Below are 144,179 nucleotides of genomic sequence, written 5' to 3' on the forward strand. Positions count from 1 at the left end.
AACAACCTCTCCAGGTAGGTGTTATTATCCCCAGTTTACAGATATGGTAAGAGTAGGGGGTTGAACTGTAGCCTCCCAAAAGATATGCCCAACTCCTAACCTGCGAACGTGACCTCATTTGGAAAAAAAAATGCTTTGCAGATTAAGTATAATTAAGTGAAGAATCTCAAGATGAAATCATCCTGCATTAGAATGGGCCCTAAATCCAGGGTGATAAGTGTCTTCATAAGAGAAAAGAAGAAAAGGCCATGTGAAGACTGAGGCAGTGAGTATGCCGCCACAAGCCAAGCAACACTGGTAGCTACCCAAGAAGCTGTAAGAAGCAAGGACAGATTCGCCCCTAGAACCTCTGGAGAGAGCTTGGCCCTGTAGGCACCTCCATTTCAGGCTTCTGGCTTCTAGAACTGAGAGAATCAATTTGTGTTGTTTAAAATCACTAAGTTTGTGGTAATTTGTTATGGCATCCCTAGGAAACTAATGCAGTGAAGGGAGTTGTAAATGCAGGAAGGGAGGGAGGATCCTTCCTAGGTTTAAATGAAAGAGCCTTAAGGTGTGCAAGGAAAGGGGAGAGGTGAGGTGAGTGAAAGGGAGCATGGGGACCACCCACCATTACTTCTTCCCTCTCCCTCCCTCATCACTGCAAAGATGAACCTATCTTGGCTGTCCTGTGTTTTAGGTGAGATATAGATGGAGAGCTTGGGCTTCTCTGGTGGCACAGTGGTTGAGGGTCCGCCCGCCAATGCGGGGGACACGGGTTCAAGCCCTGGTCCAGGAAGATCCCACGTGCCAAGGAGCAACTAGGCCCGTGTGCCACAGCTGTTGAGCCTGTGCTCTAGAGTCTGAAAGCCGCAACTATTGAAGCCCACACGCTGCAACTACTGAGGCCCGAGTGGCTGGAGCCCGTGATCTGTGGTGGGGGAGGCCACCACAGTGAGAGGCCCGCACACGGCAATGAGGAGTGGCCCCTGCTCCCCGCAACTAGAGAAAGCCCATGTGCAACAACGAAGACTCAACGCAGCCAAAAAAAAAAAAGGTGGAGAGCTTTTACACTTGCACCAAGCTGCCTTCGATGTCTGCACAGAGCTTTGTCCTTAACAGAGCAATTTCAAGCTCATAATCACATTTGACCCTAAAAAGAATACATTTTACTGATGAGAAAGCTGAAGCACAGAAGACTAAATGAATTGTTCAAATTTACAAGTGTCCGTGTCAGTTTGGAGTCAGTCTAAGACTTCAGACTCCACATTATTACCATTCCACCATTCCGTTATGGGACAATAATTCTTTTCTTTTTAAAATTTTTATTCATTTATTTATTTTTTGGCTGCATTGGGTCTTCGTTGCTGGCGTGGCCTTCCTCTAGTTGCAGCGAGCAGGGGCTACTCTTCGTTGCGGTGCGTGGGCTTCTCATTGCAGTGGCTTCTCTTGTTGCGGAGCACGGGCTCTAGGCATGCGGGCTTCAGTAGTTGTGGCACATGGGCTCAGTAGCTGTGGCTCTCGGGCTCTAGAGCGCAGGCTGAGTAGTTGTGGCGCATGGGCTTAGTTGCTTCGCAGCATGTGGGATCTTCCCGGACCAGGGCTCGAACCCGTGTCCCCTGCATTGGCAGGCGGATTCTTAACCACTGTGCCACCAGGGAAGTCCCTTATGGGACAATAATTCTTACATAAAGAATAAACCAAAACCAAAACCAAAGAAGCAAACCTCGTTCATGAAATTTGGTTGTGAGCAACAAGAAATCATTGGAGATCGTGGGCACTCAGCTCCTCTGTCTGGATGGGCAGAAAAAGGCCATCCTTAAACGAAATTACCTGCACTTAGACTTGTTGGGTAAACTTTGGTACAATCATTCAGCATTCCTTAGTCATCTTTCTTTGAGGAAATAAAAGGAGGGTAAGAGCTTTACCTGAATGTATGGTGTTAAATGAGTCAATACTTTGAGGTTTTGTGCTAAATATGTGTTTGTTTCCAGCAAAGACTTTGGACGAATTTTGGCATGTGTGGTTTTTTGTTGTTGTTGTTTGTTTTCGTAAAATGGCAGACTATAAAGAGGTTTAATTTTGAGAAGCCAAGCGCCTGAAACTTCTTCATTCTCAGCTTTGGTTTTTAGGACCAAGTTACGGTTTTTTTCCCTTCCTAGTGGGGTAAGGAGTTGTGATACCTGCCCGGCAGGAGGTGCAGAAGCCAAACATTTACATTCTTTGCAGGGGGTTCTCCTCTCTTCCGCTCTCCATTTCCTCCACACCTTGGGCCGGGTCAGCCTCTCTCGCAGTATTTGTTGTCAACACTCTTTGAATTCAGTTTGCTTGCCGTCCCAGTTTTTCTAGCTTGAAATTACACCCGAAAGAGACCTGTACAAGATTTTGGTCCCATTCAGTGACGATCTGGAAACGCTGGGAGCCTGATTTTCTTATCTACTACAGTCTCAACAACCCTTCTTACGCTTACTCTTAAAAACAGATCAGGTTTCTAAGAGGCATGAACCGTAGTGAAGTAAATACCCGTACAAGCTTTTTGCCCTTTACTGTTCTAAGAAGGGCTAACGAGGCAGAGATGCGGGCCCTGAATTCCCTGGAAGCGCGCGTCAGCTGGATGAAGCTTTGCGGGGGCCTGGCGTTTTTCTGTGGCTTCTGTGAGAATAGTGTTGGGTGAAAGGTAAGGGAAGCTGTGGTTGGAATCTTGCCCCAGGAAGAGAGCGACCCTCGGCGGAAGGATTTCTGTGCCAAGAGAAACGGCGGATGAGCCGGTAAGGCGACTCGTGGAGAGAACTTTCCACTTTCAGGAAGAGCAAGATCTCGCCCGGCAGCTCCGTAGAGTAGGGAGGGGAAGGAGGAGGGAGAAGAGGGAGTGGGAGACCTGGAAGCGGAGGAAGCCGCAGCTCAACAGCGCCGCGGGCATTTCCCTCTCCTTGACAGCCCTGCCGAGAGGTCGTTTTATACACACACAAGCAGGACCTTCTCAAGCGTTCCGGACACGTCAGTAGTTCATTCTGGGGGTGAGAAAATGCTAACGTGTTGCAGATGAAAACTCTGTTCCCTAAAGGATCTCCGCTGGGAGTGCTGGCGAGGCGGGGCGCGGGGAAGACGAGGCCGCCCGGGAGGCTGCGGCGCTTTCCGTGCAGATCCCTACTAGAAGCTCCCCGTTGGGTGGCGGAGGAGGTGGGGCAAGGGCAGGGTACAGAAATTGGGCGCTGGGCGTCCGAGCCAGCCCACCAGCAGCTCAGTCCTGGACCAGGCGTCAGTTCCGCCAGCGGCTGGTGTGCGGTGGTGCACGGCGCCGCAGGGATCCTCGTTCCGTGAGGGCCTCCGTGAGTCAACGCTGAGTTGCCCCAATCACCACCCAACTGAAATCAGGCACAGGGTGGGACACGTTCCCCGCTGCGCTCGCGTGTCTCCACGCTCACCCCCAGCCCTGGTCGCCCGGCCGGCGCTACCAGGTCTGCGCAAGCGGCAGCAGGGGGCCTGGGCCTCCAACCGAGAAAGAGTCAGCCGGCCGCGGCGAGGTGGAGCCCGAAGAGGAGGGAAATTGCTGTCCTTCTGAAAGTTTTTCCCGTCCTCTCTTGTTTTCACTGCAGAGGTGAGTGCCAGGCGGCGGCGGCGCTGACTCCGGGGAGCCGGGCCCCGCACCTCTGCTCCCGGAGCTGCCAACCGACTAGCTGGGGACAGGGACAGCTGTCGTGCTCGGACCTCCTCCGTGGACCCCTTCTGGGTGCGCCGAGCCATGGATGGCGCGGATCTGGCCGGGAAGATCGTTTACACCTGGCTGACTCTGGTGCTCGGCTTCATACTCCTGCCTTCGGCCTTTGGGGTGTCTTTGGGCATCTCCGAGCTCTACATGAAGATCCTGGTGAAAACTTTAGAGGTGAGTGCATGGGGGCATGCCGCGGCCCCTCCTCCGAGGGCTTTAGGGAGATCCTGGGGCGATGCGAAACGAGGGTAGAGCTGAAAGCCGAGTAGACGCGAGGGGACCAGTGAGGAAAGTCAGTGGTCCGGAGGGGTGTGCGTTTTAGTTTATCCGCGGCTGCATCCCTCCTCTCCCGTAGAGCTGGAGGGATTCGGACTCAAACCACTGGACCACCCTGTTGTTGCTGTGGTTGAAGGCAGAACTACCTCCACCCCCTGCTGTTGTTATTATGGTTTTTACTGATTAGAATATCAATGCAACCGCCTTTCTATCACCGAATTTCTTTATATCCTTTCTGCGGGGCAGCTGTCACCTCAGTGTCCTTAGGTTTTACAGCCCCAGGTTGCAGAGGTCCTTTCGTGGACTAAGGCATCCTGTCCAGAAAGGCATCATGTTCTAGTGTATGCTCAATATAAGAAACCAATTGCTGGATGGTAGAAAGAAATCTGATTATATTTTAACAGAGTCATGGAAATTTAATCTAACCAGTGGCGCTGGAAATGTCATTGAAAATCTATATTCGTTGACCTCGACTCTAAGTGGGCCTGATGGGGAACAACTACAGCTTACCTTTAATACAGGGCTTTATTAAATCACAGATCCCTTGTTGATCCTCTCATCAGATGCTCCCCAAAGCCTTGGAAGGTAGGGAGAGCAAGTGTTATTCCCCCTTTTACAGGTGAGGAAACTGAGACTCTGAGAAGTTCAGTGGTTTGCTTGAATTAAGTGGTGGAGACAGGAGTCTTAATTGAGGAGAGGGCCTGCAGCTGTTGGTTAATAGTGTAGACTTCGGGTGCAGATTTGCTTTGATTTGGTACCAAAATCCCAGCTCTGCTTCTCAGTATATGACCATAGGGAAGTCACCTACTTCTTGTGCTTCATTTGCCTCATCTATAAAATAGGAGTAACAATAACAACTATTTCCATAGGGTTGTTTAAGTGAGTTAAAATATGTCAGGCATCCTAGAATGGTATCTGTATGTGTTTGCTGCTATTAAAAGAATAATATTATTCTTATTATTAAAGTAATAATTGGGCTTCCCTGGTGGCGCAGTGGTTGAGAGTCCTCCTGCCGATGCAAGGGACACGGGTTCGTGCCCTGGTCCGGGAAGATCCCACGTGCTGCAGAGCAGCTGGGTCCGTGAGCCGTGGCCGCTGAGCCTGCGCGTCCAGAGCCTGTGCTCCGCAGCGGGAGAGGCCACAACAGTGAGAGGCTTGCGTGCCGCAAAAAAAAAAAAAAAAGTAATAATAAAGTAATAATATTATTACTTAGATTCTAGCATCCTTGTTTCTGTAGCTACTAAAGTACCTTCTAATACTGGTTCGCATTTTTCTGCCCTTATTCTATGTCTGCCCCCAGGCGTGGCTTTATTTGCTCTTTTCCCTCAGGCAGGAGGGTGGCTCCCAGATGTACATCTCTAATCTTTTATCTTTTACCTGGAGATTACCAGCAGATCTCCCACCAGCTAATCTCCTGCAAATCTATTCTACCTGCTTATCTCCTGTTTTACCCCTCATTTTTGTTGTACTTCTCTTTGTGGCTATTTTTCTGTCTAGTCTTTGAAGTTGTATTTGATTCTTCATCCTCAGCCCTCATGTTTTAAAAGTTCTGTTGTTTCTACTTGGGAGACATTTCACAGTCTTGAACTTATCTTGTTGATGTCACACTCTGAACTTAGTCACACTCTACTGTGAACTTCTTAGCTGCCTCTTACTGTTAGATCTTCAGAATACTCTCCCCGTAGCAGCTGATCCTCTTCAGCTGGTGTTCACTCTTTCTCAGAACTGAAATGATTGAACTGTTCTCCCATGTAGCAATGTCTTTTGGAATTGATACCCCAAGTGAGGATGGAGTAAAGTAAGTTGCACACCCTGTCTTCCAGGTGCTGACTCCTATATGCTTGCTTGAGTAAGTCAGGATACAGCTAAAGAGATGTCAAGGAGAGAGGCCTGCTAGTTGCTGTTAGCCTGGCAAATAACTATTATACTTTGAAGGGATGTCTCCAGTCCAGGGTCTGGCTTCAGTGTGGCAGGGCCTCAAGTTTTAATTTTTGTCCATCTAGACTTGAAGAGACTTAGAGATGCACTCCTTGTTAATCTAACTCTCAAGAATGCTAGTTTTCTAATTATAGTGGGAGATACACCACCTAGCTTGGAAACCAGGTAGATGGCAGCATAAGGAACCATCCTCTTAGCTCAGACCAAACTTATTAGGTCAGAGAGATGCTTGGCATATATGCAATTTGAATGGGGATTCATTTTGTGAGCCAACTCTGACTTGGTGGCAGCTGCCTGGAGTGCCTGTGTTTGGAAGCAGCTGGGCCCCTCAGGAAAGAGCTATGATCCCATAGCGATATCTGCTTTAGGCCCAGGAGAGGGAGATGGCAACTCAGGGCTTTCCATCCTCTAACCAGAACAGCGTTAGACGTCTCAGAGACATTTCTGTTAGGCCGAGGTTGGTACAGTGGATTGCTTTTTTTTGCCAACTATGGGGATAATTCTCTTAAAAATTGTGCTGGTTGTTTAATATTAGAACATCTTTAGATCTGGAAACATACCCTGCCTTTTTGTAGAGTGCATTCAAGGCCCAGCCCTTCTGTTACTCATTATTCTTTAGCATGTTCTCAACTGATTTGCTTCTTTCTTTCTTTTGCATTCCAGTCCCAAGAATATTCTTTGGGCTCTTTGATTGGAATTAGCTATTTCACAGGTTTCCTTGGTTACAATTTATACACCATTTTAAAAGGTCATTTAGTTTGGTACATGATGTGTTTACTTTGATAAGTTTTCTTGACAATGGGTAGCTTTTTTGTGACCATAAACTCATTCTGGAAGTTGCAATGTGTGTGGGGTACCTTCAAAATAGCTGACTGCGGTAATTGCTAATTGTCAAGTAACTCAGCCAGCTATATGCTCTTCTTGGGCCCCTTCTTAGCTCATCAGTTCAGGTAATAATTATTTAGTGAGTACCTACTGAATGCTGCCTTCTGCATTGCTGAATATCTCTAGATGTGTTCATAAGTCCCTGATATGGCAAGCTGCTTGAGGGTAAGGCTTGAATTCTTAGCCTAGAGTAAGTGTAGTGATTCTCTAAACCAGTGATTTTCAAGGGGTATATAACAATTTCTTAGGAGTATATATGCCAATATGGTAGCAGTATATTGGGAAAAATTGTTTTAGGAATGCAAACCATGAAAAGTAAAACTTTTGGCTGAGAGGATTTGTAGAGGTAGTCCATCTGCATGGTGGGGTGTATATATCTGAATCTCTGGGATAGTGTGTGTGAATTTTTTATGTTTATCAAACAGGAGCATGGATTAAAGGTTGAAATATGCTGTTCTCAACCCTGCAAGGTTAATGATGCTTCCTATTCATTGACCTAAGGATTGCCATTCATTGGCCTAAGGTTCATGGTTAGAGGGAGATAAAGAATGGGAAGAGAATATAGGATTGATGGAGAAGAAGAAGGCAGGGGAATGATATGTAAATTATCTAATCTAACCAGATAATACAAACAGTAGACAGAGAAGATAAATGTTAATGGACTGCTTTTTCCCTCAACTTTTGAGGAATAAGTTGGATGCATGAACAACTTACTCCAAATTTCTGGCATTGTAACCTTGGGCAGATCACTCAACATCTCCACCTTAGTTTCTACATGTGTATACAGGAATACGCCTCACAGAGTTATTGTGCAGATTAAATGAAGAGAGGTGAATAAAAGCACTTGATACATAGTAGGTGCTCAAATCTTAGTGGAGTTTGAATTGGAACACTCTTTGGTTGTGTTTTTTTGGGGTTTTTTTGCTCCTGTGTAGCTAAGATTTAACCTACCTTCAGGTCTTTGATGGGTCAGCACACATACATACTCAGAACAACCTACTCCTGCCTTTTATTTTAGTTATTATCCTTTCCCTTACCATTTCCTCCATCCACCAGTTAGTTTTCCGTCATTTTAAAAAGGCAGGTCAATCCACCTAGAGGGGTGGGATAGGGAGGGTGGGAGGGAGGGAGACGCAAGAAGGAAGACATATGGGAACATATGTATATGTATAACTGATTCACTTTGTTATAAAGCAGAAACTAACACACCATTGTAAAGCAATTATACTCCAATAAAGATGTAAAAAATAAAATAAAATAAAAAGGCAGGTTAATAATTTTCAGATGATAAACACCTCTTATTATAACACTCAGGTATTATCCCTGGTGTTGGAAATATAATAAATCTGCTAGAAGGCCATGACTGTTTATGACAGAAAGTAATAATAAAGAAAAGCTACCAAAGCAATATGCTTTTCAGATAACAATTCTACAGCACCTCTCTGGGTTAGGGTCTGTTATTATTCCCATTGATAGACTGGAGAATGGAGGTTCAGAGAGGTGGTTTGTCTGGACAGTGGCATACAGCTGTCCGTGGTAGAATCAGGATTTTAATCTGAATCTAGAGCCTGAGTCCTACTCTGCTAAGATGACAGACTCTGCTGAGAGACTTTTATTTTGCTACAGATGATGGCCAGCTATTATTTGAGTAAGCCTAATATTTTGAATTTTTATATAATTTTATACATTTTTCCTTTTTTCTTTCCCTCTAGTTAGTCAATTCTTAAATGTCTTTTTAGTGTGAAAACTGAAAGTTGAATTGTCTAGGTGACAGTGTCTCGTTTTTGCAAGCTTTTGGCCTAAGCTTTAAAAGTTATACTTAACCCTTTATTTTGGTGAATTGTGGACAGCTACTTATTTTCTTCCAAGAGGATTTTGAAATTACGTGGGGGTGAAAACCTGATTGAAAGTTGTCACCTTTCTTGGTAGGGGTAGTGAGATGGGGAGTGATAGCCAGGATTGTTCGAAGCTGCTATCTTCAGGGCCCTTTGCAGACAGAGCTGCATCTTTCCTGGTGCCTTGAGGTAGATGTGTCCTGAGATACCTCAAGAGATTTAGAACCTCTAAAGAGATATTCTTCTTCTGTATTTGGGCTTACCTGATCAGCTAGAGAAGCTGGCGTGGTGAAAGAGAAATAGCTATTTATTGGGAGATGCCCCGATGGTCTGGAAAAAAAACTGATCATTTTGGCACCTATATAGATGTAGGGAGGGAGGAGAAAGCCAACGTTTTCCTACCTTGTGGCCGATTGTGTGATGGTCATTGGATAGATTATCTCCTTTAATCTTTACAGCAACCCTGGGTATTGTTCAGAGATGATGAAACTTAGACCCCAGGAGGTTAAAGTCTTGTCTGAGATGATTACAGCAAGGAAGTGGCAGAGCTGCAGTTCACGTGTACTTCTGTCTGTCCAGCTGCAGAGCATAGGCACTTGGTCATTTTCACTGGAGAGTTAGCCCAAAGAAGAAAACCGTTTTCCAGTACAAATTCCCTTTGGCATTAAGTGACTTCTCCTCCAACCTTAAAACTTGCTAATCTTGAACATTGTAGCTACATTTTGGAGGATAGACCTCAGAGTTAGCATTTCAGGAGAGGGTCTGTCTTCTGAAACTTCTGATGATGGCACAGGGAGCTCTTTGGAGCACATCGTGTTATTGGAGGAATGCCTCCATATTAGTTTGCTGCTATAACAAAGTCCCATAGACTGGGTGGCTTAAACCATGGAAATTTATTTTCTCACAGTGTTGGAGGATAGAAGTCCAAAATTAAGGTGTCAGCAGCTTTGGTTTCTTCTGAGGGCTCTCTCCTTAGCTTTAGATGGTACTGTCTTGCTGTGACCTCACATGGTCTGTCTTCTCTGTACATGCCCCTGGTTCTCTTCCTCTTGTTATAAGGACACCAGTCATACAGGATTAGGGCCTCACCCTAAGGGCCTCATTTTAACTTAGTCACCTCTTTAAAGGCCCAGTTTCCAAATATAGTCACATTTTGAGGCACTGGGCGTTAGGGCTTCAACACATGAATTTTGGGGGCACTTTGTGTGGGACACAATTCAGCCCATAATAGCCACAGAATACCAATGTTTTCCACCTTATAAGCACGGACTCATTGTTCTAGTCTAAGGTAATTACCATTTATATAAAATATAAAATCACATGCCCACAATGAAAAAAGTGAGCTCCAGGATAAGGATGATGGATTGTTGACAAAGTTTTATTTTAATCATGTCTTAGGTCTCCTTACAACTATAATAGGTAACAAGGCTTTAAAGTGAAAAACTGTGTAAATAAACCTTTACCTCTATTGAGAAGAGATGGGAGGTAAAGTCCGGAGTTTGCGAATTCCTGCCTAGATCAGCAAGGAAGAGAAAAGGACGCAACCAGATTAAGACTCTGAGCCTATTATCATTTGTCACTTGCCACTTGAAGCTGGGAAGATTAGGCCTCTATTCATAGGCTGTCTTCTAAGCACCCATGGCATGTTCCTACTTTGTTCTTTGGGATATTGTGCAGGGGTCCTGACGTAGTCAGATCATGCTTTGCTCCTTGACCTTCGTGTACATGTTTTAGGTTATTTATTCTCTACTACTTATTTTCTTACTTATTTGAGAAAAAATGTTTACCTCTTTACCCTTCAAGCCCAGCAACAACTGAGGTTTTTGCCTTGACATATTTAATAAATTCTGTCTTTTTGCCCCTTCAAGAGTGCCTAAGTCATAATTATAATTATTATAGTGCCTTTTACCTCTTGTTTTCCTCTTCTCCCACCTCCCCAAATCAAGTCAATTTAGACATTGTTAGCTTCTGGAATTGTAGTCATCTAGATAATATATATATTTTTTAAATTAGGTTATTTATTTATTTATTTTTGGCTGCGTTGGGTCTTCGTTTATGTGTGCGGGCTTTCTCTAGTTGAGGCGAGTGGGGGTTACCCTTCGTTGCGGTGTGCAGGCTTCTCATTGTGGTGGCTTCTTTTGTTGCGGAGTACAGGCTCTAGGCATGCGGGCTTCAGTAGTTGCAGCACGTGGGCTCAGTAGTTGTGGCCCCGGGGGCTCTAGAGCACAGGCTCAGTAGTTGTGGTGCTCGGGCTTAGTTGCTCCACGGCATGTGTGATCTTCCCGGACCAGGGCTCGAACCCGTGTCCCCTGCATTGTCAGGCGGATTCTCAACTGTGCCACCAGGGAAGCCCCCAGGTGTCTTTTTAACTTTTTGTTTGTTTGTTTTTAAAACTTTTATTGGAGTATGGTTGATTTACAATATTGTGTTACTTTCTGCTGTACAGCAAGGTGAATCAGTATATATATATATATATATATATATATATATATATATATATATATATCCACTCTTGTTTAGATTTTTTTCCCACATAGGCCATTACAGAGTGTTGAGTAGAGTTCCCTGTACTATACGTAGGTCCTTATTAGTTATCTATTTTATATATAGTAGTGTGTATATGTCAATCCCAATCTCCTGGCAGATGTCTTTTTAGTTAGTGGTTTCATGGATTCCTTTCCAGCTTTCCAAGTCTCATACTGCTCCTTTTGAAAGCTTTTGTCTGATACAGGCAATTAGGCATCTTTGAGTGTGTCTCATACTTGAATGCCTAATTTCTTATGAAAATAATATTCTTTGTGCCCTGTGTTTATGTCTTTACATGTGTTAATCTCATTTAATCTTCGTAGCAACCCTATGGAATAGGAACCCTATGGAATAGGAACTATTATCCTCATTTTACAGATGAGGAAACTGAGGCTGAGAGGGATTAAGTAATTTTAAACCCAGACAGACTTGATGCCATAGTCTGTGCTCCTGCCCTTCATGCTTTCTGACCTTTCCAAGGAGTAATTTATTGGGGTACCCGGTCTGTGTGAGGGTTTTTTAATAGGGTAAACATGATCTTTTCCTCCTTTTATTTGGGCATTACCAGTAACTAATATAAGAGTGTACCTGGGATTTGGAATACTATTATATCAGAGATTTAGTGGGGTATCTCTTCAATTCACATAGTACCAGGACTTAATGATTAATTTCATGTCTATATAAGCCTGGTTTAAATATCTTGCATTGTGTCTGTGACACGGTTTACATTAATACTTGTTGTTTTTTGAACAGTGGGCCACGTTACGAATTGAAAAAGGAGTCTCAAAGGAAACAGTTCTTAAAAACTCAGCTTCTGTTGGTAAGTCTTCCTTTTCATTTTAACGGTTAAAGTATCCAAATTGGGTAGATGTAATCTACCCAACTTGAACTTCAAATATGCATAGAGTAGTACATTTTATGGGCCTTGGATTGTTCATAATTCTGTCCTTTATGCAAAATAGCAGCCTGCTGAGTTTTGGATGAGTTTTTACTATAAAGATGTAATATGTGCTGGTTCATCTATGTGTTCTTATAGGGTATTTCGAAAGGTATGCATTTAAAGGTGGTTGCCCATGGTAGTTAATGGTCTTAAGAAAAAAAAGGCTAATCGGACTACCTGGGGTTAAGTTAGACCTATGTTTGAGGTTTCATTAGCACCTTATTCTAACTTGTGGTTCTCAAAGTATGTTCCTCAAAATATTCTTTCATGCTAAAAACTAATTAGTAATGCATGAAATAAAAAAATAACTACCGGGCTTCCCTGGTGGCGCAGTGGTTGGGAGTCTGCCTGCCGATGCAGGGGACACGGGTTCGTGCCCCGGTCCGGGAGGATCCCACATGCCGCGGAGCGGCTGGGTCCGTGAACCATGGTCGCTGAGCCTGCGCGTCCGGAGCCTGTGCTCGGCAACGGGAGAGGCCACAACAGTGAGAGGCCCGTGTACCGTGAAAAAAAGCAAAACAAAACACAACTCCCCTGTGAAATAAGCTTGGGAATCACCACATGCTACACATTCCTTTTGGAGACTAATAATGTATAGTAACAAAGGCTCAGAAAAGTCCTGTAGTAAAGAAACTCACTTAATTTTTGTTAGAAGTGAGTAACAAATCAACCGAGCTAAGCAGTCCCTGCTTCTATATGTGTGCTTTGCCTTTGTCCCAATAAACCCTTTCACTTGGGTTAAGAATTTTAAGAATTTTTAAGACACTGGGTTCAAAGGGGAGTAGAATTCTGTGGAAGTGATGGCTGTGAAATTAAGGAGAAATAAACCCTTGATTTAATTAAAAGATTAAGGCTTTATGTGTTTTTCAAAAATAATATAGAAACAATTTTGTGCCCATCTGATTTAGGGTTAAAGATGGTCAAAATGTCAAACACTTCACTAGAAGGAATTTATCTTCTGAAGGCTTGTCTAAGAGGAATTGTAGAAATTATATGCTATAGTGCATTTAGGAAGTAAAGAATCTGAGTGAAAACATCTGTGCATTTTTGTGTAATTAGATTGTTATGTTCAAATGATTAAAGCAACTAGTAGAGCTTCATGGTGTCCACTTAAACACCAAAGGGTTAGCACCAATAACATCTTAACCAAGATTGGATATTTCTGGCTCTACTTGGTCCTCTTCTTATTGACCTGAGAGGTACCTTCTCTCAGGTGTAGCAGATCTACTAAATTTTTTTCTGGGTTCTTTTTAAATGTGTGCCCTTGTGATTTAAGGAGAGAACAAACTTTATTGCTGATTTTTTGTTGTACATGGTGAGACTTTGGGCTGTCATTGTTCTTGGGTGAAATTCTATGGGACCCTACAGGTTGGGGTGGTGGTGGTGCATGTCTTGGGCCATGAATTTAAAAGGGCACAAAGTGTTTCAATTTGGTAGGTTAAGAGGATTAAAAAACCACTAGCTGAGGGTGTTCGTAGTGTTGTTTTAGGTTTTTCAGCCTAATGGGAGTGAATATTTCCACTTGTTGGATTTTTTTTTTTTTATCATGCATCTGTCTTTTCTATTTTTGGTCTTTGTCTTTTTCTTGGTACCTCCAGGAAAGAGTGGAAGTGAGTAGTAGAAGAAAATATATATAATAATGGTTTAGAGTGTGGCTAATGCCTACAGAATTTATCATATTTCATTCAGAGTGACTGCTCTCCCTTTTAGCCTGTGCAGTTGGGAATTGACTATTGCAGTTACTGAGCATTTGCTACCTGTGAGGTTGACAGGGGATCCCAAGATGATTAAGACATGGCTCCTGTGGGGAGACAGGCATCTGATAGGCCACTGTGATAAATGCTAAAATAGTGGCATAAGCAAAGGATGAGGTGAGATCTCATTTAGGCTCTGCTATGTGCTGCTTTCATCTGTATTAACACCTCAACAGTACTTGGTATGCACCTTTACTCCCATCCTGACTTACATCCTGCTTGAGTCGCCCTGTCGCAGGGTGTGTGCCCTGTTGAGAGTCAGTCTCAGCTGACTCTAAACACCTGTACATTCCGGTGTTTAGAGTCAGCCGAGAGGTAGTATCACAGTCCTAGACAGAGGCAGAGGGTGATGAAACACTGAGCACCTGTGTGCCTGGCTGGTGCAGTCGCCTACCCTCAGAGCATCGTGTCTCTCTACCGCAGCCAACCGAGCACAAGTCAGTGTTGAGCCGGCCAAAGTTTAGGCAAGGGTCACTGGCAGGCCACGGGTCCCAGGGGTGTGGGTGCAATTTTGAGATGTCTGAATGATACAGTGCTGATGATAGGTTTAGGCAATTGAGAGGGAGAGATGAGCTAAAGAGGGACAAGAGTTATGTTTATTTTCTGCACCAGAAAATTCCTTTTGCCGCTCTTTTACTTGGTGAAGCACATTTCTGGAAACAGTTTTCAAATCTCCCTCTCCAGTTAAACCCCTCTTGTGTTGTACTTCTTCTGTGCTTTTATTGAATAAGCCAACTGAAAGCTGAACCTCGGGAATTATTATCTTTGTGCTTAAATACTTCTTTGCTGTCCTTGGCTGTACTCTACCATGTCTTCTGTTAAAACACTGTCCAGCTCATTGAGCTTCAGATATGATCATGAATAAAAGCTCTTTAAGAAGCTCTATCATTATACCTTCCTCTTCTGGGTTTAAGGACTTTTCCTCATTGTTAATACAGTGGTGAATATAAATTTTCTCCTCCCTTCAAGTAACTGTGTTATAGGGAAGCATTCAACTTCAGTGGAGAATACAGAGTTACCCTCTACCCAAGTATTTGTTCCCTGAGAGCTGATGTGCTAGAAGGTAAAACAAGAAGAGAGAAGGGTATTGGGTCTTTTGCTTTGCATCAGCTGTACTTTTACCACTCTAGCCATAGAACAAATGCATCTTCTCAGGCCCTGGCTTGTGGTCTGATGGAGATTTTAGTAGCTTTCATTTTACTCTGCTGTAACTAGTGCAAGGGACTGTTTGACTCTAAGAAGCCACCAGTCTCGCTCTTTGGGTACCTGATTTCCAGAACTTGTGCTGTCAGACTTGAATGAGTCAGTAATTTTAATTGTGATTGAAATGAATGTAATTAATTATGTCATTTTCATGACTCAGGATTAATGCCACTGTCATTGCATTATGATGCTAGGACATCATAGTGACTAACGACTAAATGTCGACAGGCAGGAGTTAAGGCCTGCAGGTGCCCTTGCCTGGGGAGTGAGTCCTAAACAATACAGATAAGTAGAGGCCATGGCTCAGTCCTTCTGGTGTTTTTCCCTGGTGTGTGTTGCTGGCCTGACTCGGCATTGTTGGCAGTGGGAAATGCACTTGCTTCCTCAGGTCCTCCACGTTGCCCTGTCCCAGCAAGGATTTGGGGTCACCTGACCCACCGTTAATTAAGCCCCTGGGCTAAGTTTCTCTTCTGCCCAGTATCTCTTGCCCTCAGCCCCCTCCACCTCTTCCTCCCCTCAAACACACACAAAGGACAAAATGCTATGGTGAAGCCTTTGATGTTGTACCTGTCCAGAGCGAATTCAGGTTGCCTAATGTTTCCCTCTACTTTTACATTTGGGATTCTTTTGTGAGAATTGACTAACCGTGTTGATGCCAATACAATGTTGGTTACATCAACATTAAGCAGCTCTCTGAACTTCACAGAAAATGTGGGATAATACGTTGTAACAGAAATTTGAGGAGTATCATGTTCTATACTCATTTTGTCTTGGGCGGGCCATTTTTGAATAGTCTGTTTAAATCAGCTAAGTTGATTTCGTACTATTGTCTTGGTGTAAGTTCTCTGAATATAAATCAGTGTCTGCTGTCCTCAAGGATATGGACTATAATGCATTTAATGGGGTTATCTTGCTCATAAAATCCTAGAACGCGTCTGACTACTTGCAGAGAGAAAAATAATCCAGTTATGGGATATGGAAGGATTATAGGTTGAGATTTTCTTTATCACAGTCAAATGTCTACCTGCTTTTATTAGTCTATCTGCCTGATGGTGACGATGATGATTATGACGATTTTCAAACATAAGCAAAAGTAGAAAAATAGTATAATGAGACCCATATAGCCAACTTGTTTTTGTTTTCTGTTTGTTTAATTGAAGTACAGTTGATTTATAGTATTGCATTAATTTCAGTTGTATAGCAAAGTGATTTGGTTATACATGTATATATGTATATATCTCTATCCTTTTTTGCTTTGATTCTTTTCCACTGTAGGTTATTACACAATACTGAATATAGTTCCCTGTGCTATACAATAGGTCCTTGTTGTTTATCTATTTTGTATATAGTAGTGTGTATCTGTTAACCCCATACTCCTAACTTATCCTCCCACCACTTGCTGGCTTCCCCTTTGGTAAACCATAAGTTTGTTTTCTATGTCTGTGAGTCTGTTTCTGTTTTGTAAATAAGTTCATTTGTGCTATTTTTTTAGATTCCACATATAAGTGATGTCATATAATGTTTGTCTTTTTCTGACTTATTTCGCTTAGTGTGATAACCCATATAGCCAACTTTTGTCAAGATTTTGCCACACTTGATTCATCTATCACTCCTCAGTTTTTGCTAAAGTATTCAGTGCAGATATAAGATTTCATCTTTTTATATATTTTTTAAAAAAGGACTGTAAGGGCTTCCCTGGTGGCGCAGTGGTTGAGAGTCTGCCTGCCGATGCAGGGGACACGGGTTCGTGCCCCAGTCTGGGAAGATCCCACATGCTGCGGAGCGGCTAGGCCTGTGAGCCATGGCCGCTGAGCCTGCGTGTCCGGAGCCTGTGCTCCGCAACGGGAGAGGCCACAACAGTGAGAGGCCCGCGTACCACAAAAGAAAAAAAAAAAAAAAAAAAAAAAAAAAGGACTTTAAAAAATAACCACAATGCTTTTATCCCTTTTACAAGCTTAATATTTTCTTAATATCATCTAATACATAGTCCATATATAAATTTCTCTAACAGTTTCAAAATGGTTTGATAACTGATTGTTTGATTCGACATTCAGTCGTGGTCCACAAATATGTTTGCTTATTTATTTATTGACACTGCCTTTATTGGACATAAGGAGCACAGTTTCTCTTCTTGGAACAAAAATTACTTGATAGAAGGTGTTTCTGAAAAAATTCACTAGCATACCATGTATTTTAATCCTCATATGTTAATATAGTTCTTCAGAAGGCAAAGGTTTGATTCTTTCTTGTTTGCTTGTTTTAAAACCCTAAGATCAGTCATCTGCATTTCTAAGCACAATATAATGAAAACTTAGTTCGGGGACACTTTGGAGAGCAATTTGGCGATTCGTAGCACTGTAACTCCACAATTCCACTTCTCCTAAGATACCAGACCTACCCAAACTCTCAGCATGTGTGTATTAGGAGACGTGTTACAGGTGTATACAAATAGTGGCAATGTGGAGACGACCCAGTCACTCCTTAGGGGGAAAATTATGTAAGCTGCTTTATTTGTACTGTACAGCGATCAAAATGAACTGACTGGATTTACATGAAGAAAACAAAATGGACAGACATTGAGAGAGAAGAAATGTATAGTATAATAGCATTCATTTAAAATTTAGTACCTTAAACAGATAACTATATATTTATGTAGATGTATGTAGATAAGTATAAAATACATGTGGAAATGATATATCTGCTAGGAGGGAGGAGAATAGATGGGGAGGTGGGCTTTAACTGTACCTATAATTTTTTTCTTCAAAAATATCTGAAGCAGATATGACAATGGAATTTTTTCTTTGTTGAACTCATATTTTTTGGTTAAACTTGCATTTTAAACATAAACATTAAGAAAACCAACCAAATAAAATATCAGTAAGCCTTCAGCTAGAGTCTGTAGTCTGATAAATGGAACTAGTTTCATATGAATAGAAAATAGGTACCTGTCTCAGGGGTGTGATTGATGCTTACATGCTCCAAAATACATCTCTAGTCAGCATGCCTAGTGCCTGGAATAGAAACTTAAACCTGTAGAACAAAGGCGTTGTTAATTGAAATATATTACCTGTTAGAGCTGGGTTTCACAACCTCAGTACTACTGACATTTTGGGCAGAATACTTCTTTGTCACAGGGAGTGGTCCTATGTGTTGTAAGATGCTTAGCATTGTCCCGGGTCTCTACTCACTAGATGACAGTAGCACACCCCTAAAGTGACAACCAACAGTGTTTGCAGATGTTGCCAGCTGTTCCCTGGGGGCAAAATCCTCCTCTTCCCTCCCCCCTCCCTCCTTTGGGACCATTCCTTTGGGAACCACCTCTCTTAGTGAATAATGCATTAATCTATTATGCCACTCTCACTGGCATGATTATGCCACTCTCGTTTGCATCATTTATTCTAGCTTTCTAACTAATAGCCCCTTGAAGGAGAAGAACTTGATTTCTACAGTTTTTGGTGGCTGGTTTGGGGGAAGATAGAATGCAAGGTAAGGCATGGGAATCACAGGGTTAACAGGGTCTCTGGATGGTGGCAGAGGAGGCATGTTCCTTAAGGAAAAGTAGAGGTGAGAAAAACTTCAAACTTCACCTCGTAATCCGAGGAAAATAGACTGCTTCTTTTGGAGGAAACTTTACTTTAGAGTGGGTTGGAGACTTGCATATGAGTATGTGCTCTCACCTCTGAAAGCAGACGACTTACCATGTAATTCTGGCCAACAATGAGTAAGCGAGATGGAGTGGCTCTGGCAGGAAAGAGGAAGACAGAATGTCAGAGCAGACTAATGCTTTTAACTGCATTGTGAGGGATGGGTGGAAAAAGAGCAATTTAAGTGGTAAGTCACAGAAAGAAAGGCTCCCATGCTAATAAACCAGTTTTTCCGCTATATTTTAGCCCATAAAACATACTCTCTACTATTTTTCAGATTGTTTTTCTTTTCATACAGCTGTAACAAAGTGGATGACTTGCCCTGTGCCCTGTCCCTATTTTCTGTGAAATTAGTTTTTTAAAAAATGTACCTAATATAAGCAGGTTTTAAATCTTTCTATCCTCAACAGTAACTAGTTGGGGATCTTGTTGGTGATTTAGCTCTCTTAGTCCCAAATACCTCAGTAGTTTAGAAGAGGGTACCTTCATCTCAGAACTGTGGAGGTTTGAAAAAGCTGGGTGAAAACTAAGACACAAGGATTCTTTGAGAGTGAAAAGATAATAGGATCAGATGATAGGACAGTCAATTTGAGAACACATCCCCTGTTTATTTAGAGTTCTCTTTACTGTTGGGAGGAGCGGACATCTCATCAGGTGCCCATCGAATTCAAAATCCAGCTTGTCATTTTAGAAGTGTTCCCAGGGGCTTCCCTGATGGTGCAGTGGTTAAGAATCTGCCCGCCAATGCAGGGGACATGGGTTCGATCCCTGGTCCGGGAAGATCCCACATGCCGTGGAGCAGCTAAGCCCATGCGCCACAGCTACTGAGCCCGCATGCCACAACTACTGAAGCCCGTGCGCCTAGAGCCTGTGCTCCGCAACAAGAGAAACCACTGCAATGAGAGGCCCGCGTACCACAATGAAGAGTAGCCCCCGCTCGCCACAACTAGAGAAAGCCTGTGCATAACAACCAAGACCCAACGCAGCCAAAAATAAATAATAAATAAATAAATAGATAGATAGATAAATAAAAAAGCGTTCCCAAAACCAACCTCCCATTCACCATACCACTTCTGGCCACCCTACCCCACAGAGGAAACCCTAATCAAAACTACAGAGCTTCTCCATTTTGTTTCTGCCTTATAGATAAGAACCTATCAATAATAATAATAATCACCACTATTTCTTATACACCAACTCCACTGTGCAAAATTAATTTACATTATTTACATGAGGATAACATCTTGTTAATCCTCATTTTACCGATGAGAAAACTACAGGTGAAGAAGGTCAAGTAACTTGCTTCAGATCACATCGCTAGTCAAAGGTGCCTGAAAAGGAATCCCAATTTGTCTTTCCTACTCAGAATCCCTCGCCACCACTTCCTACCCTAAACCATGCCTTCCTTACCAGCCCCTCTGGCCAGTGTCTTCTAATTCTCCCTTTGAAGGTTGAGGTGACTCTTCCACAAATGGAATCTCCTCTGCTGAGTGTTGGCTTTGTCACATCCTAGGAAACTCATAACATTTCAGTCCTAAATCATCAACAGAAATTTTAAAGAAAACAAATCCATTAAGACTATCCAGCATTATGATCAAAGATACTGTACATAAATGCCAAACCATAAGGTTGACATTTTAATTGAATTGATGGTTCATTTGATGATGAAGTTTATGGACTCTTCTGTGTTGTGGGATTTCTTGTTTAATCAGATTACTTATGTCCAAATAAATGAAGTTAATGTGGATGTCAGTCAAGATATGGGTCAACAGTGTATTGAATGAGATGTTAAAATGTTAATTGTTAAAATGAAACTCTGCCTGTTATTCTAGTTGCCTGTTGGTTTCTCTGCAGTGTTGATTGGCAACTGATTGCAATGTCCATACTTTCACCCCATTTATGCTTTAAAATGGATATAAACACATATTTAATTCTGTGATTAGTATTTATATCTGGGGTTAAAATCCTCCCATTTTATAATCAGCATTGTTTATTTTATAAGTTTCTGGAGAACTACGGGTGTAAATAATGATGAAAAAGAAGGTAGATTTTCTCATCCACCTTTCTCAAGAGACTAAAAGTACATCTCCACTACTTCTAGCTTAGTATACGTTTAGTCTTAATAACTGAGAGACACTAATAGAAAATTACTCACAATACAAAAAAGGCAAATTATTCTATTATAGATATATAAACCATGTAGAAATCAGGAATATAGAAGCTTTATTTCAGTAAAGCTTTTGATTTTATCTTAACCCCAAATAACAGGGTCAACAAATCCATTCTACCTGTTACCCTTCCCATGACCCTGGCAGACATCACTAATTGATGACGTCTTTGTCACTGAACCAAGATGTGGCCTCAGAAGTCCTCTTTAGCACAAACCTGCAGACAGCTTCTCACTACCAACTGACCTGGGGTTGGCCTTCCTGATGAAACCTTGTCACACTCCTGATCTGGAGATTAGATAGGGCTTCTCACACTGCTCATCAGAGGACCACTAACTGAAAGGAAGGGAACCTGTTGAGTAATTGGGTTTGGCTTAGAGTTGGTTGTATTGTTTGAGATTATGTTGATGACTTTGACATCATTGAAGTGCAGTATGGTGGACTGAATGCTCTTAAATTAGTCAGGTTTTAAACAGCCTAGGAAACAGGAATAGAGTTTAAAGTAACCTTGATGTTTTTGATGAATGAGCCACCAGAGAGAGAGAAAACATTCAAGATCCTTTACCCAAGGAGGATGCTCCAAAATGGGTTAAAAAAACAGGCTTGGTTACATACATGATAGGAACTGGCCCCTTCAGAAAGCCACAGGCAGAGTTTTAGATAAGCAGGCAGTGGAAAGCAGGGCACAGAACCTAGACTGATGCTGCAGTACATAAAAGAGCCAGCATGTTTAAATACACAGTGATGCGCTGCTTTGAATCACTAGCCCTGGTCTTGGCCATGAACAGTGATTCCTGCATGTCTTCCGTGTGCCTACGTTATATTTGGAACTATGCCCTCAAGCAACCCTTAGCCTAGTTAAGGAGATATCACCAAGATCCGGATATCCATGTGGCATTTGAGAATCAGGCAGCACTGGTGGCATTGAAGTCCACAAACATAAAAATATAATTAATTTGAGGAAGAAACTTAATGAGCGCAGCATACAAGGAGATCATTTTGGATGGGGGACATCAGAGAGGGTTTTTTGTGGATGTTTGGTGTTGAACTAGCCATGTGGCCGTGGATTGAGGTTAACTAAGGTGATGGCTTTCTAAACTGGGAAAATGAGGGAATCATTTAAATAGCAGTGGGAGTGAGCTTACTTTATAGAAGAGACAACAGATAGAAATAAGATTAGGTTATGAAGGGCCTCAAATGCAAAGCAGTTTAGATGTGATATAAAGGCACAGGTAAGTCCAGGTTTACTGTTTGTATGAAGGGTGGTAAAGAGGAAATTCTGAAGCCTGTATAAAGTGTTGAATGAGATCTGTGAGGGTTGATTATTGAATTTAGAAAAAGAAAAAAAAAAGCTGAGGGATTATACATTTTTCAGTTGGTTAATTATTAGAAGGAGGAAGCCATCCCACTTTTCCTCCATATCCATAAAAGTTGGAATAAAAAGATTGGCTTAAATTGAAGTAAAAATATTGATAGATGTAAGAAAGAACTTCTTGTTAGCAAAAAAGGTACGAAAACTGGACCAGGCTAGTAGGTAGATTACATAGAGATTTTTTGCAAATTGGATAGACACTTGAGAATTTTGGGAGAGGTATAAATTATATAACAAAACTCTTTTCATTTTTTAGCAGTGCCTTTTTGTCTTCGTTGGAACAAATTCCCTATAAATGTTTTAAGTATTTCAGTTTTCAATCTGTCTTTACATGGCGTTTATCTCTGTAACATCGGTGTCTGCTTGTGGGTCACTGGCTCTATGGGCAGAGAAAGCAAGAAAGCTCTTCATCAGTTCTTTTATTCTGCCAGAAAGTAGCAACAATTCCTCAATCCCTCTTCACCTTTTCTCCTTTCTTCAAGAGATTTTGTAATAGCACTTCCAAATTTCCTTTTTGTTTTGCTGAAGCACTTGGGGCAGCATAAGTTTTCAAACCAACAAGAAAGTGAGGGGTGAGGGTACAAAGCATGCCTCGTACATGGAAGGTGGGGGAGATAGGCAGCAGATAGTGTGGGTTCTACGTTTGTTGAGAATAGGCTCTGGGGCTCAGAGAAAGGAGAGATCCCATTGGACTTGTGATTAGACAGTTTTTTTCATGGGTTGGGGTAGGAAGAAGCCAGTGATGTCTGGACGCCCTGGGGGTGAGCAAAAACTCTTACTCCTCCTTGGTGTACCAACCTCAGAACAGTGTGATGAAAAGCTCTACTCTGAACCCCTTCACTCGCTTTTCTAGGTCGGGTGCCTGGTATCTCTGCTTCTCTTCCTCAAAAGCTCTGTTTCCCCCAAAGCTTGGGCTGGCTAGAGAAGAGCTTCTATACCCTGGAGCCCTAGCCCATTTTCTGAAGGTTCCTCAGGGAACCGAACCAGTAGACCCCTTATGTCTCCTGTAACTTCTGGGATACCTGGTGAACAAGAGTAAAGAACGGGACGCTTTTCTGTTAAGGCTTTAGAGCCTTCTTCCTTTCCAGGGGTTTCTCTCTGGAAACAGGATTTACCTCTGTGCTTCTCTGGTGTTGAGCACTGGGCAGCCTGCACCTGCTAATTTCACCTGGGAAATAGAAGTGGACCCTGATGCCTGAGGGTGCAGGGGATGCCATGGACAAACTTTGTCGGTGGATCATTTGGGCTTTTTATCTTTGGATACCTGGAAAAATGCATTGTATGCAGAGGACAGCAACTTGGAGGAACATGGCTTCAGGCCTTTACAAAATTTAAGGTACTCTGGAGACAGTGCATACACATAGCAAATGACACACTTCTTCAAGTTGCAAGAGAAAACAGCATTAAGGGCAGTGATTTCGGGTATCCCTTTGAAACCAGTGGCATTCTCTTGATTTAAGCAGGGGGGAGGGACTTCCCTGGTGGTCCAGTGGTTAAGACTCCGTGCTCCCAATGCAGGGGGCCCGGGTTTGATCCCTGGGGAACTAGATCCCACATGCCACAACTAAGAGCCCGTACATCGCAACTAAAAGATCCCGCATGCCGCAACTAAAGATCCCGCACACAGCAATGAAGATCCTGCATGCCACAACTAAGATCCGGTGCAGCCAAACAAACAAACAAACATACATACATACATAAATACATAAATAAATAGATAGCTAACTAGCAGAGGGGAAGTTGATAATGAATTCCAGAGACCATCCCTTAAAAAAAAGAAGAGAGAGAAAAAATGAGATTAAGATTGGATAGAGAGTACAGACGTTGGCTATGTGTGATTAATTCAAGCATTCACCTGCTTGGTAGACTATGTAAAGTACTCCAAGCCTTTGCAAAGGGTAGGTGTATGTTCTTTTTTTTAAAGTGTGGTAAGCTTTTTGTTTATTAAATTAAGTTGGTATCTGTTAGTGTATCATGCAGATGAATCCTTTCCTCTTCCTGCTTCTGCAACAGCATTAACACAAATTTACTTGACTAAATGAACGTCCTCATTTTCAGTGACTCATATGTTCTAAACAGTGAGTTTCCTTGCCAGTCAGTGGTCAACCCACATGACCCTCGACAACAGACATCGTGTGTGATGCCAGCAGGCATTGCGAAATCCCAGCGTGTGACGGTGCTCAGCCTCTGATGCTCATCTCAATGAGCCTGTGCCCAAGATTGCTAATCAATAGAGAGGCGTGTGTATCAGGGTATGTGTACAAGAGAAAAACAGGCATTTTGTAATCAACAAAAAAGAACTAACATCTTTTTTTTTTTAAGGAAGGGCATTGCCTTGCCATTTCACCCTCCCCCTCCCCCTCATAGGACAAGTCATCCATTGTGTCTTTTAGTGTAAGCCTGATTTAGTTTTAGAAACTTATAAGTGATGTTTTGTAAGTTTGATGTAACATGGACTTTTTTTCCCTGTCTTTGCTGATAATCAGTTAAAACAACTCCTGCATCATATAATGAATGGGGTTGGTGGTTCATGGCCTCAAGGAAAATGAAAAAAGGGGAAAATGGAGGTCTGCTGATGTGAAGAATCTTGAGTAATTTTAGAAAAAGGGGTATCAGGTGGAAGAAATTGTAAGCAAAGGCAGGAGAGTAGGAGAGCCTAAGAGATATTAGGGGCCCAAGAACTGATTTAGTCTGGTTGGAGCTAGGATGCGTGAAGATGAGTTGGAGGTGCAAAGTGTCGAGATTGGATATTTCAATCCTAAAAAGCCTTGAATTCCAGGCTAAGAAATTACTTAATTAAATTCAGGACAAATCTGGTAGCTTTTTGGAAGCAGGGTTAGGAAGAGGGTGGGGAAAGTGGAGAAAGGAGGGTGGTAGATGGAAAGCCATTCTGGAAGGTATTGGGGCCTTGAACCAGAGCCATGGGGCTGGTGAAGAGGTGGAGGGTCTGTGCAGCCATATAAAAATGTGAGCCTTGGGGCTTCCCTGGTGGCCCAGTGGTTGAGAGTCCGCCTGCCGATACAGGGGACACGGGTTCGTGCCCCGGTCCGGGAAGATCCCACATGCCGCGGAGCGGCTGGGCCTGTGAGCCATGGCCGCTGAACCTGCGTGTCCAGAGCCTGTGCTCCGCAACGGGAGAGGCCACAACAGTGAGAGGCCCGTGTACCGCAAAAAAAAAAAAAAAAAAAAAAAAAAGTGAGCCTTGGGGAAGAAGTCAGAACTATAGATGTACATTTGGGAATTATTTGCAGAGGGTGGAAGTTGAAATGGTAGATTGAATGAACTCACTGAGTGAAAGATATTTATAGAGGCTAGAGAAAAAAGGGGGGCAGGAAGAGATAAATGAACCAGATGAGGATCAACCAGGGAAAAGAATAGGAGCAGAGAGAGTGGAAACTCAGAGGCGAGAGAGTTCTAACTTTGTGTTTTCTCTCTCCTCATTCCTCTGTCCACTGATACTCTTTTGTGCTATATTTTTCGATAGATGTTTTCTATCAACTCTTTTTCAGAAATAAAAACAGTGAATACCTTATCTGTAAACTGCTTTTCTGTGAGTGTTACACACGTGAGGTAGTGGGGGTTATTAGGGACTTCTAAAGCTATCGTAGAAATTACGTATTTTAGGGTAAGATTTGAAATGCAGGGATGACACTGGTTTACGTGGAAAGTGATCATAGTACGGTTTCACTTTGTTGCATCTGCACAGGCTGAGCCATCAGACTGATGGGATTCTGGGAGAGCCAGCAGATGACACACAAAGGATATGTGTGTGCAAGTTATTGTGTAAACATTTTAAATTTGGGTTTACACATCTTTTAAAAACTTTCTGGCATAGGTAGTATTTACATTCACATGGTACAAAAATCATAGCAATTTAAAAACATGTGCTTTGATAAGTGTAGCTTCCAGCCATTACTTTCTACCTCTGTGCCGTGTTAGTGTCTTATGGATGTTCCAGTGGTTCTTTATGTGACCTCAAACATGCTATTGTAATGGAAATGTTACTTATTTTCTTGAGTTGCTAATACCAAAGATGATATACAGTAAACACTACTCTGAGCCAGTTTTTCACTTAGAGCCTATAGTCCTTTCCATATTATTACTTAGAAAGTTTCTTTTTTTTAAACAGCTATAAGAAATTTCATTACATCAATGCAAATGGATTTTTACCTGTAGTTCTCCACCTTTTGCTATGAAAAAATATGTGGCGATTCACACTATTTGTAACATGAATTACGTGTAACATGAATTTGTGACATGAATGGGATTGCTCTGTCAGAGAGCATTTGTAATTTTGATTGATGGCCAAATCACCCTTCATTAGTGGTTGTACTATTTGTACTTCCACTAGGGGTGTATGGAAGTGCCTCTTTCCCCACAGCTTCACCAATGGTGTAAATGTCTGTCAAACTTTTGGGTTTGCGCCAGTCTGATGGGTGAGAAGTGGAAACTCATGTTACTCTTAATTTGCATTTCTTTTATAGAGAGTGTGATTTGGTACACATTTTATGTTTAAGGGCCATTTGTATTTCTTTTTCTGGAAACTGTCTTTTGGCAATTTTTCTTTTCTTTTGCCCATTTTTCTCTCTCTCTTGATTTCTGTTTCACTTTGATTTCTGGGACCTTCTCATATATTAAAGTGATTCATTAGCTTTTGTCTGGGCTGAGATAAAAATACTGTGTTCAGTTTGCAATTGTATTTTCCCCTTTGCTTATCATGCTTCTTACTATGCAGATATTTTCTTCTTTTAATAAATTTATTTATTTATTTATTTTTGGCTGCGTTGGGTCTTCGTTGCTGCGCACAGGCTTTCTCTAGTTGCGGCGAGCGGGGGCTACTCTTCGTTGCGGTGCGCGGGCTTCTCATTGCAGTGCTTTCTGTTGTTGTGGAGCACGGGCTCTGGGCACGAGAGCTTCAGTAGTTGTGGCACACGGGCTCAGTAGTTGTGGCTCGCAGGCTCTAGAGCACAGGCTCAGTAGTTGTGACGCACAGACTTATTTGCTCCACAGCAGGTGGGATCTCCTGGGACCAGGGCTCGAACCCATGTCCCCTGCATTGGCAGGCGGATTCTTAACCACTGAGCCTCCAGGGAAGTTCGATATTTTTCATTTTTATATAGTCAAATTTATCAATATTTTCTTTTTATAGCTTCTGGATTTTTAGTTTTTTTAGTAGAAAAATTTTCCCTCTGCCAAGTCTTAAGGGAATTCTCTAGTGTTTTCTTTGACTACTTTTATGGCTTTAAAAAAAACAATTTAAATCTTTGATTCATTTATTCTGGTGTATTTGTCCAGATGGCTATCCAGATGTTGCAACACTGTCTGTTAAAAAGCCCATCTCTACCCAAATGATTTGTGATGCAACCTTAATAATTTCCTGAATTCTAGTGTAGTTTTGGATCTATTCCTGAACTTTCTATTCTGCAATGTTTACTTGTCTTCTCATGTACTGGTACGTTGTTTTAATTATTGACATTTTAATATCTGGCAGGGATCGTTCTCATTGCTTTTCCTTACAGAACTGTCTTGTGAATTCTTGCTTATGATCCATATGATCTTGACATTCAGCTTGTCTATGCTCCAGAGGAAATACAACTATCTATTTTTTTTTTTTTTTTTTTTTTTTTGTGGTACGCGGGCCTCTCACTGTTGTGGCCTCTCCCGTTGCGGAGCACAGGCTCCGGACGGGCAGGCTCAGTGGCCATGGCTCATGGGCCTCTCCGCTCCGCGGCATGTGGGATCTTCCCGGACCGGGGCACGAACCCGTGTCCCCTGCATCGGCAGGCGGACTCTCAACCACTGCGCCACCTGGGAAGCCCACAACTATCTATTTTTATTGGCATTGTGGTAAATTTATAAATTTACTGAGGGTGGTTTGACCTTATCTGTGTTGAGTCTTCTTCTCCAAGAACACTACATCTTTCCATTTGTTTAGGTGTTTCTTTGTACCCTCCAGAGGTGTTTGAAAGTTTTCCTTAGACAGTGTCCATTTCCTCTTAAGTTTATAATTCCAGTAGATATCATAAATGGAGTCTCTTCTTCCATCATGTCTTCTAACTGATTGTTGTTTGTATATTGGAAAGCTTTGATTTTAGTAAGGCAGAAGGATATAAAAAAGTAAGAATTCTACTTATGTAGGTTTCAGATTTCCTTTTTTTTTTCAGGTATGCAGCTATTTTATCTTAGTAGTGATAGTTTTACCACTTCTTATTCAACTTTAGTTTGTATTTTATTTCTTTTCCAGTTTATACTTCATTTCTTTCCCTTGTCTAATTGTGCTGGCTGCTACCCCAATACAGCATTGACTCGCAGTGGTGTTAGCTGCTGTTCCTGCTGGGGACAGGCTGTAGTGCCCGCAGCGTCTTCCCTGTAAGCATCAGGTTGGCTTTGATCTAGTTTTCCATCTTATGGGAAATACTTCTTGATGCTTGTTTTGTAAATCAAGAATGAATGTTGAATTTGTCATGCTTTTCAGCATATTTGGTGATGAGTATTCCCCCCACCCACTTAGGCATATTATGGTAAATTACATTAATAGCTTAATATTAGATTCATCTTTGTGTTTATGGACTAAACATTGCTTGGTCATAATATGGTGCTGGAAACTGTCTGCCAAAATTGGAGTTAGGATTTTTGCAATTGATCCTTATATTTGAGATTAATGTATTACCTACCTACTTACTTCCCTCCTTCCCCTTTACACCCTTTCTTCTCAGATTTAAATGTTTGGTAAAATTCCTTGTAAAACGGTTCGGGTCTGGGACAGGTAAAGTTCCCTTACTCCCTACAACATTATTGCATTTGTGCAAATGGTCCTCTTTAGAGCAGGGGTCCCCCATCCCCGGGTATGAGGCCCGTTAGGAATTGGGCCGCACAGCAGGAGATGAGTGGTGGTCACTCAAAGCTTCATCTGCTGCTCCCCAGCGCTCACATTTCCGCCTGAACCATCCCCCCCCATCGTTTAGAGCATTCATCTCTTGGTGTCAGTATTAGTAATGTTTTCTTAGTTAGAAAGCTATCTATTTTGCCTAGCTTTTTATTATATTCATTTGCATAGGACTTTGTGCAAAGCTGTTTCTTATGATTTTTATACTTTTTATGTTATTTCTTCTTTGTAAATTCTTATTTTGTATTATATGTGGACTTTCTCCCCTGTCCTTATTTTGTTTTTCTTACTTGGATTAACTAGCGGGATGTATAGGTGTTTAAAGTAAACTTTACCCTTTTCATGTTAAAAAAAAAAGTTGAATGTGACTCTTAAATGTGCCAACTGGGGAAACATTACTGGTGGGGGAGCATGAGTAGTTTCATAACGCTAAAGCTTTTTTAAAAACTAGGCAATCATGATTGAGTAGCTCTTAGGGAACCAAAGGAGATGCTAAGTCAGCATTTAATTTGAGCACATTTCATGTATATCATGGGTCATGATAGTTCTGCTGATTTTACCCCCTTTTCTTTTTATGGACCTATTATATGGTACATACGAATCTCATTCTAAAGCAGGGAAACCTGTGAAACTTTTATGTAGTGAGGTTTTTTTTTCTTCAGTTTGCATTGTATTCATATTTTTGTTTTTCATCCTTACCAATCTCTCTACTTCCAAGAAGAGATAAACTTCAAACCTTAAAATAGCAACCAAAAAAATGACCTAGCCAACAGCAACCCCTCTTACAAGTATATTGCTAATTTGACAATCAAATAGATAAAATATTATCAATAATAGGTGAAACTAAGCAGAAAGATGTTAATGTATGTCTGTGAACTCTCAGTGTTCTAATACTTACTGGTAATAACATGTTTCTCTCATCCTAAGTATTTCTTCTTCTAAATCATTTTAGGTTGTAGGGTGAGGGGTTAACATAGATCTGTCGCTCTTGGCAACAAAATGATATTTTGATTCAGAGGTGGGGACCAATCCAGGTTGTAGGGGCCTGAAGCTTATACAATTTGGAGACTCTCTTTAAGAAAAAGAATACACAAATTTAGGTGTGGGAGCTTGGAAGGGGCCACGCAGGTGAGGAGACTGAAGCTTAACCTTCTTAATTTTACAGTCAATCTGTCTTTGGCTCAGAGACCTTGAACTCAATGTAGAGTCATGGCTGAAGATATAGCAGGTTGTATAGAGGCTGTTTTCTACAAACCTTGGCTGGGTGACAGTCCAGGTTCATGAGGATATAACAGAGGTAAATGACTTTAGAATAAACCCTAACAGTGACAACAATAAAATATCAAGGGTGATTATCCTTTCTAAACCTTGATTAACCTGCAAGATGCCTGGGACAGCTGCTTCTGCCTCAGAGAGGACTTGAAGAGGAAGGATACCGGCAGGACATCTGTGTGCTGCATCACAACTTGGACAGAACAGCCTCCTCGGGCAACTCGGACCTGGCTGAACTACAAACTGAGGGAGTATTAAATGGACCACTGCCCAGGGGCTGTTTTTTTTTTGGGCTTATTGTAGGAAGACCTAATGGGGTGTGCTCCGGGCTGTAAAATATTCCTGCCCCAGATGAAAGAAAAAAACAGTGACTTGAGTTCCTGCTTCCTGGGAGGGATGATTAAGCCTAAGTCAGTCAGTGACAAGTGCGTGTCCAGATTAATGACAGATGGAGGCCACTTATAGGTTTTCCCATATCAAAGTTCCATTTCTTCCTTCAAAGGTAGGACAGCTACTCAGCAGAAGTGCTACTCAGGGCTCCTCTTTAGCAAGGAAGAACTGGGGCTGATGTGGAGTTGATGGGAAAGATCTTACATCTTTGAGGTTTGTCAAAGAGCAACTGTTGGACAGAGTGACATGGAATTTGAAGGTTTAAGATATGAGAGAACATTTGGTTTTGGAGTCACAGACTTGGTTTCAAATCCTGGTTCTATTCCTTTCTCTTCCCATGGCTCCAGGTAAGTTACCCAGTCATTCCGAGCCTTAGTTTCCTAGTCTGTAAAATGGGGATAACAGAAAATACCTCATAGGATTATGGGGATTACATGAGTGTACATGTCAAGGGTTTAGCACACAGTCTGGCATCAGGAAGCATTCAATAAATGTCAGTTGTCTTTTTAGTTTAGGAAGGAAGACAAAAATTATTCGTGGGAAGGGTAGGTATGATTGGCTAGAGCCTCTAATTGGGATTATAGCTAAAAGTTCTGAAGACTCTTAAATGTAACAGTTTTCTTTTTAAAAAATATTTATTTATTTTGCCTGCACCGGGTCTTCGTTGCGGCTCATGGGATCTTCGTTGCGGCATGCAGACTCTTAGTTGCAGCATGTGGGATCTAGTTCCCTGACCAGGGATTGAACCTGGGTCCCCTGCATTGGGAGCATGGAGTCTTACCCACTGGACCACCAGGGAAGTCCCTGTAACAGTTTTCTGATTCCCCCCAAAAATTGAGGCATAATTAACATACATTAAACTGCACAAATATCAACTGTTTAACAAGATGAATTTTTACATACTTGTAAACCAATGTGCCTACCACCCAGATTCAGCTGAAGAACATATTCATGATCTCAAAGTTCTCTCAGGCCCTGCCTAGTAGGTGTGACTCAACCCTCAGTCCTGATTATAACCTCTCTTTTGATTTCTGTCATTATCAATTAGTTTTTCCTATTTTTTTTTAAATTCACATAAATGAAATATAGAATGGGCTCTTTTGTGTTTTTTTCAAGCAGCATAATATTTATGAGATTTCTCCATGTTACATGAATCAGTGGATTTTTTTTTAATTGCTGTGGAGTATTTCTTTATACAAATACATAAAAATTTGTTTACCCAATATTGTGTTGATTGACATTTGGGTTATTTTACAGTTTTTAGCTGTTAGGAATAAAGCTGCTGTGGCCATTGTTGTGAACCTGTTTACTTGTTTTTCTTGGGTACATATCTTGAAGCGGAATTGCCAGGTCATAGGGTAAACAAGTGTGTTTAACTGTTGGAAACTGCTAAATGGTATTCCAAAATGGTTGTACACTCTCAGAGTTATGTCTGCATTCCATAGCCTCTTCAGTGCTTGGTAGTTTTGGCCCTTTTAATTATAGCCATTGTGGTGGGTAAGTAGTAGTACATATCTCATTTTGGTTTTTAAAAATAGCATTTTTAGGGCTTCCCTGGTGGCTCAGTGGTTGAGAGTCCGCCTGCCGATGCAGGGGACACGGGTTCGTGCCCCGGTCTGGGAAGATCCCACATGCCGCGGAGCGGCTAGGCCCGTGAGCCATGGCCGCTGAGCCTGCACGTCTGGAGCCTGTGCTCCGCAACGGGAGAGGCCACAACAGTGAGAGGCCCGCGTACTGCAAAAAAAAAAAAAAAAAAAAAAAAAAAAATATATATATATATATATATATATATATATATAGCATTTTTAGTACTTTTCTCTCACTATATAAAATAATACATATACTTTACTGAAAAATTAGACATTGCAGATGTATAAGAAAATTAAAAGTTACCCACATGAAATCCTATTACTCAGAAAAGACCTAATATTTTGATATCTTTCCTTATAGTTTTTCCCCCATTCCTATATATTTTAAAAGGTGTAATTATTTTAATTTAGTTGATTTGGGGTTGGACCCTGATGTCTTTACTTTTATAGATTCCAAAGATATTCTAATGTGCAGCCATGCTTGAGAATTACTGAGTTAGTTCAGCTCCTTTTTTTCCCTCTCCCATCTGTGTATTGAATATTTTAGCGCCTGGCCTGGCACTCTCTCTGTAATGATGGAATGAACGAATGAATGAGATTTAGATGAGGAAATTGATTCCCAGCTAAACTGACATTTCAAATGAGTTTCTTAAACAGATTAAAAAAAAAATACAGTATTCAGTTTTAAAAAGTAAAGAGAATAGTACAGTTAATTCCCTTATAGCCATCACCCAAAATCAACAAGAATTTGCTTTATCTATCCTTTTTTTCAGTTTTTCCTTTGTGGAAGTATTTTATTTAATTAAAAGTGTAATTACAGATGTAGTATGTGAGCAATGTCGAAAATCAGAGAACCCAGATAAGCAATCAGAAACACTGTACCCTCACTTTTGTTTTGTGCTGTCATGTATTTTAATGTATAATTGTAGTGACTCATTTTAAAAATTTTTATCGGAGTATAGTTGCTTTACAATGTTGTGTTAGTTTCTACTGTACAGCAAACTGAATCAGCTATACATATACGTGTATCCCCTCTTGTTTGGATTTCCTTCCCATTTAGGTACCCAGAGAGCACTGAGTAGAGTTCCCTGTGCTGTACAGTAGGTTCTCATTTTATACATAGTATCAATAGTGTTATATGTCAACCCCAATCTCACAATTCATCCCATACCCCCATCCCCCGTACTCTCATCTTAATGAATGTCCTTTTATGGGAGTATTTTTTTTTTTTTTTTTTCTTTTTGCGGTATGCGGGCCTCTCACTGTTGTGGCCTCTCCCATTGCGGAGCACAGGCTCCGGATGCGCAGGCCCAGCGGCCATGGCTCACGGGCCCAGCCGCTCCGCGGCATATGGGATCCTCCCAGACCGGGGCACGAACCCGCATCCCCTGCATCGGCAGGCGGACTCTCAACCACTGCGCCACCAGGGAGGCCCTATGGGAGTATTTTAAAATTAGATATTATGTCATTTTACTTCTAAGTACCTTAGTATGCATCTCAAAAATCTGACTTTTTAAAAACATAATCTGGATACCATTATTACACTTAACTAAGTTAATTAATTAACTAAGTTAATAACAGTAAACTGGATTTTTAAAAAGTACTTAGGAAAGAGAGCAGTGATAGTCAGGAACACAAAGTATTCACTGTGAAATAAGCATAGTCAAATCGCCTAATTTATGTGCTGGAAATTGTAACTTGACTAACGGCCCAGGGAATTTTTTGCACGTGGTATATCTCAAGCTTAGCTTTGCGATGGTAAATTATTTTGAAAAAAGGTGGCAAAAAGTGGACTGGAAACCTGTGCAGTTGGGGGACTGCGTAGTTGATGCGCTCATTAGTGTGTTAATATCTGTGATGATTAATGAACTGGAGAAGAATGAGAACCGAGCTCAGTGGTCTGTTCAGGGATCTGTCCTTCGCTCTGGCTTGTTAGAATTGTATCAGGACCTTGAACTATGCCTAAGGGATTGAACATGGGTCTTATCTCTCCGGAGGCTGGCACCGAATATTTTCGCCCTTTAATCCCAGCTGCTCTGATCCACCCCACTCCCCAGCCCCAACCGCATACAGTTAATCTTTTTTTTTAAATAAATTTATTTACTTATTTTTGGCTGCGTTGAGTCTTCGTTGCTGCGCGCCAGCTTCCTCTAGTTGCAGCGTGTGGTCTTCTCATTGCGGTGGCTTCTCTTGTTGCAGAGCATGGGCTCTAGGTGCACGGGCTTCAGTAGATGTGGCACACGGGCTCAGTAGTTGTGGCTTGCGGGCTCTAGAGCACAGGGTCAGTTGTTGTGGTGCACAGGCTTAGTTACCCTGCGGCATGTGGGATCTTCTTAGACCAGGGCTCGAACCCATGTCCCCTGCATTAGCAGGAGGACTGTCAACCACTGCGCCACCAGGGAAGCCCACATACAATTAATCTTTACAGCTACTTTACCCTGGTCTCTTTAATCAGGCCAATGACATTTATGGATCAGGAAGGATATTGGGGCATGGGAGGGAAGAATGTAGGCCTGGCTTTCTTGCCAAGAACCGGAGACCCTCAGAGGAGATTCTCATAGCAGAAAAAGGACCTTGCCACCACTAGTTGGAGCTGGGACACGTAAACTCCTTCCTGCCCAATTGCTTAATAATTGGGTAGGGTGGTATAGAGTAAACTTTTTTTTTTAAGGGATGTATTTATTTAATACTATTTAGTATTTATTTAATCCTATAATACGTAAATCATGGAAATAAGGGATTAACAGATATTGTCTCCTTCAATTCTTTTTTTTTTTCTAAAACTGTGGTAGAAACACTTCACATAAGATCTACCCTCTCAACAAAATTTTAAGTGTATGATACAGTATTGTTAACTGTAGGCCATACTGTACAGCAGATCTCAAGTACAATTTTTACAAAATTGAAGCATAATATACATAGACAAGAATGTAAAATTATAAATGTACAACTTGATGGATTTCCCAAAGTAAATGTACTCATGGACCTCTCATCTAGATCAAGAAATAGAACATTAACAGTGTCCCAGAAAGTGCCCCTAATGCCCCCTCTAAGTCACTACAAGATGAGGAAGTTTTTTGTTTTGTTTTTGTTGATTCCAAGCCAGATTTAATTTTTAAATTTCCTGTGGAAACAGTGCTAAAGGAGATTTCTGTTTCATGGTACTGCTGCTATATGATCACGTATATTTTGGGTTAATTAGGCTTATGATTGGATAGGACTCTAGCTCAAACAGATTAATTCAAAATTTCCATGAGAGTGTGTTTTAAACTCTGAGCTTCTGACTTTTGGAATATAGCCTATTGGTAGGTTAAGGATCAACTTCTATACATAAGCCTGCTGTATCCACCTTTGGTCTGTGGTGGACCCTGATTTTCTGTAATTGCTGACCTAGAAAGCATACTTTACAGCTGGAAGATGGAAAAACTAGCGTGATTTATAAATGGGCAGTTATTCCAAGAGTTCACTCAGCTAATTTAGAGTTAATTATATTTGAGATGGTTTTAACTTCAGCCTCCATTTCTTTTAACAGGCCTTTCATAGCTGGTATTATTTATGTACCAGTGACTTGCTCAAGGCAGGTGGCATAGGCAGCTTGTGCAATTCATCTCTTGCATTAGATATAATTGTTCTAATTTTATTTTCATCCAAGCATGAACCTTGTCGTGTTGGCCAAAGCACTGGTGTAAGGACAAAGTTCAAATGTTTATGGCTTTCCCTTTTTGAGGTTAACTTGCGAAACAAAAGGAAATATTTTCTAGAATCAGGGTTTTACCAATTTAAGAACTGTGGGTTGCTCTGAAGGATCAGGATTAATTTATTAATAATAACGAGGTTTCCTTAATGACAATAAAACCAGTATAGAAACTGTCCATGCTAGTTAAATCTGATATGTATTTATATTTATATTTTGAAGACTTTTGGTCTACTTATGAACATTTTTTGGTGTCAAAAGAAGTATTTCCTCTTTTTCTAAGGTGTATTTTGATGCCTGATACATAGTGAGTATCCCCTATACGTGGAGTGAATTGGATATTTTTTCCTGTTAGAAGTTCATACTTAGGGTGAATTCAGTCAGTATTTCTGACCCTCCAGTAGTCAATATTCAGGGAGGAAGTAACATTATAAATTCAGTAGTGCTTCTTTTGACATCTAATTTTATAATACCTAATTTCAGATTTTGTGTGCCTTATTAAAGAGCTCTTAAGCTAGTACCTGCTCTCTTACAATATAGAGCTTCATCTTGGGAACAATTGTCAGTTCCATGTAACTTTTTTTTTTTTTTTCTTGGTTATAGCACATGTGTAGCCACCACCTAATTTAATAAATAAAACTTTACAAAACAAATTCTCCTGTTTATCCCTCCCTGATTCCATTGCCCTGCCAAACCTGAAACTACTACTCTGATTTTGATGTTTATTATTTTTATGCATATTTTCATACTTCCCCTATACATGTATGTATTCTTAAACAATACATAGTATTTATTGTTTTGCATTATTCAAACTCTATAAAAATATCACCTTTCACATATTACTCTGAATTGTGTGTTCCTTCTGATATTTGCGAATTATCTAATTTGGTAAATTTTAGTTAATTTCTTTTAACTTCTGTGTAGTATATACTTCATATATCCATTTAAAAAAATATGAGCTGCCATTTATTTACGTATAATTTTGACATATAACATTATATTAGTTTCAGGTATACAACATAATGATTCGATATTTGTATATATATTTTTAAAATTAAATTAAATTAAAGTTTTCTTGGCCACGCCATGTGGGTGGCATGTGGGATCTTAGTTCCCCGACCAGGGATCAAACCCATGCTCCCTGCAGTGGAAGCACAGAGTCTTAACCACTGGACCTCCAGGGAAGTCCCGATATTTGTATATATTACTGTATATCCACCTATTGAATGAACCTTTGTATTGATTCCACTATTTTGCTATTATAAACAATGTGGCAAGATGTTCTTATATATGCCTGTTTGTGTACAATTTTATAAGAAACTCTCTAGAATATAAGGAAAAAGCTCTTCTTTAAAGTGGAATACCAAATAATAAATGTGGAAGGAATGAAGGGGAGAGAAAATACTGTTTTAAAAGACACATAGTACAAATTTATTTGGGGTGAAAGTGTGAGGAGCAGGATATTTCCATAGTTTCAAAGCATCTCCCTTTTATAGATACTTATAGGTAATAATTATCTACTTATTAATCAAAAAGAGAAAAATAGTAACTTCACAGTGGAGGAACCCTGTAAGCACTGACTACCTTAAACCAAGTGGTCAAAATTAAACGTCACAAATCATGGGACAAACTGACATCAGTGCCTCCCCATGTGATGCACTGAGAAGGATACAGCATCATTTACATAGTATTCCTGCCCAGAGTGTACAACCTGCATCTAAGCATGAAGAGACATCACGTTAACCCAGATTGAGACATTCTACAAAATAAATGGCTTGTGCTCTTAAAAAATGTCAGTATCTTGAAAAACAAAGAAAGGCTGAGGAAACTTTTCATATAATAGGAGACTACAGAGACGACATGTAAAGGTATTGTACAATCCTGGGTTGAATCCTGGACCAGGAGAAAAATGCTATGAAAGATATTGGTACCATTGTCAGAATTTGAATAAGGTCTGTAGATACTAGTGTTGCAGTAATGTCAACTTTCCTCATTTTGATAATTGTACAGTGGTTATGGGAGTTCCCTGGTGGTCCAGCAGTTAGGACTTGGTGCTTTCACTGCCGTGGCCCTGGGTCAATCTCTGGTTGGGGAATCAAGATCCCGCAAGCCCCGCGTGGTTAAATAAGTGAAGCTCCATGTCCTAAGTAAATCTATGCTGAAATATTTGGGGGTAAGGGGCATGATGTCTGCAATTTATTCTCAAGTGGTTCAGAAAATAGTATTGTTTTATACATACAGAGATATGACGGTAAAGCAAATGTGACAAAACGTTGGCGGTTCGTGGATCTGGGTAAAGTGAACCATCACTGCAGTTTTTCTGTATATTTGCAATTATTAAATGCAGATCTTCCTGCGGTGTACCTGGAAGTAGAGTTGCTGGGTCTTGGGCTGTGAATATCTTTAAATTTACTAGACAGTGCCAAATTGTTTTCTAGTGTAGTTGTGCTAATTACATTCCATTGTCCCAGGTCTTTACCAACACTTGATAGTATTCAATTAAAAATTTCTATCGGTCTTCATGGGTATGAAATAGTATCTCATTGTGGTTTTTGCATTTCTCTGATTATAGGGAAGCTGAACATCATTTTAAATGTTTATTTAAAAGTAAGTAAGTCATTAAGGCTTACTCTTTTTATGAATTCCTTGCCATATACTTAAGCTTTTTTTTTTTTTTTTTTGGTACGCGGGCCTCTCACTGTTGTGGCCTCTCCTGTTGCGGAGCACAGGCTCCGGACGTGCAGGCTCAGCAGCATGTGTGATCTTCCCTGACTGGGGCACGAACCCGTGTCCCCTTCATCGGCAGGCGGACTCTCAACCACCGCACCACCAGGGAAGCCCAACTTAAGCATTTTTTTAACTGAGTTCTTTGACATTTTCTTATTAATTTTTTGTATGTTAATATATTCTGGAAATGAATCCTTTGTCAGTTAGATGCATTGCAGTTACCCACATACTTTCGAAAGAGGCTTAAGGAAAGTATAAAATTGAGTTATAGTTTTTTTGAGTTACACACAATAAAGTAGGTTAGAGGGCAGAGAAAACATTGCACATCAAATGTGTAGTGGCTGAGGGATTGGCTTCTGTTTACAGATCTCTTCTCTCCTGGCTCAGTTAAATAATATGAGGCAACTTGAACTTGTATTTTTATCTCTGGTCCTTCTGAAAAAGGTTACTTTTTAGAAGGGCAGTCTCCTGTCTCCAGTGTATTTCATTCAGCGATTTCCCAAGTAACTGTTCATCTCTTCCCTTCTAGACTTAATAAAAAATGTCTATACATTGCTAAATAATGAAACTCTTGCACTGCTAAATATTGGCCAGTGCTCGGATTGAGTAACCTGCTCTCAGTGGTACTGCAGTACCTACAGAGCAAGAGGGTAATTCAGTAGCAAAACTATTTGGTTCATTTTCTAATACTGATTAAACTCTTTGCAGAGATGAGGAAAGATTAAACCACTTGGAGTACGCTACTGAAAAAGAGAATCTAATGATCATTCAAGAACTTACTTTAGTGCTCTCATTCTTAAGGTGGTTAGGTATTAGCTTTGCATGTGGGCAAAACCAAACAAAACCCACCAAAACCCTCAAAAGTAAAATCAGAAAACTTTAGCCTTTGTAAGGACTTTCCCAGCCCCTTGCCCCCCATTTTATAAAGAAGGACACCAAGTGAGGTGACTTACTGGTTACCCCTGGTCATAGAGCAAGCTGGTGGTTGTCCCAACAGAACTTGACTTTGGATTCCAGATCCTCTTCACTTTCTACACCAGTGCATTACTGCCATTCCTTCAAAAAATGGGTATATTACAGCTCCTCCTACAGATGCACATCCAAGTTCTCCAGAGGGTAGATAACATAGCTGTCTCCACTTTCCTCATTGATTTCCTAGTAAACTGAAAAATGAGAAAATCAAAGGGGATCTTCTTTCAGGGAACTTAACGTCTTAAGTCTTGACTTTTCTAATTAATGTATGTAAGAAGTAAATTCATTTGTGATACGTCCCATAGGGACAAATAGATAGCCATGTCATTGTGTATATAGCTACTTTTTATTTTGAAGATCTTCTCATCTATTATTTTTACTCAGTGGGTAGAACTGGGTGGCAGTAGTCATTTTTCAATCTATCAAACTTATGCTATTTTAAAAAATCTTTGAATTATTTTCTTTATGGAAAATACAGTAACAGTATAAAGAGGAAAACCTAGTCCTATTGCCCAGAGATAACCACTTCATGTTTCCTTCTGGACATTTTTACTATATATATATTTCATAGAGTTAAGAGTAAACCATAGTTTTAGATCCTGACTTTTTTTTAATTAACATTATAGTTTTTATTAATGGATATACTATATCTCATTGTCTGGATCTTTTTTTTTTTTAAATCAATTAATTAATTTTTGGCTGCGTTGGGTCTTCGTTGCTGCATGCGGGCTTTCTCTAGTTGCGGCGAGCGAGGGCTTCTCATTGCGTTGGTTTCTCTTGTTGTGGAGCACGGTCTCTAGGCGTGTGGGCTTCAGTAGTTGTGGCTCGTGGGCTCTAGAGCACAGGCTCAGTAGTTGTGGTGCTCGGGCTTAGTTGCTCCACGGCATGGGGGATCTTCCCGGACCAGGGCTCGAACCCATGTTCCCTGCATTGGCAGGCGGATTCTTAACCACTGTGCCACCAGGGAAATCCCTGTCTGGATCTATTATAATGAAAATGCTACAGTGAACACTCTTGCCTGCGTTTCTGATTATTTTCTTATGACAGATTCCTAAAATTGGAATTATTGACTCATCAGCAAAACTATTTTTAGTTTCTTCATGCCAAACAGATTTTGACAAAATTGCTCCTAGTTCCACACTTGTACAAATTGAGTATGAGAGTACCTGTGTTATTTCTGTTTTGAACTTTATCATTAAACAAACATGTTGCTGATTTGATCATGCAAATAGGCCACTCTTTGTCTGATTCACATTTCTTTGATTACTAGTAAAAAGGCTTTGAAATATTTATTAACTATTTATCTTTTTTCTACGAATTCAGTTCATGAACTTTGCTTACTTTTTTGCAGGAGCCTATGTTTTTCTTATTAAATAATTTTTACATATTATAAACATCAAACTTTTGTTATTTGTGGTAAATATCTTTTTGCCATTTTGCTTGCTTTCTGGCTTTATAGTTTTTATCTGGGGAAAGCATAAATCTTTGTTTCTACACAGTCTAGATTTATACTTGGGGAGAGTTTGTTTCTCTGAGTTCTTTTGCTAATGATTCGTAGGGAGAAGATGCAAGCAAAAGGGTTATTGAGGACCAAATTCCTCTGTAATGAATTGAAATCATTGGGTAGAAGCCGTTTCATGCAGACTCAGGGATTTTTACCTCTTTTCCCACTTCAGTTGCTTGTCTTTTATTTCTGAAATCTGCTTCATGTTACCCATTAGATTTATTTATTTGTCTTCTGCACAGTTAAAGTAGCCTCTTTGATCAGTTGTTCTTCTGTCCTATGGCATTTTCTTATGTCCTGATGCTTTCTTTTAAGGTATTATCCAAAGAGATGAGTCACCCATGGAAAAAGGGCTGTCTGGTCTGCGAGGAAGGGACTTTGAGCTGTCTGACGTGTTTTATTTCTCCAAGAAGGGATTGGAAGCCATTGTGGAAGACGAAGTGACCCAGAGGTTCTCCTCAGAGGAGCTAGTGTCATGGAATCTCCTCACAAGGACCAATGTAAATTTCCAGTACATCAGTCCGAAGCTCACCATGGTGTGGGTGCTGGGCGTCATAGTGCGCTACTGTGTCCTACTACCTCTGAGGTACGTCTCCTGCTCGGTAACTTGATGGTACAATTGGTTCAGCTTTCTTTTTAAATCATGTATGTAATGGCCACATGAGAATATTAATGATACTAACCCACCCCTTCCCATTTAGAAAACACCACTAAACGTGACCTCCACAAAAACATATTATTTATTCTCTCACATTTTTCCCAAGTGGAAGTGTGTATTCAGAATCCAGTATATAGTAACTGCATCCACGTTGCTCTTTCAGTCATGGAAAATTTGAGGATGGATAGAAAAGGGAAGTTAGAAAAAAGAAGAGAGAGTAGTTACAGTTTCACATTCACCAGAGTGTCATCCAAACTGTGACTGCCTCTCTTTGTTGGTCTGTAGCCATTTATAGCTGCACAGGAGAAAAAAATTCCTCAGAGTGGTTACCACAGGGGAGAGAGATATTTGGAAGGGTGAATTTGTTCCACCTAGTTCCATTTTGATCACTCACTTTTCTTATTAAAAGTTCACCAGTTGGGCCCCATTTTGGTTCTGAGTTTGCGTGCTGCCTCATGAGGAAGTAGCCTCAAAGCCCAGTTTACTGGAGCCACAATGTGGATCGTGGGTTGAAGGGGTGACACTGGGCAGTGGTCTGTTTAGCGTGGTGATGGCAGGTAGTAGCACGGGTGCCAGGCATGATATTGCTGTTGATTGTCTTGCTTCATTTCCCTGGACATGGCCTTGGTGTGCTCTCAATACAGCTTTCCAGGCAGTTGCTTCCAGCCGACTAAAATTGACACATGAGTTGAAACCTCTTTACCATCCCTAGGGTGGCCTATCCTTGCCTCATTCAGATTTATTATGCGGGGAGAGATTGCTTAAGTGTAAGCAAAGGCACATTTCTAAGAAGCTCTTTCTCTTTTCTTGTGCTCATGTTGCCACTGTGTAGATGTTGGGGTATGTCTTTGGGGAATCATTTCAGCTGTGATAACAAAGTGAAATTAGGACACACTTGCTTGAACATTAAGCCAGTGTTCCCAAAGTGGGGTTCATGCACTCTGGGGATGCACAAGATTAACCATTGTTGTGTTTGGGAAATGTTTCAGCTTTTATTTATTAGAAGTTTCTAGTCTATTTATAATTAGTGCTTCCATTGATTTTATTTTTATTCTTATAAAGAAATGAAATTTCAGTAAAGTTGAGTATATAGATGAGCTCTTACATCTTTACTTGGTCCATAGGTCAGGCACCATATCCAAGGCAACCTGAAGAAAGAGTGAGGATTTTACAGCCCAGAGTACTTGAGATGCCCTCCTATGTTGGTTAGCTTTCACTTGCTGGGAGTGCCCACCAAATAGTGATATGATTCTATTATCTAGTTTAGCTTAATGCTCATAAAATAGATACGTGACATAAAAGATTCTTGCAAAGAAACCACAGATGTAGGATAATCTAGTAATATAAGCACCCAAGAACAAGAAGAAAATGGCAGAATTGAGGCTCCTACTCTTAGTACATACTCTTCCTGGGAAAGAATTGCTTTGTAAATGCTTTTTAAAAGAAGCAGTTGCTACAAAGTGAGCATTTAAAAAACAGATTGTGCTAAAATTGTGTTGATGGTTGAATAACTCTGTGAATGTGGCAAAAACTATTGAATTGCCACATTAAGTGGTGAATTGTATGACGTGTGAATTGTATCTCAGTAAAATTCTTAAGCAACACAGATTGTGGCAGAAAACTTGTGTCATCTGTGAGAACTCTCATGTTGGCTCACTGAGACTGGAAAACAGAATTTCCTGTTAATTTAGCAAATAAAAATATTCAGTAGTTTTGAACCCAGTTGTTAAACATGTTAAAATATATAACCTCTTCTGAGTTAATGTGTAGGAACAAGTGATTCTCATTAGGACAAGATGGCACAACATTATTTTAAAACTTTTGTGTAATCGATGGATGAGATTAAGCAGTCATTTAGTTATTGCGTTAGTGACTGACATGAAAATATGGCATCCAAAGAAAAACTGAATCGAACCTTCAAATTGCTGTCAAAAGGTGTTAAACCAAGACTTTAACAAGGTTTAACAACTTAACAAGGTCTTTATAAGGAAACCCCATTTATTTTGAAAGGTATAAAATCTCAGCTTTTTCTGAGTAATTCTGTTTACATTTCTAAAAATGACTGTTTCCTTTTTGAAAGTAAAAAGCACTTTTCAAAAATGAGAAAGTGTCTGTGGAAATGAGAGGTATTGTCTGTCACCTTGTTTACTAACTTCTGAGCTATCTAGAACCACACAAGGGAACCACACTTAGATTTGCATGGAAGGATTCCTACATGGTGATATAACTTGGTGCTCTTATTATGAAAGAGCCTTTAAGTAAAACTTTCTTGTCATTTGCTATAAATTTTAAATTTCTTTGGGAAAAATTTGAATTGTGCCCTTTTTCCCCCATCATTAAAAAGCATAGAAAAACAAGTTATTTTCAGACCCTTGCAAGGTATTTTCCTTTTACAACCTCACCATGCCACACCAAAGTATCTCGAACAAAGTAAGTTAACTACTTTCAACCTGAAATGACTCCTTTATACAGCATAAAACTCTTTTCTTATGTAAGAAGTTAATATGTGTATATTTAAAAAAATTTTTAAAAATACTTCAGAAAAGCAGAAGGGCAAGTCTTTTATTCTCTTCACTAGCCCGCTTAACCCTTTGATGATTGCATAGATTGAACGTGGCAGTTTTGTGAACAAATTTCCAGGCCTGCTATATGCATCTATAGACTGGTTATGTGCTTGCTGTTATTTTGAAAATGGTATCATACTCTACACATTATTTTGAAGTTTGCTCTTATTTTTCTCAAAATGTACAAAGAACCATTCTTCCATGTCAGAATCTATAGATTTGCCCAATTCTTTGAATGGCTGCATCATATTGCGTAGCGTAGATGCTCCTCAAGTTATTTACAGTTTAATTTTTTATGAACTTTATATTCCTTCCCTTTTCCCCCTACTGTTCAACTAGGTTTTGCATTACTGTTTCTTTTCCTTTTCAGGGTTACCTTGGCTTTCATTGGAATCAGTTTTTTGGTTATAGGAACTACCCTGGTTGGACAGCTTCCAGAAAGCAGGTGAAATGTTTCCCTCCTTCCAGCCATTAATAGGTTTGTCTGTTTTCTTAGCTGTGTCCACAAAGAGAATATTTGTGTGATTCCTATGTACTGCGTCAAATTTATGGCCTCAGCACGCGTATTAAAATGCCGCTCACTGCATCTTCATAGTCTTTATTTGATTTCCCATGATGCTTACATTTAAATTGACAGAAGTTGCTTTTCAAAAGGGGAAATGAAGAGAAGGAAGCAAATGGACTGAGGGACTCAAGGAAAGCAAGAGATTCTTGTAGTATTGTCAAGCTCATGAGGCTGAGACCAAAGAAGCTTCAGCTTATCTTGGGCAGGAATTTTATCATGCTAGTCCTTGGTCAGGATTTATCGTTGGTCAGGGTGGAAGCTATTTTCCATTAGAGGTTTGTCCTAAATACCTCAGCGAGACAGTGAGAATTGAACTGTATGCTGCTGTCAAGGAGCACATTGAAGCTTTTATTGTGTTGTTTCTTAGGAGTGCCCAGAGCTGCACAATAAAATGTTTTCTCTTTACTTCAGCCTCAAAAACCGGCTGAGTGAACTGGTCCACCTGACTTGCTGCAGGATCTGTGTTCGTGCCCTCTCTGGTACCATTCATTATCATAACAAGTGAGTGTTTGCTGGCTTCCTGCCAGCCTTTCTCTAGGTAAATCAGCATGTGATTGACAGTAGTGGGTGGGAGGAAGCAGGTGAAATAAGAGTATTTCCAGTGTGTTCATCCCTACTGCTTAGAGCGTCACAGACATCACAGTGCACAAAAACACTTTTCAAGGTTGTGAAGAACCTAGGGCCAGGACAGGAATAAAGACGCAGACGTAGAGAATGGACTTGAGGACATTCTGGGATGAAGTGAGAGAGTGGCATGGACATATATACACTACCAAATGTAAAATAGATAGCTAGTGGGAAGTAGCCGCATAGCACAGGGAGATCAGCTCGGGGCTTTGTGACCACCTAGAGGGGTGGGGTAGGGTGGGTGGGAGGGAGATGCAAGAGGGAGGAGATATGGGGATATATGTATATGTATAGCTGATTCGCTTTGTTTTACAGCAGAAACTAACACACTATTGTAAAACAATTATACTCCAATAAAGATGTTTAAAAAACAAACAAAAAACCCCCCTACTTTTCAAAAGCAATCCATTTGCATAGGGAACATAATAATAAACATGTAATGACCTTAATAAATAGGTATTTATGGTGTGCAGGCCAGGCCCATACTTCTCATAGGTCATCCCTTTGAGAAGGCACTGTGTTATCCTGTTTTACAGGGTGAAGAAATGGAAGCTCTGGGTTTGGTTGTCTAGGGTCACGTGGCTAGTAAATGGGAGAGTCAGGTTTTAACCTGGATCCATGTAAAAATTTTTAAATGGTGAAGGTGACAGGCCTGCAGAATGGTGGAAAGAGGACTAGACTTGGGAATCCTGAGTCTGGTTTCTAGTCTCAGCTCTGCCACTTCTAAAATCCCACAACTGAGCCTTAAAACAGCACCCAGCATTCTGCTTACCTCACCCCTCATCAGAGAGGAGAAAGGTAGTAAGTGAAGTTATTAGCTACATGGAGGTCATTTTGATTGATTTTGAATTATTTTCTGGAAACTAAATTTTATTTTTTTATATTTAGTATCATCATTTTTAAAGTTCTAGGACAAGCGTCTCTTTTTTTACTGACTGGATTTTTTTTTTTAAGTTTAAAAAATTTTATACAACTTTTAAAGGTTACTTGCCACTTACAGTCATTATAAAATATGGGCTATATTCCCCGTGTTGTGCAGCACATCCTTGAGCCTGTCGTATGCCCAGTAGTTTGCACCTCCCACTCCCCACCCCTGTGATGCCCCTGCCACACACACTTTTTTTTTTTTTTTTGTGGTACGCGGGCCTCTCACTGCTGTGGCCTCTCCCGTTGCGGAGCACAGGCTCCAGACGCGCAGGCTCAGGGGCCACGGCCCACGGGCCCAGCCGCTCCGCAGCACATGGGATCTTCCCGGACCGGGGCACGTACCCGTGTCCCCTGCATCGGCAGGCGGACTCTCAACCACTGTGCCACCAGGGAAGCCCAACACACACACTTTTAACCACTCGTTTGCTCTCTATATCTGTGTGACTGGATGTTTGTGTCTTTTTTGTAGAAGGGAAACATTTCATCATTTGGCTTTACCATATGTTACCAACATAAGAGGCCCCTTAAATTTCTAAAATTACAGGATTTGTGATTGGGCTGTGAGTTTTGGGGTGAGGATTAGAAGAAAATGTTTTGGTAAAAGTGTGATTAGAGGAAACATCTTCTACAGAAAAGGAGCTTTAATTACATAGAGAGGAATTCACAACTTATTGTAAAATTGCTTTTAATTTTAAGGAAAACATACTAACATTGTTATGCATTTGGTTCCCTTTCTTCTCTGTATGGGTGCAAAGGAAACCACTTTGCTTCATTAGTGTGAAATACCATTTGAACTTTAGGACAGAGGTTGGCACACTAAACTATGGGCTTGTAGGCGAAATGTGGCTCGCCATCCGATTTTTGTAAATAAAGTTTTATTGGAACACAGCCACACTCATTCATTTATGTATTATCTGTGGCTGCCTTTGTGCCAAAACAGCAGAGTCCAGGAGTTTTGACAGGGATTGGCTGGCTTGCAAAGCCTAAAGTATTTACTCTCTGGCCTGTGATAAGAAGAGTTTGCCAACCTCTGTTTTAGGGGGATAGGAAGGAGGAAACTACAGTGAATTTACTCTGGATCATCCTGAAGCCACTGAAAGTGATACTTATGAAGATTGAAATAATGTGAAAATACTTATAGTAAAATAAGTAAAACTTACATATCACAAAGTTTATTAAAGTTATGGAATCTTTATAATTCAGTCTAATGTTTTAAAATTATTTTTTCATCATAAAAGGACAATATGATCATTACAGAAAAGTGATATAAATGTATGTAAAGGGAAAATCATGGGCCCTTCCTCCTATACTCTTACCCCCCTCCCATCATACTCCCTGGAGACAACCTTTTTAAGATGAGCCCGTATACTTTGAAACTTTATTTTTTTAGTGTACTTTTAAAAACAAAATAGCGTGAATTTCTACATGCTGTTCTGCAAAATAGTGGCCATTTTTTCAAGATTTAGTATTAACCGTTGTTTGTAATTGCAGGCAGTACAGACCCCAGAAGGGAGGCATTTGTGTTGCCAACCATACTTCACCGATAGATGTTTTGATCTTGACAACGGATGGGTGCTATGCTATGGTAAGAACAACGCGTTGATATTTCAAGTAATTGCATGTGTTGTGGATTGTTCAAACTTTTGTTTTATTTTGGCACAAATTAGAAAGTTAGTTTTATATTAGAAAGTGACGGTGTTATACTATGTAAGTATATAATTTATCAATATTAATATATTTACATGAGGAATATATAGTGCAAGAAAAAGAAGGAAAACAGCCATTATATTTAAGGTAGTAAGAAATTAACTTAATGAAATGTAGACATACTTGAGCATGATTGGACTTTATAAAGTTGATTCCATCTTGCTTGTAAAATCCCTGCAATGTTTAATAAGCGATAAAAAAAGTAAAAAAAAAAAAAAAATCCCTGAAATGTTTAATGACACTTTGAGATGCTAAAGTCTTCCTCCTTAGAGCTGTACAAATCCCTTACCAGCCAATTAGTTCTGTCTCCCTTCAGGGAGTCATATGCAATTAAAGAAAAAAACCCTGTCCCTTTAATGAAGATCAAGCAAGGAAGGCAGATATATATACCACATTGCCTTTCTCAGTTCTTGCCTACAGCCGCAAAAGAAGAGAAAAGGAAAAAAACCCATCAACAAACCACAAAGCCCACAGTAAAAATCAGACACCTCAAAAGACCTTTTTGTGGCATTTCTGGCATGTTTTCAATTCAAAGGGTGTTTTCTGTCACCCTGAAGAACTTGTCAAGATTTCCTTCTTCTCTTTTATGTATATGTCAAGTAAAATTTGGAGGATCACTAAAGATGTTCTTTCCTGCTGGTGGTAAATATGCCCTAAGCTGGCGTGTGAATAGAATAATGGGAGAGGAATCCTGGGGAATCTTCTTTTCATATCTCATGGTGGTGGCTTGGACTTCAGAGAGAACAGATAGATTTTATTTCAGGTGTCAGCTCTAGTGACTGTTAGTCATGGTCTGCTGTGCTTTCCTGGGAAGGCATTTGAAGGGAGCCATTAATTAATTAATTAATTTATTTATTTTGAGGTATAGTTGATGTACAGTATTATATAAGTTTCAGGTGTACAACATAGTGATTCACAATTTTTAAATGTTATACTCCATTTATAGTTATTATAAAATATCGGCTATATTCCCTGTGCTGTACAACGTATCTTTGTAGCTTATTTATTTTCTACATAGTAGTTTGTACCTCTGAGTCCTCTCCTCCTATGATTGATACTCATGGTCTGGTGTGCTTTCCTGGGAAGGAAGGCATGTGAAGGGAGCCACTGTTGATTTAAGTGTCTGCTGCAAATAGGCAAGTAGGGAGTGCTGGCATGTATGTTGGTAGCTGACAATCTGTGGCCTATACAGTCATTGAGGGGGGTTTGAAGACCTTTGTAAAAACCCCTAGCTCACTGCCAGATATTTAATCTAAGATACAAGTTCAGATATATAACTCTTGGGCAACCACATTTTAACACGTTATTAAATTTCTCTAAGTTATGGAGCTCTTTCTGAATTTAAGGAAGCTTTAACCACCACTCTGAAAAGACTTAATGGGAATTGGTAGTTCTTAACCTTTTTTAGGTTAGTAATCAGTTAATATTTATGTATCCTTTTTTTAGAAAAACAACAACATACATTTGCATCATACAAACAAAATTTTGTGTATAATTTCAAGATGTTTATGGATCCCAGAAAGCCCATCCAGAGACGCCAGAAAGCCTGTCCAGAAACCCTCATGCTAAAAATCCTGGATAGACCCCACCCAGTTCTGGGTGTATATAATAATTCCTTGCATTTATGTGGACAAGCACTTTCACATCCATTGTGTTTGACCTTCCCTGTAATCCAAAGGGGTTAGGGCTGAGATGTTGTAGTTGAGAAAGCAGAGGTTCAAGTGTCTTAACCAACTTGCCTAATCATGATTTTGTGTTTCTGATACAATATGCATTCCCTGTCCTGGTCAACAAAGAGTTGAGTATAACTCATTTGTGACTGAGGGCATCAGAATTTTGTTAGCATTTTGCATGCTTCTTGATCGTATATAACTGCAATTACAGGTGCAGTATACAATTGTATAATTTACAGTATTAGACAAGGCTTAAAAAAGCATAGAACCTGCAAACTTTCTGATGGGTTGAGTGATAGAAACCGAAAGCCAGTTGGATTTCTTTATTTATTTTTTTAGTTTTAATGTTTTAATTGTAGTTGAGTACAATGTTATGTTAGTTTCAGGCATACAACATAGTGATTCAACACATATACATTATGAATTGATCACCACTATAAGTTTAGTAACCATCTGCCACCATATAAAGTTATTGCAACTTATTGACTATATTCTCTATGCTGTACATTACATACCATTACTTATTTATTTTATAATTGAAAGTTTGTACCTCTTAATCCTCTTCAACTATTTTGTCCCACACCCTTCACCCCCCCCCACCCCCCACCCCCGTCTCCATCCTTTCTAAGCCAAGCAGATTTAAATCAGAGGCAGCAGAGGGCAGAAGTGGGAGGAACTGTACGGCTAACCTCCAGAGGTTGTATTTGCCCCCTTTTGGCTAAATATAAACTATACATCAAGATCTCTTCTTAGTGCCTTTTCAGAGTTTTTTTTTTTCTTCCTAAACAAAGCTCTCTACTTTTTTTTTTAATCTAGAAATATTTTCTAACTTAGAGAGAAATTGTAATAATAAGAATGTTGCATGGAACATCCATATGCCCTTTATCCACATTTACCGGTTGGTAACATTTTGTGCCATTTGCTTTATTATTTACATTCTCATGTGCTGCTTTCTCTCTCTCTATGTAAAAATGTGTGTAAAATATTTCTATTTTTAATATGTTTATATGTCATATTTATGTGTAATAGTAATATAATATTGGAAATCTGAGTCTGTAATAATTCATTCAATTCATCAAGTTCTTTCTTAGTTTTCTGCAACCTATATTTGTATCTCCCTTTTCTTCACAGTGAATACCCTTTTTCCCAACAATATCAACATGTTTACTCATTTTCTCAATCCTATAATACATCTAAAATTGCTTCAGAATTGCTTCACCTGTTTTACTACAAAAAGAAAAATATGTTGTAAAAAGAATTCAGGGTATTTTGCATTTCTTGGTACCCCACCCAAGATGGAGCAGATGTGGTTAAATACTATCTTTGTAAATTTCTTAGATTTTTTTTCCTCCCCCTTCCTTCAATGTTCTTTTATTCATTTGAAATACAGTTGGGTTCATTTCTTTAAATTTGCTTTCACTTTGCTAATTGCATCCTTGTTGATTCATTTTTTTAATTTGTGAGACATTAATATGCTTTGAAATGTCAAAACTAGACAAAAAAGTACACTCATAGAAGTCACTCCACCCATGTCCATTCTACCCCATTCCCTCCTATCCTTGTAGGTTTCCAACTACATTGGGTTTGCGTATATTTTCTTTTTGTAGAGGTAAACAAATACATGTGTATACTTCCCCTTCCACCTAGCACAAAAGGTGGCATACTTTATTTGCTCTTTTGCAATTGCTTTTTTCACTTAACGATATCTCCTAGAAATCACTCCTTATCAGTCATAGAGATCAACCTTATTCTTTTCCTAGTTGTATAGTACTCCATTGTGTGCATGTACCATGGTTTATTCATCTAAGTTCTTATGTTTGGACATTTAGGTATTTTCCAATATGTCTCAATTACAAATAATGCAGTTATAACTTTGTGCATATATATTTCCATTTTGTTGGAGTTATATCTTCAGGGTAAATTCCTAGAACTGGAATTATTGAGTTGAAGGATAAATGTATATGTAGTTTTGATAAGTTTGCCAAATTTCCTGCTATGGGTGTTATAATCTCCTCATCCGAAGCAATGTATGAGAGTGCCTGTTTCCCACAGCCTTGGCTCAGAGCGCATTGTCAAACCTTTGAATCTTTATTGATTTGATGGGTCAGAAATCGTATTTCAGTGTAGTTTTTTTAAAAAATATTTATTTATTTATTTGGTAGTGCCAGGTCTTAGTTGCAGCAGGTGGGCTCCTTAGTTGCAGCACTTGGGCTCCTTAGTTGTGGCATGCGAACTCTTGGTTGAGGCATGCATGTGGGATCTAGTTCCCTGACCAGGGATCAAACCCAGGCCCCCTGCATTGGGAGCGTGAAGTCTTAACCACTGTGCCACCAAGGAAGTCCCTCAGTGTAGTTTTAATTTGTATTTCCCTTATCTTGACTAAGTTGAAAGACTTCTACTTTTTAAAGCTAGAGTAAAGCTAGTATAGCAACATAGCTTAAAATTCAAAGGTGCTACTAAGGAATACTTTGTGCTTATATTTGGCCAGTCATGTCCTTTGAACAGACTATGAACTTCAATCAGTAGAAGAAGGCCAATCTTTTCTCTGAGTGGGGAATAGGAACTTACTGGTACTAAAAAGAAAAAAAGACTTTCTTTGGACAGCTATGCCTTTGCATTTTTTTCTCATGGTCCTTCTAGGTTGGCCAGGTTCATGGTGGATTGATGGGAATTATTCAGAGAGCTATGGTCAAGGCTTGTCCACATGTCTGGTTTGAACGCTCAGAAATGAAGGACCGACACCTGGTTACTAAGAGGTAAGCAGCATCATTACACAGTATCCATTGGGGTAGCATAAAATCTTTCAAGCCTTGGTCTTCCTGCCAAAGAAGGCAGAGTAGTACTAAAGGTTAAAACTAAAACATATGGAGCTCTATTTGTGGTTGGCCTTTTCTGGTGAATCACCTGTCTTAGCTAGATTTAAAAATTTTTGAATTCTGTAGTCATAGTGGGATAGATGATGAGATTAGAAGGCCCATACATTTACATTGCCATGACTTAGATATAGTCCAGTCACTGAATTTTTAAAGTTGAAAATTACTACCTTGAAGGTAAATAGTTGGTAACCGTTGGCTGAATAAATAGATGGTGGATTAAGTGTTTGCTGAATGACCGTTATCACTTAAATCCATGTAGAGACAGACAGAGCTAATGCTATTTATGGAACAGGAGAAGGAACTTCTGGGGCTTGGGGTACAGTTGCTTACCAGAAACCTTTGTTTGGAAACAGCTTTTTACCTGAGGCCTTTAACTGAAGGCACTCTGATCATTGCTGTAAAGATGAAGGTGGGCCATGCTTTTAAAAGTAAAATGGAAAGTACCTGTTGAAATCTCTTTAAGGTTAGAAAACTGTTCCCCATCTTGAGATTACTGAGCAGCAGTATATACTCTGGCAGCTGTAATCTCTCTATCTCAGCTTTACCAGCCTTTACACTTTTTTTAGAAAGGGACCAACTTGAGTTTATTTTCTTTATTTTCTTTACTTGTATCTTATTTCTTTCCTCCTTATTGCTTTACAAGTATATCTGTGTTAGTAGAGAGTAAAGAATACCAAAAAGGATTCCCACCTCTCTCTTTTTTATGGTATAATTTTAATCCTTTATTTTTCTTCACAGACTAAAAGAACATATTGCTGATAAGAAAAAATTACCCATATTAATCTTTCCTGAAGGTAAGAAGGGACAGTGCTTATTACCAAGCTATAGTTGATAACAAGTACCAAAAGTATATGAGGAATTGGATTGTTCTAGAATTGGCATTCTTAGTTCAGATCTATGCTGTCCTGTAGGGATGGGACGGCCTCTGAGCTAGTAATTCCCTGCTTTCTTTTGAGATTTGATGGAAATCCTGGTACCTTTTTGACCTTAGAAGTTGTTTCTGGGTAATGAACTTAGAAAGGTATTGTCCATAACTTTTTAAAGTCCTTATTTTAAGATGTGCTGAAATTGTCACCTGTTGTGAGGAAATTGTATCTTTAGAGTAGCCAATAATTAAGTAAAAGTTCATTATTAAACCTGCTTAGAACTGTCGAATTACTACTACTTAAGCAGGAATTGATTTGTAAAATGATAATAAAATATCTGTAATTTTTTTCTTTTTTTAAAAATATCTGTAATTTGATATGACTTGAATATTTTAAATTATTTTATATCAAAATGATTCATTTTAAAAATGACTGCTTTAAAAAATATTCACCCTCTACTCCTATTTCCTTATAGGAACTTGCATCAACAATACTTCAGTCATGATGTTTAAAAAGGGAAGCTTTGAAATTGGAGGAACCATATATCCAGTTGCAATTAAGGTAAAACACCCTCACCCCCCCACAAAAGAGGGCAGTGACTTGGTAATGTTATTTTGATATAATTTCAAACTTAAAATTTGCAAGAATAAGGAATACTTGTGGACTCTTTACTCAGATTGACCAATTATTTACAGTTGCCCCATTTGCTTGATCACTTTTTCTCTCTATTGAGATATGTATATAGATATGTGGGGTGGTACTGTGTGCCAGGCCAGTGTCTGAGTACTGAGGAGGCCATGATAAGCAAAACAGATACTGTTCCTCCTTTCACCCACCTTCCAGTTAAGTGGGGAGACAGATATTTAAGAGTCATGTCAATAACCCTCCTGTATCAGTGCTCTCTGGCTCTAGTCAGGGGAGTTATATGGCCTGGTTTGCTCTTTGGGTTTTTTTCGTTTGTTTGTTTTTTAAATTTTTAATGGAGTATAGTTTTTTTAATTGTTCTTTTAATTTTTACTGGAGTATAGTTGATTTACAATGTTGTGTTAGTTTCAGGTGTATAGCAAAGTGAATCAGTTATACAAATACACATATCCACTCTTTTTTAGATTCCTTTCCCATATAGGTCATTACAGAGTATTGAGTAGAGTTCCCAGTGCTATACAGTAGGTCCTTATTAGTTATCTCTTTTATATATAGTAGTGCATATGTGTCAACCCCAATCTTCCAATTTCTCTCTCCCCCTCTTACCCCCTGGTAACCATAAATTTGTTTTCTACATCTGGTTTGCTCTTTGGATCCTTTCTGTCAAGTGAAGTAGCTTCTCTTTTTTGGGGGGTCTGATAGAGATGTTTGGCTTATCATCCATTGACATGGATAAGAGAAACTGCCACTTAATTCCTAACTGGAATACATTTTCTTTTCTCTTTTCTCAGTATAATCCTCAGTTTGGTGACGCATTTTGGAACAGTAGTAAATACAACATGGTGAGCTACCTGCTTCGAGTGATGACCAGCTGGGCAATTGTCTGTGATGTGTGGTACATGCCCCCCATGACCAGAGAGGTATGCCATAGACAACTGGTCTTTGGTGCTTTATCTAGTCAGATAAAGGCAAGAAAACGTTTACCTGAAAACCTGGGTGTCTCCCTTCCTCACATTAGCTACAGTTGCACTTTCTGCTTTCTCAGCATTAGTCATTAAAAAGTATATATACCTAGCTGTCTTCAAAATCAAGCTGGTTTTATATTCAGAGACTCTTTTCCATAATAGTTTTTACAATTGCCATTGGTTTCTTGAACCTGCAGATATTGTGGATTTTTGTATCTTGAATAAGGCTAATATAGAGCATAATAAACATATATACACGTGATAAAAATATTAAACAGTACAGCACTGCATTTTCTTAATAGAACAAATGATATTTGCTATGATTCAGAATAGAGCATATTTGAGCTAAAATATGAATCTTATACTTTAAAACAAATTTAAATGATTGTGAGACATTTGAAAGCATTATTTGAAAACTCTGTCTTAAGGAAGTACTTGTGATTGTTTTTTCCAGGAAGGAGAAGATGCAGTCCAGTTTGCTAACCGGGTTAAATCTGCTATTGCCATACAGGGAGGGTTGACTGAGCTTCCTTGGTAAGAAATTTTTCAGAAGTACTATCACTTTTTTTTAAATTAAAAAACCTGAATTTTAATAATGTCATTTATTATGCTTGTTAGCTAGAGGTTTAGCTGACACTGACAGTGGCTTATACAGCATACCGATGGCTTAACTAAGATAGAATTTCATCTCCCAAATGTAAACATAGGCAGCCTAGACTGCTATAACAGCTCATTCTGTATTGGTCTACCATCCTTAGTGTGCTTCTACTTTATGGTCCAAGATGGCTGCTCCACCTCTACCCAGTGAGTACAACAAAATGACTAGCACGGAAGAACTAAAACAAGAAGGACACATTCATGTCTTTAAGAGCACAGGCTGGACGTTGGACAAGCCACTTCCACTTGTATCTGTTTGAACTGACACCTTGCTGCAGAGGAATCTGGGAAATGTAGTCTTTGTTCTGCATGGCCATGTGTCAAGCTAAAATTTAGGGTTCTTTCACTGAAGAAGAAAGTGAGAATGGATTTGGAGGAATGGACCCTGGGAGGCAAGGGGCAACTTACAGACTTGTTCATATTTAACACCAGCTATAACTATATTAAAGAAAACTTAAAAACTTGACAGGAAATAAGCAAAATATTTTAGGTATGGATATCTATGGCTTCAGTTTTTTGTTTCTTTGAGCAAGATTGAATGTAGGTGGGAGTATTAGTCTGCTCAGGCTGCCATAACAAGCTACTATAGACTGGGTGGCTTAAACAACATAAATTTATTTGGTCACAGTTCTGAAGGCTGGAAGTTCTCTGTTGTGTCTTTCTAAAAAAATTAATTAATTAATTAATTAATTAATTAATTTTTGGCTGTGTTAGGTCTTCGTTGCTGCACGCGGGCTTTTCTCTTTAGTTGCAGCGAGCGGGGTCTGCTCTTCGTTGCGGTGGCTTCTCTTGTTGAGAAGCACGGGCTGTAGGCGTGCGGGCTTCAATAGTTGTGGCACATGGGCTCAGTAGTTGTGTCTCACGGGCTCTAGAGTGCAGGCTCAGTAGTTGTGGCACACGGGCTTAGTTGCTCTGCGGAATGTGGGATCCTCCCGGACCAGGGCTCGAACCCGTGTCCCCTGCATTGGCAGGCAGATTCTTAACCACTGTGCCACCAGGGAAGCTCTGGTGTGTCTTCTTATAAGGGTACTATTCCCATCTTGAGGGCCCAACCCTGATGACCTCATCTAAACCTAATTAGGTCCCAAAGGCCCCATCTCCAAATGCCATATTGTTGGGAGTTAGGGCTTCAGTACATGAATATTGGGGGGCACACAAACATTTAGTCTGTATCAGTGAGGGTTATAATAGGAAATTGATTCTTACACACACACAGACATAGGATTTGCAAACTGGCACAAAATAGTCCATACTTCAAGTTCTGTAAGTGTAATAAAGTCCCTGCTGTCTTTTCGGTGTTTTGAAAACACTTGACATGAAAAGTTCATCGGAGGCAATTTTGGCAATATTGTGGGAGCAGGATGTGGCTTACCAAGTCAGGCTGTCAGCCAGGCAACCAAAGCCTTCTGAACCCGCAGAGGAATGCAGGACTATTTAGGGATTAAGCCTCTGGAAGAACAGAGGCTGGCTACATTCTTATATACCCTTTAATGCAAGGGTGGGGAATGTCTCTAAAATATTTTATCCATTCACATACCTTGAATACAACTAATTTCGCCTAGGAAAGCCTGTCTCTGGCATCTGTCATGCTAATGAACAAACTACTAATTTCTACAGTGAAAACCCATTTCTAAAATTCATTATGCTAATTAACAAAGCTTGGGAGGTTGATGGGAGATCAAGATAGCTGAAAACTTATAGTGGCACCTCTGGAGGGTGGCCTTCTGATTACATGCCTAGTTGACCACTCTGGGAGTATGAGTTCTTGATTTAGGGCAACTCACTTTAGGGCCCTAAAGTCAAGACTAGGATTAAGACAGGTTAAGACTAATATTTGTATTACACCCTCTAAACTGGAATATGTGAAACTAAATTGCAGACATCCTACCATCATGAAATGACAGGCTTACCAATGTCCTAGTTTACAGATGTCCTAGTGACCCATGTTCATCTGTGTAATGGGCTTCCTCTTCCTTGTTCATTGTTTTCTAATCTTTATCCCCCTTCCTCTTACCTGACATCCCAGCCCCGCTCCTGCCCTGAAGCCATTATGAAAAGCTTAGAGCTTTGGATCTATAGCCTCAGATACCAAGGAAAGGAAGAAAGCCTTGCGAAACAAAAGTAGCCTAAGGGAGTTAGCTCCAGGACAGACTCCCAGTCAGATTGGCTTGAACGAAATGGCACAAATGATCCTCAGAGTTTTAAAATTTCCTTTTATCAGGCCATTTGCAGTTTAATAATAAAAAGTTACTTTAATTACCTGGCCTCTTCTTTAAAAAGAAAATAGGCTCACTGCCTTTCCAGATGTGTTTGTCATTTGGATATGAATTAACATGTCTAGATTTTTTTTTCCCCTAGATTAAATGAGAACTTAATTGTGTCATCTTACAGTGGCTTTTATATATGGCTGCTGCCTTCCTTAAGAACTAAGATCTGCTGTCATTGTAAAGGGGAATTGGGTAAAACTTTAAAGTCTCTAGGGGTGGCAAGTCACAGGTGGGGTGCTCAGAGCAGCGTGAGGTTTACTGGAATGCTTGGGAGGGAGAATTGTGTAAAAATAATGTCAGGATGCTCAAGGACAAATGTTGCTGACTGTGAATTTTTATCTGTTTTGGCCTGGACCTCAGGAATGGAGGAATGGCCTTTCTTCCGTCTCTCCCTCCCTTCCATAGTTCTTACTATTCAGAATTCACATAAATGCTCTGAATAGTTAGAGGCAGCTCATGTGGATAAAAGAGGCCCTTGTGGACAATTCTGGAGACCTAATGACAATTTATAACCTTATTTCATGGAAATTTCCTACAACTGACCCCCTGGAAAATTTGTGGACCTAAGTCTATTTTTAAGTTGAGGACCTCCTGGTGGGCCGTGTCTTAGTTTTGACTTTAGAGGCCAGGACATGGCAGTTGTCTCAGGCAGCCATCTGTTTGCAGGTCAAGTTCTGTCTTCATGGCATTGAGTTCACTGGCTAACCTATGATCCATTCATCATCATTAGAGAGCACTTGGTAAACATTCATGCTTAGCTGGGTTAAAATTAAACAGGCAGAGTATAAAGTAAGCAAGTTCTTGGTCCACGCTCTCCTAGGAGTTAAAATCTAAAACATGAGATTAGGAGAGAGTGGCCCTGACAGTCCAGTCCCCTTCCAGCTCTTCCAGCTTGTTGTTTCTTTGTGTTGTCTAAAGAAGGAAGTGCACACAGAATACTTGTAACCCAGGCAGGTCTGTTTTCTCCACCCTGGAGAGAGTTCAAAGATTCACAGGCTCTGAATTAAGGAATACTGCTTACATAGGCACTATTATTGGTTGAATGCAGTTTATGTTTTTGTTGCTTGTTTTATTTTGAGTCTGTTTTGGAATATGGAAGATTATAAATACTTGAAATATAGTGGTTTGAATCAAAACATGACTTGTTAGACATAGGATTAGATTTGAATAATGATGAACCCATTTCTCTTTAAGGAATTTACCCACACATACTCAGTTTCCTCACCATTTCTTGTGTGTTTATTTAAAATTTTCCATATGGCTTTCTAGTAAGATATAGGTCGATTTAGATTAAAAATACCTAGTACTTTACTTTCCTTGGGGAAAAAGAGAGGTAAACAATCCTAGTTTTAATACAGTATCCAAATATTGAATATAGCAGTCCTAACTTCTAAAAAGAAACTGAGCAGAGAGATTGTTTTATTTTAATCAAACATGAGAGAGATTGTTCCTGCCTTAAAGTAACACAGGTCTGATTGAGTGGCAGAGCAGAGATTGAAATCTGGTTCCTTCTGCTTCCAAATCCAGTGTTTTTTTGCCTAATCGCTGACCAGCTGCTAAATGTCATGGCACTGTGCAGCATGTATTAATAGGTAACCCTTTTAAATCTCTGCTGGGAGTATCTTTTATTTATCTGTCTTTCTTTTCTCAGGGATGGAGGGCTGAAGAGAGCCAAGGTGAAGGACACCTTTAAGGAAGAGCAGCAGAAGAATTACAGCAAGATGATTGTGGGCAATGGATCTCTCAACTTGGAATTAGACTGAATGCCACCCAGGCTTTCCAGAACTAGTCCTTAGAAATGGAATGTGGTGGAGTATTTTTTTTTGGGGGGGAGGGCGTATTGTTTTGTTTTACCGTTTTTGTTTTTTATTGTTAATCTTTTCTACCGAGTGATTGTCTCTACCTCTTGATGCCAGAGGCAGAACCCACGGTGCCCTTTTTGGCTTTTGTTGTTGTTATAGCGTTAGCCTCATGAACTGTAAGGTAGTTTACTGAGTTTGAACAGATTCTCTTTTGTAAAATGATTATGTCATTGTAGATTGAAAGAAATATTTGTACAGGAAAACATGCTTCTAAAACACTTTGGGAACTCGTTGTGTTTGGAACTCGTTGATATGGTAATTCTCAAGAAAATACCCCAAACTTTGTTCACGATTCGCTTTCTCACGCTCTTTCCTCCCACTCTCTTTAATCACTGAAACAGGGATTACATACCAGTTTGAGTTACTATCATGGTTTTGTTCTACTACAAGTTTGAAAAGAAAAATGGAAGACAGTATTTAGGAGAAAGGACAGCTTTGTGGCCACTTGATCTGAAAGTTGAAATGAAATTAAATATTTTTTACTAGCGTGTTAGAAGAGACATCCTGTTTGGTGAGTTTTACCAAAGGAAAGTGAGTCCACGTGACTATGTGTGCACACTTATCTGCAGGCAACTTGCGTATAAACACGTTAGCCAGCAACTAGTGATAAAGTTTTTAGTTTTCCCGTTTGTTTACTAAAGGAACATACCTAAGGCCTCTCCCATCTACTGATTTGTTTGATCTTGTAACCAAACACATTTCAGATAGGAGGAGGCTTTGACAAAACCACAGATCACACTGAGTGTCTTCAGCGGGGGTAGGAGTGAGTGAAGTGTGTGGCACTGTCCTTCCCCCTCCACCCCTTTGTCCTTTATTTCAGAACTTTCCCAGTTCCTTAAACAGGAAAATAAGTGGTAAAATTACCTTTTGGAAACTGAGCCTTAAATTTTTTAAAGGGGAAAATAAGTGTTTCCCGACTCCGCAGAATAAGCAATGTTGATAGCAATATAGTGCAATCAGAGTGTTATTCCTCTTCTGGTAGCCATGTACAAAATGTGACACTGTCTTACGGTGAATATAAATAAATTCTATATTTCTAAACGTCTGTTGCATTATTTTCCCTGCACCTCTACCCTCTTAACCTCTTCTGATTTTGAGTAAGTTAAATTCTTTTTCATTACAAACAAGCATTGTTTGTTTTTCATTTCAATGACAGAGATTTTCTGGGACTGGAACATCTGGGAAATGAGAAACATGAACCTCTGGTTTTGGTGTGTTTTTCTTTTTTCTTTTTAGCCTAGTTATCTGGACTCTGACCCTTGGATTCCGTTCTTTTGCAGGTGAACTCAGGCAACTCTCTCTTAACTGACTTTAGGTAGGCCTGCCCCAATGCTATCAGTGTATATTCTTCTTATCAAGCTATAGGAGTTTGATCCCAAGGGAAGATTTGCAAACAGGTGACCATCTTGGTCAGCTACCCTTCTCTTCTCACTTCCTCCCATCTTTTCCCTTTGTCCTTGCTTTAACCTTTGCCCCCACCCAAAACAAACAAACAAGCAAAAACTCTCCTGAGGGTGAGTTTGACCAAAAATCAGCAAATCCAAATATGTATGTTGGGGTGACTCTTTGTCTTATTTGTTTTTTCTCAGAATATTTCCTTTTCCTTTTTCCTTTTCATATTCAATATAGCTTGAATTAATAAATCCATTTTATTAATTGGGTCAGTTCTCAGAAAAGCTGATAGAACAACTAACAGCTGTTTTGTTTGGACACTGATAATATTTATCTTTCCAAGGGCACTGTGAAAGTAATAATGCTGTCATGTATTCACTAGAAAATCTAATGCTATTTTAATTAGAACCTTCTTGTAGGTCTTTGACTTACACAACTAGTTTTCAGGTTGTTTTAGGAATTACAATGTTACTGAAAACATGTTTTTAGAAAGCAAATACTGCTCAGATTTAGCTTATACTCCCTAGAACTCCTTTGGACTTGCCTTCCCTAATATTATTTTATACCCACTTTAGAAATATTGTGCCCAAAATATTGTGTGTATTCCTGAGTCTTCTGTAACTGTATTGGGATATCAAGGGTAGGCAGGATTTGGTAGAAAAATCCCATTAGATAAGAACTTTCATCTAACCCTTGTACAGATTCATTCACTGAGCCTTGAGGTTACCTTTTTTTAGTCCTACCATTTGTCTTGGTGACATTTATAGATATCGAGTTTCAGGAATGCCAAGGGTTTCTGAAATGTCCTGGCACATTCCGGGACTGGAAGAGCAGCCATGTCTGAATCAGCAAATACACTCAGAGCGTAGGGGGAATAGTCCCAGATCACAGCCTGGGACAAAGAACAGTGGCAAGGAAAGTTTTCTTGTATAAGCAGACTTTCCAAGGCCAACTCAACTTTGTCTTAGTGATTTGCCATTATCCCCTCGGTGCACATGCTGCGTTTGGGTTGTTCTATCGATACCCGCAAATATATGATAAGGGCTATTGGTTTCTCGTGACTACAGAAAAGTTACTGTGGTCATGTGGGCTGCCTCTTGACCAGAGTTGCTCTCACTCGTTGTTTCTGAAATATGGTACTTCCTTAAGTGTGGTACTGCAGATCTAACCTGCTTCTTGCTGGGTCTGAGTAGCTTGTGCTAGGAGGCTGGCAGGGAGGATGGGATCTGGGATTGGTACCGAAAACTAGGGGCCCTATTAGGAACTTGACAAAAGCTATATGATTGCTTTTGTCTTTTTTAACACTGGTTTCTAGCGAATTGATGCTACTGGTGTTTGATTTTTTTTTGGAGTAATGGTTAAGATGAGATAAAGAGTCATAAAGACATTTTCTAATTGTGGCTCTAGCACTCATCAGCTTTTCAGCCTTTGACAGCTTCTCTGATTCTCACTTATCTTCTTTCTATTTATTGTGAAGTTCTAGAATGCACACAAATGTATATGAAGGTGTGCAGGTACACTTTAAGGGCAGTGATAAAAATAGATACCTGCATGCTTGTTACCAGGCCAATAAGTAGAACATGACTGGATCCTGGAAGGTATGAAAAATCACAAACTATTATTCCATTTACAGTCAATGGACTGTAGGGTTCCTTTTAGCTTATTGTAAATATGCTTGCATATCTCTTTTTAGGCATGCTCAAGAGTTTCCCTAGTTGTTTGTATAGTAGGAATTAAGGCTGCTCCAGGATAGGGTATGAGCATTTCACCTTTAGCGTAGAAGCAGCCAAACATTTCCAAAAAGGTTGTGCCATTTTACACAACCTAGCAGCAGTGTATGAGAGCAACATTTACATTTAGTATAATAACATATTTGGATTTATTTTTAATCTTGTTTTGTGCTTTCTCTTTCTTCCATTTTTAAAATCTCTCTCTTCTTCTTGCCCTCTTCTGGATTTATTTATCCATTTTCTCTACTTAAATTGGAGTTTAATGGTCTTAATTTGTTTTTATTCTGTGGTTACTTTATAAATTTCAACTTGCATACTTATCAAAGTCTAAAATTGATCACTATCCTTATACTCCTGAATAATACAAGGACCTTGAATTCCAGTCATTCATTCCTCCTGGCAATTTATATGATAATATGCATTTTAATTACTTATATAATCCCACAAAATCTCGTACTCATTGTTATCATCATTTCGGTTATTTTATATAGTCAGCGTTTACCCACACATTGACCACTTTCTTTCTTATTCCTTACCTCTTTTATCTCAATCCTTCCATCTGGGATCACGTTCCTTATTGAGAGTCTGCTGGTGGCAAATTCAGTTTTTGTTTTCTGAAAGTTTATTTATTTTGTACACATTCTTGAAAGTTGTTGCTGGATATAGAAGTTTATGTTTATATCAACAGTTATTTTTCTCTAAACACATTAAGGATCATTCCATATTTCTATTGAGAAGTCAGCTACCAGGCATAAATATTACTTCTTTGAAGGTAATATTTCTTTGAGTGTATTTAAGATTATTTGTTTTTGTTATTTTACTACTTCACCATGATGTATCTAGGTGTGGATTTCTTGTTATTTATCTTGCTTGTGACTTGTTGGTTTTTCATCTGTGGTTTAGTATTTTTCATCAATTCTCAGATATCCCTTTCAATAATGTGTTTTTCCCATTTGCCCTCTCCTGTCTTTCTAGAAGTCTGCTTAAACAAATATTAGACTTTCTCACTGTATCCTACCTGTCTCTTAATCTCTTTTTTATATTTTCCATTCCTTTGCCTCTAGCTAGACTTCTTTCTGGGCAATCTTATGACTGTACCATTTCACTAATTTTTCAGTTCTAATCTACTGTCTGTCCCAACATTGAGTCTTTAATTTCAGTTTTTATATATCTCATTTCTATGAGTTATATTTGATTCTTTTTTTTTTCCTACATTGAAGTACAGTTCATTTACAATGTGTTAGTTTCAGGTGTATAGCAAAGTGATTCAGTTATTCATATAGTGGGTTGGCCATAACATCTTACAGAAAAACCCAAATGAACTTTTTGGCCAACCCAGTATAGTTATATACACATAGATAGCTATCTATTTCAGATTCTTTTCCATTATAGGTTATTATAAGATATTGAATATAGCTCCCTGAGTATTTGATTCTTTTTCAAAAGTGCTTACTCTTCAATAAGTTTTGAAGCATCTTACGTGTATTGATTTTATATGTTTTTCCTACTATTCCAAAGTCTTCGATCTTTTGCGAGTCTGAGTCTTTTTATCACCCTGTGGCTTCTTATTAATGGAGTCATTTCTTTGTGTGGTTAGAGAATTTTTATGATGATGTCATCTTTGGAATTTTATCTGCCTTCAGGCCTTTAGATCAGGGATCAGCAACCTACAGCCCATAGGCTAAATCGTGTGCTCTGTTTCTGTATGATTTTATTGAAGACAGCCACACTTATTTGTTCACTCATTGTCTGTGTTTGCTTCTGCGCTACAGAAGCAGAGTTAAGTAGTTGCAACAGTGACTGGATGGCCCACAAAGCCTAAACTGTTCACCCTCTGGCCCTTCACCTGGAATAGTTTGCCTACCCCTGCTCTAGGGCACAGTCAATCCAGGACCATTTTAACTTATTGGCTTGAGGTTTATTGAACCATGTAAATAGTGAGAATTTAGCCTGTAAACCCAAATGAGGCCATCTGGTGGTTTTGAATTCTCTGCATAATGTTTTTGATATTCATCCATGTTGTTATGTTTATAAGTAGTTTTTTCCTTTTAATTGCCAAGTGGTTTTAAATCCTTAGGGGGAATTATTTTTCCCTTTCACTTAGCACTAAGGTTTGACACAGACAATTTATCAGGCTGGCATCTGGGAGTGAGGGACGGATGATTTCTACTTTCTTCTTACTTAAAGGGTGTAGCCCTTTGAGATCCCACCCTTCAGGGAAGGGTTTCTAGTTAGACTTCCCACCTTGGGCTGGCCTTCAACTTTGTCTCTTGTCCCTTAGGTCCTTGAGGCTCTGGAAGCCACTGCTGAAGTTTGCTTGGCTCAGCCAACACCCTCAAGGTGAAAGCCAACAGCTGGCCTCTCTGCTCTGCTTATCTACTGGGATAACCTATCTTCCTTCAGTCTTTGGCTTGAGTAGTCATAACCTTCTTGCTAGTTTATGGAAGCCATCAAAATAATTTTCTTTTATCATACAGAAAGAGGGTGGGTACATGTTGGTAGAAATAAAAGTTCTAGAAAGCAACAACTTCAAAAGAAATATAGTTTCTCTGAGTCATTATTTTAATATAAAGAGCAAAAATACTTCTTTAGAATTATAACTTAATTTGAAAATTAAATACTCTGCTGAAGGCTTTTTATAAGATGAAGTGATATTCAGGAAAATATGGAACAACATAGGGAAAGTTATGAGGTATTTAGCATCCATACTGCTAAAACCTAACAGCATGAAGGCAGCTGAAAGCAGGTGCAGTGGTATTTTCTGCATTTTTGGTTGACTGGCAAGTTCTCTGACTGCCCATGTTACAGCCTGGGCTGGGGTCCCATCAAAGCCTTTGATGGCCCTCATGGGAGTCAAAAATCCCCCTTATGGGTGCCCCCTACTGTTGTAGGAAGCATACAGCAGTTCTGGCTACCTGTTGGCCTCTTGGCTCTATGTCTGGAAAAGATGCCCAAGATAGCTTTGAAAATAGAATATTTATACCCTGTCTTGGTGAACTAAAATATTTTGAATCCCTTTGAGCTCTAAGCTATGATTAGGGTGTGAGATGCCTGCAAGACTGGGACCAAAGAGTCAGTCTCTTCTCAAGGTGAAATATGATACTCACTACTATTAAAAATAAGTGAATTTAAATTTTTCTGAGTAGAGTTGAAAATTGTGTCCCTTGACTTAAGTTCTTGCCAATTGCAAAAATCAACTGGAAACCAAAGCCTTCTTGGGAAAGCATTCACATTACTGTTTCTCAAGCTTTATAAAGTAAAACACCTGTATTTGGTGACTGCTGTGTGTGGCTGTCCTGGGTCTGGGGACACAGCAATGACAAAGGAAGACAAAGTTGCTGGGCTTATGGAAATCCACTAAAGCAAGTGGAAAACAAAAAAATCAAGAAACATGTTTGGACAAAACCATCACAAGGAATTCAGAGTGATCTTTAATTTTTTTTATATAAGCCTGGGATAGTAAATGCCTAAACGTTCTTTAGAAGGAGTTTACAGGAAAGTATACTTCTCTTACAGCTAGAGTATAGCATCAGTGCAATCGAGCTCTGTGACTGGGAGAAGGCGGGAGCCTAATCTCTATGGAATGCACACCTGACAGTGCTCATTGCTGAGCAGACGGAAGGCTTGACCTTGGTTAAAACTTGCTTATTATAGCAACCATCTGCTGATACAGCCAGCCCTGACATCTGGTTGTTACTAAATCAGGCACAAGTGAAAGAGTTCCAAATTTCCTAACTGGAAGGAATTTTCAGCGCTGATTGTTTAAAGCAGGTTCTGAAATTGTTCCTGAAGAGCCAGAATTTTGTTCAGGATAGGGCAGAGGAAGGACTTATCTATCCAGCAGGTTCTACAGTAATTTGGTTAACCAGTAGAGTGACGAACGAGATGCTGTAGCTTCGCCCAATAAATCTGTTGGTTTAATACCTCTCTTTTGAAAATGCTTCTATTAAACAGTACTTTTGTTTAGATATTTAACACATACTTTATGAAATGCATATGATGATTCACTCTGCTGGTACTGAGGCTCTGTGCTGCCCAAGACAGGAATCCACACTGCAGGAACTTAGAATCTGGAACTGAAGACGAACACCACTAACCACAAGAGGAAGTGGCAAGGCAAGGCCTTTTTTTTCTGGCCCAGGAGCAAAATGCTGTGGAGTCTGAAGAAGTGGTTAATGCAGGGGATGAAAGGGGGTGTGGAAGGGAGGATATTTGAGCAGCGAGCTATGGAGGGTAAGTGCTCTCTGATGAAATTAAGGGAAATGCAGGTGACTGGATTCCTCGTTCTGCATGTGCACCTACATGTACCATGCCCTCCCTTCCCCCTGCCCAAACAAAACAAAAAATTCAATAGGAGAGAGTCGTTTATAACCACAGAATTGTTTGCCTCTGAAACGTTCCCTATTCTTATTTTTGGAACCATTTATTCTTTCTTCACCGTTACTACCTGAGCCCAAGCCATCATCATCTTTCACCTGGGTTACAGTAAGAATCTTCCAGGGCTTCCCTGGTGGTGCAGTGGTTGAGAGTCCGTCTGCCGATGCAGGGGACACGGGTTCGTGTCCCCCGGTCGGGGAGGATCCCACATGCCGTGGAGTGGCTGGGCCCATGAGCCATGGCCGCTGAGCCTGCACGTCTGGAGCCTGTGCTCCACAACGGGAGAGGCCACAACAGTGAGAGGCCCGCGTACCACAAAAAAAAAAAAAGGTCTTCCAACGGATGAATCTGCCTCTGCTCTTCTCTCCAAAATAGTCTATTTGATGAACTGCAGCTGGTCTGATCCTTTAGCATCATAATCGAGTCATGTCACTTCCCCCTAAAATGAGTCCTGTGGGTCCTTCCTCCATGGACGTTCTCTGGCCCCTGCACAGGTTCTGACACCTGCTCTGGTCCACCACAGGCTTCCTGCCACCAGCATGGGGCCCACCATACTCTGCACCACCTGTGGCTTTAGGACTGAAGCGTTCAGGAAAGGGAGAAGCAGAGAAAGGGGAAATAGAAGAGCCATTCCCATCTTTATGAATTTTGGGACAGTGGGGGGTTGCTTAGTGCTTGCATATTGTATCATTTTTCAACCTTTACTTTCAATCTTATAAGTTTCTTTAAATTACACATACATAAGTATACATATTTCATGTCTCTTTAAATAACTGGGTGACTTTCCTGGATAAATTCTAATTTGGCTTTAATGAACAAAGAATATTAAAGATGTTTTAAGACTATGCTTTCTTTTGAAAACTGAGGTCTGATATTACCGTGATGCAGAGGGTAAATGTTATTACTTTTACCCGTATTCTTTCCTGTTGTTGCCATGTTACAGTATAGGGCAATGGACTTCTTCTGCCACAGAGGTTGGTCCATCCCCCCAAGGCTGGCCAGTTAGAGAACTTCCTTTGTTCCCAGGGTGTACACATGACCTACAAGTGTCAAGGAGAGTCTTTTGAAAGAGTCAAAGGGATATGGAGAGATAGCTTCTTATTTTTTCTGAGATTGGAGAAAGAGAACCATGCAGATCTAGAGATCTTGGGGATCTTCTTTGCTGCCACATGGAAAGTACCTTGTGAGAATAAAGCGAACATAGAGGAAAGTGGAGAGAAAAAGCGAGACCCATCCTGATGGTATAGTTTGATACCCTTCATTCACTCATGCCTGAAGCCAGAAAACCCTATGAATTTCCAGATACAATAGTCAATAAAATCTTTTCCTCCTACTTAAGCTAGATGGGCTCGCATTTAGAGTGAGTTCAAGTTTACAGCTATAGTATGTTGAATATGAAACAGTCCTAAAACAAATGGTTTGATAAAAATGTATGTATAGTATTTATACTTATACATGTACATACACAGGCACTTTTCTGTTTTTAGCTAGGGAATTCTATTTTTTCCCCCAACTGAAATTGCCCATAGAACTTCAGAAGATAATACTTTCATTGGATCAGGGATAGGATTCCAGATACCCAGAGCTCCATTCACTCGGTCTCCATTTGCTTCCATTGATACTCTGGAGCAGCCCTGTGAAACCCTAGGGCTCTGCAAGACAAAAGGGAAAGCTCAGGCTTGGAGCAATGAATATGCATTTTTTTAAAAATTTATTTATTTTTGGCTGCATTGGGTCTTTGTTGCTGTGCACAGGCTTTCTCTAGTTGCGGCGAGCAGGGGCTACTCTTCGTTGCGGTGCATAGGCTTTTCATTGCGGTGGCTTCTCTTGTTGTGGAGCATGGGCTCTAGGCACACGGGCTTCAGTAGTTGTGGCTCGTGGGCTCAGTAGTTGTGGCTCGCAGGCTCTAGAGCGCAGGCTAAGTAGTTGTGGCGCACGGGCTTAGTTGCTCCACGGCATGTGGGATCTTCCCGGACCAGGGCTCGAACCAGTATCGCCTGCATTGGCAGGCGGATTCTTAACCACTGCGCCACCAGGGAAGCCCCAGAATGCGCATTTTTAAGGAATTTCCCTTTCAATTAAGTAGGGCCTAATTTTTATTTGTTTTTATTTTTTATTGGGGTATAGTTGCAAGTAGGGCCTAATTTTAATGGTTTAAATATAAAGCAAGATTGGGATTGACATATATACACTAATATGCATAAAATAGATAATAAGAAACTGCTGTATTAAAAATAAATAAATAAAATAAAGCTAATACAATAAACCTTGTTGACAATGTGTATAGAATTTAAATGTCTCCCTCAGAGTACTTTTTTGGACAGCATTAACTGTTGAGCTCATTAAATATTAGTGTAATTAAACCTGAGTCTAGCTAAGATAGATAATTGTGCCCAGGAGCTTCTAGCAGCTTCCTGCTTGATGCAGAACTCCTGTCTGAGGTAGAGAAGCCAGTGTGGGGCGTTACCCCAGACATTGGAGGCCACAGAGGCATGGATTCTTTCAGCAGCTGCAGAGCACAAAATCTCTGGTCAGGGCCAGGGCGGACAGCCAGCCAGTCTGAGGCAAGCCAGAGTTATCACAAACTCACAGGAAGTAGAGGAAGACGTTCCAGAAGTCCCCCTCTCCCCTTTTGGAGTGACCTGGAGAAAAAGAACGTTTGAGGCCTGGAATATCTCTCGTTGTTAATCTATACCCGATTCCACCCCTATCGCCTGAGGCAAGTCCCCATGTTCAGCAGTAAACACACACATTTTCTAGTGCTGCAGAGTGGTAGATTTTGGCGTAGAACACAACACTGACACCTGAACATAAATGGGGTGATTGAATAGACTCTCAAAGGAGTTTAATAATACTGGGAGTTAGAGGTTCCACAATGCTGTAGTTACACTTTGAGGGGGACCAGTGAGAAGGCAGATATCAGTGCTTTTCTTCTGTAAACAAACCCCTATTGTTAGGAGAGAATGCTGATCTTCAGGAATACATCTCTCAGAAAATCTCAGAATGTGTAAACCATGGCAGCTTTCCATAAAGCAATATAAGAAGTAACACTTTTCCTCACTGTACCCTGGGAATCTCAGTCTGTATTAAAGAAAAACATTTTCGTTTTCTCTTTGACCTTGTTTTCTCTCCATCTTTTCTTTCTTCTATTTATAGTGTGACCCCAACACTCAGTCTGGCTTTGGTTGCCTGTGCTCAGTTCATTTTGCTTCGCTATTTTTAGCACATCGTTGAGGTAGTTTTGGATGGAAATCATGTGTCTTGGCAGCACAAGTCATTCAGCTAACAAAAGGCATAGTCATCACTGAAATGACGCCAAGTCAGATTTTTTTTTTTTTTTAAGTGTAGCGTTTTCCAAGTGGTTATGTGAATTCTAGTGAGATTTGCTTTGGAGCAAGAAGCATTTATTTCGTAGTACTGATCTCATTTCCTTCTAAAGTGGTCTCATCAAATAATTGCTTACATCATTAGAAGAAAATCCAGTTTCATAGACACAAGCCAAAGTCTGAGGCCAGAAGTTCAACTTCATCTTCTACTAAGAAAGTAAGTAATGTCATAGAAGCCACTTCCTTTTTTTTTTAAATAATGGGAAATTGCTACATGGCCAAAAGGTCTTAAATTTCTTCCTTCTCTCAACTCCTAATAAATTCCAATTCAGGAGATTTTGTTCTGCTGTTGTCATATTATATTTACAGATGAAATTGAGAGAGTGGATCAACTTGTGACAGTTCAAAATACATTGTGGATTAATCACCTGTCCTATATCTATAGCTCGACTTTCTGAACAAAAGCTTGGAGACATTGATTCATTCATTGACTCAGTGGTCACTGAAGTAGAACTTTTCCCGACACCCCTCTGATTGGACAGAAACAAATGTTAATTTTCCACGTTGGTTGTCTCACCTGTTGGTCTCTGGGTGTGGTCTTGGGGCAGGAGTTAAGGTTGCCTGCAGATCTTTTTCTGGCCTTGGGCTAGATGTCCCCAGCCTCTCATTGTGGTGGTTGGAGCGTGGCCTGTGAGGCTGGCTAGTAGTGCTCTCATGGAGGGACTGGATGCGGCCCCAGCCATGCTGGCAGCTGGCCGACACACACTGACATGTTTGTCGGTGGCCAGTGGAAGTGGTTGGCGTTTGAAGACTCCTGAGTTCAAACAGGGGTGAGGGAGACTGTGTTTCTCTTTGCTTGTCCCCCAGTGTTGGGTTTCCCGCTAAAGCCACTAGATTCATGTAATTTCCTGGAAGAGAAAGGAACTTGACCTGCTTCAACAGGTGTCTGTTTGAGCCACACAGCCAGGCATGTGGTCACCTGCCAGATGTGCCTCTCTTGACCTTTTGAATTGAAAAAGTAGGTGTCATTGCTACTGTGAATTCTGTATACCAGGAATTCTAACCCTGCAATGTAAGAATTATTATCCTCATTTTCAGGTGAAGAAAAGTGAGGTCCACAGAGGGTAGGGGGCCTATCTAAGGCCTCACAGCTTGAGAGATGGTATACATTTAAGATATTTCTCTCATACATATTTAACTGCTTTAGTTTTCAAATTTGCTACCCTCCTCATCATTTGTTTTCCTTAATTCTGGTGGATTGCCTTGGAGTTCTAATTGCTTTTCTAATTTATTGATACTGTACGTCCTTTGGTTCTTCTGTCTCCCCTTTGTCTCCCCATCAACTTGGCTGGCAACATCTGAACCTTCTTTACCCTCTCCTGCCCTCTACACACAACTGGATTCTTCCTTTAAGATCACTCCCTTATTTTCTTCTCTGTCATCACCATTCAGGGAGCATTCAGACCTTTTCACTCTGTTGCTAGATTACAATAGTCTTAGAAATAAAATTCTCCAAATATGAAGTCACCATTAGATTCAGCTTCTTAAAATACCCTTTTCATCATGTCCTTGTTCCTTATTAGATGCCAAATGAAGGCCAGTTCCTTAGCCTGAAATTCTAGGCTCCCCACAGTATGGTTCCAAACTACCAAAATTCTTATTTATTGTCTTTCCTCTGGGTAGATGTGTATACATGATGTTTCCAAAACGTCCCACAGCAAAAACTATTTATTGTCCCCACATTCATTTTCTTCCTCCCTCTTAGTGACAGAGCCCCACTTTTATTCAAAATATCAGCATACTCAACTGAAAACTGTAACTCCCAGGCTCTGTTGTAACCAGGTATAGCTATGGGACTGAGTTCTTGTTAAGAGGACATCAGTCCAAGTATTGGGTGGGACTTCTGGAAAGCATCTATAAAATAAGTTTTTTCTTTCTAGCTGCCTAGTTTGGGGATGTGATGGCTGGAGCTCTAGTAACCATCTTGGACCTTGAGGACAAGAGCCACACTGTAGACCAAGCAAACCAGAGATCTGGAAGGAATCTGGATCTCCAGTGACCTTGTGGATCTATATTATGAGCTCAGCTTTCGATGTTATTTGAGCCATCATTTTGTTCTTTTGTTATGTGAAACTGAACCCAGTACCAACTGATACACATGCTTTGTGGAAGACATAGGGTAGCATTTAGATGGTCCTTGAAGAAAGAGTAGGAATTAAACAGACAAGAAGAGTAAAGAAACATCACAGTCAAGGGGGTAAAATAGTAATAAATACCCATTAAATTTACAGAGTACTTTATAGCTTATAGAGTGTATTCACATCCACTATTTCATTTGTTCCTCATAACAACTAGGTATGTTATACACAAATATTATGTACATTATCATAGATAATAACTTTGGAATCCAAAGCTGGACACATAATTAAATGGAAGGAACACTAGATTCGTAGTCAGGAAATCTGGGCTTGAGTTTCTTTTTGTGATGGACAAATTTTAAGGTAGCCCCCATGTTCCCTTTCCTGATATTCATGTTTCTGTGTAATCCCCTCCCCTTGAGTGTAGGTGGACCTGTGACTTGCTTCTAACCAGTAGGATATAGCAAAGGTGATGAGATTTTACTCCCATGATTAAATTACATTGTATATCACTCTGTCTTGCTAGCTGACATACTCTAGAGTCTTTCTTCATTGCTGGCTTTGAAGAAGGAAGCTGCCATGAATCCTGCAGCTGGAAGCAACCAAATGCTGCTAAGAACCATGTGAGTGGGAAAGTGGATCCTTCCCTAGTTGAGCCTCCAGATGAGCCTGCAGCCCAGACTGACATCTTGACTGTAGCATAGTGAGACTCTGAAGCAGAGACCAGTTAACCCATGGTCAGATTCCTTACCCAGAGTAACTGTGAGAAAACTAATGGGTGTTGCTTTAAACTACTGAGTTTATTGTAGTGTGTTGTGCAGAAATAGATAGCTAATGCCCTTACCTACTAGTTGTGCAGCCTTGAGGTAAATACATAACCTCTCTCTCATGGCAGAGATGATTATTCACCATAAAGTTATGCTCTCTCTTCCACCGAATGGCATCATCACTGAGAAGTGGCTGCCAGCCAGGAACTACATTGCTAAGTGACCCCTTGCTTCTAGGTGGACCCATTAACTGGTTCTCACCTATGAGATATGAGTGGAACTCATTTGAGTCACTGCCAGGAAGAGGTTGCTTAGAAGAGGGTGGGTTTCTCCATTCTCTCCTTGTCTGTCTGCTAGCTGGAGGCAGGAGACTCCAAGGTCCTAGGGCCTTATAGAGCCACAAGACAGAAGGAGCCCAGGCTCTTCAATCATCTCATGCTGGAAAGCTAATCAGTGTCCATGACACCTGCCTTACACTGTTACATGAATGTGAAACAAACCTTATTGTGTTAAGCCACTGACTTTTTGCAGCTTATTTATTATAACCCTGCTTTTCCCCTAATACGGCATCAATTTTCTTATCTATAAAATGGGCATAAATTTGTTGTGAATGAAATAATAATATGTTTAAAACATTTACTAAATTGTAAAATATTATGCTAACATGAGGTGTTAATAGTATCTTCACAGAAAACTCTAAGATGTAAATAGGGAAGGAACTATTTCTTTTCCTATTTTTTTTTACTCTGATTACATTTCTTTTTTTTTTAACATCTTTATTGGAGTATAATTGTTTTACCATGGTGTATTAGTCTCTGCTGTATAACAAAGTGAATCAGCTATACATATACATATATCCCCATATCTCCTCCCTCTTCTGTCTCCCTCCCCCCCCATCCCACTGCTCTAGGTGGACACAAACAACTGAGCAGATCTCACTGTGCTATGTGGCTGCTTCCCACTAGCTATCTATTTTACATTTGGTAGTGTATATACGTCCATGCCATCTCTCACTTCGTCCCAGCTTACCCTTACCCCTCCCTGTGTCCTCAAGTCCATTCTCTATGTCTGTGTCTTTATTCCTGTCCTGCCCCTAGGTTCTTCAGAACTTTTTTTTTTTTTTAGATTCCATATATATGTGTTAGCGTATGGTATTTGTTTTACGCTTTCTGACTTACTTCACTCTGTATGACAGTCTCTAGGTCCATCCACCTTGCTACAAATAACTCAATTTCATTTCTTTTTATGGCTGAGTAATATTCCATTGTATATGTGTGCCACATCTTCTTTATCCATTCATCTGTTGATGGACACTTAGGTTGCTTCCATGTCCTGGCTATTGTAAATAGAGCTGCAATGAACATTGTGGTACATGACTCTTTTTGAATTATGGTTTTCTCAGGGTATATGCCCAGTAGTGGGATTGCTGGGTCGTATGGTAGTTCTATTTTTAGTTTTTTGAGGAACCTCCATACTGTTCCCCATAGTGTATGTATCAATTTACATTCCCACCAACAGTGCAAGAAGGTTCCCTTTTCTCCACACCCACTCCAGCATTTATTGTTTGCAGATTTTTTGATGATGGCCATTCTGACTGGTGTGAGATGATACCTCATGGTAGTTTTGATTTGCATTTCTCTAATGATTAGTGATGTTGAGAATCCTTCCATGTGTTTGTTGGCAATCTGTATGGCTTCTTTGGAGAAATGTCTATTGAGGTCTTCTGCCCATTTTTGGATTGGGTTGTTTGTGTTTTTGATATTGAGCTGCATGAGCTGCTTGTAAATTTTGGAGATTAATCCTTTGTCAGTTGCTTCATTTGCAAATATTTTCTCCCATTCTGAGGGCTGTCTCTTCGTCTTGTTTATGGTTTCCTTTGCTGTGCAAAAGCTTTGAAGTTACATTAGGTCCCATTTGTTTATTTTTGTTTTTATTTCCATTTCTCTAGGAGGTGGGTCAAAAAGGATCTTGCTGTGATTTATGCCATGTAGTGTTCTGCCTATGTTTTCCTCTAAGAGTTTGATAGTATCTGGCCTTACATTTAGGTCTTTAATCCATCTTGAGTTTATTTTTGTGTATGGTGTTAGGGAGTGTTCTAATTTCATTCTTTAACATGTAGCTGTCGAGTTTTCCCAGCACCACTTATTGAACAGGCTGTCTTTTCTCCATTGTATATTCTTGCCTCCTTTGTCATAGATTAGTTGACCATAGGTACATGGGTTTATCTCTGGGCTTTCTATCCTGTTCCATTGATCTACATTTCTGTTTTTGTGCCAATACCATACTGTCTTGATCACTGTAGCTTTGTAGTATAGTCTGAAGTCAGGGAGCCTGATTCCTCCAGCTCCGTTTTTCTTTCTCAAGATTGCTTTGGCTATTCGGGGTCTTTTGTGTTTCCATACAACTTTTAAGACTTTTTTGTTCTAGTTCTGTGAAAAATGCCATTGGTAGTTTGATAGGGATTGCATTGAATCTGTAGATTGCTTTGGGTAGTAGAGTCATTTTCACAATGTTGATTCTTCCAATCCAAGAACATGGTATATCTCTCCATCTGTTTGTATCATCTTTAATTTCTTTCATCAGTGTCTTATAATTTTCTGCATACAGGTCTTTTGTCTCCTTAGGTAGGTTTATTCCTAAGTATTTTATTCTTTTTGTTGCAATGGTATATGGGAGTGTTTCCTTAATTTCTCTTTCAGATTTTCCACCATTAGTGTATAGGAATGCAAGAGACTTCTGTGCATTATTTTTGTATCTTGCTAGTTTACTAAATTCATTGATTAGCTCTAGTAGTTTTCTGGTAGCATCTTTAGGATTCTCTATGTATAGTATCATGTCATCTGCAGACAGTGACAGTTTTACTTCTTCTTTTCTGCTTTGGATTCCTTTTATTTCTTTTTCTTCTCTGATTGCTGTGGCTAGGAGTTCCAAAACTATGTTGAATAATAGTGGTGAGAGACGGCAACCTTGTCTTGCTCTTGACCTTAGAGGAAATGGTTGCAGTTTTTCACCATTGAGAACGATGTTGGCTGTGGGTTTGTCATACATGGCCTTTATTATGCTGAGTTATGTTCCCTCTATGCCTACTTTCTGGAGCGTTTTTTAAATAAATTGGTGTTGAATTTTGTCAGAAGCTTTTTCTGCATCTATTGAGATGATCATATGGTTTTTCTCCTTCAATTTGTTAATATGATGTATCACATTGATTGATTTACGTATATTGAAGAATCCTTGCATTCATTGGATAAACCACACTTGATCATGGTGTATGATCCCTTTAATGTGCTGTCTGCTAGTATTTTGTTGAGGATTTTTGCATCTATGTTCATCAGTGATATTGGCCTGTTGTTTTCTTTTTTTGTGACATCTTTGTCTGGTTTTGGTATCAGGGTGATGGTGGCTTCGTAGAATGAGTTTGGGAGTGTTCCTCCCTCTGCTATATTTTGGAAGAGTTTGAGAAGGATAGGTGTTAACTCTTCTCTAAATGCTTGGTAGAATTTGTCTGTGAAGCCATCTGGTTCTGGGCTTTTGTTTGTTGGAATATTTTTAATCACAGTTTCAGTTTCAGTGCTTGTGATTTGTCTGTTTATATTTTCTATTTCTTCCTGCTTCAGTCTTGGAAGGTTGTGCTTTTCTAAGAATGTGTCCATTTCTTCCAGGTTGTCCACCTTAATGGCATACAGTTGTTTGCAGTAATCTCTCATGATCCTTTGTATTTCTGCAGTGTCAATTGTTACTTCTCCTTTTTCATTTCTAGTTGTATTGATTTGAGTCTTCTCCTTTTTTTTTCTTGATGAGTCTGCCTAATGGTTTATCAATTTTTTTTATGTTCTCAAAGAACCAGGTTTTACTTTAATTTTCTTTGCTGTTGTTTCCTTCATTTCTTTTTCATTTATTTCTGATCTGATCTTTATGATTTCTTTCCTTCAACTAACTTTTGGGGATTTTTTGTTCTCCTTTTTCTAACTGCTTTAGGTGTAAGGTTAGGTTGTTTATTTGAGATGTTGCTTGTTTCTTGAGGTAGGATGGTATTGCTATAAACTTCCCTCTTAGAACTGCTTTTGCTGCATCCCATAGGTTTTGGGTCTTCGTGTTTTCATTGTCATTTGTTTCTAGGTATTTTTTTTTTTTTTTTTTTTTTTTTTTTTTTAAATTTTTTTGCTGTACGCGGGCCTCTCACTGTTGTGGCCTCTCCCACTGCGGAGCACAGGCTCCGGACGCGCAGGCTCAGCGGCCATGGCTCACAGGCCCAGCCGCTCCGCGGCACGTGGGATCTTCCCGGACCAGGGCACGAACCCGCGTCCCCTGCATCAGCAGGCGGACTCTCAACCAGTGCGCCACCAGGGAAGCCCTGTTTCTAGGTATTTTTTGATTTCCTCTTTGATTTCTTCAGTGATCTCTTGGTTATTTAGTAGTGTATTGTTTAGCCTCCATGTGTTTGTATTTTTTACAGATTTTTTTCCTGTAATTGATATCTAGTCTCATAGCGTGTGGTCGGAAAAGATGCTTGATATTATTTCAATTTTCTTAAATTTACCAAGGCTTGATTTGTGACCCAAGATATGATCTATCCTGGAAAATGTTCCATGAACCCTTGAGAAGAAAGTGTAATCCGTTGTTTTTGGATGAAATGTTGTATAAATACCAATTAAGTCCACCTTGTTTAATGTATCATTTAAAACTTGTTTGGGAAGGAATTATTTCTTTATTTTAGAGGGGATTAAACCAAAACAGATTGGTAACAGGATTTGAGGTCACTCTGTGAATTAGTGAGGGTAGGACTAGGACTTCTGATTTACTGTCTAACACTCTTCCATGATGTCACATTCAGTGTTCAGAGGAGTGGAAGGTGTGCAAAGCAGGGGAGGTTGCAAGAAGACATATTTCTTTAAACGTGAGTAGATGAATGCAGTGATTTCAGAACTGTCCCTGCGGAGTTGAACCCAATGCATCTCTCTGCAGAGGCTGTGTATTTGTTTGTCAGTACATTGAAAAGACATACAGCTACTCTTTATGTATGTTTTAGTTAAGTTAAAAGGTTGATTTGTATTTATTTTGAGGTGATTGTTGAGATACCTTCCTCATGTGTGATGGAATTTTCTCATTTTGGCAATGCTGAAGACAGTTCATTTAGCTGCATATGTTGTCAGTGAAATTTCCCAAATGCTTACATGAAATATTTGTCTTCTCCAGATGGCCTGCGTAAAGCCCAGTTGTTCTTCCAAATAAATTTACAGTTATGACACATGTGTTATCTCTCTAGACTAGGTGAGAGTTTTTCTTGGAAGAGGCAATGGTCTCCTCCATTCAAATGGGGAAAGTGAGCACCTAATTGAACTGAGGCTGAAACCTGGTGGGGTCTGAGTTTAGAGAAGTTAGTAGGTTAGAGATGTTGCTTTCAACCCCCCTCTACCCACAAAATCTGAGTGGTCTTAAGCTCCCTCCATATAAGAACCCCAAACATAAAAGTTCCTCAGAAAAGAGTCCACATATTTCTAACCTCTTGCTTTACAGCTTTTTTCCAGTAATGTTTTCCTTTCTTTGTTACAAATTCAAACATTTATTATTCAATACATTAATAAAAAAGAATGTCTGTACTACATATATATTAAGAAGCATACTAATAATTTGAACACCTGTGGGACCACCGATCGACTTACAAGCCAGAACACGGCTAATGCTATTCATTTTATCTGTGGTTGATTTCTTTCCTCCTCCTCCCCCTCCCACTATGAACCACATTGTGCCTTCCTTTCCAAAATTTTCACGAACTGACTGTAATTATTTATAAAGAGTTTTGAAAACCTTTGTGGGAGAATATGCAATGTGACTTCTGATGTGTATTTACAATAATTCTTCACCTTGTGCTGAGGGCTTTCTAGTCTACAACCTTCTTTGAAATTCGCCACAGTCCTATGAGCTAACTGGGATGGGCATTTTATACTTTTGCAGGTAGGGAAGAGAGGCTAACACAGGACTCATAACTGATGAGTGGTTAGCAGAGTTGAGGTTAGAACCAGAACCTTCTGACCCTAAGTCCTGTGATCTTTGCACAAAACAACATTGCCTAAGAGTGAGTAGTTGCAACTGGTAGATTTCCAAGGAGAAATCCTTGTTCCTGACCTGATAGAAATATCACTGCAGGCCACAGTAGCGGACCAACAGTAGCTTGTATTGTCAGCAGATCCAGCAACTCAGGGCCAGGTAGCGTACCTTATTTTTCCCTGTATTTTCAGCTCTCTGCATTGCATCTGAAACAGTAGGTTCAGGTTAGAATCCTGGCCTCTGGCATCCAACATCATGACATTGAAAACTGGCTCTCCATTTAGTAGCTATATGACATTGGGCAAATAAATTAACCTCTGTAAGCCCCAGTTACTGCTTTGTAAAATGAGCTGAATCATACCATTTCTCAGGGGGTGCTGGGAGAAGTGAATGAGACAATGACTATGTAGTGACAGCAGAGTGCTTGCCACAGAGCAGGCACTGAACAGATTGTAGCTAAAACTAAAAAGGGAGTATCTGTTTCTATATCCTTGGGCGAATCATTTGATTCCATCTCTTCCCCGCTTCCCGAAGCTTCAGTGCCTTACCTTTGTAGTGAGGAGATTAGACGAAGATGAATTCTCCAGATCTTTCCAGCTCTGACTTTCAATGATGCTAGATATAGTTCCCAAGACTTCTGCTGACTTAGTTTAACGCATTATTTGACTTTAGAAAACCATATCCAAATGCCTCCATTGCTCATTTTCCAAATCCTCACATAACACACAGACTAGGGTGACAAGATAAAATTAGAAAATAATAACCAATGCTTTTCTGTCCCGAAATTTTCTTGTTGCCCCATAGGCTACTGCCTATTGGTAGCATTCACTGATTTGGCCCTAAAAAGTGTAAAAATTGAGTTTCTGAATTGACTTTAAAAAAGCCTGACTTTAAAAAATCAGGCTTCCTATTGGAAGAGTCAGACTTTTGAGAGAGAAAAGGAGTTCTTAAGCATTGAGTTTACTTTCTAACTGTAGTCCAGAGAAGGATGTGCAATGGTGTGTGAGTAGTTCCCCACCAGACAGGCGTTAAAGTCTAAGTGACTGGTGGGAGCGAAGTTTCAGAGAGAACATGACCGAGACGTTGATGCTACTGAGTGTCTGAGATAGGTGTCCTACACTGAGCCATGTGGTGGAGGTAGAGGATGAGAAAGGAGAGACATTTTTAATACGTTTTGGAGGATGTCAGGGCAGAGAGGACCCGCCCCTTATTTCTCAGGAGAAGCCTGAAGGCAGCAAGCCTTGAAAGAAGTCCTTCTCTTCCAGCCCCACGGTAATGTGGTGCAGCTGAGGAAGAGCAGAATGGTGTGGTGTGCGTAGGCAGAATCTCTTCCCACAGCTCACCCACGTGCACATGTCTAGTTCCACAGAACAGTTACCAACGGGGGCATGGAACTGACTGGGAGCCAACGAGGAACTTGGAGAAGCCTTGGAGTGAGGATGGCCAGGACCCACGATGACTTTCATGGGTGTGGTTACCAAAGGAAAGGCAGGGATGCACAAGACACTTCTGCATGCAGTGGGGACTGAGGCCTGTGAAGCAAAGAAAGATAGGACGAATTGTGTACGCGACAAAACCAGCCTGAGAGGAGACAGCTCAAGAAGGGCTGGCGGACTCTATTCCTGTGGACACTAGGATAATAGACCACACAGCTTAGTCTGGGAGACGGACAGACACAATTACCAAGAATGCTGTGTGTTATGTGCTGTACTAGAGTATATCCAAGGTGCTATTGAAACTGAGCGAGACATTTTGGGGCCTTTCTGGGAACAGACCCTCATGTCCCCTGCTTCTTAATATTAACCTATGATATTAATTTTAAAATATTAAACTATTTTCAGTCTGTAATTTCCTCTTGGGATTTGGGTTATCAGACTCTTTGTTCTACCATTAAAAAAACAAAAAACAAGCAAATCCCCCCTTCCCAAAAGCCCCATTAGTCATCAGGCTTCTGGAATTGAAGAAGGGCAGTGGAGAAAGGGGAGAAAAGCCCTGACATGGGAAAATGGTTTGGAAATAATACTTTATTAACAATAAAAATACCATCTTATTTTCCTATGCATGTAAACACATTTGCATATGTTCTCTTAATTGATCCATGTGAATTAGGCTGTTACAGATGAAAGAGATGCAGATTTCTAGATTGAAGCTCTTTCTACTACTATTTTGATCAAGAAGACAGTGCCTAGAGATGGGTGTGTGTGTGTGTGTGCGCGCACGTGCATGCGTGCATGTGTTGCTGGGGGAGAAGGGAGATCTTTCTAGAGGGAAATGTCAGTTAAAACAGCATAGTCACTCAACAAAGGCATGATGAATGAAGGAATAGAGGGACTGGGTTGGACTCTGGAGCTGTTCTGTGAACCTGCCATTGCTTATCAAGACATAAATCGTGTCCTGATAAATAATTGCACCTGCTTTATAGTAACTCTCTGTATTTAGGAAATTGACTCAGATTTGTGACACTCTCATTTTTTACTCATTCAATAAATATTTACTGAATGCTAGGCATTGGTATTGATGCAAAGTACATAGTGGTACAGAATAGATACAGTTCCTCCCTCATGGAGATAGTAACTGTAGAGAGAGGGAGAATAATATAAAGCAGATAATTAAATAAGAATGTATAATTATAAATTGTGCCAAGTGCTAAAAAGGAAAATTACAGATTGTGGTCAGGATATAACATGTGATAGTGTTTTACTATCAAAGGAGAGGTAACGGAAAAGGACTTTTCCTCATAAAGAGTGTTCAAACTTTCATTCTGGTGGTAGGAACTTTGCATTTTATCCAAGAGGCTTTGTCCTTCATTTTCATAAACTCATATTAAAATATAATTCAGTGATACACTCTGTAAGATGTAGTATATTTTTGTATTGACCTTATGTGTAGTAGGTTGTAACTGAAACCTGAAAGCAAGCTTTAAGAAGACTTCTTGGGCCAATTGGTGGACATTACATCTGGTTTAGAGATAGGGACATAAACTTGTGACTCTAAGTTGTCAACAGGGAAAACGATTTAAAAATAATATAAAGTTGTGTTTTGCCATGATGAAAGAACAGATAATCAGGCTAATTTCATGGGTGCATAATAGGGGTTTGGATATCTCAGCTATCATACAACTTGTTGATATGACTAAATTTCCAAAACACTTTGTAGGTTGATCTGTTATCCTGAAAGAAATGACCAAACCTCACCTTTTTACATTTGTTCAACATTTTGGTGATTTGACCATCCACTGAAGATCATTAAGTGCAAGATACTCTGTGAGGTACACTGTAACTACCAGAGTGCATATGGAACCATCTAGAATGGAATGATTTTGCAGTCTAATAAAATCTATGTGGGGCATAAATAGGACATTAGACATTGGCTAACATCCTGAGTGGCTGAGAAGTCTTTGAAAGAATGCTTTAGGTGCCATCTTGTGGTCAGTAGTATGAATGTATTGAATTCAACTCATTTCAGCTTGCCAGGAAGATTGTTTAAAAAGTTTATGAGGACTTTGGGCTGTTTGGACTTGAAAACTCTCCCCATAGAACTAGCGTCATGAAGGGAGATTACATTAACTGGCTATGGCAAAGCCCTGGTATATTAATCAGGTCTCTTTCAGTGTCAGGTGACAGATACCTATTTCACACTAGCTTAAATAAGAAAAGGTGTTATCTCACAGAACTGAGGAAGTAGCAGCCATGGCCTTGGAGGCTAGATCCAGGACCCAGTGTGACCAGGACCTGCCCCTCTGTTTCTCATTTCTGTTCAGTTTTATTCCCTCTTGCTTTAGGGAAGAGTGTTGTCAGAGGTCCAGATTTCAAATCATTTCTGCATTATGCCTGAGGTACAAACTCTGGCCTGATTTGGGTCACATGCCAAGCCTTGTACCAATCATGCACAAGGCTTGGCATGTGACCCAAATGGGGCACATGCCAAGCGCCATTGGCATGGAGAATGGGGCACCATGAACAGCCACTTTAAATCTGTGATCATGCCCTGTGGTTGGAGGTGGAGGAGAAGGGAACTTAGCAACATGAATATGTTACCGTAGTGACAGAATATGTGGGAATGCTTGCTGGGCAAATGAGCAAACTAAAGGAGCAACCCAACCCACGACATTCCACTACTTGGACACCAGCACACATCCATACCCTTTCCCTGTGCATGCAACTCTGAAAGAGCCAAAGCACTTTAACTTTCCTGAGTACAATGCGACAGCACAAACTTACCCCCTCTTCAAGAGGAGGCAACTCAAAGATGCATTGAGTTGATGAATTCAAGACCAAGCTTAGGATTTCTAGACAGTGTGCATTCCTCTTAGGTCCAGATAGAATGGCTACTCCTGGTCCGACAATCTATTTCCATTAAGGAGAAAAAAAAAAACTTGACCACAAAGTCAGTTCACTTGAATTGGTCTATTTTGGGTTCACTTAACATATCTTTGAAAATTTTCAAAAGAAAAAAATCCTCCAAGAAACTTATTTTAGTAAGTCAAACACTTCAGAGACATTCAATCATTTATTCAAATAAGCAGTTATTTGAACCCCTAATATTTGTCAGATATCATTTTAGGTCCTAGGAACATGTCCCTGACTTCTCTGAACTTAAAGACATGGAAACTAATTACAATACTAAGCAGTAAGGGGCTGTAATTGCAGTATGAATTGCATATATGTTCAACTTGTAGCATTTTTAGAATTCTGTACATTTCACAAGTGGTGCTCATGTAAAATTAAAAACCACTGAAATAAGAGAATCTCATTGGTACAGAGAATAGGGGTAAATATTGATAGAACCTCAAAGAGTTAGTGATATTACTGGGATGAATTTCAGAGTGAAAGATACTTGGCAATGGTTTGTCTAAAAAGATGGAAGCATCTTCTTCCTCTTTCTAGTTTTTCTAGTCTTTTGTTCCAAGCAGAGTTTGGTTTGTTCATTTGAGGGCTAATTAATCATCAAACAATATTGGAATCAATTTACATTATTCATTAGTCAGTTTCAGAGCTCATTGTCCTGCTGGCATTTCTAATTTAAAGCAAATTGAATGATTTATTTTAAGACCCTACATTTAGCTTAATGATTAGAGGAGAAGAATAGGGTAGTGCTTAAGGGCATGGGTTTTGGCACTATATTGACCAAGGTTTGAATCCTGGCTCCACTCTTATTAATTGTCTGACTTTCAGCACATTTTCTAACCAAACTCTCAGTCTTCTGATCTGAGTAGTGGGAGCAATACCAGTACTCACCTCATAAGGTTATTGTGAGGGTTCAATAAATGTGTAGTGGAGTTAGCACCTAGTTAGGGTACAAAAAAAATCAGAAAACGAAAATCAATTTTTAAAACAAAAATCAGAAAAAAACAAAGCTTTTCTTAAGTACCTTTTATAAGCAGTCACTACATGCCTGAAATCCATTTATTAATGTCTTAGAGACCATTGATTTAATGATAATTGTCTATTCATATAATCAATTACTCTGTTCTTAATTGGGGGCCAGTATCACTTGGAAAGGGTATTGGGAGTGTGGAAATTATAAGGCTTTGTTTTTATTTATTATACTGAGTGTTGTTGTGGAGGGATCATGGGACTAGCAAAACTATGTTAAAGTGCTGTTGACAGGGACATGGTGTGGGTTGGTGGTGTTGGGGACACTCTGGCCATTGTTGATGTTTCATCCTGTGTGAAGGGAGCTCCTCTGGTATAATACTTTTGGCCTTTTTGGCCCCTTTGTTCCTCTGTCGAGGAGGAGTCTCTTATCTGACTGCTGGATGTGGAAGGATTAACTATGACGCTACGGTCCAGACTCTCCCCTTTTCTCTTGGGAGTGAGCCTGTCTGCAGGAAGCTTGCATTCTACTCTGATCCTCCTTCCCATAAATATACCAGGGACAAGGCCTGTCTCTGTGAGGCTTGTCCCTTTCCAGTGGTGCTTGTGACTCAGAAGTAGTTTAACTCTTAGTTTCAGTATAATGGAATCCCCTTACCTAAAGATATGAGCCACATCCTCCAGTTTTAACAATGTGATATTCAATCCCCTATCTGTCTTATTCTTTGATCTTTTTTCTTTTATTTTTTTAAATTTGTTTTTTGGCTGCATTGGGTCTTTGTTGCTGCGTGCGGGCTTTCTCTAGTTGCCGTGAGCAGGGGCTACTCTCCCATGCAGTGTGCAGGCTTCTCATTGCAGTGGCTTCTCTTGTTGTGGAGTACCGGCTGTAGAGCGTGCGGGCTTCAGTATTTGCAGCACGTGGGCTCACTAGTTGTGGCACACAGACTTAGTTGCTCTGTGGCATGTGGGATCTTCCTGGTCCAGGGATCGAACCCATGTCCCCTGTGTTGGCAGGCGGATTCATAACCACTGTGCCACCAGGGAAGTGCCTGATCTTTTTTCTTAATCGTCTAACATCATTTGTGGAAAAGATGGATGTTATTTGTAGAGCCTATTGAAATCCCAACAGTTCTATCAACATAATAATTGCATAGGTTCCACTGGGGACCTCTTAAGAGCCTGAGTGGAATACACTTCAGGGTTATCTATTGAGGAGCAAGGAAGCTGGCGTATTTATTCACCAACTCCCATCCCTCACTGATTGAGGGTTGCTTTGGGGGTGTTAATTCCCTGACACTTTTAGCTGGTCCATTTTGTACATAGCAGAAGTCCTCAGTTAGGGAGATGCAAGTACTTGGTGTAGAAAAATATCAGTGTGGCTACAACTATCTATTGAGGCTACAGTGACTTTCAGTGTGGGTTGAGGGGTTATGGGTGGGGTACAAGCAGTGCCTGCTAGAAAGTTGTCCTTGAATCCCCCTTAACTATGTTAGATGCCCTTGCGCTATGGTTCCACAGACTCCTATTTCCTCCTTTATAAAACCTACCACATTGTACAGGTTGTCTATTCTTTCTCCTAGGCTATAATCTCTATGTGGCAGGGACAAGACCCAGGTTGTTCACTGTGGTGTCCCTAAGCCTAAGTGATCAGTAAATATTTGTTGACTGAATGTTCTGATCAGGAATAAATAAACGTTCACAGCCAAAAAACTAACTGTATGAATCTTATTAAAGCTAGTTTTGGTACTTTGTATTTACTACCCATGGGATAGTACTGCTGAACTCATTTAACACAAAGGCATGAATGCTTGGTTTGAACCCATCTGATGCTGGTGTCAGACTTGAAGGAAACTTTTGTCTTTTATAATTTTATGGTCAATGAAAAGAGGTAGAGATCAGATATTTTTCTCTTTTTAAACAAATATTGTAAGCAGGGAGTAGTTTCCATGAAGGTAAGATACAGTAAAAATTTTATTAAGTTTTAAGTCTTTCTAATCGGTTCTGTTTGTGAGGTTACTTGTCAAAATTTCCCAAAGGGAGAGAGTTCAGCAATTTTGGACGGATTTCAGGGCTGAGAATATGATGGCGCAATGTGAAACTTCTGCCAGTAGGTGGTGCTGTTTCACGAAGCAATTGACGCCTTTTGGGTTTGGACTGTGTTGAGTTCACAACATTAATCTCAAAATGAATTAGATTAGCTTCTGAAGGATTGATAGGATTTTAGCATCAGACAAGCAATAAGGCGAGAAAAGCCAGCCACCACCCTCCATAAGCAAAAAATTCAGAGGGTGATAAAATCTTTGTAATTCATATAACTGCAGCCAATAGTATGGGGAAGAAAAAATACACAAAAATGATGGCTAATTCTAAGTCGATTATATGCTCTGGTGTGGCCTGGATAATTCCAGTTCTGAAACACTATTTTGGACAGGCACATATGCCAGGAAAGATTCGGATATAATGGACAGCTGTTGCTGTAGGGTCAAGAGTTGCTTAAATATACAGCTTTAAGATGAACTGGGAAGTGCTGGACTTAGCTTTGCGAACTACCTCATATGAAATACATTCATGCTTGCAAATTATTACATTTAAAAACAACTCATGGGCCCCGGAGGAAGATGGCGGAAGAGTAAGACGCGGAGATCACCTTCCTCCCCACAGATACATCAGAAATTCATCTACACGTGGAACAAATCCTACAGAACACCTACTGAACGCTGACAGAAGACCTCAGACCCCCCAAAAGGCAAGAAACTCCCCACATACCTGGGTAGGGCAAAAGAAAAAAAGAATAAACAGAGACAATAGGATAGGGACGGGACCTGCACCAGTGGGAGGGAGCCGTGAAGGAGGGAAGGTTTCTACACACTACAAGCCCCTTAGCGGGCGGAGACTGCAGGTGGCGGAGGGGGAAAGCTTCGGAGTAGCGGAGGAGAGCACAGCAACAGGGGTGCGGAGGGCAAAGTGGAGAGATTCTGGCACAGAGGACCGGTGCCCTCAGGCACACACCAGCCCGAGAGGCTTGTCTGCTCGGCCGCCGGGGCGGGCGGGGCTGGGAGCTGAGGCTCGGGTATCGGCTTTCAGTCGGAGCGCAGGGAGAGGACTGGGGCTGGCGGCAGGAAGAGAGCCTGAAGGAGTTAGTGCACCACGGCTAGCCCGGAGGGAGTCCGGGGGAAAGGGTCTGGAGCTGCCGAAGAGGCAAGAGACTTTTTTTCCCTTTTGTTTCCTGGTGCGCGAGGAGAGGGCATTAAGAGGGCTGCTTGGGGAAGCGCCGGAGACAGGCGCGAGCCGCGGGTAAGGCGCGGACCTCGGAGACGGGCGTGGGACGCTGGGGCTGCCGCCGCGGGGCCTGTGTGTGAGCGCGGGTCACTGTCCGCCCCGCCTTCCGGGGGGCCTGTGCACCCCGCCACTGCCGGGGTCCCGGGACCCGGGGACGGCTTTCCCGGGAAAGCGCACGGAGCGCCACGGGCTGCTGCAACGTCATGCCGGCCTCTGCCGCCGCAGGCCCGCCCCACTCTGCGCGCCCCTCCCTCCCCTCTGCCTGAGTGAGCCAGAGCCCCCGAATCAGCGGCTCCCTTAAACCCGTCCTGTCTGAGCGAAGAACGGACGCCCTCTGGCGACCTACGCGCAGAGGCGGGGCCAGGTCCAAGGCTGAGACCCGGGAGCTGTGAGAGCAGAGACAGGGAAATCTCTCTGTGCAGCCTCGGAGGCAGCGGATAAAAGCTCCACGGTCCATTTGATGTGCCCTGCGTCTGTGGAGTGCATGAATGGACAGCGAATCATCCCAAATTGAGGAAGTGGACTTTGAGGACAAGATTTAAGACTTTCCCCCCTTTTCCTCTTTTTACAACGAATTATTCCAAATTAAGGAGGTGGACTTAGAGAGCAAGATTTCAGACTTCTCGCCCTTTTCCTCTTTTTACAACGAATTATCCCAAATTGAGGAGGTGGACTTGGAAAGCAAGATTTTTGATTTTTCCCCCTGCTCTCTTTTTGTGAATGTGTATGTGTAATCTTCTGTGTAAGATTCTCTCTGTATAGCTTTGCTTCCACCGTATGTCCCAGGGTTCTATCGGTCTGTTATTTTTTCAATAATTACTTTTTAATTTTAATAACGCTACTATATTTCATACTTTATTCTATTTTACTTTACCTGCTCTTTCTTTTTTTCCTACCTTCCCTTCCTCCCTCCCTCCCTCCGCCCCTCCTTTCCTTCTTTCTTTTTCTTTCCTCCCTCCCTCCCTCCCACCCTTCTTCTTTCCACTTTCTTTTTCTTTCCTTCCTCCCTCCCTCCCTCCTGTCTTTCTTTCTTTCTTTCCTTCCTCCCTCGCTCCCTCCCTTCTTCCATGCACTCTTCCTTTTGCTTTCATTCCTCCCTCCCTCCCTCCTTTCTTTCCTTCTCTCTTTCCATCCTCCCTCCCTCCCTCCTTTCTTTCTTTCTTCCTTCCTTCCTTCCTTTCTTCCCTTCTTCCTTTCTTTCCCTCTCTCTTTCTTTCTTCTACTAATTCTTTCTTTCTGCTTTTTCTCCCTGTTATTCTGAGCCGGGTGGATGAAAGGCTCTTGGTGCTGCAGCCAGGAGTCAGTGCTGTGCCTCTGAAGTGGGAGAGCCAACTTCAGGACACGGGTCCACAAGAGACCTCCCAGCTCCACATAATATCAAGCAGCGAAAATCTCCCAGAGATCTCCATCTCAACACCAGCACCCAGCTTCAGTCAACGACCAGCAAGCTACAGTGCTGGTCACCCTATGCCAAGAAACTAGCAAGGCAGGAACACAACCCCACCCATTAGCAGAGAGGCTACCTAAAAACATAATAAGGCCATAGGCACCCCAAAACACACCACCAGACGTGGACCTGTCCACCAGAAAGACAAGATCGAGCCTCAACCACCAGAACACAGGCATTAGTCCCCCCCACCAGGAAGCCTACACAACCTACTGAAACAACCTTAGCCACTGGGGACAGACACCAAAAACAACGGGAACTACGAATCTGCAGCCTGCAAAAAGGAGACCCCAAGCACAGTAACATAAGCAAAATGAGAAGGAAGAAAAACACACAGCAGGTGAAGGAGCAAGATAAAAACCTACCAGACCTAACAAATGAAGAGGTAATAGGCAGTCTACCTGAAAAAGAATTCAGAATAATGATAGTAAAGCTGATCCAAGATTCTATTTCCAAGATCCATAATCTTGGAAATAGAATAGACAAAATGCAAGAAACAGTTAACAAGGACCTAGAAGAACTAAAGATGAATCAAGCATCGATTAAAAACACAATAAATGAAATGAAAATTACTCTAGATGGGATCAATAGCAGAATAACTGAGGCAGAAGAACGGATAAGTGAGGTGGAAGATAAAATAGTGGAAATAACTGCTGCAGAGCAAAATAAAGAAAAAAGAATGAAAAGAACAGAGGACAGTCTCAGAGACCTCTGGGACAACATTAAACGCACCAACATTCGAATTATAGGGGTTCCAGAAGAAGAGAAAAAGAAAGGGACTGAGAAAATATTTGAAGAGATTATAGTTGAAAACTTCCCTAATATGGGAAAGGAAATAGTTAATCAAGTCCAGGAGGCACAGAGAGTCCCATACAGAATAAATCCAAGGAGAAATACGCCAAGACACATATTAATCAAACTGTCAAAAATTAAACACAAAGAAATCATATTAAAAGCAGCAAGGCAAAAACAACAAATAACACACAAGGGAATCCCCATCAGGTTAACAGCTGATCTCTCAGCAGAAACTCTACAAGCCAGAAGGGAGTGGCAGGACATAATTAAAGTGATGAAGGAGAGAAACCTGCAACCAAGATTACTCTACCCAGCAAGGATCTCATTCAGATTTGATGGAGAAATTAAAACCTTTACAGACAAGCAAAAGCTGAGAGAGTTCAGCACCACCAAACCAGCTTTACAACAAATGCTAAAGGAACTTCTCTAGGCAAGAAATACAACAGAAGGAATATACCTACAATAACGAACCCAAAGCAATTAAGGAAATGGGAATAGGAACATACATATCAAAAATAACCTTAAATGTAAATGGACTAAATGCTCCCACCAAAAGACACAGATTGGCTGAATGGATACAAAAACAAGACCCATATATATGCTGTCTACAAGAGACCCACTTCAGACCTAGAGACACATACAGATTGAAAGTAAGGGGATGGAAAAAGATATTCCATGCAAATGGAAATCAAAAGAAAGCTGGAGTAGCAATTCTCATATCAGACAAAATAGACTTTAAAATAAAGACTACTAGAAGAGACAAAGAAGGACACTACATAATGATAAAGGGATCGATCCAAGAAGAAGATATAAAAATTGTAAATATTTATGCACCCAACATAGGAGCACCTCAATACATAAGGCAAATACTAACAGCCATAAAAGGGGAAATCGACAGTAACCCACTCATAGTAGGGGACTTCAACACCCCACTTTCACCAATGGACAGATCATACAAAATGAAAATAAATAAGGAAACACAGGCTTTAAATGATACATTAAACACGATGGACTTAATTGATATTTATAGGACATTCCACCCAAAAACAACAGAATACACATTTTTCTCAAGTGCTCATGGAACATTCTCCAGGATAGATCATGTCTTGGGTCACAAATCAAGCCTTGGTAAATTTAAGAAAATTGAAATTGTATCAAGTATCTTTTCCGACCACAATGCTATGAGACTAGACATCAATTACAGGAAAAGAGCTGTAAAAAATACAAACACATGGAGGCTAAACAATACACTACTCAATAACGAAGTGATAACTGAAGAAATCAAAGAGGAAATAAAAAAATACCTAGAAACAAATGACAATGGAGACACGACGACCCAAAACCTATGGGACGCAGCAAAAGCAATTCTAAGGGGGAAGTTTATAGCAATACAATCCCACCTTAAGAAACAGGAAACATTTCGAGTAAACAACCTGACCCTGCACCTAAAGCAATTAGAGAAAGAAGAACAAAAACCACCAAAGTTAGCAGAAGGAAAGAAATCATAAAGATCAGATCAGAAATAAATGAAAAAGAAATGAAGGAAACGATAGCAAAGATCAACCAAACTAAAAGCTGGTTCTTTGAGAAGATAAACAAAATTGACAAACCATTAGCCAGACTCATCAAGAAAAGAAGGGAGAAGACTCAAATCACTAGAATTAGAAATGAGAAAGGAGAAGTAACAACTGAAACTGCAGAAATACAAAAGATCATGACAGATTACTATAAGCAACTCTATGCCAATAAAATGGACAACCTGGAAGAAATGGACACATTCTTAGAAATGCACAACCTGCCAAGACTGACTCAGGAAGAAATAGAAAATATGAATAGACCAATCACAAGCACTGAAATTGAAACTGTGATTAAAAATCTTCCATCAAACAAAAGCCCAGGACCAGATGGCTTCACAGGCGAATTCTATCAAACATTTATAGAAGAGCTAAGACCCATCCTTCTCAAACTCTTCCAAACAATATCAGAGGAAGGAACACTCCCAAACTCATTCTACGAGGCTACCATCAACTTGATACCAAAACCAGGCAAGGAAGTCACAAAGAAAGAAAACTACAGGCCAATATCACTGAAGAACATAGATGCAAAAATCCTCAACAAAATACTAGCAAACAGAATCCAACAGCACATTAAAAGGATCATACACCATGATCAAGTGGGGTTTATTCCAGGAATGCAAGGATTCTTCAATATGCACAAATCAATCAATGTGATACACCATATTAACAAGTTGAAGGAGAAAAACCATATGATCATCTCAATAGATGCAGAGAAAGCTTTCGACAAAATTCAACACCCATTTATGATAAAAACCCTGCAGAAAGTAGGCATAGAGGGAACTTTCCTCAACATAATAAAGGCCATATATGACAAACCCACAGCCAACATTGTCCTCAATGGTGAAAAACTGAAACCATTTCCACTAAGATCAGGAACAAGTCAAGGTTGCCCACTCTCACCACTCTTATTTATTCAACATAGTTTTGGAAGTTTTAGCCACAGCAATCAGAGAAGAAAAGGAAATAAAAGGAATCCAAATAGGAAAAGAAGAAGTAAAGCTGTCACTGTTTGCAGATGACATGATACTATACATAGAGAATCCTAAAGATGCCACCGAAAAACTACTAGAGCTAATCAATGAATTTGGTAAAGTAGCAGGGTACAAAATTAATGTACAGAAATGTCTGGCATTCCTGTACACTAGTGATGAAAAATCTGAAAATGAAATCAAGAAAACAATCGCATTTACCATTGCAACAAAAAGAATAAAATATCTAGGAATAAACCTACCTAAGGAGACAAAAGACCTGTATGCAGAAAATTATAAGACACTGATGAAAGAAATTAAAGATGATACAAATAGATGGAGAGATATACCATGCTCCTGGATTGGAAGAATCAGTTTTGTGAAAATGACTCTACTACCCAAAGCAATCTACAGATTCAATGCAATCCCTATCAAACTACCACTGACATTTTTCACAGAACTAGAACAAAAAATTTCATAATTTGTTTGGAAAAACAAAAGACCCCGAATAGCCAAAGCAATCTTGAGAACGAAAAACGGAGCTGGAGGAATCAAGCTCCCTGACTTCAGACTATACTACAAAGCTACAGTAATTAAGACAGTGTGGTACTGGCATAAAAACAGAAAGATAGATCAGTGGATCAGGATAGAAAGCCCAGAGATAAACCCACGCACATATGGCCAACTTATCTTTGATAAAGGAGGCAGGAATGTACAGTGGAGAAAGGACAGCCTCTTCACTAAGTGGTGCTGGGAAAACTGGACAGGGACATGTAAAAGTTTGAGATTAGATCATTCCCTAACACCATACACAAAAATAAGCTCAAAATGGATTAAAGACCTAAATGTAAGGCCAGAAACTATCAAACTCTTAGAGGAAAACATAGGCAGAACACTCTATGACATAAATCACAGCAAGATCCTTTTGGACCCACCTCCTAGAGAAATGGAAATAAAAACAAAGATAAACAAATGGGACCTAATGAAACTTCAAAGCTTTTGCACAGCAAAGGAAACCATAAAGAAGACGAAAAGACAACCCTCAGAATGGGAGAAAATATTTGCAAATGAAGCAACTGACAAAGGATTAATCTCCAAAATTTATAAACAGGGCTTCCCTGGTGGCACAGTGGTTGAGAGTCTGCCTGCCGATGCAGGGGACACGGGTTCGTGCCCCGGTCCGGGAAGATCCCACATGCCGTGGAGCGGCTGTGACCGTGAGCCATGGCCGCTGAGCCTGCGCGTCCGGAGCCTGTGCTCCGCAACGGGAGAGGCCACAACAGTGAGAGGCCCGCGTACCGCAAAAAAAAAAAAAAAAAAAAAAATTTGTAAACAGCTCATGCAGCTCAATAGCAAAAAAACAAACAACCCAATCCAAAAATGGGCAGAAGACTTAAATAGGCATTTCTCCAAAGAAGATATACAGACTGCCAACAAACACATGAAAGAATGCTCAACATCATTAATCATTAGAGAAATGCAAATCAAAACTACAATGAGATATCATCTCACACCAGTCAGAATGGCCATCATCAAGAAATCTAGAAACAATAAATGCTGGAGAGGGTGTGGAGAAAAGGGAACACTCTTGCACTGCTGGTGGGAATGTGAATTGGTACAGCCACTATGGAGAACAGTATGGAGGTTCCTTAAAAAACTAAAAATAGAACTACCATATGACCCAGCAATCCCACTACTAGGCATATACCCTGAGAAAACCATAATTCAAAAAGAATCATGTACCAAAATGTTCATTGCAGCTCTATTCACAATAGCCCGGAGCTGGAAACAACCTAAGTGTCCATCATCGGATGAATGGGTAAAGCAGATGTGGTACATATATACAATGGAATATTACTCAGCCATAAAAAGAAACGAAACTGAGCTATTTGTAATGAGGTGGATAGACCTAGAGTGTGTCATACAGAGTGAAGTAAGTCAGAAAGAGAAAGACAAATACCGTATGCTAACACATATATATGGAATTTTAAAAAAAATGTCATGAAGAACCTAGGGGTAAAACGGGAATAAAGACACAGACCTACTTGAGAATGGACTTGAGGATATGGGGAGGGGGAAGGGTAAGCTGTGACAAAGCGAAAGAGAGGCATGGACATATATACACTACCAAACGTAAGGTAGATAGATAGTGGGAAGCAGCCGCAGAGCACAGGGAGATCAGCTCGGTGCTTTGTGACCGCCTGGAGGGGTGGGATGGGGAGGGTGGGAGGGAGGGAGATGCATGAGGGAAGGGATGTGGGAACAGATGTATATGTATGCCTGATTCACTTTGTTATAAAGCAGAAACTAATAAAAAAAAACTCATAAAGTAATTTTTAATATTCTGATATTGTATAACTTGACAAACTGCTGAGCTATCTTAATATTTCAATTGAATTTAATAAACACTTATTGGGGGTCTACTATGTACCAGGCAGTCTGCCAAGCACTGGGAATCCACAAATTAGTGAAACACAGCCCTTCCTTCCATGTTAGCCTTTAGTTCAGCTGTTTTCAGGCCTTATGGAGACTCTGCTTCTCCTCCATCACAGCTAAAGGTCTCAGTCCAAGGGCTGTGGTGCAAGGAGAGGAGGTCAATACTCCGTAAATCCGTTGCCTTTCTGTAGCAAGTTCCCTGCTTCTCTCATACAGAAACATTCTCTAGTCGGAGGCTACAGAAGAGTGAGAATTGCTCACCCTCTGATTGTGCCCCTTGTACTACCACCCTTCAAACAGGGAAGAACTATGGTCATTTTAGATGTTTATTAAAATCTAGTGATAGATTTAAAAAGTTATCACTCATCATACCTGAATTTTATAATCATATCCTTTTCCAGGATGCCTGTAGAAGGTTCAAAGACACAGCGAAATGGTCAAAGTCATATTCTAGGAGAAGGCTTGAAAATGACATCTCTTGTGCTAAGACACTGACAAGATCGCCCCAGGTTTATCCTCTCCTCATCATCCAGAAAGATTCAAGATGGTAAAAGTTGCCCCATGCAGCAGCAGAAAGTTACCTAATTACTTTTTACAAGAGTCAAAGCTTTTAGAAGAAATGAGCAGCAATTATACTGAGATGGGTCATAGAACAAGATATCTTTGAAAACACACAGTCCTGGTTCGGATCCCAACTTAACCACTTATCAGCTCTGTTATTTGGGGCAATTTAGTTAACTACTGTAAGCCTTGGTTTTCTCACTTAAAAACAGGAATTATAATTCCTAGCTCAAAAGGTTGTTACAATTCTTGAAACAGGATAATATACGGGAAAGCAACTATAGTAATTCTTGGTGTATGAGGCATCCAAAAAAATGTTAGGATTGTCTTTTCCCTCTTTGGAAGGGGGTATGGGTAGTCAGTCACATGGTCTTCAAACAATGTATAAGGATGCTGGGTATCAAAATTGTGTCATCACCATTGACCCCTCGGTTCCTTTTGGTTCGCTAGTAATCAATGCTCCTCATTTTGATGGCAATGTCAATAGACAATTTCATGGTAAAGTCAATGAGCAGGTGATCTCAAGGGCTAATTCTGAAAGCATTCATACACAAATCCAGAGTGGAGAGAGGCCATTTATATTTCTCACATGTGTTCTTGTAACTGGTAAACCGGAAAGCTGGCATTCTAAAAGAAACTGATGAGATGACAGATCATGTTGGGGCATCCCAGAGCCTTCTCCTTTGCTGAGTGATCCTCAGCCTGCTGGCTTAAGTGAAGTGAGGAACAGTTTCTCTTCACATGCCATGGACAATATGGGAGCCCGACTGCTTCTGTTGCTGATGAAAATATTATGGCCTCGATTCCCTGTAATCAATTTACTGTTTTATGGACCCAAAGTCCTCCAGAGAATTTAATAAATTCACATAATGTTTCTAAGTGCTGCATTGTGCATTTGGAGCACTGACTTAGCTGACAAGTATGAAAAATTCGTGTATCTAGACAAATCCCTCGTGATTAGACATGTGTAGAAGCTAAAGAGAGCACGTTGCTCCTGAGAAGGTCAGCATTAACATATGGCAGAGACCCTTCTCTCTGATCTGCTTTGTGTCCCTCCAGCTCTGACAGGGAATACCATCTGACCGAATATCTGGGGGTGTTTCCTACTTCCAGTGTGGCTGCACTTTTGCTTCTCTAACAACCTGCAGCTTCTGATCTGGGCAGAGCAAAAAACAACAAAAATAAAGGTGATGGTGGAGCGTGTGACAAGGATGGCACACACTGGATTTATTTTTATTTATTTAATTTTTATTTTTATGGAGTATAATTGCTTTACAATGTTGTGTTAGTTTCTGTGGTACAATGAAGTGAGTCAGCTATATGTATACATATATCCTCTCCCTCTTGGACCTCCCTGCCCCACCATCCCACTCCTCTAGGTCATCACAGAGCACTGAGCTGAGTTCCCTGTGCTATTCAGCAGGCTCCCACTAGCTATCTATTTTACACACGGTAGTGTATTTATGTCAAACCTAATCTCCCAGTTCATCCCACCCTCCCCTTCCCTGCCCCGTGTCCACATGTCCATTCTCTACGTCTGTGTTTCTATTCCTGCCCTGCAAATAGGTTCATCTGTACCATTTTTCTAGATTCCATATATATGCGTTAATATATGATACTTGTTTTTCTCTTTCTGACTTACTTCACTCTGTATGACAGACTCTAGGTCCACCAACATCTCTACAAATGACCCAATTTCATTTCTTTTTATGGCTGAGTAATATTCCATTATATGTAAGTACCACATCTTCTTTATCCATTCATCTGTTGATGGACATTTAGACTCACTGGATTTAGATAATGAAATGGCCACTGAATTATGGATATTTGATCCTAAAGATGTCAGAGGTTTCTAAGGGACCTTTTTCTAAGTTAGTATTACAGGTTCCTTGTTTAAAACTGGCTCCACTTAAGTTGTATTGAATCTTTCTGCACATCTCTGTCTTCCATTCTAACTACCTTCCAAACTTAAATTTACCAAAAAATAATAAATAGTAAACCATTTTTATTGTTCAAAATAATCTCTCTTTATTAATGTACATATAAGCATTCTGCCTAGTTATAATCAATCAATCAATTGCTTTGTCTTAAAAATACCATTTTATATTCCATTTTTCCTCCTTAATGTTATTTCATACAAGCAATAATGTTATTTTATATCCATCTAGATGAGCCACAGAGCTGTGGTTTCAAATAAGTTTTTAGTATTGAATTTCTGAAACTTATCTTTAAAGTGGACAAAAGCTGTGTTTTTTCAAAGACCACAGTTGTTCAGAATTACTGCAGATTTTATTGTTGAATTTTAACTTGAATTTTGAATCTTAGCTTGAGCTAAGATTTAGGATTTAGCTTCAGTTCTCAAACTGGGGAAATCAGCAATAGGTATATGAGAGTGGAGGTTTTGTAATAGCTGGTGGGGAAACAAGCCAACACCTGCCCCGTCTCCCCAGCCAGCTTCATGTGGCTCAACTTTTCCCTCTACTCTGACAGCCTGTGAGGACTGAGAGACCGTTGACTAACTCCTGATGGACCATAAGGTTTGGGGCTGCTTCTGTGGCTCTGGATCTGGGTGGGACAGACACCCAGATGGTTCACTGATGAAAAGGGAATACTGCTTCAGGTATTGGGATGCTGAAGCAATGTCATATGACAGGTAAACTTTCCACTGCTCACAAAGCAGTTGAAGAGTTAGGGAACCACAGTGTGGTCAGGTATTGACAACCAGTGATAGGACTGGAATGAATACCACTAATTAGTGAATTTGGGGTCATAAATATGCTTCCAGGTGGATTTGGTATTTACTTGAGAAATGAATGTTGCTGATTCGATACCTGGAGTACTGGTTACTAGCAATAGGGCAGGAGGCTGGATAAGTTATAGCTATCTTCTTAGAAGGGTTTAAACTGCTCAGCAAGTTTCCTTCACTGACTTTCATTTATCTGATGTAAAGACTGCGGCATAGAGATGATAGATGACTTGCTTAGGTTCCAAAACCTAGTCAGTGCCTGAGAGACGGTAAAACTCAGCTTCTATGTTTCCCACCCATACTTTTCCCACCAAACTGGTGGTTCTGACCTTTTTCTGTATGAGGACTCTGCTCTGTTAAAAAGTTTAAGCTCAGTGCTTTGTGACCACCTAGAGGTGTGGGATAGGGAGGGTGGGAGGGAGGGAGACGCAAGAGGGAAGAGATATGGGAACATATGTATATGTATAACTGATTCACTTTGTTATAAAGCAGAAACTAACACACCATTGTAAAGCAATTATACTCCAATAAAGATGTAAAAAAAAAAAAGTTTAAGAACACTTATATGCGACTTCCCTGGTGGTCCACTGGTTAAGACTACATGCTTCCACTGCAGGGGGCATGGGTTTGATCCCTGGTCCGGTAACTAAGATCCTGCATCCCGCATGCCACATGGTGCAGCCAAAACAAACAAACAAAACCAAAAAAACCCTCTTACAACAACAACAACAAAAACCTTATATGATGGTAGCTATATACATACATTTTTCCAATTTTTAAATTGTGCTAAAATACACATAACATAAAATTTAGCATCTTAACCTTTTTAAAGTGTACAGTTCCATGGTATTAAATACATTCATAATATTGTGCAGCCATCACCACCATCCATCTCCAGAACTTTTTTTTTTCATCCTGTAAAACTGAAATTCTATACCCATTAAGCAATACTCCTCATTCCTCCATCCCCTCAGCCCCTTGTAATTACCATTCTACTTTTTGTCTCTATGAATATGACTATTCTAAGTACCTTGTATAAGTGGGATTTTATGATATTTGTCTTTTTGAGACTGGTTTATTTCACTTAGCATAATGTCTTCAATTTCATCCATGTTGCAGCATATGTCATAATTTTCTTCCTTTTTAGGACTGCATAATATTCCACTGTATGTATATACCACATTTTGCTTATTCATTCATCTGACGTTGGACACTTGGGCTGCTTCCAGTAGCTATATTTTTCATATCTATTAATTGGGAAAATCCAAAATAGAGTAATAGAACTTTATAGCGACACTGTAGCCTCTTGGGGTGCACAGGATGGAAAATCATTGCTAAGAGATTTTAATTTTAAAATACTTTTTAGTGAACTCTGACCTGGATGGCAGCACGATGCAATGATCTTATAAGCAAGGTGTTTGATTGGGAAGCTCCCTATCACACAGGAATTAGCTGTAGATGGTGAGAAATGGAAAGGTTGGGGGTTTAGTGAAGGTCCCTTTCAAGAGGAGATGACTTGCTAATGAACATGTTTTCTAGAAGTTCAACTTTTTATGAAGAATGGCACAACATGCCAAATCTAACTGTAATATATCCCATCACTCATCCTCAAATGGTAGAACTGAAATGCTTATACTAGGCAGACAAGATTCTACATTATTACTCAAATGATAAACGCTTGTGACGTTGTGATTTTATTTTTGCCACTATTCTATTGCTGTCATTCCTGATAAGTATGTCTCTATACTTGTCAGTTTGAATTTGCTGTCAATTGTAATACATAAAACGCATACCTGCATATGTACACAGTTTTTTCATTTTCTAAAATGAACATCATAAAAAAGACAGAAACATGACCTCAAAAGGCAGGACACAGACTCAAAATATTGTACAGCAGCTTCATCTTTTTATTAGATTTTCTGTGTTTTCTCCCCACTAGTTGCTGGCTAAAATCCATACAAATGAAATACTGGCTCACTCAGTAAATAATAATGAAAAGGTAAATTCATTTTACAGAGAAGCCAGTGCATGTAAGACATCATCCTGAATGACTGTGATTTTCTTGAACTGATCACCAGGCTATTATAGTCTCTCAAAAATAATATCTGGCTTTTAGGCTCTCCAATTGTGCCTGCGACCTCTCCTTAACCCTTGGCTCTTAAGAAAAATTGATTTTTTTTTAACCATGTGCAGAGTATGTTGCTAAAATTACACCGGTGCCATTTCGTTCACATCACGCTGGTGTTCAGAGAGATGACAGTATATGTTGAGGGTCTTCTTTCTGCCATCATTTATTCCTCAACTACACCCTCAATACTTCATCCCCAACTAAAATACCCAACTATTGTATTTTCAATAGTTATGATATAATACATATAATTATTTCTTTAAAAGAAGTAGAAAATAAGTATCTTTAGGGTTAAAATCATGTTTTCTTTTAAAGTTTATCTTGTAGCTAATTATGGGTCTACACCTGTGTTAGGTTCCATTTTATGTTTTTTGGAAAAGCCCAGATGTGTTTGTATGATAATTTTGTTCTTTTCTCGGAGAGTTCCCTCAGACTGGTGGGAGGAATGACATTTAAGTAGACGTACATATGTCAGAGAGGATGATAGGGTGATCAGCCATCCGGTTTGTCTAAAACTGAGGGAGTTCCTAGGACATACAACCTTCAATGCCAAACCCAGGAAAGTCTTGCAAACCTGGATGAGTTGGTGAAGCTAGAGAATGGGTTTTCTCTGGACTTTGTTTCTAGATGAGAGAAAGGTAAAATTCAACTCAACAAAATTTTTTTGAGCAATCCCTATGTAAAGGGCTTCTAAGGACAGATGATTAGCAAAACAAATCTGCTCTCAATGAGCTTTCTACCTGGAGGAGCTGGGAGTCATGTGTCCAGATAGTGGCAGTCACGCCTGTGCAAAGCAAGTGCTGAAGGAGCACGTACACAGGCTGCGAGCGTCCAAGGAGGGAATGGTCTCCTCGGAATGGAGGTGGTCTGTGCTCAGATAGTCCTCTTCTAATTAGAAATAAAATACTTATAGCTCAGAAATGCCATGCAAATAACTCAGTGTTTACTGAGAAGATAAAAATGGGCCAGTAAAGTCCTTGAGTAAGAAAGAGTTTGTCCTCAATTCAAGATGAGACTTAGGTATTCTTTTTTTTTTAATTTTTTTTTTTTTTAATTTTTTTGCGGTACACGGGCCTCTCACTGTTGTGACCTGCCCCGCTGCGGAGCACAGGCTCCGGACGCGCAGGCTCAGCGGCCATGGCTCACAGGCCCAGCCCTTCCGCGGCATGTGGGATCCTCCCAGACCGGCGCACGAACCCGTGTCCCCTGCATCGGCAGTCGGACTCTCAACCACTGCACCACCAGGGAAGCCCAAGACTTAGGTATTCTTAAAAGCTTTATTGGGCTTTATTGAAAACTTTGAAGATGGAAATAAGTTGGGAACTTTTATGTATTTGTCTCTAATATCAGGTGAGTAGCAGCCTGAGGAAACACACCTGTAACCTCTGAGAAGTGTGTCCAAATTGAAGTGGTCTTGAATTTGAGGGAAGGGCACCGTGAGCTTGGTCGGATAGGCATCCTACCTGCAGAAAAGCCAGGTTGGCGGGGTGAGGGTCTTCAGACAGGAGACCTTGGGAATTCAGCCAAGTAGTGTGTGGGTGGATTCTGAGGATGGGCAGGCCCTGGCACAGATTATAGTTACTATTAGAAGGAGGAGAAAGCACGGCTGAGTGCAGGATGTCTATCCTGGTTTTTGAAGGTGTGAAAAATGGCCGATGGCCGAAGGAGAGCCTAAGGGTAAAGTCAGACAGTCCTTTATTGGAAGTCCTTTCCCCATGGCTTTCTAGTTGTGTAACCTGGGGCAATTAACTCAATCCCTGCAAACCTCCATCTTATTTGTGAACAGGGGCACAATTCCTTCAAGATAGTTTAGTCATTACGATTAAATAATGTAATGTAAGAAATTTAGCTCAATTCCTGGTACATAGTTAGTTCCCAATAAATAGTAGCTATGAACATTGTTGTTATTAATAGTGGGGCAGTCATCTCATTCACTTGCCATGAGGAAATAACACTTGGTACTTCTTTCTCTTATCATTGTATGCAATCTTTTTTTCTTCCTGAACTAAAAATCGTCCTTTTATTGATATGTACTGCAATTCTGAGAACTGTTTTCTAGCCGATACACAGATTGAAAGCATAAAGTATCCATTGGATAAATTCCTTAGGATTAAAGTTTGACCTGTGTGACAAACCAGCTGATCCAGGATTTCATCAGAACTAATAAGTTTCTTCCTGGGACTCCTCTGGGATATAGTTTATTCTCTCCTCCAATGGCTGTCTGCTCTCCTTGGCTGACCACCGGGATGGGAAGTAGAAGGCAGACCCTGTAGATAGCTGTCAGCGCAGCACATACATGTGACCACCAGTGGGAGCAGCCTCACCTGCACAAACCCACACCACCCAATGTGCTCTGCTCTGCCCTTAGTGCAGCAGTTCACTGACTTTCTGTGCCAGGGAAAGTCATCTTGGGGTCAAAGATTAATCCTCCTCAAGTGTCTAGTAGATATGAGAGCAGGAAGCAGATACAACGAAGGCCAGGTTTGTGGTCAAGGAGAAGAGAGACACTTTGAAGTACCTACCTTGGCCAGCAAAGCAAATTTATGTCATATCCTCCTTATTGGGAAGCTGGAAACTGTACACAGGCCAGATAGTAAATGTGCTGAATTCACCCTCATGTGGTTGAATCCTGCCACTAAGATGATTCATTTGGTTTCAAAGGGAACTAGGAATTCAGTCTTTTTAAAATTACAGCTACAGGGACTTCCCTGGTGGTCCACCGGTAAAGAATCCGCCTTCCAATGCAGGGCACGCAAGTTTGATCCCTGGTTGGGGAACTAAGATCTCACATGCCGTGGGGCAACTAAGCCTGCGCACCACAACTACTGAGCTTGCGTGCTTTAATGAGAGAGCCCACGCGCTACAACTAGAGAGGAGCCTGCACGCTGCATCAAAGACCCGGCGCGGCCAAAAAAAAAAAAAAAAAATTACAGCTACAGACTGGGTTGAATGAGACTATTCTCTGCTTAGAAGGTGAATATTTATGCTCACCTCCTACCAGTAAACAATATTAAGCAGTTGATGGTGAAGCCCATGGACTGGGCAAGCAACATGAGCATCAGCTGTGTCGGTAGCCGGGTTTCAGTGGGGCTGACAGAAGTCAATGTGTATAAAGTGCTGGAGAGCCACGTGGGAGAGGACTCACCCCTAGGAGAGGTAGGAACCAGGCTTCATGAACCTAGTCCCTCACCGAGCCCAGAGTAAGGTTTTGGGAGGAATAGTATTTGACAAATTCAAATAGTATTTGAATACTATTTGAATACTATTCTACCTCATGGAGGAGTAATGAAAAAAAAAAAGCTATAAGACAGAAGCTGATAGAATCATGATGCTAAAATTCTTACACTAGGTTTGTAAGCAGACTGGAAGTGCTTCAACGATAGAGCATACATAAGAGGGACAGAACTCCTGGGATATAAGGCCATGTTGCTGATGCGGAAGTACAGAAGCTGGGGGATGCCCACTGTGTTGAGTTGAGATGGGTGTCTGTGAAGAGAGCATTTTGACATGCGGCAAATGTGGAAATTAAATCTACACAATGGATGTTGCAAGTTGGCTTCCTGGAAAGCTGACTTTAAATCAGAGGTTAGCATACGAGGAGTTTATTAGGGCATGCTCTTGGGATCCGCACCTGCTGGGGAGGTATCGGGCAGAAGGAGGATTTGGGTGGCAATGTGGCTGACCCTATGGCAAGTTCCACGTCTGCAATAGACCTTTGGAGTTGACCCCAGTTGGGGCTTGGAGGCTGGATTTTCATGTCCCTGCATCAACCTGTCATCGAATGCAGGTTGACCCTGGGAAGAGGGTAAGACTTTGGTTAAAGTGGTTGCATTCAGCCAGCTTGAGGGCAATTCCCAAGGGCTGAGAGCTGAGGGCTGTTGGAGGGCAGCATGCCCAGGAGTTGGGGGGAAAATTCCTTCAGTACTGCAGTTGAGATTTAGGTAATATAACAGAGTCTATTTCAAAAGGACTTAATTTTTCAAGGGCCAATGGAATGTACTTCTGATTTGGGGAGATAGAAGTCAGTGTGGACTATCAAAGCAAACTGTGGTAACACTCAGATCTGGGAATCAGGGGCTGACTGTGTCTTCAAACTAAGCTTTAAAGCAACTTGGATCGAAATGAATGAGCTCCGATCTGCTCCTGTGGCCTTCTCATTCTGAGAAGAGCATACCCTAAGATTTTCTCATACTCTAGTCAATAGTAAGTACTCTGTGTACTTCTAATGTTGTGTGGTGCTACAGAAATAAGAGCAGCAATGATACCAACAACCACAGCTAACACAAATTGAGTGTTACTATGTGCCAGCACTCTTCTAAGTGCGCTATTTACAATCTTCTATTTAATCCTTACGATAACACCATAAGGTAGGCAGTTTTATTATGCTCACTTGAAGGATGAAGAAATCGAGGCTCAGAGAGTTTAAATAGCTTGCCCAAGGTTATGTAGCTGATAAGTAGCAGTGCTGGGTTGCAAACTCAGGCAGGAAGAGCAACACTGAAAATGTCAGAACCAAAGCAAGGTGATCTTCCAAAGAGATGGCCCCTGATGCTTTGAGAGCTGGTCACATGCAGTTTCCTGAGCAATGGCAGTGGCACGACTGGTCACTTCTGTTTCAAGAAGTGAGTGTGCTGTGTCTGACCGGTTCACAGCTGCATCTCCCATGTTAGCACATGAAAGGTATGGCCCCCTGGGAAGCACGGCCAATTTGAGGCATTCATAAGAGATTTATTCAGTGATGGATGGAATGGATGTCCTGGAAAGATTATTGTTTTTAGAGTTAAACAGAGTTAAAACCCTGGACAATTTCCTTACTCTCTCTGTGCCTCAGTTTTTCATCAATAGGAAGGAAATGATGTCTCGGCGTGATATGAGGTTTGGAAGTAATCATTGATCTAGCATAGAGTCTTGCACAGCATACACACTCACCAATTGGGAACAATTATTATTATTATTAATGATTTTGCTCCACATGATGGAAGGTGTTCTTTGATTTAAAAACTATGAAGAAGAACTAACTGCCTCTCTTCTTCAGCTTTGGAAGGCTTGACTACATTATCTTTAGTGCTCTGTTTTAGAACGAAGTATGGAATCCTAGCTTTTCATGTTTCTCGGGTGCAAAGTTTTTAAGCAAATAATTCTTACTGAAGTAAAAATGGAGTTTCTCTCTTCCATCCGGCCCCACCCAGACCCTTTCCGACATTTTCAAGGCACGTCTTGTTTTTATTACCCTTGCATTAACAGATCTACTTCAAGGAGCTTACCATGACCCAGGAAATGGAGGCTGACTAAAAATGGAGGAGAGAGAGCAAGGAGACATAAAAGGGATTTTATGTTCTTTTTTAGGAGTCATTAAAGTAGTATAAAAGAAAAAAATCCTTAAAATGCCACACAAAGTAGTGTTTAGATAAGACTCAGAGAACGTTTTCTATAGACAGGTGGAAAAAGCAAGGCTATGTGCTTTTGGCTGAGTTCATTCCTGGGTGGAGTTATGGTAAGGGGCTCTATCAGTCAGGGCTTGGTTGGATGTCAGAGAAACCTCTTCAGCTATTTTAAGCAGAAGGAAATTTCACACAGGGAGTAAGTGTGCTTACAAAATCATGGGAAGGATTGGAGGAGCAGGCAACAGCTGGCCCTCCAGGAGCTGCTATCAAAAGGACAATGCACACGGGCCTAGCAAAGGAACAAAGACTTCAGCACAATCGGGAAGTTGGTCCACTGTTGGTTCTGGGGTCATGTTACCTTAGCTGTGAGTCTGGGGTCAGGGTGCCACCACCTTGACTGTCAGTTCAGAAACACATCACCTGGGCCAAATCTAAGGGTCAGGAAGCTGGCTCCATCATTGTTGGCTCTGGAGCCCTGATCTTCTGATAAATCTGAACCAGCAAAATGAGTATCTCCCTCCCTACTTGAATCAGGTTGGAATCCAATTCTTGCCCACATTCATCTTCAAACGCGTCAGGGAAATGGAGTTTTTGTCTTTTCAGCTTTGGCAGTGCAGGAAGGCGTGGTAGATACAGGTTGGGATAAATGTTGAGCAAATCCATCCACAGTGGTTTACACGGTGGAAAATTGGGAAGGCTTCAGTTTTCTCTTCTCCGTTAAGCTTGTTTTTGTATGTGTATGCAAAGAATGGCACGTGAACCTTTAGAAGCTTAGAACACACACTGTTATCTTATCTTGATCCCATGACTGATTTCAGTGAACTCTAACACAAACCTGAAGTATGTGGAGTTTGGCACTTTGCTAACACCAAATAGGTTTAGAGAGAAAAGAATTTAAATAGCATTGGAAAAAGCAGTCCCTGTTCTTTAAAACTATTTAAAAAAACACATACCCATTAAAACCTCATTAAGAAATAATTAACAACTCCACTTCTCACTCACAGACAAGCATATTTAATAATGATAAATTTCATGGAGCTGTTTATTTTGTAATACACTTGGAAAACCGTCTCTTCTCCAGTGGTTGTGACCAAATAAGTACCCAAATAGTTTTTCTCCAGACCCTTTGGCCATGCCTAGATGCTTGGATCATAATCAAGTCTCTTTATTAATGAGAGCACCATAGAGCAGTAGTGCTTGGAGCCTAATTGACGAACACAATGGCTTGTAATCTCTATTTTGTTTTATTTATTTATTTATTTACTTATTTATGGCTTGTAATCTCTATGAGGTCAGGAACCACATCTTTCAACCCCCTCACTATCTGCCTCCCACCTCTGTTGATGCTATTTCCCAGGATCATGCACATAGCAAGTGTGCAAGTATTTGTTGACAATTTCTTAACTGAAGGGTGGAAAGCAGGGATGAATAATTGCTAAAGAGATCACATCTTGGTTTCAAATAGTGGTGAACATTGGGAAACATAATAGAGATTTTCTGATTTGGCAAAGTACTTTTGATTTCACAGTTCAATTGTTCAGCCTTTTTTTTTTTTTTTAACAAGAATGCTTATGAAAACAGTCCATATATATCACAGACAATTTTTTTTTCTCCCTCTGGCTTTTATTCCGGAATAGACACAATGACAAATGAAATTCACATGGTGATTATGCTTTGAGCTTTTCATTCCCCGGAAGATCTCTGGACACAAGAGAAGGAACACATTCTCCCAGTAGCATCCTTACTCTAGCCTTCTTTTCGGTACTTTGTGTGCTTCTCATGCTTTCCCAGATTTCATAATTCACCCCAGAATGACTATGTCCTCAGCACTTTTCCCCACTCTGTACCCTAATCAATGCTGTCCCATTTGACCTTTGCAAAGAGCAGTGGGCAAAGCAAAATTTTCCTCTGTAGATAAATTGAAAATTATTTTCCCCAGAGAGACTGCAATGAATGACTCAGAATATTGTTCCACAATAGACATTTTCAAGATGCATTATCATTATAAAGTCAAATACTTTTCTATTGTATGAAATTTCTGATAGGAGGAAAGACATGAGTTCTAAGCAATATGCCCTCATCGTGGTGTTTAATTTGTGTGTCTGAAGGAATGTGATAAATTACCAGGTAAAATGGTCAGAAATTATTTCATCATTAACCATCCCCAAATTATTTTTGAGTACTTGCTCTATGGATGCCAGGTACTGTTTTAGTTGCTAGAAATACAGCAAAGAACAAAATGAACAAATTCCTGCCTACACAAAACTTACATTCTAGTAAGGTGACATGTTAAACACACATACGCACATATAATAAATATGATGTCAGGTAGTGGTCATTGGAATGAAGAAAAATAAAGCAGGTCAAGATGAATGTAATAAGGGCTATTGTTTAAGCAGATAATGATGTGAAGGGAAAGAGTGTTCCAGGCAGGGGACAGTAAGCCCTGTTACCAAAATGAGCAGGAAGGAGGGTGGTCAGGGGTCAGATTATGGAAGGCTTTCTAGGCCATGATGAAGAGTTTGGATTTTATTTTGGGTGTGAAGTGATGCCTATGGAAAACTAAGAGCAGAGGATCAATCAAAATGATGGAATTATATTTTAAAAGATGCCTCTGCTACTGTCTGGAGAATAGACCATAGGTGGGATAAGGATGGCAGCAGGCCAATAATCAGGGGCCATTGCAGTTATCTGGGTGGTGTGAACTAATGCATTGGCAGTGTGAATGTTGAGAAGTGGTCACAGAACATTAATAAATAGAATTTGGGATTATATTGTTATTGAATTGGTCAAATGGACCCCCCCATATTGGCCCTAGCCTGGCCCAAGCTGCCTGCCTTGGTGGGCAAGGTTGTTTTTCGTTTGGATTCGCACAGCCAATAGCAAAACCAATGCTGAACAGCACAAGTTTTATTCAATGGCCAGAGAACAGAGAAACAAGAACGTAGTTTGCAAATCAACTTCTCAACGCTACTCAGGCTGAGATACCATATATAATATATAGGAGGGTTGAGATAAAAGGGAGGGAATTGAGTAAAGAGAGGGAGGAATATTCATGTCTTATCTGAAACAGTGGTGTGGTTTGCTCAGAACTGAGGCAAACACTCCATTTCAGTCCTTGTATGGACTCTTCTGGTTATTGTCATGGAAATTGTCAGCAGTCATGGCAATTGTCAGCAGTCATGGCACTGGTGGGTGTGTCACTTAGCATGCTAATGTATTACAAAGAGCATATAATGAGGCTCAGGGTCTCCTGAAGGTCAGGTCGTCTGCCATCTTGGATTTGTCCGGTTCTAACCAGTTCTGGTGGGTTCTTGTTTTTTTCTTCTGGCGATTTCCTGTAGAACAAGGATAACACTTCTCAGCAGCTTACATTCCCTCAAGGAAGGAGGAGGGTTAGAGCTCGAGGCTAACAGCCATGGTAACAATATTAAGAATAGTAACAATGTAGTTTTCATTCCTACTGTGCTGTGGACATTACTGGAGGAAATGTGCTCAGATGGCAAGTAAAGAAATTTAGCTTAAGAGCAGAAAAAAAGAGTGTCAAGGACAAATTTTGGATTGGGTAAACAGAGCTATTTGGAATATCTTTCTTGGAGATATTTTAGAAAAGTGAAGTACTGAGGATTTAAAGGAAGAAAATATTTAAAATAAAGTGACCATGTCTTTTTCAGTGTTGAAAAAAATCCCAGCAACATCATGTTTTCTTAAGAAACTTTCTGCTCACTTGGGCTCCTTCCTTTCATCTCTTTTTCAACTAATTACTTTAAACATGAGATTAGATTTTGTAAAATACGTTGTCAGAACTTTGTCAAGGGTGAGAGGGAGAGCAGGTTTACATACATGTCTAAAAGAGTCGGGAAGATTAAAAAAAAATCGAATCGATTTATGAAAGAATTACAGAAGCTTCCGAAATAGAAAAAAAAAAATTAGAGAAAGCTGGACCTTCAAGGACAAATACCTGTAGAGATTTTCGTAGAAGTAAGGTCAGAATTACTAAAGCCGGAAAGGAAATGCAGATTCCAAAATTGAAATAGAACTTTTTTTTTTTTTAACTCTATCAGGAGCAAAAGACTAAAGCTGAGTGTTGTTCTTTAATTAGATAGGAAAGCAAGTGACTCCATGATGACATCAAAGGGCCACGGGGCATTCAATGTCTTTTTAAAATATCTTTCCGCATGATCAAGTGAATGGGGCTCTGGAAATAGGTAATGCATACTTTAGGAGAATGAAAAGTGAAAAAGAAGACTTGGAGGAAGATCATTTAAATAAGTAAGATCTGTATCTAAATGTGCAGATCCTGGTGATTTGCATCCAAGGATACTAAAAGAATTGGCTGAAGTATTGTGTACCATAAGTTGAATATGAGTCAGCAATTTGTAATGCTATTATTTAAAAAAGGGAACACGATTGAGAGATGTATTAGCAGGAGTATGACATGAAAAGGGCAAGGATACACTTGGTTTTGATCAACCATTATTTAAAAGATGAAAAGGTTCAAGGAAAGAAGCACAAAATGATGAACGGAATAAGAAATAAGCAAGAAAAACCAACGGTGGGGGTAAATGGTTAAATTCTCCACTCTGACGTCATTTTGGTTAAGAATACCAACTTCCAGGTCACACTGACTTGGAACACCCAGCCTTTGCATCTTAAGTGATTGATATTTCAGTAGCCTTATCTCAGGTTGAAGGAAGTGGGTTGTTTTGTTTAGAAAAGAGACAGCTAATGTATAAGAAGGATTATCGTGAAAACCATTCTGGCTAATTGTTCTTATTTTCCAGAGGAGAGTATAAGAGAGTTGAGATATACTGGTATTACGAGAGCCAGACCAAAAAAAAAAAACACAAAAGCTAAAACTAAACTAACAGTATTATGTACCAGAATGGAGGGCTCATTTTCCCACAAATCCTTAGCATAATAATCCATGGTCCTTAAGCATACGCAGTGGTCACTGGGTAACTGAGGGGGATTTGTTCCAGGACCCCCCGCCTTAGATACCAAAATCTGTGGATGCTCAAGTTCCTTGTATGAAATGGTGTATTTGCATATAACCTGTGCACATCCTTCCGTATACTCTGTCATCTCTAGATTACTTGTAATACTAGTACAATGTAAATGCCATGTAAATAGTTGCTGATGTACGGCATATTCAAGTTTCATGTTTTGGAACTTTCTGGATTTTTTTTGTTTGTTTGTTTTTTTCAGAATATTTTTGGATCCACGGTTGACTGAATCTGTGAATGTGGAACTTGTGGATAAAGAGGGCTGACTGTACTGCTTTCTTGTGTTGTCATAGCACCCTTGATTCAGTGGAAGAGCAATGATCTGACAAGAGTCATCAATAAACAGGTACCTGTTTCAATGGGAATTCTGGTATGATGCTGAAATTGCTAAACTGGCAAGATTTGCTTCTTATTTCTCCCAATTACTCATTAGTTGTCCCCTTTTTCCATGGACACATCCTAGAACATCTCTTTCCCAGATTCCCAGGGCATTTAAATTGCCCCTCTCTGCCAGTTCAGTACCCTCCTCCTCACTCACATCAATACTTTCCCTTGGGCTGGTGTCTCTGTGATGGCCCTTCATGTCTTGGGCTTCTTCCCCACATACTTGTCAAAACTTCCCTCTCCTTTGTCCCATTATCTAGAATCCTCTACTTGGCTTTCCATATTGACAGTTTATTAACACTGATAACTCTTTCTAGAGGGGTTAATGGCAGTCCCTTAATGAGTGGCGTGTAGGACTAATGGTACAAGGGAGAACATTTTAAGTGGCATATGAATGTGGCACTGTATAACATTGAATCACATAGAGTGAAAATTATTCCCTTTTCAATTTCTTCTCAAATCTTTCTAATTAAGGCAAGGGGAAAGTTTCATTTTGGTGGTTTTAACAAAGTTTTATCTTTTAACAATTGCTAATCTCCCCTTTTGACAAAGTAAGTATGGTCTTCAGGCTAAAAGCCTTGGGAGGTAAATTATTTCTTAGACTTTTTTTTTTTTTTTTTGTATTGAGAGTAATGAATCCTAACCACTAGACCACCAGGGAGCGGCTTTTTTTCTTTTTTCTTTTTGTATTGAGTATAATATATACACTAGAAAGGAGAGTAAATAAAAACTGTACACCTTGATTAATTATATTACCTCCAATTTAAAATTATTTTAAAAATTATCATTGTATTCATCTACACGTTTCCATTTTATTTATGTTAGTGATACTGGTTTTCTAAGGCCATGAAAACAAAGTTTTTTTTTTTAAGCAATTTATTCAGTAAAAATTGATTTAGGGGAAAAAATCACGTTATTTCATAGATTCTAAAGATTCAAATTTCCCCCCAATTTTTTAACCTCTCTGAAATCATGATACATTACACAATTGGTGTCATCTTATGATGCCTGTGGACTAGGTCAGGCAGTGCACTCAGAGTGGTGTAAACCTTCAGGTGACACCTGTGGTTGAATCAAGAAAGATCAACATCAGAGCATTTTAGATTCAATGAAATATGGTAAATAAATATGATTTGGAAAGAAAGGAGATTTGGTGAAAAATACCAGAAATATAGGAAACAGTAGCTTAGTGACCTACTCTTTCCATCTGGTGCCTTTGTATTTTTTTTTCTTTTTTTTGCGGTATGCGGGCCTCTCACTGTTGTGGCCTCTCCCATTGTGGAGCACAGGCTCCGGACGCACAGGCTCAACGGCCATTGCTCACGGGCCCAGCCGCTCCGCGGCATGTGGGATCTTCCCGGACCGGGGCACGAACCTGTGTCCCCTGCATCGGCAGGCGGACTCTCACCACTGCGCCACCAGGGAAGCCCTGTTGCCTTTGTATTTTAATAGGAGCTCTCTAAGGTGCAAAGCGTTAGCCCTAAGAGTGATAACAGTGGTAGAAATGTCAGCCCTGTGGCTGGGTTGTGGTGGGTGTCAAGGAAATCCTGGGGAGCAAGGTAGCATTCTTTTATATCCCTTCAGTGCTCTGTTCTTATCAACCCTGTGTCTGTCCCTGAGGCTTGCCTGGTCCTTTGTGACATATATGTTATCCTCACTCAGAAATTTTGTGGCATTGCATAATCAGGTTGCAAGCTTATGAATGATAAGGAAATCAGCTTTCATATGCAGAATGCTGTTATACTAGAATATAGATCCATACCCTTGAATGTTGGGGTATCTGCTTAGACTTGCTCCCTGTACCCTGATGACTTGCTATGAATACTTATTTATTAAAGGAACAAATGAAGAATGCTTACCCTTGTTCTCTCACTTACAGACTTCAGGTATAGCTGTACTGTGTAGCCTGAGCAGCTAGGGGCCAGCAGCAGCCCACCGTTGGCTTCCCCAGCCTCCTCTGAGGCTCTGGAGGCAATGGCTGGGAATTTGGATGGCACACCATTTGCATACTCTAACGAGATGGGCTATAATTGGTCTTCATTGATTTTGTTTTCATTGAGCTAAAATAGAGTCAGGGCTTCTTAGGCTAGAAGAACTGATTGATTTGTGGTAGAATTCAGGACTATTCAGTTGAAGAAATAATTAATTATGTTCTTATTTAGTAATCATCAGGGCTCAGCCTGTTTCTTAGCAGGAGAATGTGCTCAACAGAATTGGACTTTGCTAAAGCAGGAATGCTTTAACATAGGTACTTCAGCTAAGCAAATGGATATCATACATAATCTTATTTTTAAAGAAATCTCTGTGCAGATTGGAGACAACAGTGTGTACACATGTATACAGAGAATGAGACATGCATAATATTTTTCCATTCATCATCTTACTCCTCATGTGAGCATATTATCCATTTCTTTCCTCTCTCTCCATCTATCCACCATTCATCCATACTTCTACCTATCCACACATTTTGAATCCATCCACCTATCTTCCAGTGTTTCGTAAGTTCTTTGTCTTCCACCTTTGTCTTTCATTTCTTGAGACCCGGCAGTTGGTCCAGATTGGCCATAACCCTAGGGAAGCAGACAAGGGAATTTCAGTCTAATTTGGTTACTCTAGAGCTTGGGACAGTAAACTGAGTAGAGGTGTTTGACAGGCCATCCTGTGTAGATAGAGTAGCTTGGAATTTTGAACTGATTATAACAAAATCTTTCTAAATGTTTAGTTCCATGTCAACCTCTCCTTTTTAAAATTTCTTTTGAAATTATTATATATAACTTTTGGTTATTATCAGTCCTTATTAGGATGAGTTCTAGCCTCTAAATTGAGACCTTATATCCTTTGAGGAACAAGGTATAGATATAAAGAGCCACATCCTCCTTTCACTCAACATTTATTGAGGCACTCAGTGTGTAAGGTATTATGGTGAGTATTGTAAGGGATACAAACATGCATAAAACACTATAGCTGCTCTGAAGCATCTTACAAGTTAGTATAGCAATATTTGTCAGAAATTCTTTTGTAGGTCAGTTATTTGGAACTATATAGACAATATTATACATGTTTCATAGACTAGACCACAAAAATCTATTAAAGTGTTAGATTAAATCATGAAATTGCCAATGTTTCACCACTTTTTGTCCTACAAAAGAGGCTACTTCATATGGTTCAATGTAATCTACAAGTAAAGCAATATACCTTACTAAAGTGTAAAACCAAGAGTGACTCATGACCATGAATTGTAGTGATTATGTGTGGAAAATGTTTCCAGAAACCTATCTCCTCCAATAGAAGACCTAGAAATGAAACAAGGGACCCCTACACAGATGTTTCCATTTTGGGGGACAATTGAAATAGGAGTTTGCCTTGGGCAAGAATCCTAACAAAATTGGTGAAATAGTGGGAATAAGAAGGGGAACAGGGAAGAGGTGAGGAAAGTGGTTCAGTGAGGGAGGCGGGGTCTAACAGGTCTAACTGGCGATGAAGCCCAATGCTTGGGTTGTCATTGCTACCCAATGCTTGGGTTTTCACTGCTACTGTCTCTTGTACCAGAACTGTGTTGAACTCACTATGATTCACACCAGTAAAAGAGTGCCCATGTCCTGCCTCTTAAGTCCCATAAAGCTAGTGACAGGGCCCTTGCTAGTGCAGCTATGGAAAAACCAAATTCAATAACACCAATATGACATAGCTCACGTTAACAAAAATATGGATATAACGTGATTGGCTGTCATCCTCTACCCACCCCTGTGTGAGAATAGAAGTGCGCTAAAGTCTTCATTCTCTCTTGGGGCAGGTAGGGATGAGGGGATGGTAAGGCCAGGCAGGGAAATCCAGGAAATGGTATCTTGAGAATGTGGTGGTTACAGGGATAACCCCTGTGTCTTCCATATTCTTCCTAACCCAATTTCTCTGGATGGAGATGACAAAGATGAATACTAACTAATCAGGAAATTTCTGAAATTGCTGCTACTGTCTTGGAATTATCATTGATATTAAAGCTGGAAAAACAATAGTCATTGTTGATGCTAAGCTTGAGGTGGGACAGAAAAATTTTAGTTGTGCAGCTAGAACCTCAGAACTTCCCAGCTATGTGGGCTTGCTCCAGTCACTACATTCATCTTGTAATAACAGCAAGCTTGCATGATTGAAAAATTTGGACCCACTTTTCACATTATGGTAATTTTGCTGAACCTGCATGATGTGCTTATCTGCAGAAGAAAGCAATAGCTGAGTTTCCACCTACTTCCACCATCCAGATATTGCACAATTTCATTGGATGGATCAAAGCAAAATTGCATCTAGAACTCTAGTTGTTTGTCAACTGTGCTTTTTTAGCTTTTCAGGCTTTGCAGTGAGGAAGACACGCTAGGAGGAGGGTGGAATGAATGTTGAGTGCCTATCCATCATATCTACTACAGAGCTATTTCAATTTTCTAAGGATTTTTAATCCCAGCAACAGGAAAAAATAGACGGAGGGTACAAAACCTATCTATGACCATGACCCTCATCAGTTCATTCACTTCTCATTTCCAGTAGGAAAAGGCAGAAAATATAGTAGCTGACAATGATTTTTCAGATACATGAAAAAAAACCTGAAGATTTATTTATGCTCTAGAGGAAAATCCAGACTCAGCAAGTCTCCTAAGCACTCTGTCCCTCCAAGCAGGACAAGACCGTGACTCTGGGGAGTGGTGTGGGAACAGGACAGGGACTGCGCATGCAGCACGTGAAGAGGAGGAGCCTTAGGGTGCAGGCTTTCCCTTTGTCTCTCCTTCCCCTTGCTGCATCAGGGAGTGTATATATGTCCATGACACTCTTTCACTTCATCCCAGCTTAGCCTTCCCCCTCCTCGTGTCCTCAAGTCCATTCTCGAAGTCTGCGTCTTTATTCCTCTCCTGCCCCTAAGTTCTTCAGAACTATTTTCTTTCTTTTTTTTTTGAGATTCCATATATATATATATGTTAGCATATGGTACTTGTTTTTCTCTTTCTGACTTACTTCACTCTGTATGACAGATTCTACGTCCATCTACTTCACTGCAAATAACTCAATTTCGCTTCTTTTTATGGTTGAGTAATATTCCTTGTATATATGTGCCACATCATCTTTATCCATTCATCTGTTGATGGACACTTAGGTTGCTTCCATGTCCTGGCTATTGTAAATAGTGATGCAATGAACATTGTGGTACATGACTCATTTTGAATTACAGTTTTCTCAGGGTATATGCCCAGTAGTGGGATTGCTGGATCATATGGTAATTCTACTTTTAGTATTTTAAGGAAACTCTATACTGTTCTCCATAGTGGCTGTATCAATTTACATTCCCACCAACAGTGCAAGGGGGTTGCATTTTCTCCACACCCTCTCCAGCATTTATTGTTTGTAGATTTTTTGATGATGGCCATTCTGCCTGCTGTGAGGTGATACCTCATTGTAGTTTTGATTTGCATTTCTCTAATGATTAGGGATGTTGAGCATGCTTTCATGTGTTTGTTGGCAATTTGTATACCTTCTTTGGAGAAATGTCTGTTTAGGTCTTCTGCCCATTTTTGGATTGGGTTGTTTGTTTTTTTGATATTGAGCTGCGTGAGCTGCCTGTATATTTTGGAGACTAATCCTTTGCCCATTGCTTCATTTGAAAATATTTTCTCCCATTCTGAGGGTTGTCTTTTGGTCTTGTTTATGGTTTCCTTTGCTGTGCAAAAGCTTTTAAGTTTCATTAGGTCCCATTTGTTTATTTTTGTTTTTATTTCCATTTCTCTAGGAGGTGGGTCAAAAAGGATTTTGCTGTGATTTATGTCATAGAGTGTTCTGCCTATGTTTTCCTCTAAGTGTTTTATAGTGTCTGGCCTTACATTTAGGTCTTTAATCCATTTTGAGTTTATTTTTGTGTATGATGTTAGGGAGTGTTCTAATTTCATTCTTTTATATGTAGCTGTCCAGTTTTCCCAGCACCACCTATTAAAGAGGCTGTCTTTTCTCCATTGTATATTCTTGTCTCCTTTATCAAAAATAAGGTGACCATATGTGTGTGGGTTTATCTCTAACCTTTCTATCCTGATCCATTGATCTATATGTCTGTTTTTGTGCTAGTACCATACAGTATTGAATACTGTAGCTTTGTAGTATAGTCTGAAGTATGGGAGCCGGATTCCTCCTGTTCCATTTTTCTTTCTCAAGATTGCATTGGCTATTCAGGGTCTTTTCTGTTTCCATACAAATTGTGAATTTTTTTGTTCTAGTTCTGTGAAAAGTGCCATTGGTAGTTTGATAGAGATTGCATTGAATCTGTAGATTGCTTTGTGTAGTATAGTCATTTTCACAATATTGATTCTTCCAATCCAAGGACATGGTATATCTCTCCATCTATTTGTATCATCTTTAACTTCTTTCATCAGTGTCTAATAGTTTTCTGCATACAGGTCTTTTGTCTCCTTAGGTAGGTTTATTCCGAGGTATTTTATTCTTTGTGTTGCAGTAGTAAATGGGAGTGTTTCCTTAATTTCTCTTTCAGATTTTTCATCGTTAGTGTATAGGCATGCAAGAGATTTCTGTGCATTAATTTTGTATCTTGCTACTTTACCAAATTCATTGATTAGCTCTAGTAGTTTTCTGGTAGCATCTTTGGGATTCTCTATGTATAGTATCATGTCATCTGCACACAGGGACAGTTTTATTTCTTCTTTTCCAATTTGGATTCCTTGTATTTCTTTTTCTTCTCTGATTGCTATGGCTAAAACTTCCAAAACTATGTTGAACATAAGTGGTAGAGTTGACAACCTTGTCTTGCTCCTGATATTAGAGGAAATGGTTTCAGTTTTTCACCATTGAGAATGATGTTGGCTGTGGGCTTGTCACATATGGCCTTTATTATGTTGAGGTATGTTCCCTCTATGCCTACTTTCTGGAGGGTTATTGTCATAAATGGGTGTTGAATTTTGTCAAAAGCTTTTTCTGCATCTATTGAGATGATGATATGGTTTTTATCCTTCAATTTGTTAATATGATGTATCACAATGATTGATTTACGTATATTGAAGGATCCTTGCATTCCTGGGATAAATCACACTTGATCATGGAGTATGATCCTTTTAATGTGCTGTTTGCTAGTATTTTGTTGATGATTTTTGCGTCTATGTTCATCAGTGATACTGGACTGTAGTTTTCTTTTTTTGTGACATCTTTGGTTTTGGCATCAGGGTGATGGTGGCCTCGTAGAATGAGTTTGGGAGTGTTCATCCCTGTGCTATATTTTGGAAGAGTTTGAGCAGTATAAGTGTTAGCTCTTCTCTAAAAGTTTGATAGAATTTGCCTGTGAAGCTATCTCGTCCTGGGCTTTTGTTTGTTGGCAGATTTTTATTCACAGTTTCAATTTCAGTGCTTGTGATTGATATGTTTATATTTTATATTTCTTCCTGGTTCAATCTTGGAAGTTTGTGCTTTTCTAAGAATGTGTCTATTTCTTCCAGGTTGTCCATTTTATTGGCATATAGTAGCTTGTAGTAATCTCTCATGATCCTTTGTATTTCTGCCATGTCAGTTGTTACTTCTCCTTTTTCATTCCTAATTTTATTGATTTGAGTCTTCTCCATTTTTTTCTTTTTTTTTTTTTTTTTGCGGTACGCGGGCCTCTCACTGCTGTGGCCTCTCCCGTTGTGGAGCACAGGCTCTGGACGCACAGTCTCAGCGGCCATGGCTCGCCGGCCTAGCCACTCCACGGCATGTGGGATCTTCCCAGACCAGGCCATGAACCCGTGTCCCCTGCATCAGCAGGCGGACTCTCAACCACTGCGCCACAAGGGAAGCCCTCCCTTTTTTTCTTGATGAGTCTGGCTAATGGTTTGTCAATTTTGTTTATCTTCTCAAAGAACCAGCTTTTAGGTTTATTGATCTTTGCTATTGTTTCCTTCATTTCTTTTTCATTTATTTCTGATCTGATCTTTATGGTTTCTTTCCTTCTGTTAACATTGGGGGTTTTTTTGTTCTTCTTTCTCTAATTGCTTTAGATGTAAGGTTAAGTTGTTTATTTGAGCTGTTTCTTGTTTTTTTTTTTTTTTTGGTGGTACATGGGCCTCTCACTGTTGTGGCCTCTCCCGTTGTGGAGCACAGGCTCCTGACGCACAGGCTCAGCAGCCGTGACTCACGGGCCCGGCCTCTCCGCGGCATGTGGGATCTTCCCAGGTCGGGGCATGAACTCGCATCCCCTGCATCAACAGGCGGACTCTCAACCACTGCGCCACCAGGGAAGCCCTGTCTCTTGTTTCCTGAGGTAGAATTTTATTGCTATAAAATTCCCTGTTAGAACGGCTTTTGCTGCATCCAATAGGTTTTGGGTCTTCGTGTTTTCATTGTCATTTGTTTCTAGGTATTTTTTGATTTCCTCTTTGATTTCTTCAGTGATCTCTTGGTATTTAGCAGTGTATTGTTTAGCCTCCATGTGTTTGTATTTTTCACATATTTTTTCTTGTTATTGATATCTAGGCTCATAGTGCTGTGGTCAGGAAAGATACTTGATACAATTTCAATTTTCTTAAATTTACCAAGGCTTGATTTGTGACCCAAGGTATGATCTATCCTGGAGAATGTTCCATGAGCACTTGAGAAGGAAGTGTATTCTGTTGTTTTTGGATAGAATGTCCTATAAATATCAATCAAGTCCATCTTGTTTAATGTGTCATTTAAAGCTTGTGCTTCCTTATTTTTTTTCATTTTGGATGATCTGTCCATTGGTGAAAGTGGGATGTTAAACTCCCCTACTACTGTTGTGTTACTTGGATTTCCCCTTTTACGGGTGTTAGCATTTGCCTTATATATTGAGGTGCTCCTATGTTGGGTGCATAAACATTTACAATTGTTATATCTTCTTCTTGGATTGATCCCTTGATCATTATGCAGTGTCCTTCTTTGTCTCTTGTAATAGTCTTTAAAGTCTATTTTGTCTGCTGTGAGTATTGCCACTCTAGCTTTCTTTTGATTTCCATTTGCATGGAATATCTTTTTCCATCCCCTCACTTTCAGTCTGTATGTGTCCCTAAGTCTGAAGTGGGTCTCTTGTAGACAGCATATATACGGGTCTTGTTTTTGTATCCATTCAGCCTGTTCCACTCAACAACCAGCAAGCTACCGTGATGGATACCCTATGCCAAACAACTAGCAAGACAGGAATACAAACCCACCCATTAGCAGAGAGGCTGCCTAAAATCATAATAAGGTCACAGACACCCCCAAACACACCACTGGACACTGTTCTACCCACCAGAAAGACAAGATCCTGCCTCATCCACCAGAAACCAGGCATCAGTCCCCTCCACCAGGAAGCCTACACACCCACTGAACCAACCTTAGCCACTGGGGGCAGACACCAAAAACAACTGTAACTATGGACCTGTAGCTTGCGATAAGGAGACTCCAAACACAGTAAGTTATGCAAATTGAGAAGATAGAGAAACACACAGCAGATGAAGGAACAAGGTATAAACCCAGCAGACCAAACAAATTAAGAGGAAATAGGCAGTCTACCTGAAAAAGAATTCAGAGTAATGATAGTAAAGATGATCCAAAATCTTAGAAATAGAATGGAGAAAATACAAGAAACGTTTAACAAGGACCTGTAAGAACTAAAGAGCAAGCAAACAGTGATGAACAACACAATAAATGAAATTTAAAATTCACTAGAAACAATCAATAGGAGAATAACTGAGGCAGAAGAATGGATAAGTGACTTGGAAGATAAAATAATATAAATAACTGCTGCAGAGCAGAATAAAGAAAAAAGAATGAAAAGAATTGAGGACGGTCTCAGAGACCTCTGGGACAACATTAAATGAACCAACACTCAGATTATAGGGGTTCCAGAAGAAGAAGAGAAAAAGAAGGGGAGTGAGAAAATATTTGAAGTGATTATAGTTGAAAACTTCCATAATATGGGAACGGAAATAGTCAATCAACTCCAGGAAGTGCAGAGAGTCCCATTCAGGATAACTCCAAGGAGAAACATGCCAAGACACATATTAATCAAACTATCAAAAATTAAATTCAGAGAAAAAATGTTAAAAGCAGGAAGGGAAAACAACAAATAACATACAAGGGAATCCCCATAAATTTAACAGCTGATCTTTCAGCAGAAACTCTGCAAGCCAGAAAGAGTGGCAGGATATTTTTAAAGTGATGACAGAGAAAAACCTACAACCAAGATTACTCTACCCAGCAAGGATCTCATTCAGATTCGATGGAGAAATTAAAACCTTTATAGACAAGCAAAATGTAATAGAATTCAGCACCACTAAGCCAGCTTTACAACAAATGCTAAAGGAACCTCTCTAGGCAGGAAACACAACAGAAGGAACCTACAATAACAAACACAAAACAATTAAGAAAATGGTAATAGGAACATACATATTGATACCTACCTTAAATGTAAATGGATTAAATGCTTCAACTAAAAGAAATAACTATTTTTTATACCAAACTCAAGTTCAATAGTTCCTTGGGATGTATCATAATAACAACCCACATCTGACAGTAAGCATACTTTTCAATAGCTTCTAGTTCCTTTACAAAAATCTTTTAAGGCATGTGGGGCATGGGTTGTTGTCCCCATTCTACAGACAAGAAAACTCTGGCTCCTAAAGTTAAAGAGACTGCTTAAGGTTTCATCGAAGAAATTAATGTCAGAATTGTTCTCTTATCTCATGATCTATACATAGCACCATATGTATTATTATTTAAGATAAGAATGACAATTTCTGGGCCTGTTGTATTGCACTGACATCACTGTCGCAGATAATTTTCTGAGGGCATTTTTTTTGTCTTTTCTACTTAGAAGAGGGTACTTGAAAATTTTGATGAAACACTTTGGAGAAACACTTCAGTTACAATTGAAAAAACTTTAGTTTCTGGAATTTCCCTTAGTATTCCAACAACTAATTCTTCTGCAGGAGATTTTATATATATATAATTATATCTCCTGAGATACACCCTCCCACACACACACGGGAATGCTGGAGCTGCAGCCCTAAGCCAAATCATGGGTTGTTGGCTTTGGGTGAACTTGGAGTGGCTTCTCTGTGCCCTGTCCTCTTATTGGTATGGTGGTACGAGGAGGGGAAATCATGCTTCTGCCAGAGGGAGTCTCCCTAATTTGTAATACCACTAATTGATCACCAAGATCTTCTTCTATCCTGTTCTACTGGCAATAAGGGAGAATACCTTAAGCTTTTTAAGTCTGAGTTGGGTCAGAGGGTAGAGGTTAAGGGCACAGTACCCAATAAGACTGCATTCACTTCAGATAGCAGCCACAAATTTGGGGGTCCCTGGTCCACCTGAACTTTTGACCAACTGGCTATAAATTTGGGGGTTCTTATGACCCCTTCAGGTTTGAGAATTAACTATAATGACTCAAAGAACTCAAGAAAGTGCTGTACTTATAATTAGTTTTATTATGAAGGATACATAGGGTGAGGTTGGAGAGGTTTCCAAACTGTCCTTGACACATAGAATCAGGACACATCACTCTCTGAGCATATCAATGTGTTCACCAACCAGGAAGCTAACACAGACATCAGTATCCAGTATTTTCAATGGAGTATTATTGATTGAATTATTGGCCATGTGGCTGAACTTAATCTCCAAGCACCCTTTTCTTTGTGGATTTTGGGCTGATATCACCTAGCTCAAAACCCCAAACTTCTCATCCTATTGTTGGTTTTTCTGGCATGACCAGCCCCTCTCCTGAGTCATTTCCTTAGCATAAACCCAGATACGATCCAAGGACCCATGATGAATAATAAAGACACTCCTATCACTCAAGGAATTACAGGTGTTTTGAATCTCTCTCCCAGGAATCTGGGACAAAGACACATTCTTCACTACAACAATACTTCATATAGGTCAATTATCAATAAATGCTTGTTCAATGAACACATGGAGGAATGAATAAGGAAATGAATGAATTTGATGGACTTTCTGAGGGATATGAACCAGGCCCTCTAAGGTCTTTTCTAGGGCAATGAAAGTGGGAGCCTCTGAGATTGCTGCATCCTTGTGTGTCCTGAGTCTACCAGTCCAAATCCACATGACTATAGTGGTCATGCATCTTGGATTCAGGGTCTTAGCTGGCCCTTCACCTGGGAGTGGTAGTGATGATGGCAATGGTGTCCCCAGGGTGCAGCATACCTTACATGTGTCACACCACACCACAAGGTTTTCACTGATTCAACAAATATTTAATGAATGCCTCCCATATCCTAGGCACTGTTCTAGGTGCTAAGGGTACAGTGGTGAGCAAAGTAGACAAAAATCAAAAATCCCTGCCATTTGGGGGCTTTCATTCTACCTGGGAGAGACAGATAATGAGCACATAACAATATGAAAATCAAGTGGTGATAAATGCTTTGGAAAAAACAAATTAATGCCCAGAACCTGTTGCTGTTCCTCTGCAGGCTGGGCAGGTGAGGGCTGGACAAGGATCCAACTATGGGGCAAAGTTGGTAATTTGTTGTTGCTGCTGCATGCCCTCTGGGTTAGAAAAAAAATATGTCCCTGAATGTTTAGTGAGGTGGTTTGGCCTTTTGATTATGCAGTGATTAAATGCCAGGCTATTGGGAATTAGTTTTATTCTAATTCAAGGTTAAATGTAGACAAGACCTCCCTTTTCTCCTTCTATCAAAATTCAACTATGGATCTTTTAAGGGTGTCAGCCCCTCTTTTGAAGCCTCCTCTGACCTCCTATCCCCCGATTGCATTTAATCCCTCCCTTCTCTTCTATCATGGCAATTAATTTATAGCTGTCTTGTATCACATTTCATTCTGCCTTATATGGAATTACATGCTTATTGGCTCTGTTTTTCCAATAAAATTTGTAATTTCTTTTGAGGCAAAGAGGTTCTTTTTACTCTCTTCTTCACAGTATTCATCTCCTCTCTCCATCCCAAAGAACTTTAGAATCCTGGTACATGGTTGCTGTTTAATTAATTACTGATTGAAAGAAAGACACCTTAAAACATGTTCATCTGATTTGAAAATGTGTACACTTCTTATCTAATTTCTGTTAACATCTGGATGAATGGAGTTTTCACTAGTTTCCTTAGGACATTCTTTGTGACTGCTTCTTAGGAAAGTGTTCCACACTTAAGACTTTGGAAGGGAATACAGTAGGCACTGGGAACAAAAATAACATCAATAAAAATATATTTCTTATTTCTTTTCTTATTGTAAGAGAATACATCCTCAGTGGAGAAAAAATAAATGAGCATAAACAAGAAGATAAAAATCACTCTTCATTCACTCAAAATATACCTGTTGAGCTCTTATGACTCTCTAGGTACATGCAAAGCACTGGGAATATAAGAGTAAATAAGGGGGACCTTCAAGATGGCGGAGGAGTACAACGTGGAGATCACCTTCCTCCACGCAAATACAAAAGAAATACATCTACATGTGGAACAACTCCTACAGAACACCTACTGAACGCTGGCAGAAGACCTCAGACCTCCCAAAAGGCAAGAAACTCCCCACGTACCTGGGTAGGGCAAAAGAAAAAAGAATAAACAGAGACAAAAGGATAGGGACGGGACCTGCACCAGTGGGAGGGAGCCGTGAAGGAGGAAAGGTTTCCACACACTAGGAAGCCCCTTCGCGGGCAGAGACTGTGGGTGGCGGGGTGGGGGGGATCTTCAGAGTCGCGGAGGAGAGCACAGCAACAGGGTTGCGGAGGGCAAAGCAGAGAGATTCCCGCACAGAGGATCGGTGCCAACCGGCACTCACCAGCCCGAGAGGCTTGTCTGCTCACCTGTCGGGGCACGTGGGGGCTGGGAGTTGAGGCTCGGGCTTTGGAGGTCGGATCGCAGGGAGAGGACTGGGGTTGGCAGCGTGAACACAGCCTGAAGGGGCTTAGTGCACCACGGCTAGCTGGGAGGGAGTCCGGGGAAAAGGTCTGGAGCTGCCGAAGAGGCAAGAGACTTTTTCTTGCCTCTTTGTTTCCTGGTGCATGAGGAGAGGGGATTCAGAGCGCCGCTTAAAGGAGCTCCAGAGATGGGCACGAGCCGTGGCTATCAGCGTGGACCCCAGAGACTGACATGAGACGCTAAGGCTGCTGCCGCCACCACCAAGAAACCTGTGTGCGAGCACAGGTCACTCTCCACACCTCCCCTCCCGGGAGCCTCTGCAGCCCGCCATTGCCAGGGTCCCGGGATCCAGGGACAACTTCCCCAGGAGAATGCACGGCGCGCCTCAGGCTGGTGCAATGTCACGCTGGCCTCTGCCGTCACAGGCTCGCCCAGCATCGTGCCCCTCCCTCCCCCTGGCCTGAGTGAGCCAGAGCCCCTGAAGCAGCTGTTCCTTTAACCCCATCCTGTCTGAGCGAAGAACAGACGCCCTCAGGCGACCTACATGCAGAGGCGGGACCAAATCCAAAGCTGAACCCCAGGAGCTGTGCGAACAAAGAAGATAAGGGAAATTTCTCCCAGCAGCCTCAGGAGCAGCGGATTAAATCTCCACAATCAACTTGATGTACCCTGCATCTGTGGAATACCTGAATAGACAATGAATCATCCCAAATTTGACGCGGTGGATTTTGGGAGCAACTGTAGACTTGGGGTTCGCTGTCTAATTTTTATGTTTATCTTAGGTTAGTTTTTAGCACTTGTTATCATTGGTGGATTTGTTTATTGGTTTCGTTGCTCTCTTTTTTTTAATTAAAAATTTTTTTATTTAATAATTTTTTAAAAATTAAAAACTTTTTATTATTACTACTTTTTCTTTCTTTTTTTCTCCCTTTCCTTATGAGCCGTGTGGCTGACAGTGTCTTGGTGCTCTGGCTGGGTGTCAGGCCTGAGACTCCAAGGTGGGAGAGCTGAGTCCAGGACATTGGACAACCAGAAGCCTCCCAGCCCCACATAATATCGATCAGCGAGAGCTCTCCCAGAGATCTACATCTCAACACTAAGACCCGGTTGAACCCAATGGCCAGTAAGCTCCAGGGCCGGATGCCCCATGCCAAACAGCTAGCAAGACAGGAACACAACACCACCCGTTAGCAGAAAGGCTGCCTAAAATCATACTAAGTTCACAGACACCCCAAAACACATCACTGGATGTGGTCTTGCCCACCAGGAAGACAAGATCCAGCCCCACCCAACAGAACACAGACACTAGTCCCCTCCACCAGGAAGCCTACACAAGTAACTGAACTAACTTCACCCACTGAGGGCAGACAAGAAAAACAACGGGAACAACGAACCTGCAGCCTACAAAAAGGAGGCCTCAAGCACAGTAAGTTAAACAAAAAAAGAAGACAGGGAAATATGCAGCAGATGAAAGAGCAAGGTATAAACCCAACAGACCAAACAAATGAGAGGAATTGACAGTCTACCTGAAAAAGAATTCGGAGTAATGATAGTAAAGATGATCCAAAATCTTAGAAATAGAATGGAGAAAATACAAGAAACATTTAAAAAGGACCTAGAAGAAGAGCAAACAAACAGTGATGAACAACACAATAAATGAAATAAAAAATTCTCTGGAAGGAATCAATAGCAGAATAACTGAGGTAGAAGAATGGATAAGTGACCTGGAAGATAAAATAGTGGAAATAACTACCACAGAGCAGAATAAAGGAAAAAGAATGAAAAGAATTGACGACAGTCTCAGAGACTTCTGAGACAACATTAAATGCATGAACATTCGAATTTTAGGACTCCCAGAGAAGAAGAGAAAAAGAAAGTGTCTGAGAAAATATTTGAAGAAATTATAGTTGAAAACTTCCTTAACATGGGAAAGGAAATAGTCAATCAACTCCAGGAAGTGCAGAGAGTCCCATACAGGATAAATTCAGGGAGAAACATGCCAAGACATATATTAAGCAAACTATCAAAAATTAAATTCAAAGAAAAAATATTAAAAGCAGCAAGGGAAAAACAACAAATAACATACAAGGGAATCACCATAAAGTTAACAGCTGATCTATCAGCAGAAACTCTGCAAGCCAGAAGGGAGTGTCTGGACATATTTAAAGTGATGAAAGGGAAAAACCTACAACCAAGATTACTCTACTCAGCAAGGATCTCATTCAGATTCAACGGTGAAATTAAAAACCTTTACAGACAAGCAAAAGTTAACAAAATTCAGCACCACCAAACCAGCTTCACAACAAATGCTACAGAAGCTTCTCTAGGCAGGAAACACAAGAGAAGGAAAAGACCTACGAAAACAAATCCAAAACAATTAAGAAAACGTTAATAGGAACATACATGTTGATAATTACCTTAAATGTAAATGGATTAAATGCTCCCACCAAAAGACATAGACTGGCTGAATGGATACAAAAAGAAGACCCATATATATGCTGTCTATAAGAGACCCACTTCAGACTTAGGGACACATACAGACTTAAAGTGAGGGGATGGAAAAAGATATTCCATGCAAATGGAAATCAAAAGAAAGCTAGAGTGGCAATACTCACAGCAGACAAAATAGACTTTAAAGACTATTACAAGAGACAAAGAAGGACACTGCATAATGATCAAGGGATCAATCCAAGAAGAAGATATAACAATTGTAAATATTTATGCACCCAACATAGGAGCACCTCAATATATAAGGCAAATGCTAACAGCCATAAAAGGGGAAATCCACAGCAACACAACATTAGTAGGGGACTTTAACACCCCACCTTCACCAATGGACAGATCATCCAAAATGAAAGTAAATAAAGAACACAAGCCTTGAAAGACACATTAAACAAGATGGACTTAATTGATATTTATAGGACATTCTATCCAAAAACAACAGAATACACTTTCTTCTCAAGTGCTCATGGAACATTCTCCAGGATAGATCATACCTTGGGTCACAAATCAAGCCTTGGTAAATTTAAGAAAATTGAAATTGTATCAAGTATCTTTCCTGACCACAGCACTATGAGACTAGATATAAATTACAGAAAAAATATGTGAAAAATACAAACCCATGGAGGCTAAACAATACACTACTAAATACTAAGAGATCACTGAAGAAATCAAAGAGAAAATAAAAAAATACCTAGAAACAAATGACAATGAAAACATGATGACCCAAAACTTATGGGATGCAGCAAAAGCAGTGTTAAGAGGGAAGTTCATAGCAGTACAATCCTACCTCAAGAAACAAGAAACATCTCAAATAAAGAACCTAGCCTTACACCTAAATCAATTAGAGAAAGAAGAACAACCCCCCCCCAAAGTTAGCAGAAGGAAAGATATCATAAAAATCAGATCAGAAATAAATGAAAAATAAATGAAGGAAACAATAGGAAAGATCAGTAAAGAAAAAAGCTGGTTCTTTGAGAAGATAAAAAAATTGACAAACCATTAGCCAGACTCATCAAGATAAAAAGGGAGAAGACGCAAATCAACAAAATTAGAAACGAAAAAGGAGAAGTAACAACTGACATGGCAGAAATACAAAGGATCATGAGTGATTACTACAAGCAACTGTATGCCAATAAAATGGACAACCTGGAAGAAATGGACACATTCTTAGAAAAGTACAACCTGCGAGACTGAACCAGTAAGACATAGGAAATATAAACAGACCAATCACAAGCAGTGAAATTGAAACTGTGATTAAAAATTTTCCATCAAACAAACGCCCAGGACAGTTGGCTTCACAGGCGAATTATATCAAACATTTAGAGAAGAGCTAACACCTTTCCTTCTCAACTCTTCCAAAATATAGCAGAGGGAAGAACACTCCCAAACTCATTCTACGAGGCCACCATCACCCTGAAACCAAAACCAGACAAAGGTGTCACAAAAAAAGAAAACTACAGGCCAATATCACTGATGAACACAGATGCAAAAATCCTCAACAAAATATTAGCAAACAGAATCCAACAACACATTAAACAATCATACACCATGATCATGATCAGGAGTTTATCCCTGGAATACAAGGATTCTTCAATATATGCAAATCAATCAATGTGATACACCATATTAGCAAATTGACGGAGAAAAACCATATGATCATCTCAATAGATGCAGAAAAAGCTTTTGACAAAATTCAACACCTATTTATGATAAAAACTCTACAGAAAGTAGGCATAGAGGGAACATACCTCAACATAATACAGACCATATATGACAAAACTACAGCCAACATTATTCTCAATGGTGAAAAACTGCAACCATTTCCTCTAAGGTCAGGAACAAGACAAGGTTGCCCACTCTCACCACTATTATTCAACATAGTTTTGGAAGTTTTAGCCACAGCAATTAGAGAAGAAAAAGAAATAAAAGGAATCCAAATCGGAAAAGAAGTAAAACTGTCCCTGTTTGCAGGTGACATGATACTATACATAGAGAATCTTAAAGATGCTTCCAGTAAACTACTAGAGCTAATCAATGAATTTGGTAAAGTAGCAAGATACAAAATGAATGCACAGAAATCTCTTGCATACTTATTCACTAATGATGAAAAATCTGAAAGAGAAATTAAGGAAACACTCCCATTTACCATTGCAACAAAAAGAATAAAATACCTAGGAATACACCTACCTAAAGAGACAAAAGACCTGTATGCAGAAAACTATAAGACACTGATGAAAGAAATTAAAGATGATACAAATAGACGGAGAGATATACCATGTGCTTGGATTGGAAAAATCAACATTGTGAAAATGACTATACTACCCAAAGCATTCTACAGATTCAATCCCCATCAAACTACCAATGGTATTTTTCACAGAACTAGAACAAAAATTTTCACATTTTGTATGGGAACACAAAAGACCCTGAATAGCCAAAGCAATCTTGAGACTGAGAAACACAGTTGGAAGAATCAGGCTCCCTGACTTCAGAATATTCTACAAAGCTATAGTAATCAAGACAGTATGTTACTGGCACAGAAACAGAAATAGATCAATGGAACAGGATAGAATGCCCAGAGATAAACCCACACAGGTATGCTCACCTTATCCTTGAGAAAGGAGGCAAGAATGTACAATGGAGAAAAGACATCCCCTTCAATAAGTGGTCCTGGGAAAACTGGGAATCTACATGTAAAAGAGTGAAATTAGAACACTTCCTAACACCATATATAAAAATAAACTCAAAATGGATTAAAGACCTAAATGTAAGGCCAGACACTATAAAACATAGGCAGAACACTCCATGACATAAATCACAGCAAGATCCTTTTTGACCCACCTCCTAGAGGAATAGATATAAAAACAAAAATAAACAAATGAGCCCTAATGAAACTTAAAAGCTTTTGCACTGCAAGGGAAACCATAAACAAGATGAAACGACAACTCTTAAAATGGGAGAAAATATTTGCAAACGAAGCAATAGACAAAGGATTCATCTCCAAAATATACAAGCAGCTCATGCAGCTCAATATAAAAAGAACAAACAACCCAATCCAAACATGGGCAGAAAACCTAAACAGACATTTCTCCAAAGAAGATATACAGATCGCCAACAAACACATGAAAGGATGCTCAACATCCTTAATCATTAGAGAAATGCAAATCAAAACTACAATGAGTTATCATCTCACACCAGTCAGGTCATCTGGCTGGTGTGGCCATCATCAAAATATCTGTAAACAATAAATGATGGAGAAGGTGTGGAGATAAGACAACCCTCTTGCACTGTTGGTGGTAATGTAAATTGATACAGCCACTATGGAGAACCAGTATGGAAGTTCCTTTAAAAACTAAAAATAGAATTACCATATGATCCAGCAATTCCACTACTGGGCATATACCCTGAGAAAACCATAATTGAAAAAGAGTCATGTACCACAATATTCATTGCAGCTCTCTTTACAATAGCCAGGACATGGAAGCAACCTAAGTGTCCATCAACAGATGAATGGATAAAGAAGATGTGGCATATATATACAATAGAATATTACCCAGCTATAAAAAGAAACAAAATTGAGTTATTTGTAGTGAGGTGAATGGCTCTAGAGTCTGTCATACAGAGTGATGTAAGTCAGAAAGAGAAAAAAAAATACCATACGCTAACACATATATATGGAATCAAAAAAAAAAAAAAAGGAGAAAATGGTTCTGAAGTACCTAGGGCCAGGACAGGAATAAAGACATAAACGTAGAGAATAGACTTGAGGACATGGGGTGGGGGAAGGGTAAGCTGGGACGAAGTGAGAGAGTGGCATGGACTTATATATATTACCAAATGTAAAATAGATAGCTAGTGGGAAGCATCCACATAGCACAGGGAGATCAGCTTGGTGCTTTGTGACCACCTAGAGGGGTGGGATGGGTTTATCACTTTGTTAAAAAGGAGAAGCTAACACACCATTGTAAAGCAATTATACTCCAATAAAGATGTTAAAAAATAAATAAATAAAATCTCTTTCACAATATATAATTGTATATTTTAAATAGCTTTTGTTTTTATTTTTTAAAGTGAATATGAATAAAGCAGTCATTCACATAGACACCATTCAGTAATATGTTTACTTATGGTATAAGAAAAATTAATTTTTCTACATCACCTCAGACTTCCTATAAGAAACCATGTATTCCATCTTTATTATTCACAATGGCCCTATACAAGTATGACATTCCTTTCCTTAAAGTACAACATAATAGGTGATGCATTAGTATTGAACCAATTTTCCAGTCAAATGAGTATCCTTAGAAGAGAGCTAATAGGAGTCTCAGTAATAATAACACAGACAGTTTGTAGTATAGAAGGGCCTATTAGTCTGTAACATTGTGGTTTTGATATATTTAACTACTAACCTTCAAATTAATTTGTGGTTCCTCTTATATTACCGTATTCTGAATCGGGCTAGATTCATTGATGCTAAAATGTATTATGATTTAATACAAAACAATGTAATAGTCAACATTGTATTTTCAGTTGCATTCATATAGTGAAATTAAAACCATAATTAATATTCATGAAATAAACAAGCTCTCATAAAGTTATAAATATATGGCATTAGGGTATTTCTGTAAAATGTATCAGCTTTCATTGAAAGTTCATAGTCATACTTGAGGACACGGGGAAGGGGAAAGGTAAGCTGGGACGAAGTAAGAGAGTGGCATGGATATATATATACACTACCAAATGTAAAAATAGATAGCTAGTGGGAACCAGCTGCATAGCACAGGGAGATCAGCTCGGTGCTTTGTGACCACCTAGAGGGGTGGGATAGGGAGAGTGGGAAGGAGATACAAGAGGGAGGGTATATGGGGATATATGTATACATATAGCTGATTCACTTTGTTATAAAGCAGAAACTAACACAACATTTTAAAGCAATTATACTCCAATAAAGATGTTAAAAAAAGAAGAGATACAAACTACTATGTATAAAATAGATAAGCAACAAGGATATACTTTATAGAACAGGGAATTATAGCCATTATTGTGTAATAACTTTTAATGGAGTATAACCTGTAGAAATGCTGAATCACTAAACTGTATACCTGAAACTAATATAATAAATAAAATATGCTTCAATGGAAAAATTTAATAAAAAATAAATTACTGCATAGGAAAGAAAAACAGAGTTAATAAGACAGGCCAAGATCTGCTTTCAGAATTTCATAGAAGAGAGAAATTAAATAAATGGTTATAATTTACATAGTTAATTAGTGAACTATAATTTCCATAATTGGACTTCCCTGGCAGTCCAGTGGTTAAGACTCTGAGCTTCCCATGCAGGGGGCGCAGGTTCGATCTTTGGTCAGGGAACTAAGATCCCACATGCCACGTGGCATGGCCAAAAAAAAAAAATATATATATATATATATATATATATACACACACACACACACATATATATAATATTTCATAGTTCTTACACATGAAGATAGTTAATGGCAACATTTTTTAATTAAAAAAATTTTTTAAATCACAGTATAGTTGCTTTATGATATTGTGTTACTTTCTGCTGTACAGCAAAGTTAATCAGCCGCACGTATACATATATCCCTTCTTCCTTGGATTTAAAGGTAATGTTTTAGTATATGTTTATTCAAGCTACTTATAAAAGCAATATATTCATAAAAATTAAAAATATTAACTAATACCATGACACTATTTTCTAATCTGTCTTTTTAACATTATAAATTTTGTGACTACTTCTTGAGGTCTTTCAACATTATTCTACAATAACATTTTAAATAGCTGCTCATATTTTGTTTTAACAATGTTCCAAACTTTCAAACTGTGATATACATTATTTACTTAGAAACAATTACTGGGATTGGAGTTTTTCTATCAGAGTCTGCAAAAATTTACAGCTGTTGATGAGTATGACTCTATCGCCTGCTCACTCAGCTTGTCTACTGACAGCACACACTTTTACTTGCAGTGTGTGAGAGGATCAGCATCAGCATTTTTTTTGGCATTTAAAAAGAAATTAACCTTGTCTGTGTGTTTTTGTTTGTGTGTTATCATTTCTTGTGCATTGATCTCTAATGAGATCAGCTTCAAAGCGTAATGAATGAAATTTGTAATCAGTGTTCAGGCAGAGAAGCATTTGCCAAGGCGGTTGTCGGGACTGTTGGATGGTTGCAGCCCCTAAACCATAAGGCAAGAGAAAGACTCATAGACCTTATTCTTTATATTTACATTAATTGATTCTTCAGTTTGGCCATCATCTTGCCGCCACATGGAGAGAGGGCATTCAAGAATTAACCTGGGCTAGAATGTCGGCAACACAAAGAGAGAGCTGGGGCAGACGGTGCCAGTGTCACTAATGAGATTGCAAAGGAGAAGCAGACCAGGTGCGCATGAGAAGGAGTGCAAAGAGCAGCTAGTCAGTCCAGAAGAACTTTTCCCTGGCAGGAAATCAAAGTGTGAAGCTAGAGGCAACATGCCCACGTGAAACAGTGTCCCACAAGAGGACAATAGAAGGGCTGTATCTCCTCTCTGATGGTAACGTTGTGGCACTTGGCTTAAAAAGTGCTATGAGATTGCTACTTCATAGGAATATTGTGGTCTAGGCTCTAAAGAGATTCCATTTTTCTTTCTAAAATGTGCCAGATTTTTTCATATAAAAGAGAAAGCAACTGATATCAAACAGGGACCAGGCTTGTGAGTTTTCTCTGATGTGGAAAGGAATGCGGATCAGGTGAGAAACAATGTGGGAATGCCAATCAGTTGGCCTGTCTTATAGTCACATTCTACTGCCACCTACTTCCATGACGTTGGCCAGGTCCCTTTTAACTTCTCATGACTTCAGTCTCCTCACTTTTTTTTTTTTTTTTTTTGCGGTACACGGGCCTCTCACTGCTGTGGCCTCTCCCGTTGCGGAGCACAGGCTCCGAACGTGCAGGCTCAGCGGCCATGGCTCATGGGCCTAGCCGCTCCGTGGCATGTGGGATCTTCCCGGACCGGGGCACGAACCCGTGTCCCCTGCATCGGCAGGCGGACTCCCAACCACTGCGCCACCAGGGAAGCCCCAGAGGCTCATCTTATTTCCCCTGCTCAAATATGGGGAATGATATGTGATTTCAACAGTTTATAGACTGTCATCTCTCCTATGAGATTCTCTTTGGAGTTACACTAGAAAGAGAGGGTTTTGGGATTTGTAGCTTAATTTAGTACCCACAATTTCTTCTTTATATTTCTGTCCTGGTCTTTGTAGTTACCATCCAGGCCTAGGCTCATATTAATAATATAGTAATAGTAATAACAATAATAACAATAATAATAATGATAAAATGATAATAATGGAGGAATTCTTTCCATTCCTCCTTGCTTTTTTTCTCCACTCTGCAATTAATTTTCTTAACTTCCTATCTCACCTCATAAAACAATGAACACTTTCCAATTTATTGAAACAGTTATTCTGTAGGAGACCAGCATGCTCCAGTGACTCTCAGTATTGTTATATCTTCATCAACCCCAGAAAGAAGAGTGTGCTGGTGTGTGTTTGTGTGCGTGCATGAGCATCCACGCAGAGTTGAGAAACATGAGTTAGGCAGAGGAATGATTAGGTGGGTGGGCTTCAAAGAGAACATTTGTAGATTCTATCTGGAACACATTTTATTAAAATTGCAACAAACTTTCTAAAATCAGATGTATGGTTCATTAAGGGAACATTACCTTACAATTATGATTAATTAGATTAAACTTATGAAAGTGTGTTATTTGTTCAAATCAAAAGGGTGGGGGAAGATGATGGATGATGAAAGAGTGTGATAAATGAAGAAAGCAGCTGAACTAAATTGAATGTGTATTCATCCGTTTTCACTTCATATCTAATGATAAATTGAGCATGTCACATTTAACAATACATGTCTGGGCTTAAGCACACGGTTTCAGCTCCTGTTCGCTAATGCTTTGTGATAGGTAGTTGAGACCAAAGAATTGAACTTTTAGCTCTTGGACTTTTGTCTGCTTATATTTTTCCTTGGAAAACACAATGAATACTTACTAACTGAATTAAAATAATTAACAGAATTTATGTTTTACATAATAAAAAATTGTACTTCCTTAGGTCATGTAGTCATGGTATTTAAAATTAGGATATTTATCTTACTTTCCCCCAAAATGGATGTTTTCCCCATTTGCAGGCCTAATCAGGTGGCAGAGGTGGAAAACACCCAGAATTGTAGAAATGTCTTTCCCCTCTTTCCCTCCCTCCAGTGTAGCCATGTTTACCTTGGCAAATGATTGGAAGAAACACCCTGAGAAGATCATTAGACAGTCTGGGAAATTTGAAAGTGAGGGGTAAACATTAAACAGTGTACATCAGTGTCCTGAAATCTCAAGTTTTCTGATATTTAAAAATCACATTGTAGTCTCTCAAGGACCATCTGAGATTTACGAAGCTGGTGTTGAGTTCAGGGAGAAAGTGTGCAGAAAATTATTTCCAGTCAGATTGAAAGTAGACAAGTTTGCCGCATAGAGTTGGGAATGGTTTATAGAAAGAATGCACTTTTGCTAGAAATGTTTAGGAGGGTTATGATATAGGGTCTGACACACAGGGAGTATTTTCCTGCTCTTTAATTCTTAGTGAAATTGGGTTAAGATGTTTTGATTTCTGAAAACTTTTTTTTTTTTTTTTTTAGTTTTCTAGAAGGATTTTGGCAAGATTCATTTTGAGTTGTGGTGAAGGTTTCTAGTCAGTTTTGATTTTTATCTATATCTCATCCATAAGCCCCACCTCAAAATCTAGTTAAGCCTTCCTAGCTTAATATTTTCAGGGATGATGAGACTTTTAAGGGAATGAGTCTCCTTTAGACACTTTTCAGAATATTTCATGCTTGGGTATACACATAGATGAGACTTTTGGACAGGAATTACCCTATTCCTCGGAGCAGGGGAGGTGTTCTAAAAGACAGAAGGTGAGACAAACTGTGGCCATTTAGGCATTTTGAAAAGGTTGGATGGTAGTGTTGTCAGAAGTAGTTTTGCGGTGTTAGTTACATGGTTAGAAAAAAGATGTAGGACTGTGGTTCTTAACTGGGTGGTGGTGGTGGTTAGTCTGCCTGCAGGAGACATTCGGTAATGACTGGAGACATTTGTGGTTGGGAAGGCGTGCTGCTAGCATCTAGTGGGTACAAGACCAGGGATGCTGCTAAACATCTGACACTGTACATCACAACCCCTTACAACAAAGAATTATATGAATTATCCTGCGCAAATGTCATTAGAGATGAGGTTGAACAACTCTGGTCTAGGATGATGCATGAATTTAAGAATGACAAATTAGTGAACTTGTTGAACAAGTGAAGATGAAATTTAAGGTGAATTACAAGGCTGCCATATAAAATAAGTCTAAATTATATTCTTAAAGGGACCCAACAAACACATCAGCCAATATTCTGCCAAATGAACACTAAACTCAACAACTTGACTATAACACTAATAAGTTTAAGTAGAATATACTATAAATTGGGTTAGTCTTGGATCTCAACCAAAGCAATTTAATTCTGAAGTACCAAAATAATTTTGCTCAGTTAAAGTCATTTTCATAATGTATTCCCTCAAGAGTTGATTCGTTAAATCACAGTGAGGTTTTTAGGAGGTGTTATGATCGTTACTTTTCCATAGAAGGGAATTGGAGGGGTAGGCTTTGGTCTTATGGTTAAATTAGAAACAGAATCTGAACCAGAATTCAGCTTCCCCAAGTGTGTTGCTTGATTCTCCCAATTAAACCACCTCTCTTTTTCAGGCTAGGACACTGATGCCTCTCCTGTGAGGAGATGGTCTCTATTAATGGCAAATAGTCTTGGAAAAGATTATCTGGAAGGTGAAGGAAGGTGGTAGAGCCTTGAGTCATATTAAACTATTCAAAAGAGGAGCTTAGGGGAAGAAACTGTCACACTTGTCTGAGTTCTGATGTGAAAATACATTTCGGGGCCAAGACAATTCATCTGTCAGGCTTCCTGTTGGAAGAGTATTTACTCAGCTGTGAGAAGAGAGCTTCAGTGAACATCCAAGATAATGAAAGTTTGATAATACTCAGTATTCTGGAAATAACCCTGAATCGAGTAGGCTCTTAGTGTCAGGATGCAAGATGATAAAGAACCTTGAGAAAACTTCCTGGGGAGCAGGAAGCAACAAAATCCACATCAACAGAGTTTTCTGACTGGGCAGTAAGGGTCCTGCCTTTGTCAGGAGGGAGAAAGAATATGCTCAGTTCACATCTTTTTTTTTTTGGTTTCCCCTTTAGAAAAATTGTGGTAATATATATATATAATATGAAGCTTACCATTTTAAGTGTACAATTTCGTAGCATTAAGTACATTCACAACATGTGTAACCATCACCACTGTCTGTTTCCAAAATTTTTCGGCACCTGAAACAGAGACTCTGTAACCATTAAACAGTAACTCTCCATTCCCTCTCCCCTCAGTCCCTGGTAAGTTCTATTCTACTTTCTGTTGCTATGAATTTGCCTGTTCTAGATACCTTCTATACGTGGACTCATACAATATTTGTTCTTTTGTGTCTGGCTACAGTTCACTTTTGCATTCTCAGTGCTTAGTTAATGCCAGGCCCAAAAAAGTAATGGATAAATATAAACGGAATAAATGAAAGTCTTAGTTGGAGGATGGGAGTAGCAAGCAACTTTGAGATTTCACACATTGATTTTTTTTCTTAGTAATTATAATGACATGGCCTTGTATTTGAATAGTGCTGGATGTTTCTTCAAAGAGCTTTAACATTTTATCTCATTTGATGCTTGATTATTTTGGGGAAAAATGCCACTCTTTTAAGATTAGATGTAAGTAAAATGTGTATCTACCATCATGTTAATATTTTGTGTTTTTTGTTAGCTTAATTGTACTAGAAACATTTTAATTTGCTACTCTTGGGAATAACTCCATGTGATAGGCTGCTCTAGGGGTGTGAATGAAATCTTGCTTCATAATCATTTATCAGTAAGGTTCAGGCCCACCTCTCCTGGGAAGGAAATTGAAGCTCTAAGATATTAAGTGCATCCTTTCAACATCCCACAGGAAATTAGCAGCAGAGGCAGAATTAGAATTCACAGCCTTCAGGTCCCCAAGGCTCCACTGCACCGAGCTGCCCACAAAATACAACTTTCCTTTCCCAGTGATCTCTAATGGTGCCTACAAAGCATGAAGCAAAAGTAACCATTCTTCCATGAATTCTCCCACTGGCACAAACAGTGCAAATTGTTTTCTTTTGGGGTCAAAGCTTTGCCACATGCCATTTCGGACTCTGTGGAAGGCTGAAATACATCATTTGAGAGGTTATTCACTTTATCTCACCCATTACTGACCAGTCCTGACTTCTCCCTGGGAGATCAGCTCCCTCTCTTGCCTGACCTAACCTGCAGGGTCCTGGTTCTCCCGTTAAGCACCGGGTGCCTTCAGGAGATCGGAGGGACATTTTGCTCCATTTACAGATTCAGTTGAAAGGAAAGGTTAAGCAATTAAACAAATGTCCTCTTCATTGCCAACTTTATTTGTCCCTTTTCTATGATCCCATTTTTTTTTCTTTTTGTGCTGCCTGTGGTTTGACAGAGCCTGATTGCACTTCCCCTCTGATATTGTCTCATAAAACTCTCTGTCAGTAATATAATTGCTGGGCCAGCTTTCCAGATTATGTGTTTTATTTCCCTCTCAAAGCACACCGGTAGAGAAAGCATTTAAGCTTGACACTGTGACTTTCCTGAGCTAAGTTCCGTCCTTTTATCACAGAAAGGATTTCAAGTATGCACTACAGTGCACTTACTTTTTTCTCAATATAACTTCCTACCCACCTTCCTCATCTGCGTGCCAAAGGAAGAAAATAGACTTGTCTGCTTGGAATAATCAAATGAGACTGTGATAGGAAAAATAGATCAGGGAATAGTAAGTAGCTAATTTACTGTGACAATACATTCATTCCAACTCAGAGTTTTTCAATCGACAGGCTTGAGAAAAACAAGTTTTAACAGCCATGGTTATATTTCAGTGACAAGATTTGGGCCTTAGTAGGGACACTGATTTGGAGTTGGAGCGGAGAAACAGGGGGAAGGTTGGAGGTGTGAATGAAGCGGTGTTAGCCAGGGCAGGGTGATGCTTCTTTGAACATACAAATGTAAATCTTTAGTATATCTTATTAGAATTTAGGTGATAGTTTAGGGATATCATGTTGATGGCCTGGCCCCTCTTGTCTTCCTTTGGGTCCTAAGGGGCACTTCTGCTGTATCTCCTGGGACTCACACAAGAGGATCCTGCATCAACTACACTCTTCACAAAACCCTGACAATTCTAATTTAGAATTGTGTCTTTAGTCCAGCCTCTTTTTATCTTCAATGCTACTATTTTAACTGGACTATCACTGGGTCTTTTTGAACATCAGTGGTTCCCAAATCAGGCTCATCTTCAGAATTAGCTGGAGAGTAACACACACACACACACACACACACACACACACACACACATTACACCACACACGTATACACAAACATATATAGATCCCCCAAGTCCACCCTTGTTGATTTTGACTCATTTGGGTGGGGCTTAAGAATGCATATTTAAAAATATTCCTCCAGATCTTTTTAATGGTTAACCATATTTGAAAATGTCTTTCTTAGACCATTTCAACCATTTGTTCATTGGACGTCCTGCCAGTAATGTGTCTTTAGCCCAGTTTATCATCTTCCAGGGTTATTATCCTAAAATGATCGTGCTGCCAAATTTTGGCCTCTGTACATCGGTCATGGATTAAATCTCAGAGACAGAGTTCTGGGTGAAGTAGAAAGGAATAGCTTTATTGCTTTTCCACACAAAGGGGGCCACAGTGGGCTAATGCCCTCAAGACTGTGTCCTGCCCTGGACGGGGTAGTGAGGAGTCTTAGAGTGTTCAAGGAGCAGGGCGTGATCAGCTCGTGGACATTCTTCTGATTGGTTGGTGGTGAGGTCATCGGGAGTCAGCATCATTAAACTTCTGATTCCAGCCAGTCTGGGGTCTGCGTGCTTGTGGGCAGCACACAGTTAACTTCTTCCACCTGGTGGGGCTTCAGTATCTGCAAAACAGCTCAAAGGACATGACTCAGAAGATTATCTACAGTCTTTGAGAAAGAACTTAAGGTCCTTGATTTTGCTTAATGGTTAAAGTATTATTATATTGTCTTGCTTAACTGTTTTCCTTTCTTTGTTTTCTCACTTCTCTAATTAAATTTATTCTTCGACTAAAGTTTTTCTACAGACAAAAGGCAGGCGGAGGACACAGTTGGGGATCTATTCTGGGAAGGCCTCATAGTGTCCTGCTCAGTTACAATCAAATCACAATCCTCCATACAGCTGTTTAAAAACGTGTTTCCCTCTCTTGTTCCAAGGATAAAATTCAGACTTCTTGGATTAGTATGCTGGGATCTCTCCAATGCCATTCCTGCTCATTTTCCCAGCTTCCTCTCCTATTATTCTCATTATGAACTTCTCCACACTGAACTTCGCACTGGCCCCGGGACTTCTGCATGTTTGAATCCAAATCCCTCACAAATTCCTTTGCTTGGAATGTTCTGCCTTCTCCTTCTTCACCTTGAGGCAAGATTTCCCCCAAAGGGCACCTCCTGCATGAAGCCTTCCTTGACTGGAAGGCCAGACACCATTAGTTGCTCTGTGATTCTGAAGAACCTTGTTCATCATGCCACTAAAACGGTATTCAACAAATTGTGTGGTAATTAGTCTTTTCTAGATTGCAGGCTACTTGATGTCAAGGACTATTTTATACAGCCTGTTGTTTCCAAAACTAGCATAGTGTCTAGAAATTAATAGTTGAGAATTGGGTATGGAATGAGTGAATGAAATAACACTTCTTTTATAGTGTGATAGTTTAGAGCCTGGACTCTGGTCCCAGATTAACTGGGTTTGGTTCTTGACTCTGCACTTTTTGCCAAATCATTTCTCTTTCTATGCCTCAATTTCCTAACCTAGCACAGTGTTAGCTATTATTATTATTATTATTACTGTCATTATTATTATTTTTAAATGATGGAGGAGGATTAACGGGATATTCTCAGAGGGTTTTTGTGGAAACAATAGGATACAAGGTCTCCTTTGTGACCTTGGGCAAGTCACATGACTGCTACATAAAATGGTGATTTAAAACCCTGTTTTCATCACAGGTATGTAATACGAATCAGAAATAACAATATTTACCACTTATTGAGTACTTATTTTGTGCCAGGGACTTTTAAAAAAATTTTTATTTATTTATTTATTTATTTACATCTTTATTGGAGTATAATTGCTTAACAATGGTGTGTTAGTTTCTGCTTTATAACAAAATTAATCAGTTATACATATGTTCCCATATCCCCTCCCTCTTGCGTCTCCCTCCCACCCTCCCTATCCCAACCCTCCAGGTGATCACAAAGCACCGACCTGATCTCCCTGTGCTATGCGGCTGCTTCCCACTAGCTATCTACCTTACGTTTGGTGGTGTATATATGTCCATGACTCTCTTTCGCTTCGTCACAGCTGACCCTCCCCCCTCCCCATATCCTCAAGTCCATTCTCTAGTAGGTCTATGTCTTTATCCCTGTCTTACCCCTATGTTCTTCATGACATTTTTTTGTCTTAAATTCCATATATATGTGCCAGCATACAGTATTTGTCTTTCTCTTTCTGACTTACTTCACTCTGTATGACAGACTCTAGGTCCATCCACCTCATTACAAATAGCTCAATTTTGTTTCTTTTTATGGCTGAGTAATATTCCATTGTATATATGTGCCACATCTTCTTTATCCATTCGTCCGATGATGGACACTTAGGTTGTTTCCATCACTGAGCTATTGTAAATAGGGCTGCTATGAACATTTTGGTACATGACTCTTTTTGAATTATGGTTTTCTCAGGGTATATGCCTAGTAGTGGGATTGTTGGGCCATATGGTAGTTCTATTTTTAGTTTTTTAAGGAACTTCCATACTGTTCTCCATAGTGGCTGTACCAATTCACATCCCCACCAGCAGTGCAAGAGTGTTCCCTTTTTTCCACACCCTCTCCAGCATTTATTGTTTCTAGATTTTTTGATGATGGCCATTCTGACTGGTGTGAGATGATATCTCATTGTAGTTTTGATTTACATTTCTCTAATGAGTAAAGATGTTGAGCATCCTTTCATGTGTTTGTTGGCAGTCTGTATATCTTCTGTGGAGAAATGTCTATTTAGGTCTTCTGCCCATTTATGGATTGGGTTGTTTGTTTGTTTATTATTGAGCTGCATGAGCTGCTTATAAATTTTGGAGATTAATCCTTTGTCAGTTGCCTCATTTGCAAATATTTTCTCCCATTCTAAGGGTTGTCTTTTGGTCTTGTTTATGGTTTCCTTTGTTGTGTAAAAGCTTTGAAGTTTCATTAGGTCCCATGTGTTTACTTTTGTCTTTAATTCCATTTCTCTAGGAGGTGGGTCAAAAAGGATCTTGCTGTGATTTATGTCATAAGGTGTTCTGCCTATGTTTTCCTCTAAGAGTTTGATAGTTTCTGGCCTTACATTTAAGTCTTTAATCCATTTTGAGCTTATTTTTGTGTATGGTGTTAGGGAGTGATCTAATCTCATACTTTTACATATCCCTGTGCAGTTTTCCCAGCACCACTTATTGAAGAGACTGTCCTTTCTCCACTGTACATTCCTGCCTCCTTTATCAAAGATAAGGTGACCATATGTGCCTGGGTTTATCTCTGGGCTTTCTATCCTGTTCCATTGATCTATCTTTCTGTTTTTGTGCCAGTACCATACTGTCTTGATTACTGTAGCTTTGTAGTATAGTCTGAAGTCAGGGAGCCTGATTCCTCAAGCTCCATTTTTCATTCTCA

At 40.0% G+C, this 144,179-nt stretch overlaps 1 protein-coding gene across 4 annotated transcripts; it reads left to right on the forward strand.

Annotated features, from left to right (window-relative positions):
* The first annotated feature begins 2,806 nt into the window (after positions 1 to 2,806).
* Positions 2,807 to 61,160, forward strand: GPAT3 (glycerol-3-phosphate acyltransferase 3). Of its 4 annotated transcripts, none has more exons than XM_081241826.1 (13): positions 2,807 to 2,993; positions 3,573 to 3,859; positions 11,899 to 11,965; positions 41,576 to 41,846; positions 44,853 to 44,927; positions 45,459 to 45,548; positions 48,093 to 48,186; positions 52,622 to 52,737; positions 53,596 to 53,651; positions 54,199 to 54,284; positions 55,160 to 55,288; positions 55,788 to 55,867; positions 59,909 to 61,160. In XM_081241826.1, the coding sequence occupies exons 2-13, from the start codon at positions 3,719 to 3,721 to the stop codon at positions 60,018 to 60,020; spliced, it is 1,317 nt and encodes a 438-aa protein (XP_081097952.1). In that variant the 5' UTR covers positions 2,807 to 2,993; positions 3,573 to 3,718; the 3' UTR covers positions 60,021 to 61,160. The 4 variants fall into 4 exon arrangements, with proteins under 4 accessions (XP_081097952.1, XP_081097955.1, XP_081097953.1 ...); XM_081241829.1 differs by having other exon boundaries at positions 2,807 to 2,973; XM_081241827.1 differs by lacking the exon at positions 2,807 to 2,993 and adding an exon at positions 3,058 to 3,305.
* Positions 61,161 to 144,179: the final 83,019 nt, after the last annotated feature.

Source organism: Mesoplodon bidens (genome assembly GCF_964165515.1).
Source record: "Mesoplodon bidens genome assembly, chromosome: 1".
NCBI classification, from domain to species: Eukaryota; Metazoa; Chordata; class Mammalia; order Artiodactyla; family Ziphiidae; genus Mesoplodon; species Mesoplodon bidens.

What these genes read in the sequence shown, in the direction of transcription:
- GPAT3 (XM_081241826.1), top strand. Translation starts at nt 3,719, where the DNA reads ATGGATGGCGCGGATCTGGCCGGGAAGATCGTTTACACCTGGCTGACT. An exon ending in CGGATGGGTGCTATGCTATG is followed by an intron (nt 48,187 to 52,621) that starts GTAAGAACAACG and finishes TGGTCCTTCTAG; the next exon opens with GTTGGCCAGGTTCATGGTGG. An exon ending in CGACACCTGGTTACTAAGAG is followed by an intron (nt 52,738 to 53,595) that starts GTAAGCAGCATC and finishes TTTTCTTCACAG; the next exon opens with ACTAAAAGAACATATTGCTG.